The sequence below is a fragment of the Corvus kubaryi genome, unplaced genomic scaffold (genome assembly GCF_017639235.1).
Source record: "Corvus kubaryi isolate FWS band 111438036 unplaced genomic scaffold, C.kubaryi_AGA036_p1.0 split3-73, whole genome shotgun sequence".
NCBI classification, from domain to species: Eukaryota; Metazoa; Chordata; class Aves; order Passeriformes; family Corvidae; genus Corvus; species Corvus kubaryi.
In genome coordinates, this window is record NW_024582091.1 from 42,205,271 (window position 1) to 42,349,449 (window position 144,179).

At 37.8% G+C, this 144,179-nt stretch overlaps 3 protein-coding genes across 4 annotated transcripts; 1 reads left to right on the top strand and 2 right to left on the bottom strand.

The window, feature by feature from the left end:
• Positions 1 to 1,706: 1,706 nt before the first annotated feature.
• On the bottom strand, positions 1,707 to 39,603 carry VTA1 (vesicle trafficking 1). Of its 2 annotated transcripts, none has more exons than XM_042016597.1 (8): positions 39,420 to 39,603; positions 26,039 to 26,133; positions 22,955 to 23,082; positions 22,213 to 22,288; positions 18,743 to 18,854; positions 11,901 to 12,080; positions 10,016 to 10,096; positions 1,707 to 2,855 (listed from the first exon to the last, which is right to left on the bottom strand). In XM_042016597.1, exons 1-8 carry the CDS (start codon positions 39,526 to 39,528, stop codon positions 2,710 to 2,712), a joined length of 927 nt encoding a protein of 308 aa, XP_041872531.1. In that variant the 5' UTR covers positions 39,529 to 39,603; the 3' UTR covers positions 1,707 to 2,709. The 2 variants fall into 2 exon arrangements, with proteins under 2 accessions (XP_041872531.1, XP_041872530.1); XM_042016596.1 differs by having other exon boundaries at positions 11,901 to 12,083.
• A 2,886-nt stretch (positions 39,604 to 42,489) lies between these two features.
• Positions 42,490 to 46,147, bottom strand: GJE1 (gap junction protein epsilon 1). The gene is made up of 3 exons (XM_042017125.1): positions 46,011 to 46,147; positions 45,231 to 45,413; positions 42,490 to 44,825 (listed from the first exon to the last, which is right to left on the bottom strand). The coding sequence occupies exons 1-3, from the start codon at positions 46,047 to 46,049 to the stop codon at positions 44,430 to 44,432; spliced, it is 618 nt and encodes a 205-aa protein (XP_041873059.1). The 5' UTR covers positions 46,050 to 46,147; the 3' UTR covers positions 42,490 to 44,429.
• Positions 46,148 to 52,280: 6,133 nt separating this feature from the next.
• Positions 52,281 to 72,643, top strand: NMBR (neuromedin B receptor). The gene is made up of 3 exons (XM_042017242.1): positions 52,281 to 53,021; positions 66,936 to 67,284; positions 69,564 to 72,643. The coding sequence occupies exons 1-3, from the start codon at positions 52,606 to 52,608 to the stop codon at positions 69,963 to 69,965; spliced, it is 1,167 nt and encodes a 388-aa protein (XP_041873176.1). The 5' UTR covers positions 52,281 to 52,605; the 3' UTR covers positions 69,966 to 72,643.
• Positions 72,644 to 144,179: the final 71,536 nt, after the last annotated feature.

The following is a 144,179-nucleotide window of genomic DNA, read 5'->3' on the forward strand; positions in this document are numbered from 1 at the left end:
TTGTCACTCAGAGTGACTGTAAAATGAATCAGTCAACACTTAAAAGCTCACACAATATTTAACAATGGGGCCATAAATTTCAGTGCTTGCCATGAATTCCAATTTGGAATAATTATAGCCTATGTACCTACATTCCCCAGACATTTCAAATATGTACACTTTTTGAACTGTTCTGCAACACTGGTTTTGGGCTATCTGCTGTATTTAAAGCTGTCCCAGAGGCTGTACTTAATGGAATGGAAATGCTTTGCTATAATTTACTTTAGGCATCAGTTTGGATGATAAATATTCAGTCTGTTACATCAAAAAATAAATGATCACAGCAAAATAATTTTATGCAAAATAGAACTCAATAGGCTATGTCAGGTATTGTGGTCTGAAGGTTGGTATTAGGATATGCTCCATTTTACATGAAATTTTATATAGTAAATCTCCTAAACACTAATTTATTTTCAGAAAGAATGTCCTGCTAGCTTCTCTAAGAAATTCTTAAACTTTTGTATTAGCATTTTCATCTCCATTCTCCTCAGGAACACTTCAATTTCTTTCTAGGCAGAAGAAGGTTAACAGATGTGTAAACGATCAGTCAAAAAAATTGCTTATGAATTTTGCATTACTTATTGTTTTTTTGCTGATGATTCCCTGGTTTCCTAGAGGAACCAAGAAGTTCAATATAATCATGGCCAACAGAAAATATTTTATACACTTTAAGAAATACTTAAATTTTCATTTTCAAGTGTAGTTACGTACTTCCACTTCAGATCATTCAATCACAGAAAACCCCAACAATTTTAATTTAAAAGCCTCAAATCAATACTGCATTATATCATAGCTTACTTATTTTTGCATGTAATACAAAAGCCCCAAAGTTCTTTTCATTATTTTATAAATAGAAATAGGAAAACTGAATTTCTTCCTACTAGTTCTGGGGACTGAAGCTGGTTTTAGAAAATAGTCTTATGATCCTGAAATGAAAGCATCTTCTGACTATTTTATAGCAATGCTGCATGTATTTTATAGCAATGCTACAGTGTAAACCAACAATTATATACGTACAAGAATTTGCAGTAATTCAGTTTGATATTGAAGTGAGAAATCTATTTCGCATGAAAAACTGTACAAAATACAGACTTACTGCTCAGGTCTGTACAGCATTACTGTCAAAAAAGTTTCAGATGGTTTTATTCTAAATTCCCCAAACAATTAAAATCTAACCCAAGTCACTGTCCAGATTAGCACGCTATACCATATCAGAAAGCGACACAAAAAATATCACATTTTATCTATTAAATCTCAGTCAACTAAAGTGCTTAAGCATACATTTACAAGTTTCATATTACCCATTTCAAATCTGCTGTCAAAGACACTACACTCTTAAAAGGATACAACCAGCTAAACTTTAATGCATGCTTATGTTTGATTTTCTTTTCCTCATCTTTTTGCTTTGAATATAAGACTTATTTTAGTCACTCCGAAGCAGTGCAGCTATAAAAAACATGGATTTGATCCAGCAACTTGGAAAGACAAAGAGATCGGATAAAATGTCATTAAAATTATTACATAAATCAGACATGCTTTATGGTGTATTCAATTATTATGTCACGCCAGTTAAAAGACTGTGTATTCTTTCTTTTAAACAGCATGGGGGGATTTTTAACAATCAAGAGCTCTATTATTGCAATAGTAGACCTCACAAAGACTCAAGATTCAGTTTCCAAGATATTTTAATTAAATCCCAAGTCCAAAAAGTCTTCACAACAAAGCAGACAGGAAAAATATTAGTTGGAAATACAAAGCTCTATGACACTAATACCAGAGACAAACCTATAGTGCTTTAATAGCTGAAGAACAAGCTTTTTTCCAGCCTCTTAAAAAGATGGAACAGTTTTGACATTAGTCTTCCTGAAAGCTCATGTTATTTAGAATCTCTGCCTCCAATTTCAGTATCCTTGTTGATAAGTATTAGTATTTTCTCTTAATTGCCCATACATATACAAAATTGTAAGTGTTCACACAGAAGGAGCAAGAACCAATAATCAAGAATACATGTAGTAGTCCATACAGCTGTGGGGGATTAGACTGGAACACCATCAAAACAACTCCCTCTGAAGTATCAAGAGATGTTTTTTCCAGCACATTTTCAAATGAAATACGAAGATCCTCAAGACTTTCTCAACTTAGACTCATGTCTCAGATAATACAAATACCGAAATGATTTAAGTATAGAAAGTCCTTCCAAGTATGGACCTGTCAGCCTTCTCACATGCTCTCATTTCAGGAGGAAAGCTCTAATCTTAGTTACCATTTTAAAGCTATTATACCTATTAAATAATTGTTTGCAATAATACAACAAGAGTAAGAATTTTAACAGAACATCCTAATTCTCAAGTTTTTTACACTCAGCATTTTCCAATTCTGATAATCCAAATATTGCAAGATGAATTCTAACTCTTGACTGGTGTTCACAGTACTTTCTTCAATATTTTGTATACAGCAAGCCACTGCATTCATGTTTCAAGCTCTACTGTCTGTAAAATGGAAACAGAGATTCCTACTGTACCATTAATTGCTAATCTGACACTGAAACAGTGGTTTCATTGTCATGAATGATGGGATTGAGAATTTCTGTGTAACTCCACTTCCTTAACAGGTACAGTAATAAACTGTTAGCTCTTTAGGTGAAAGACATGAATCTGGTGGATTAAAGCTTCATTCTCTGCCTGTAATCAGTAACTTGAGGGCCTTCTGTAGATTCTGCACAGCAGTGCTCACATCTTCATACTGCAAAGCACTGCCAGCATATTTGCAATATTTTTGAGCTCTGGCAAAGTCCTCTGGAGTCAAGCGGACTTCTCCTGCAAAAATATAAGTATTACAAAGTTACTACAAAGGAAATCTGACTTAAGCTTCCTTTCTTATGATTTTTATGTTTTACTTCTATTTGTGGTAATATTATGAAAACCAGGCTAGTATTTGTGGTAGTGTTACAAAGACCAAGATACAGTATTTCTTCTGTTCTGTTCTCTTTTCTTTCCATTCACATAAAGCTTAACTTCTTTGCTATTGAAAAATGTGAGGACCTTTCTAAACACTGCTATTTGCATGACCCAGTGCCTTTCAAAAGTAAGCCAATACCTTTGAGAAAGATCTGCTCTTCATCTAAGACAGCAAAGTAGAGCTTTTACATGACATTAAGTTAGCTGTAATCATATTACAACCTGCAAGAAACAAGGACAGTGCTTTTTGTGTCCACAGCATAATTACTCTGCTCTCTTCAGGAATAATACATAGTTACAAACTGTTCCTTCTCGACTGGAATAACTTTTCAGAATGTAGAAACATTTCTCACTGGCGTGTTTTCATTTTCATCAACAAATTTTATGTTTCCATTTTTCCAAATAATTTTTACGTTTCCAATTTATGTCAGAAGACTGAAAGATTGATGTCATTAAATGTGCCCATTTCTTTAACACTGGAGAACACTAGCAAAAGATATTCCCATAATATAGAACAAAACAACTTTTATTTATTAATCCGAGTATTTTCTTGATGTAAGTTAAAACTTTAGGAATTCTGTAGTGCTCAAACACACACATTCAGTCTTGGAGAAGGCATAGTAGGGACTTATGCCCTAACTGGCAGAAGATTTTATATGTGAATAGTATCACTGATGTGGGTGCAAAATAAAGCACAGCTGTGTTACTGTACATCCTTCCACCCACAAATTCACTGGGAGTTTTAAGGCTAATCCCATCCCACTCCAATAATCTATGGACAAATTATAAAATCTTTCCTCAGGTTCTTTTAAAAAAACTTAACTTGTAAATGATAGATTTTTATGGGCACGGATAAATAATTATATAGAACACTAATGATTATGTATATATTTAATAATTTCCCACACAGCATCTTATAAGCATTGAACAGATTTCACAGATTAAGAGAAAATGCATTTTTAAATACAGCATACATTTTACATAAAATATAGTTAAACAAAGATTAAGCTCTCTAAGTACATTTTACTTTTAAGCAACTACATTAATATACTTAACACCATATTTTATGGCACAACTGTAGTTAGCTGGATCCTTTCCTTCAAAATAGAACTGTTGTTAGCAATACTGTGAGAATGTTTACTAAAGAATCTCAGTTCTTATCAAAAAATGTCTATTATATTTGCTTTTCCTTCCCCTAATCTTATTATTTAAGAACAGCTTTTGAACAAATTAAAAAAAAAACAAAAACCAAAAAACCTGGGAATATTAAAAACTAGACTGGTCTGCTGATTTTCAAAATAACCCTACCCATATAAAAAGCAGAAAGGTAAGCACTCTGAAGATTAATCTTATCAATTTTTAAAATATGCTCTAGAACTCTACTTATTTTCCTTTCAACAAATAAATATAACCATTGAGGGACATATTGGTGGGCTCATTATCAATGCAATGTATATTAATTTAGTGCTTAGTAAGTGAAGCCACATTAAATCTCTTAAAATACATATACATGTGAGTAAATACATGTGAGGGAGTGCATAAACACAGGCACACATCTCAGTTATTTTGTAACCTAAATAAAGTCACAGACTAAAAGCAGCTGAGGTCAATCTGCGACAACATTACTGAACATCTTTAAGAAATTAAAAAGACCAAGTTCCCCTCAAAGAAAGTAGCTTCATGCTATGATGCCAAAAGAAACTACAAAATCATTCTTTAAAAACTGGCCAAGGAATCAGTACAGTATTCAACTAATTTATTGGAAGCAAGCCTAAATTCACCCGTCTAATCTTATTTTTACAGTATGAGCTCTATTAATGTTTTGCTGGCATAAAGCCTTATTTATTATGAAATCTACCTCAGATGCTATTATGACATAACTTGAGGGAAAAAAATTAATAATTTAAAATTTATAAACCAAAGTTTATACAGTAAGAGGGTTGATCTTTTGATGTGCTCAGGAGCCTGAGCTCCTATTGAAGTCAACACCTCACAATGGAAAAGCAAAATAGAAACAAACCAGCTCTGTGTTATTAAGATTTCAAAATAACGTAAAAGTTAACTGTAATGACTGTACTTACATCAAAAGTATAGTTGTACTGTAATGACTGTACTTACTAACAAAAGTTAGTAACTGACTTTAATTTACATATTCTAAGGGTTAAGCAGTTTTGGAGGGAAGGATCTGAGGGTCCTGGTGAACACTGATTTGCCCATGAGCCAACAATCTCCCCTTGTGGTGAAGAGAGACAATGGCATCCTGTGCTGCAGTAGGAAGAGCACTGCCAGCAGCTCAACGGAAGTGATCCTGTCCCTTTCAGCCCTAGTGAGGCCATATCTGGAGTGCTGTGTCCAGTTCTGGGCTCCTCAGCAAAAATGAGATGGACTGACATCCTGGAGACAGTCCAGCAAAGGGCCACAAAGATGACTAAGGGAATGGAGCACCTCTCATACAAGAAGTGGCCAAGAAAGCTGGGACTGCTCAGCCTAGAGAAGAGAGGGCTCAGGGGGATCTTATCAATGTATATAAACACCTGAAGGGAGAGTATTCAAAGGACAGAGATGGGTTGTTTTTCAGCGATGTCCAGTGACAAGACCAGAGGCAGAAACACAGGTGGGTCCTGTCTGAACATCAGGAAACAGTTTTTACTCAGAGGGTGACCAAGCTCTGGGACAGGCTGCCCAGAGAGGTTGTGGTGTCTGTCCCTGGAGAGATTCAAAAACTATCTTTTGAATTAGCAGTGACATTTTTTCTCAAACTTCTTCAGTGCAGCAAATTAAACCACCGGGAGAGTGCACAGGCAGGGGGAGACACAAAGGACATGGTCCTGAGTGACTGGTTTTACACGACCCTTCCTTGAGTAGAGGGGTTGGACCAGACCACCTCCTGAAGTCCCTTCCAGCCTCAAGTATCCAGTGATTTTTGGCTCTAAAAAAGCCCAACAACACTGAGATAGGAAAGGTATACCGTATTTATTCTGAAACAAACTGCTTCTGTGTTATTCTGGAATTATTAGGACTGTAGTTATATTACTGAAACATGTCAGGAATATGGAATCCGGCATGATTCTTTTAGTTTAAGATGAACACAAAGTGTAAACAATTTGACTAGAGATGGTGAAATAATTTTGGGGAAAAAAAGCAGTTTCAGAATGAGAGTAACATGCATTTTACATAATATATCTGCTTCTCTCTGGAATCCTTTTCTACCCATCAGATGTTTTTCCTTTTTATGATGCCCAAATATACCGCAGTTGATTTAAGAACATTTCAATCACACAAATTGGTGCATAAAAACAGTGATGGCAAAGGTAACAAATGGTTTTTGAAACAAGATACTCCTTTTTCCCATTAAATCACTGAAAATATAATCAAGGATTTCTTTTTAAGATCATGAAAACACATTCAATGTCAAATTATTATTTCTACTTTGTGTGTAGAATATCAAACATTATATTATACATACAACTACAATGGACAAATGCTTTCTTTATACTATGCCACCTGTGGAAGGGACCATATGGCAATGTAAGAAGATCTTATAAAAACCATGTAGCGCAACTATGAATGCCTTTAGTGTTAGCAAAATCCAGGGGTAATAAATTTTTTTACGAAAACTACACCAGAGAAGTGCACGCACACGTACATGAAGTTGCTGTGTAACTTTACATTCTGTTGTCAGACACATTAACCCATGCTTAAATGCAAAAGCTTTGACACTTTCAAAAGTCAACATTAAACTCTGAAACTTGTTCCCACAGGACAGGACAACTATTGAAAAATTCATGCTGAGTAAAAATCAAAGAACACTATTCCTTTAACTTAATCTTCCTTTGATAAAATATTTGACTCCTCTCCACCAAAAGCTTTTCTCCCATAACAGTATTAATCAAATGGCTTCTCCCATGTTATGGGAAGCAAAGAAAATATACAATTAATTTTTAAAATATACATTTGATCTTACTACAAGAAAGAGTCTTGCAGGAATATGTGGAATATCCTGTTTGGCTATGCCTAGACTACCACATTCAACACTGCCAAGGAAGGCGTCTTAGCACTCAAACTTGATAGTCTGCAGTGTCAAACTGCTGGAACAGATTCCAGTATGGTTTTGGCCCATGAAAACTAGAACTTTCCCAAACAATTCCTGGGCATGACTTGTGGTCAGAGCAAGCTACAGACCATTCAATGTCTTCATGAGCTACCTTGTTTAGGTTTAAAAGTTTAATAGTATGGATGTGAGAGGTTCTGTGCCAGCTGTTCTCCATGCCAAATATTTGCAGGCATGTATAATTTGTTAGTATAGACACAGATATAATTTCTAAATCATGGAACAAATGTACCTTGCACTGTGCTAGCTCTGCACATCTACCGGATGGAGAGCAACACTGAACCATCCCTCCTTCCTGTCCAAAGGCAACTTCTGTTCCACAGGAATGGTATGTACCTCAATACGAAGCAAGGATGTAGCCCAGATATGTATACTGCAGCTCAGGAACTGGGGAGGGCTTTTGGGTCCCACAGTTTTGTACATCCATTAAGAGATACAGGCATTTCTCAATCTGCTTATTGGTTAGAGAACAAGGCCACTGTTGGCATAGAAAGGACTCCTCAGTAGCATGAGGAGAAGAATGCACAACAAGACAGTGACAGGCAAGGACAAACACTTTCCACTGCTCTCAAGCTTCTTAATTCCACACATGCAAACAAAACTGTCACTGTACCTCTGCTGACACATCCCCTGCGCCCTCTCAGACTCCTGTGTTTCCTAACGGTTTCCTGAGCTTTCAAACCAAGAACCTACTGTATGACCTCTATCACCTATCTGGGTGCACTTTTGCAGCACTCCCTCATAAGAATGTAACACTTCGAGCTGTTACAAGACTCAAACTTGTAGCGACACAACTGATGTGCAGAGGAGGAATGCAGGCATGCAAATACTCAGGTTAGATCACGTTAGAGATTTATCATGGCGCTCAGCAAGGGTCTTAATCTCTTAATTACACAATATTACTTACTACGTGTTCTCATAAACACGATTCCTTTTTATTTATGTACTTATTAAACCAGGTTATCTCAGGAAGGTGGTAAGAGGGAGCAATGCACTGATACTATTCAGATATTGAATAATGGAATGTCTTAAGAAAAAATTAAAGTTTCAATCAAAATTATGACATTTTTGACAACCAGAAACGAACATTAAAACCAAGAAACAATGATGACTAAAATTTTCAGAGTAGTTACCAAAAAACCTGTTACAATGACTGTCTAGAAGATCATGTTAAACTAGTTAAACATGAAAGCTTTGCTTCCAAACACCATAAAATGTGCCTTCCAACTAGCAGTTACTATGGCAAAACTTAAGTAAAACTTTGAGCCATTTCAGTTAAGGAGCTACTGAAATCCCCACAGCAGTCCCCAAAACTCAAAAACTATCACCAAGTTTCAATGTTTCAGCTACAGGTCTGAGGTGTTGTTTTCAATGAAATGAGTTACTGCCACATGAAACATTATTTCCAGCTCAGTTGGCCCGAGCATGGTGTTAACAATGTCAAGGCTGTGGGTTCCACCCCGGTATGGGCCATTCACATAAGAGTTGGACTCAATCCTTCTGGGTCCCTTCCAGCTCAAGCTATCCTGTGATTCTGTGATTACAATAATATGCCAGAAAAACTACAGCACCTATAGTACCTTTTGCTCTTCAGAAGAATACTAGAGGTTAATATGGCTCTATTAGTGGCAAAATTTGCTATTTTTAAGACATCTTCTATAAAAATGGCTTTCTAATACATTAAAATGGAAACATCCTTAAGCATTCTTATGCCAGCAGACTAAAAACAAGTTAAACATTGAATTCCTACTATAGCATTCAATTGAAGCAAAAATGCTTTTTCAGGAAAGCTACTTTAACAGACACACTCTTCAACAACATAATAAAGTAACTAAATATTTGTAAGTTATAAAATACAAAAGCATACCTATATAAACTTTGTAGTCATAACAGACAATGTTTCACTGTGGTTAGCACTAGAACTTATCATAGCAATTATGTATACTATCAGCTTTCCCTGATGAGGATAAACTGTAGGGAAGAATGTGAACAGATTTTGTACCAGGATTTCGAGACCTCCTCCTCACTCAACATCCTTGTTATATTGCCAAGAAAAATCGGATTATTAGAAACAGATGTAATTTACGGAGTTTTTTAATACTATTTTCTCTATTAAAAAAAAATTCTTAGAAAACAGTTAACTCTTTGTCCAAATGTACATGAGTGTTCAAATTAGAATCTAGGATGATTCCAGCTTTATTGTCAGTTACTACTCTTCCACAGGCTGTGGTTTCCCTAAGGTTAGCCCTTATGTGTACATTTCAAAGCATGGAATATGCAAGTGGACATAAAATACATATGATATACGTTATCAGTGATTTCAACACCAAAGACAGACGACATCTTAGAAGATAAAAGCCTTGATTAATGGTATATCAAAGTAACATCATTCGCAGTACCTTATAAATTGTTTCATTTAACACAGGTACTACTTACAGTCAGGAAGCACGCACAATTATTCTGCAGGAAAACACAACTTGAGTGTTTTATGAATTATTTTATGAAGTTAATAAGTAACTTACATGCTGACCCTGTAGAATGAATTTTAAGTAAAGGGAATGTGTATTAATTACAAAAAATACAATTTAGCAAGGCTATCAGGAATACAGGCTTTGCAAAGTATATCAGACCCTCACCTGAGAAGCAACAATATGAAAAATAAAACGCCTTACACAATGATAGCTCATTGGTTCAAAGTAGTCAGACAGACAACACTATATTGTAACAGCTTTCAGAAACTATTAAACTCTTAGCAACACAATGCTTAGATGTTGTCCATTCTTTTTAAAATTCTGGAATAGCATTCAGGTAACAATGACAATATTTCTCAAACTTCTTCCTTCAGTGCAGGGGAGACACAGAGGACACAGTACGTCAATGTACAACAATACAAATGCCACAAGCCTACCTGAAGACTGAGCGCTGTAAAGGGAAGGATCAACTAGAGGAATATTCTGAGGAGTAGGCTGAATGGTGTTACTTGTCACTCCTGCAAATCAACGCAAAAAAATGGCCTTGGATTATTCTTACTTATTGGCTTTAAAAGTAAGCAAACAAAACAGAACAGGTACACTTACTGATTTTCAAATTTAGCAGCTGAAAGCTTACTAATTCTGAAAATTTCTAACAATAATTTTAATGCTTTCACTTCAAATATGAATGTTTTACAAAATAAAACAGAAGAACGTAGAGTCTGTCATCCACTTTACAGGATTTCACAGAAATTAAATTTCAAGCACTAAAAAATAAGAAAATACTAGTCCAAGAGACACTGGTTACCCTAGTGTATTGAGGAAAACCTGCTAAAGAAAAGTGTGAGTAAACTTTTATATTTCAAATCTGAATTCTACATTCTAATACCAGAGGCAGTCTATATTATTATATTTTTAAAGCCCCATGCCTGTCACCTCACACTTGCAAACTGTCTCCTTCCTAATTCCTTTGAAAACAATTAGTGAGAATAAAAAAGGGAGCTAAGTTTAAAAGGGAAATAGTGGTGCTAGAAGAAGAAACAGCACTTTATGCTGTGAAACATTCTTGTATCTGTATTCCCATTTTAGGTACACTCAATTGCTTTGCTCCAAAACTGTATTTTTGCAGTATGTCCAGAACACACCAGATTGGTATAGTTATTTCTACAACATCTGCTGTGTAGGAAGAGGGTATAGTAATTTTTCTAAATTACGTCACTCCATTGAATGACTGGTGGGCTTAAAACTATGTAATGCACAGAATTCATGTATTCCAACAAGGCACATACTCTGTAATTTTCAGATCTGGTAAAAAAACCCCCATACTCTCCCTCACAGACCCAAAAATCCCCTACCTATCTGAAGGATTTCCCTTTGATAAAGCTGAAGAAAAGAGCATTCTGAACTCTTCATAGGGTGAAGCATTTTTAAAATGAGAAAGTAAAATAAAAGGAGGGATTGTGCGACAAAAATCTCATATGTTCCATAATATAAAAATGTATCTGAACAATAATTGATCATCAGGATTGAAATGAAGAGCTTTCAACATTTTACTCTTATTAATCATTAATTAATAATTCTATTCCGTGATTATTATAAAAAGTTCCCCTAAGGTAAAAAGTTGTATTTACCAATCACTTAATACTTTTTTTTTTTTTTTAAATACAGCATCTGGGAAGGAACTTGTAATTTTTAAGAACTTGGTTTTGGTCCAAAAATTACAGATAATAATAAGAAAGATGTAGGAGCCAGTATGTTTAGCAGTAGGGACAAAATTCCCATTAATAATATTGTCTGAAGTCAATCACACTAAAGCACTTGCATGGGAAAAGGAGCACAAGCCAAACCAAATCAGTATGAATGGTACATCAGGCATGACTACTAGAGAGTTGTAGCAACTTCAACACTATGTTGGACAAGCTTCCACATGAAGAACAGCAGCCTATCTCCACAGAGAAAGCTACATATGAAATGAAGTAATACAATTTCATCTATCAAGTGAAATATTCACATTGTGTTTTACAGTACAGATGTTGCAACGCAACATTTTACTGATTCAAGAGAAGACAAAAAAATTGTCTGCAAGAACCCTCACTTTCTTAGTCCATATATGTCTTCTGTAGAAGTCCTCCAAAATACGATTTATATATTTAAAAAAAACATTAAAAAATATTTCAAATGGCGTTTTTACATTTTAGCTTATGAAGGTGCTTTTGCCACACAATACTATGTTATTCTACTCTATATGTGATGGACTAGAATTTGGGCAAGAATTCATCTCCCAGTAAAGGCATGGATTTTTGAGGTGTGATTTGGACATACCTGTGTTATGAGGTACTTCAGCTGGAGTGTTGGCTGGTGCATGGGCACCTGGTGGTATATGTATGCCAGTGTAATTACTAGTTGGTATGTTGTTAGCTTCATATGTAGATGATGATGATGATGATGGTTGAGTTGTTCCACCGTGGACAGAAGAAGACCCCGCTTCTTCCCTTTCAGCATCTGCTAAAATGACAGAAAATAAGAATTACTGCAACTGTTATGTACAAACACTTGAAAGCTTTGGCTTTCCTTAAAACCTCCTTTCAAATTTTTATTGCTAAAAAAATTGCCCCCACACAGTGTGACATAAAACATCAACCCAAATCACATAGAGTTGATTTGAAAAGGTAAAAAGCAACATACCTATCAATAAAGATCTAGAAACTCACATAGTTTCAAAGATCTCTTCTGTTCAAATTGAAGAATCATTTCCTTACTGATCTGAATAAGCTGTCTCATTAGAACAATTTGTTATACCTTCATGTACTGCATCCATAGAAGTTGAACAAGTTACTAGAAACAGGCAGTAACTTACACTTTAACATATACATGAACCAGAATATGGAAAACTGTATTTGCCTTACAAACTCGTCATGAAAGGCTAGACAGTGCCAATTCTTTTACCCCATATCAAATCCCAAATAAATAGCAACCAAGAGGAACTTTGGGAAAGTAATACCAAACAAGAAACTAAATGCATCTTAGCTAAGTCGTAATTGCATCTAGAACAGTTAGAGCACATAATGAGCTATAAGAATAACAAGGTTCAATATATCCCATAGCATGCACAAAGAATATACATATTTTTCAATCTAGTCATGTTCTTAAGATTCTGGTCTAGTTTATTTAATATTACTTTAAAGGCTAATGATCCAGTTAATTTAGAATATATGGTTGATTCCTGCTCTTTCATTTGAATTTAGTTCAGTTTAAAACAACTAATTTCCATTTACTGTGTATGTGTTCACCTATATCAATGATGTCAGATGGAACAAGCACAGTTTTGGGAATTGCTTCTTTTAACAGTCAGTGCTTGAGAGGGAACAAAAGAAAAATGGGAGCACAAAACTTGTATGTGTGTAGAGCTAGCAGAAGAGATGTTTTTTAAGAAATCCACACTGATCTTCAACTACACAAGACTATGTGTTATGCAAACACTTCTACTGCTTAATAATTAAATGGTCTACTATTAAAAATATTACTATTACAAATATCAGAATTGCTTCCCATGTGAGTCCTTCTTCCTCCCAGAAAAACTTTGCATGCTACCTTTATGAAAAATGCCTGAACACCTTGTAATTCACAATAAGATTTACTAAAATAAAAGGCTATAAAGCAGAGTAAAATCAAGTATTGTCATGAGAAAATTTTTACTGGACTTTAATAAATACACTGTGGTTTTATGGAACAATTTCTGACACATGCAAATGAACACCTGACAGGTTTCTGGAAGACAAAGAATATCTTAAGGTGCCAGATTTTTCTTTTGCTGTATTTTTTGTTAGTAGCTCATACTGCAATATCATGTGGCTAACATGCACGGAAATAAAACTAAATGTCTGAAAACTGGCAAAAGGTGAGATTAAAGAGTAAACATTGCTGTCTTTTAAATAATAATGTAATGATAGGAAACCATTGTTTGAATGCTGTATTTTTCAATGGTTTTGGTGTTAACTGAAAAAAAAAATTAAACCGTTTCAGAAAAAAATTATCAAAACCACAGAGGCTTACTATACATAAAATGAATGAAATAGTTATGCACAACACTCATCATGCTGTCTGAAGGTGAGGCTGCCAAATATTACTTGTAACACTGTTACCAATTATTTATAGCTTGGTCAATTTCTAGCCATAAAGTTGAATTTTCCAAGCTGGGTGTCTGCTTGAAGCTAGGATTTTGGGAAAGCTGTTGTAAAAACTTCTAAGCCATTTTTAAGAATGATGCAGTGAGAGAAAACATGCTTCCACTGTGCTTAGTATCTCAGCTATGAGAATTACCTGCAATTTCATACCCACATTTAACCTGTTAATGCATGTATTCCTTTATTCTTCCCCTTTCAGCTTCCTGTTGCCCTTATCTGGTTCTCAAGGCAATTCTGATTTCTTTCTCTGCACTGACACGTCCCATATCTGCAACCCCTTGCCCCATATTTATGCCTCTCTTGCACTGCTCCCATCTTCTCTCCAAGCCATTCCCAGTTTCAGTTTCCAACTTCCGCACTGCATAGTTCAGGGTCTCTACTCACTGCTGTAACAGTGCAATGCCGTGGGCAACACTGGCCATGGAAGACATGAACTCAAAGGGTTAAAGTCTCGCAATGTTAAAAACAATCAAAAAAAGTCAGAAGTGGTGACCACCTGTAATGACAGTGCTGGCAAGAGGCAAATTCACAAAAGGGCAATCTACTTTTTAATCAGCTATTTGTACAAAAAGATTAAGCTCAACTGTTTGATTTGCTCATTATGCAATTGGCCAATGTTAAAACTGTATTAAACATAAAAGTAGTTTTGTTTAAATTAAGTCTTCTTAGGTCTTTAAAGTGCCCAAATATCATAAAAGCATTGTAACTATTCTTTCTGGAAAGCAAATACTTAAAATATTCTTTATCAAAGACTAAAGTATCAGAAACAGTTTAAGATACCCACTTTCAGTATTTGTGAATAGTTTTTAACAGTAGTGCCAGATAAATGTTCACTTTTAGCAGCCTGAAATCCTTTCAAGTCAACAGAGGTTTTAAATTCTGTAATTAGAACATCCATAATATAACTGAAAAAAAAAAAATTTCCCAGGGAATGAACGCTAAAAAATCAGAAAATTATTTTCTCATGCAGCAGTAATAACCTAGAATTCAAAGTTCCCTACAATTTGCTTAAAGATGCTGAAATACTAGGCTGTGGAACAGTGACACAATTGTTTTACATTTCACTTCAGCTCCAGCTGAGTTTTTTGTCTTGGAACCTCATCAGCCTTCGTGTTTGAATCCCAGCATAACGAATCCATGAGCTCTTTAAATTTTCTGCAGAGCTACAGTATACCCAGACCACTTGTTTGTGTTTTTGAAAATCATTTATTTACTGAAGGCAAGGCTTTGTGAAATAATCATCCGAGGCCCATAACCTACCATCCAAAGATACTTTTATATAAACAGAGGATTCTCAAGGCTTAATGGCATTCCCTTTTCTAGTGTAAGCAAGCACTGATCATGACAACTACAGCAGATCAGTGCACTAAATATAAAATTAGCAACACTTTTATTTTTAAGGAGTCCAGACTCCTCCAGTTCTGTGGACTCCTATTTTTATTGAGTTCAGAGAATTATAATCTATCAATTTATTTTTTTTCTTTTTTTCATTCTGCTGCATTGTTTCTCTTTCGCTTGAGATGTTGCTAAAAGATTCACAATGTAAGGTTCTATTTGAACACTGCTTTTAAAAAACAAACCAAACAAGTATTTTTTTTCCCCAGCATTGAGAAATGAACTCAAAAACCCATCAGCTTCCCACACTATTCTTTTTACTAGATGGAACTATTAAGGTTTTCTGAAATTCTGTAATAGAAATGTAGCCTACATATTATATATTGCAATGAAAGTGATTACATTTAATGTATTTACTGTGGCTATATCATGACCATTTATATTCAAATATTTCATTATTTCCATTTTTTTTCCATCAGTGTAAAATCTTGTTGGATGACCTAGGGCTAATGCTAAGTAACCTTTATGTGTACTCTAGGACTTGTATTCCAACTGCATTAATAAATTAAGCATGTCATTTTAAGGTTTCCATGGTGGCATCCTGACAGAAGCATCCATAAATCCAACAGCAGAACTGCATAAAGCATGCCTATGTTACTGTAAAAACATCTCCAAGAGTTACAGTATGGTTTTCAAGAATCACAAAAAAAATAACACTTCGGAAAAAAATGGTAATTTGTCAAGCTACAGAGACCTAGTTTCACTCTGTTTAAACAGACTTTTTCCACATGCTAGGGGAGGAAGAAAATGAGCAAGCAGAAAGGAATGGGGAAGGTCCAGTCATACATTCAAACAATACTGCTTTTCTTCTTATGATGCACAAAGCAAGAATTGAAACACTTTTTTACTGATTCTTCTCATGAAAATTAATTTGCATCACATTTTTGTCTTGTTCTGTGAAACATTATGGACACCTACACTATGGAGCTAACTGTCAAAAATAAACATCAACACATATTTTCATTTCACTTCCCAGAAAATAGGAGTGTGAGAAATAATCTCTCTACATGAAATACAATTCAACAACAAAACAACCAAACAACATATTGGCAAATTGCAGATCTTGCGGGCACTCTATCAAAAAGGATGTTAAAATTTTGATTCACTCAGCATTTGCATCCCTTTTAAGTTGCATGTAGACATAACCTGGTAATGAAAGCAAGAGTCTTCACCAATTCCCATAACCAGCTGTAATGAACTGCAAGGAATACCAAGGATTTGAGGAAAGCCTGAATACTGTTTTCCTTCCTACAACAGTTTCTTTTGTAGCCTAGAGCAAGTTAGTTATCTCTCCGCATTAATAAAATCAAGAAAGAGCCTATTTGTTGCTTTTGAGAAATAACTAGCTTCTACAGGTTGCACATATGGATTTTAAGCAAAAGCTTTGTAATGTTTACTTAGAAATTCTATTTTTGTAGTTGTTTAAAATTCATAATTCACTTCATGTAATCAGGTCAGCTTTACCACACTATGAGCCAGACCACTAAAGAGCACTCATCTTAAGGCTGAAAATATTTAACTGAGCTATTCATTACACTCAATATAACAAGAGATTTTTCTCTCACATGTTGCAGTCTCCATTAAATCATCAACCTGGTGTAATTTGACAAAGATGTGGTGATGTTTGCAGTTGGAGTTGCATTCCAAGTATCTCTTGCTACAGCTGCATGGACAATTAAGAAAACTGCCTTGGCAAAGGTTGTATGTTGAAGAAGAAATTAGTTTGCTAATACTTCACTTCAAATACAGCTGTGCATAGACTGAAGCATATTTCAGTGGGTAAGATACCCATTCCAGTGTTTAAGTGTTTAAGTAGGGTGTCTTTAGGTTAGGAAAACATAGTAACAAGAATAAACAAGTAGCTTGGAAATAAAACTATCATACTCGGTATTTGTTCACAAGTATTTGAATTTCCTTATGTTACAGTGTTTCTGGAGTACTAATACATTAACAGTATTTTATCCAGGATACTGAAAATAAATTATACTTGGCACCCAGGCTTTTAGACACTACAAAGATAATAATAAGCTGCAATAGATGTTCAATACACATTCTCCTTAAAAAAAAAAAAAAGGTAATATACTTTTTTTTTAATGCAACACTGTCTAGGACATATAAATTACAATGTGGAGAAGAATTAAAATATGAGATTACATGATGAAAAGATTGAGAACCAGAAGAGAAACTAGTTTCCTAATGTTTTGATATGTTTAAAATAAAACTAATGTGTAGGAAATTACAAGCCTACTCGTAACTTACGACAAGCAAATTACAAGTTCAGACTTCAAAGTCCACTGAAGACTCAGGTACAGACCCCAAACACAAATGAATGTAAACAAACAAACAATTACTTTTATGTGTATATACATGTATAATTCATATGTGTGTGCATGTATAAATATATTGATTATCTATATTAATACATATGTTCACAAACCTTTATGTAGCCACCTCAATAAGGTGGCTCTACAGGTTAGATACAAGCCATGCTCTACAAGCTAGATTTTTCCCTCTTGCACTGTAGATTTGTTTATTGACCCTTTTTATTTGGAGAAATTTGTATTACTAAATTCAAGCTTAAGAGATAAATTAGCATCAACTTAACTGACAGCCCACAAAGTCTCACATGCCAGCTCAGAAGAAAAATAACAAATTATTTGATGTTCTTAGTTGTTCCATTAAAGTATGTGAAGAATGATACACAGGTTGGCATTGTGCAGAATTAGTCTGTTTTAATTTGCATAGTGAAAATATCCATTTCAATGACATCCTATTTCATAAGAGATCAACCTTTAAAATTTGTATACAATCTGCATTGAGGAGAAAAGCAAAGAAACTGGTCACTACCAAAACCAATGAAACTGATCACTATTGAAAGCAAAACAACTTGTTCTGATACACATTCAGTTTGGTTAAGTGGATGTCCTTAGAAATCACCTCCTTAACTGTTAGATAAAGTGGGAACCTCGAGGAATCCTGTACAGGGAGCTCAGGTAGCCAGAAGGAACAACTGAAAACACAAGGAAAAGGAGGATGAGTGAGAAAGAGGCAGAAAATCCAACTCAGTATGTACTGAGTAGGCCATAAACCTGTTTTGAAACCCACATTATTACACAGGGAGAAAGGGGGTTGTCTCACAAGCAGATCTTTGCTTTGAAGTTGAATTCACTTATGATCAGTCCACTTTCAACTCCTACTTAACTTCTGAGACAGGATAAACCGGCAAAAGGATCATAGCTTAACAGATTTAACAGAAGGTCTGTGGTTAAAGAAATGCATGGTGCTGGCCCAAAGCTGACAATGACTTCTTAGAGAGTAGCTGTATTGAAAATAATAATCTCCACTACAAAGAAAAAGAAGTTTTATTAAATAAGTCAATCACACAGTAAGGTCCAATAAAAATAACAGCAGGAGAAGCTGGAAAGAAGTAGTAGAAGGCAGCCCATTGTGAATGGATTTAAGGCATCAGAACATCAACTGGGGAAGCTGTGCTTCCTAAGGAGTGCTCCCTGAAGAACTGCGCATACCACCACTTCACCTTGGCACAGCCCTCTGCTCTCTTAAAAAGAAAAGGGAAATACGTACCAAAGCTCTCTCCTTCCAGTCCAATGGGGCCAGGTTGAGGAGTCTCTCCATTCTTTAAGCAGTTATGAATGTATGCTGCCTTCCACCTGGCATACTTCCTGTGCTGGGCATTCTGGGGGAAGGAAAAGGCCAGTCATTTTAACCACTCACTTCTGTGAATTAATGCATTCAAAAGAGAAATATAAACATATTTTCCACTTTCTCTGCTGTCATTTGACACCCTTTTAAAGATACACAACGTGTAAAATTAATAGGTGAATTTAAAAAAATAATTAAAAGAACAGCTCTAACAAGATCTCAGCATGAAAGGAAAATGTGGAGATCTTCAATTAGTGCAGGAAATGTCAGGAAAAGGAAATAAATTATACCAAGACCATGAAAGGTCTTGTATATGAAAGTATGAAAGGCATAGCACTGTGTAGTAATTACTGACATGAAATAATGAAGAAAGCTTCCTATCTCCACAAACTTAAATGATTATTTATTTTAAATACTTGAAACTTAAAATGATACTGCTGCTGATCAGAAATATGAAATCTTTTCTAATTATATTGTTTTAAAATTGAAAAATATATTTAAAAGCATGAATACAGAAAGGCTGATGTAACTGCAGATTAACGTGATTTGTTTTTAATATTCTGTGACATTGAGATTTTCCATTTTGTTTTTTAGAATATACTTTACTGTTCCTAGGTACAACTTTTAACATATCAAAACATGAAATGAAAATTGACCAGTTTATATCTCCTTGGACTGTTACAACAGTATTTGTTTAATAATCCAGGAAGAGTTCTCAATTGTTGCATGAAATCTTAAACTGATTATGCAAATCAACTACTTTGTCAAAAGTTGTATGGAAAACAACCAGTTCTGACAGTTATGAGGTAATATAAATCAAGGAACAAGGCTGAATATAAACAGATGAGAAATGTGGACGGATGAGCAGAATAATTTGCCCAAATGAACAATGCACGTTATGATAGCATGCTTCACATCAACACCAAAATTTTAAAAATTAACTTTTGAATTAAAAAACTAAAAATTAATTTGGAAATTAAATCCAAAGTTTCTGAGAATTAATGAAGTGAAACTCAATACTGTACTTCACAAAGCCTATTGCACTGTCATCTAGAACAGGGTTGAGAGACAAAATGCAAAGGGTATCTCCAGCAAGCTCCCTTGCTCATATTTAATACATTGTATCACCCAGGATGCTCAGGCACCCCGGGAGAAAGATACGGTCTGCATTTTTGAAAATAAGACGTTCTCCAGAAAAAAAGCCTATTCTGATGACAGATTTATTAAAATGCATTCACTCCACCTCAGAAAGGAAAAGTGCAATTGGAAAACATGGCTTTCTATTAAACTTTGTTTTAATAATCATTTCTGGTCAGTCAGTGTTACAGATTAAATTCCTTGATTTTTAACAAACACAGTAGAAGCCACAAAACGCAGAAAACACACATCCAGAGGATGGTACTTTTAGAGAAGATTATTATGCAATATTTAAGAGCCTGTACATCTCTCCTCTGTTCTAATATGGCGATTATTTTTTGATAAAGTGTGAGGACACTGTTGTTATCAGGTGTCCATCCCAGGTGCTGGCAACTCAGCATGGCAGGAATGGTGTCTGCCAGGAGAGGCCAGGGCTGCCCCATGCTGGATAAAAACAGCTCCAGTGGACCCACCTCGGGACATAGCTGAGACCCTCCGCCATCTGGTGGTGCCCTGGGGAGAGCATATTTAAGGATGGGCCAAGCACCCCTAACCCTCACACCCAAGATGCTGGATGGAGAGAGGAGAAGTGAACAAACTGTTTGATATCTGTCCTGCATCCCAACTGCAAAGCTTATCATTCCAGAACTGAAGTGAAATGCTGTTGGTTTTGGTTTATTTTTAACATCACTGCTGTCCCTTTTAGAAGGCCGTCCTATTGAATGAATGCTACTACTGAGGTAAACAAAAAGAACGCTGCTACTGCAGAGCTTCCTACTGATCTGATCTAAGCTGTCTTGTAAAACACATCTTCCAGAAAATCCTTTTGCCTAGCTCTAATATGGAGATATAGAACATGCACTCCTCATCTGTGACACAATCCATTCCTACTGCCCAAAAATCAATCACTTGCCATTTAAAAACATCTGATTCTAGGTTTCAAATATCTGCTTTCTATGCCTTTTCCTGTTGATTTAAATAGTTGATAGTCGATACATATGAAGGCAATTTCAATTATCTATTGAAAAAATAGGCAGGTGGTCTGAATACAGATGTCATACTATATAACCAGGTATTAGGCTGAGTGTTTTTCAGGCAAACAAAAGCTTCTGCAAAAGTCTAAGACAGTCAAGTCATAGTTGTCCCATCATCCCTTGAGAATGGATAAGGAAACTGTTGAAATGTAATGATGCTATACAGAAGAGCAAATCTTTTCTGTGTTTCTTGTATGCTCTCTTTTATCGTCTTCAGCAATTAAACACAGTGAGAATTCTGCTTCTTTCCAATTACAAAGCATTTTTGTCCTTCCAGCATCAACAGTAAAAAACGCCAACACACAGTAGAAAACATACCACTGCTAGCATTGTGCACTGACATTTGTAAAAATTTCTTCCATCTTCAAAGCAGGATTGCTTCAGGTACTCTGAGGAGTCAATGGATCAGTGCACTGTTCTGTGCACTGGACTCCTACACACTAAGATTGGGTTTTTTCAGTCCAATTCAATGTACAAATGCGCATTCACTTTCTGGCTTCTAGAAGTGTTATAACTGGATCCAGTAAAGGATGTCAGGGTGCAGAGCAGGCAGTTTTAAGAGAACACATCAAAAAGCAAACTTACTTGTGCCTCTTGATAAGTTGAAAATTTTAGATTGGTATAGTCTCAGGCTACAGAAAATGGGAGAATCTTGTAAGAACTCTTCAGCAAGCATTTCGCTTGGCTAAGACCTATCTTTAGTATCTACACTTACATCCTATAGTACTCAAGAAGTGCACCACTATCAAGACCATTCTTTTACCTTCTTTCCAATGTTTACAAATGAAAGTAGCCACAACAACTGAGCAAGTATGACTGGACATTAGGCATACTTATCAGACTGGGGAATTACATACAGGATGTCAAGTCTGTGAATGTCAAGCAGGACATGGAAAAATGTGAAGATGGGAAAAGTCAGGAACCTTGCATTGTTTTTCCCCTATAAGTATTCCCACTTACTCAATGTAATGCTATGCGTCCCACAGTAATAATCGAACTTTGAATTTCTAACTGATACTTGTCATGAAACATCTTCTAACAGATGTCTAGTATTTCACATATGACTTAAAATAATTAGCATGATTCTTTATGGCTTACTAACAAGTATTTGGCTACACTATTAGAACCTATGCTCTTTGAAATTTATATTCACGGATTATAAAAGCAACGTCTGTGCTTGGAAAAGCAGTCAGATAATACACTCATATACCTGACACTTACCTCTTCAGAGAGCTCCCCAAATACCGTTAGAACATCTATCAGGAGACTTGCAGTATAAAAGGATTTTATCATGTTTCTGCAAAAAAGAAAACATTTTGCTAAGTTGGTAATGTCAGTCTCTCAGAACCACATTTTAGGAGTTGTCATCTTAGATCATACCAGCTTATTTCAAGCCAAACATTGCTATTTTTTTTCCTTTTAATCTGATGTTACAGAAGCTGCTTCACAATGTTTAAATCTAGCAATATATTGATTGTCTCCTAACTACTGTGCAGAAAATGTTTAGTATTTTTTAAAACTGGTTACGTGTTCTGCACTTAGTTTCTAGTTCAGAATATTCTATGTAGAACATCCGAAATCCTGTATCAGGTTAGAAAAACACAGGAATGTGCTGTAGTAATTGCTGTAAACCAAACTACATAACGGATCATCACAGCTATTTTACTATCACTAATCAACAGAAACTATAACACACTTCATGTAAATAAAGCACAACATTAGCCTGCGATTTTAGAAGGCTTGCCAGTAGGCGACCAAACCTGTAAGGAATATAAGGGGAAGGATACCAGTTAATGTGTGAAGTTAGAGACCTAAAAGTTGTAACAAATGGAGTTTTCCAGAAGAGAAAAACAATATATTAAAGCCCAATTCTTGTTTCCAGTCAAATTAAAGAGCATTTGGATATGCACACTCCCTGACCAGTATCTTAACTCAGATAAGAAACCCAAAGATTTTCACCTACTTATGAAATTGCCCAGCTCTGTCTTCATTGTCTGCATACAAAAACATTTTCAAGGCATAATTCTCCACATGAGCAGAACCAACAATTTCCTGAGTAATTGCTTCATTATCACCAAATTGCTTTTTCATCTGAAAAATGTTGGAAAAATACATTAATCACTTTATTAGAGCATAGCAATTCTCCAAACACAAAAGAACTTGCTGATTTAAACAAAGTCAAGTACAATTTAAAAAGAAACGACTTATGCTTTGTTTTACAGCTTCCAACATAACAAAGGCTAAAAGCAGCATGTGAAAGAGAAAGCACATTCTTTTAAAGAGAGAAATATTACGAATGAGTAGCTCTGAAGCTTCAGTCACAAAATGCTTATAAAAACCACCCCCCTCCCCCCAAAGTTAAAAATAAACACAACTATAATACTGTGAAGGAATAGCAACAGATATTTTTTCCCTTAATATCTGAAATACCCTTAGTATTCTGAAGCCTGTGTCAGGATTCAACACAGTTCAACTGGTAAAGTAATGCATGCTTTACAAAGGTGCTGTAGATCAGAGTGATCATGTATCTTCCCCCTTGTAAGGTTATTTCACTGCAGTCCATTACATGTTTCAAAGTATCTGAGCCCTACCTTGACCGATCTAGTGACCTATGGATTTACTGGAATTTCCAGTGTAAGCAGTGTATTTCAATTCAAAGACCTCTTTTCAAAGATGTTAGAGTACAAGAATCCTCAGGTTTCCTAATAAAAATCAGTAAAGCAAACAGCCCTCCAACAGTTACAACAGGTGGATTTACAGCTTCTGAATAGGCTTACTGTTTGCACATAAGGAAATCTCAGGTTATCCTTAGAGAACAAAAACAGGAACACTGCATGATACTAACCTGCAGCCTTTATTTTGCCAAAAGATTTAAAAACAATCTCTGAATGGTAGTTATTTTTCACTGTGCGTGCGAAGAAAATTTAATCATGCAGGCAGCATTTCCATGTTTTTTAGACTGCTGCCAACTTTCTAAGACATAGGACATTACCAGAAAAGTTACTTGATTTCAGTAGTTAAATATAAGTTTTCCAAATAGAATTTTAAATTTAAAGGCTTTCATCTAACTACTCTATGTAGTTTTCAAGAAGTATGTGTTTTACGAAGTGTAATTCTCTTGTAAAAGTACCAGAATTCGTAAGTTCAAATGAAACACTCAAACACTGAAGTTAACTCAGGAAGAAAGCTATTGGTATACACATATATTTCCCCAACCTATCTGTATACCTCACACTCAGAAAATAACTGATTCCTATACTTGATCTGATGCTCAATAATTTCAAACACATGACTAACACTGTTGCATTTCTAAAAGTATTACAGTTAACCAAGATGTTTACTTTTGAAATTATCCTTCACACAATCTGTGATTCAATACAGCAGTACTGGTGTTTTAAACACTGATACAAAATTTCAACCTAAAAATCAAGGCATTTAGGTTTAATTTGACAGAGTTGAACCGCACCCCTCTGCGCCCCCTGGTGGTTATGAACAGACTGGAAACGGCAGCTACTAAGTAACAGCAGGGGTCCAACTTTTCCATAAATCCGAACTTCCTAGCCCCAAAACTGCTCTATTAGACTTGATTAGGAGTGCTCTCTCCGTCCTTCCACCACTCAGATAGAAGAATCTTCAATACTTGTGCGTCAGTTGTCACACAGACAATCTTACCAGTAACCAAAAGGTGAAACTATGGATTTTTGCTGCTTTTTTAGTCTTTTCAATTTTGAAACAGAAAGGGTAACTGAATGCTGGACATTAACTGCTTCAGTACCACAAGTAATCCAGAAAATTCCAACAATTATTAGGAAATGAAGAGCAAAATCTTATTGAGTTTTAATCTCACCTCTCCTGCCATCTCTTTCCCTTTGAACATAAACCCCAGACCCATTAATGATGTCAAAATCCAATGAAATAACACACCAAGAAGTCACTGTACACTGAATTTTCCATTGCAAAAAATAAAAGATAAAAAAAGCAAGAACTAAATGTTACCAAAAAAAAGGACAAATGGTTCATGTTTCATTTTTTCCTGAAGAATCACAGAATGGTTTGGATTGGAAAGGACCTTAAGGGTCATCCAGTTCCAACTCTCCTGCTGTGGGCAGGGATGCCATTCACTAGATGAAGTTGCTCAGGACCTATCCAACCTGGCCTTGAATACTTCTAAGTCATCCATCTTTCAAAACTGAGGGCTGTTGTACTACTTGCACACAAACTCTTCAGGCACTGCTAGATTTTGGATGGAATCACCAATACTGACCAAAAAAAAGAACCGCTGCTTCATTTTTCAACATTACTTTCTGCTTCCAAATGAGCACTTAGAACTTAAAATCAACAAACTTCTTCCCTCGAGAATACTGAAAACTACAGGGTACGAACATAAACAGTTCCTGTAACATAAGCTGACCATCTGTACAACAACCTCACCTTTCTTTGTTTAACTCTTGTTTTATTAAAGGTTTTTAATAGTATCAGGGCCATTCAGAAGAGCATGGCATAGACCCTTACCCACACAGATTAGACTGTGCTTACAAAAATTCATAAAATAAAACCTCCAATCTCCAGTACAGGATACAACCAGAAGTATCTTCGTCTTTTAAAGAATATTTTAAAAAGCTCCCTAGATACAACAGTTTAGGTTAAAGATTTCAAAAGCATCCAAGGACTAGGCTATTAAGCCCTACAGCAGTGAAAGTAACTCTTAAGACTTCAAGGAATCAAAGGCAAATCAATTTAAAAAGTCTTCTAGAACACCTGCATTAACTTCATAATGAATTATGATTTGTCATGAGAATATGTACAAATAAAGCATTGTAATTTGTACTGTCTACACGAAATCTTACGGCAAAATTTCAATTATGTGCATGCACATACAGCTTTATCTCCTTCCAATCCTTCTGCAATTTCTTACATACAACCGAGGTTCATACAGTATGCCTGCATGCAGAATAGCTGCAGAGAAGAGACAGTATTTACAGAAGTTTAAATGAAAATTAAATTAATATCATGATCATTTTTGAGGAAAGCAATAAATTCTACTTACAGCTTCCAACTGATCCATAAGTTTGGATAAAAATTTACGGCATTCTGGGGTTTTACTATCAATCTTCATCCCTGTTTGCATTGCATACAAACGACCTTGAAATGATACAAAACACACAAAAACCACCAAAAGTCATTATCTAAGGCAAAACCCATAAGCAAACAAAGCAATGCCCCCCAACACACCTGAAAGACAAACTAATGATTTAACCATGTACTGACTCCAGTACAAGTGAGCAGTGACAGTGAAATGTAAGGTTTGGCATTGCAGAGATACTAGAATATATTTTTGAGAGGTTTATGCTTTATTTTTCCCCAATGTCTATTCCCACTCATTTCAAACTGATGTTTGTATCACTATTATGCAATATTAAGTGCTTTTATAAATTACCACCACCCTCACTTGCAAATCTCTCAAATAGGAACTTCAAATTGATTTGAGAGAGTGTATGGATATAAATGGAACTTCACGTAGCAGAAGCCAGTTAGCCTTAAAACACTTGAACAAATGGTATTAAGCATCTCCTATCTCCATGTATGTGCGTACATAGCACCAAAACACTCAAGACACAAACCTGATCTTCAAATCAGACAAAACGGACTTTATCTAACTTTCCCTGCAAGAAGAGTTACGCATTTTTATTAAGATCTTGAAAATGAATTATTAACATCTTCTGATTAAAAGTTATCTTTTTACTATGAAAAATCCGTGAGTTTTAGAGTTGCACATGGCAGAACTTAACAGGCTTCATGAAACTGTGGGCAAACCCAAGTAAGTATTATTTTCTAGGATTAACACACACTAAGAAGGGAAAATGGCCAGAAACATTCAGTAATCAAATGGAGATTTCCCACATTTCCCACAAGAAACCCATTCCTCTAACTCTCCCTTCTGACTTTCAAGGGAGTCCTAAAAAACACCTTCAAATGCAAAGTTTAAGAGTCAAAAGCCGTAACTCCACCAAATATTATCATGAAGCAGTTATTATGGAATACCCCATGTCCTTCTTCTTGCAGGACACAGAGTTCTGCAAGTAATCCTTACTTGCTTCACAGCTTTAGTATCTCATTCCTCCCAAGCATCTCTTCATACACTAGAGAGAACCTCTTCCCTTTGAATTACCTCAGTAAACACAAATATTACACAATTGTCATCACATTGTACTTATCCTGATGCTTGCTGCAGAAGAAAACATATGCTCAAAAGCTTGTCTGCCTTTTCCATCTATTAGCAGTTTGTCTAATAAATTAGATATCTTTCTAAAACTTACTTAGATTCTGCTGGTGAGCACCATAATTTAGCTAATTTTTCTGGATTTTTAAAGTAGTATTTCCCATTTCATATACAACTGAATGTTGAAGCCAAAGTGTATGTTCCTTATTCGGGACTGCAAAGCTCACTAACTTTTCAATGTTAAAGCCGTTGGGTTGCCCAACTATTTAAAGACATTCTTCTGAAAAACAAAATACTTCTGCTCTCCAACGCCTCTCTAGTTTTACTATTACAATGTATAAAAGGATCTAGCATCTTCGTATTCAAGTTTCCAGTAAAGAACAACCATGTGAAAGTCCTGAACAAAACTAAAGGAATTAATAAAGACTAAGAACAACTACAACACTTGACCATGACAAACGGAAGAATTGCTATGTAGGTCTCATCAAGGGACAACATCATTATTGAGCTACTTACTGATAGGTACTCTTAAGCCCACCTTATTTATCTTCAGGATGCTGACATGTTAATGTCAAACATTAAAAACACCACATGTAAAGTTGAAATTAGATTTCAAAGAAATTCAAACACAGAAAGATACAGAGAATTGTATCTAAGGCACTAAAATTAATATTAAGTCATCTATCAATTAAAATACCATCATCACATGACAAGGAGCTAATGCGCAATCTTTGATTAAATTGATTTTAAGTACATACTTGATTGTAAGCTCCCCTGAACACATTTCATGATACAATTTAACAATATAAAACTTAAGAATTAACACAAGGTTGCTAAACCTATGAGCCATCTAGATCAGTTACCTCTTTTTGATGAATGAAAAGATCAGATATTTTCAGAGGCAAATAAATTCATTTTAGACTGATATGCATTAGGGTGACAAATTCAAAATGTATTTGGTCATTATAGGATACAGATTTACCTTACTTGCTGAAGTATGCATCTTCAGATCTTGTCCATAACTCATTTACATAAAAAGAACTCTGTTTCCATATAAATGGATCTTGCAAATATCTTTAGTCTTGATCAGTTTAAAAATTAAAAGTACTTCTAATTTGTAACTGTTACTCTTGTGTTACCTATATGGGGATTTTTTTTACTCTCATTGCAAATATATCCATTTAAATACTGAATGCCAGATAATTTTTTCTTCACTAATATCCAAAGGGGTTTGTTTACAGGACTGTGACATCTGTACACTTTGTATGAAGCCCTGAAAAGCCAGCCCTTTCCCCTCTTAGGATTTCAGAGGCTGAGAAAGACTTTAGGACTCCTTCAGGCACCCCAATGAACAAATGCAGAACAAGTCTTGAACACACAGAAATTACGTGTCAGGGAACAATAGTTACAGATAAGAAACATCTTTTTCTTGTCCATATGTAACTTTACACTGTGGATGACATCAAGCAATCTTCCATACCAACACTATTTCCTCCTAACCTTCCTTCCTAGGACCAAGGTACCCAAGGTTCTTAGGTTGTTAAAGATCAAAGGACTATTATCCACAGCACAGACTGCCAGGAAGGCAAGAAGGTGCTCTAGCAGCAGCAGCTCTAAGATACTAAGAACAGAGACATCCTAGAGATAGACTATTAATGTCACCTGAGATAAGATGAAATGTGTTCCACCTGGCACAGCAATTACATCTCTGTACCACAAAACTGACCATAGGAGACAGTTACCACATGCAGCCACCAAGTCCCAATTTGTAGCACTGCCTACAGAAATTGTTAAGATTTCCTGAAAGATCTTATTAACTGGCAAAAGGTCAAAGCACACTTTACCCTAACAAGAAAGTCTACTGTGATCTTTAAAAGCTTTTGAAGTCCAGAATTTTTGCATGCTCGCTTCTTCACGTACTTTTATATGTTTGAAAGAAGGACTAACCTGTCCAGAGATAGGCCTCTGCTGAGGCAGTCACTGAGATAAAGGCAAAAGCTATTCCTTTTTTCTCAAGTAAGTGGTGATCAAGAATGAGCGTGATGTCTGTAAAAAAGACTATTGACAGAGCATCACTATATAGTAGCATTCAGTGCCAAACGGTAGTCTTGGCTCAGATACCATTGATAAAACCATCTGATTGCAATGAAAAATGAGGCAACCCTTAAGTCAGAAAACACAAACCAGACACTACCAGTCAAAATCTCCACGAACATCAGCTTCACTCAATGAACTGAAGATACAGAAGAAAACTCTCCACAGTTTGAATCTCATCAGTGACACACAGAATGTTAAGTATGTTTAGGTACACTTACTGCTTTACTCAATGCTGCTCTAGTCAAAAGTAGGGCTTTAAGACTGAAAACCTCTATCATTAAACTTACCAAGCAAACAGAAGGTGAAACAGCTGAAAAACTGAAAGAACTAAGAGATTTCTAGGGACAAAATAGGAAGAGGAGGAAATAATGTGGTATTTATCTTTAAACAAAACAGGAAAACAAAATTGGAAGAGGAGGAAATAATGCGGTATGTATCTTTGAAGACACTACTGAAATAAATATAATTATCTTTTAATGCTTTGAAATTTTGCTTCTGAAATTATCTGTATGAAGAGCAACATGGGAATGAATCTGAAAGCAGTAAGCAATCCTTTGCCTTATTGCTGACAACAAGAAAAAGCGTCTACCAGTTCTACTCTTTCAATTTTTGAGTATTACTATAACATATTCCTAAGGAAAAAATTTTAGTTTATTTCCAAATGCAAGTTCTTCCACATCTGTGTCTTCTGTCATCCTCTCTGCTCTAATTTTGAAATGTCCCAAGTATTCTACATGAAGGCTATCTGTAAGACTGTGTTGGTTTTGATACTACTGCCTTTGCCAGTTAAGGGGTTCTCTTGCATATCTTTCATTTTGTGAGTGCTCAATCACACAGGTATTACTTATTGTAAAGATACATGGTAATAACTGAAAAATATGTTTTCACCCAGTGAAGGAAATCTATAACGTGCTTTTCATGCCTAACTTGTATCAAATGGGCAAATTCACTTCATTACTAAATTTTCAGCAGCAAGAGCAAAACATACCTCTCCTGTGTTAATATCATCAGTCAAATTTTAAACTGGCAATTAATGGTCAAAGAACTGTCCTCCATGCTTATGCTGACAGGTAATCTCAGTAGCAAATATCGTGTAAGCAAGAGGCCAAAAGTTTACTGCCTCCAACATCTCCACTAAGAAAGTCAACAGTGACATCAGTTCAGTTGCCCCCTTCCCCCGCATCTAAAAGAAAACAAATTATTTACATTATATACAGCTGTTCCGGTTTCTGTAATATTGCAAAAGCAATATTCTGTAATATTGCAAATTACTATGCTTGATAAGTCCCAAAACTTTTGCTTTAATGGAAGTGGTTCCATTTCTAGTAAGTGGAAGGTAATCTCCTGAAGGGTATAGACACCACAAAAGAAATCCTCTTAGTGTTCTGTATTACAAATGCATTGTTTTACCTTGTAGAATACCACACTTGAAAGGCCATTTTACATCAAAATCATTTTGGTTTTCTCTTCAGAACTTCTCTGTATACATTGAAAAAAATGTTTAAAGTGCATGTCCCTAATGACCAGCGATATACTGTTAAAACTAAAGAACCTGACTTACAGGAGCCATTTGCTTTGGAACTTCTGATAAAAAAAAATCCTCTGTGAACAGCCAAGCTTCTGGAAATGTTAATGTAAAAGAGAACTAAACCCATACATTATAGCTGCAAAAGTTTTCAAGTTTTTAAAGCCAAAATGGAGTATATTAAGAACGTAGACAATCTTGGAATTAAACGACCTGTAATTCTTATCTCTCTTCACTATTTATGATGAAGATCTGGAATATCTGGAAACAAATAGGTGAATGAAATTATTCCTCCTTTTTTTTTATGCACTCAGCTTTATAATAGATACAACTATTTTTTGCCCCCCTCTATTCAAGTAGCAAAAAAGACTTTTATGTGGCCAATGAAGTAGTATAGTATGTGCATAAAGTACTAAGGAGGCAAAGGAGGCTACATAGAACTAATGTTTAAATATTAAATAACATTATAAGTAGAGCTAAAGTAATTTGTAATTTTACAACAAAGACACGACTGTTTTGCCAATTATTAACTAAGACAGTTTGCAGACACGACATTTATCTTCAAATTCATAAAGACTTGGCAAGTAATCATTCTCACAAAAATGTTATGCCAAGACAACTACAAAATATACATCTTGATTTGCTGCCCTTAATCTCTGTTCAGTAAATACTAAGTGTGGGTGTGCTGGCTGGAATTATACAGTGAGCTTTACAGAAACTTCTCTCCCTTTATTTATGTCACGTAATACCACGTTATTTTTCCTTTGCTAATACACAGCACAATTTCAGAGCAAGTATTTTGTCTTTAGTATGTGCCAGACATTCATTCCTCATACACAGTAAGTCACTCCAGATTTATGTTTGTGTAACAACTGAAACTCCCCTTGCTCCCATTTTAAACTAACTTTGTGCCAAGTAAAAAATACTGGAGAACAAAAGTTCCAGCCAGCAAGCATGCACAATAGGTTGATTCTTTATCTTCCTAATTCTGTCCTACTATCCATCTTTCTTTTTCCTGCTCTAACAGGATCAAAAGATTATACTTCTTTTTCCCTGTGTGTATTTAATTCTCTAGCATAGAAAATAAATTATTAGCAAGTGGAATATTTTTGACATTTGATAGTAACAAAGTGACATAAAATAGTAAAAAATAACATTGCAATAAATTTTAGCCATATTTTGATTCTGATTAAGGGATGAAAGCTTTTCCAGGCTGTAATTTATTACTCATTCATATTCTACATCTTCCTCTTCTCTTTGTCAAACCACTGACAGAAAAATGTTTGTTAACTGCTTGGTACAGGAAGCCAACAGTTAGAATATAAATGTGGGAAGCAAGGGGAACAAGTGTTGCAATTATTAAAGGATCAGGGGCATGGATTATTGATAGAATTATGGGATCAATAAAAGAACTGTAGCAATAGGCCTGCAAGCAAAAGGCCTGTGAGAAAAACTCTGCATGAGAAAAATTCGTGTGAGAAACAAACCTGAGAAACAAAGAGGGAGTCTTGAAGATTTGCAGCTGTTCAGGTAAGACCTGGAGAGGGGGAGGTAAACTCTGAATTCTTTTAATCATAACATAACTGTAGAAGCTTGCCAATGTAAGTCCAATTATGTAGAAGTAGAAATGCATTTTGGTAAGTTTTAAGCCACTTAAGAGTTAACAAGCTGGTATACTATATAAGTGCCTCTGGATTGCTAATAAACGGAGTTTTGCTCTTATCAACCATATTGGTTTGGACTGCATTCCTCCCCCCGCCAGAGTCCCCGGGCCTCTCTTCCTTTTACAATTCCAACAAACAAGGACATTAAATTGGATTCTACTCAAATTCAAAACTACTGGAAACATATTTTCATATAAAAATGAATTATTCTTGCTTTCATGAACATTAATGTGTCATATTCCAATCACATAATTTCTGCATGCAGATCATAAATACATGATATTTCTACATGGCTAAGTCCAAGCTGTCTGAAATCAAAGACTTTAAAAAATAGATTTAACATACTAACAAACAAACTTGGCCTTACACTCTCTCTTCATTACATGATGCTGAAGGAAACTAGCAAAAGACAAGGCATTAGGCTAGCAGCATCAACTGAAAGCTTCAAAAGCGGACTCCTGACCTTAATGGCTAACAGCATCCACAGCTGCATCAAGAGAAGTGTCGCCAGCAGGTTGAGGCAAGGAGTCTTTCTGTTCTACTTGGCACTAGTGTGCCACACCTGCAGTCCTGGATCCCCAGGATGAGACATGGCAAGGGCCACAAAGCTGATGAAAAGCTAGGAACATCTGTCACACCAGGAGAGGAAGAGAGCTCAGATTGTTTAAGTGTTGAAAAGCAAAGAATCAGAGGGTCTTATCAATGTATGTAAATACCTTACGTGAGAAGGGGGGCAGTGGGGAGTGAAGACGAAGCCAGACCCTTCTCAGTGGTGTCCAGTGACAGGACAAGAGGCAACAGGCTCAAAATGAAATACAAGAAATCCCATTTAAACATAAGAAAAATCTTCTACTGTCTGGGTAATCACACACTGGAACAGGTTGCTCCCAGCAGTTGTGGAGTCGCCATCCGTGCAGATGTTCAAAAACTGCCTGCCCACAGTCCTGACCAACCTGCCCTAGTGATTATGCTCTGAGCAGGGGATTGCATGAGGGGATGTACAAAGCCTTCCAACCTCAACAGTTCTGTGTTTCTGCAAATCAGAATACTGATGTTAATGCATCCCTTCTTCAAAGGCAGCAGCAAACCTCAGGCAGGAAAAGACAGTTGTTAATTCTACTTCCAGAGGTTCAAGTTCAATAAATATATACCAAAAAAAGGTGAATTATGTGCCGGAAACAAGGCACCTTAGAATATTTACACTAAATTTACACATTTACATTTACCATACAAGTGAAATTTATGAGTTTCATACAAATACATGTAATTCAGAAAAGGTTTCGAACTCTGAAGTACACTTGTTCTATTTTATGTTCTCATTCCTATCTCTGTCAGAATAGATTATTTTAAAATATTTCCTATATAATCAAAGCAAGTGCCCAAAAATACTACACAAGAGTTAATATCATCTTAATTTTTGCCACCACCCACAGTTTGCTTTGAGGATTGTGGGGTTTATATAATTGTCTTTGTCATTCCTAACACTTTTTAGTTTTTCTGTCTGCACAGACAAAACAATTTTAAGAGCACAGTCTTCCCCAGTTACAAATCTTTGAAATAATCAGAGCGAACAAAGACTGAAAACAGAAAAAAATAGAAAGCAAAGGGAAAAGTATAAATTGAGAAAAAGTTTTAGCTTATAGCACAAGCAAGACAAGTCTAACAGCACACTATGAAACTGCTACTTACTTAAATATCTGACTACTTTAACTTACCTTGAGTAAAGAAGAGATGAAATCTATTCTTCTGTATGCAAGCTCTAATAAAAGCCTTTAAAACATTTGTTGTATTGGTAGCCCACAAAATAGTATTCTGCCACCAGCAATATGAGAATATGGAAAATGTACTTTTACAAATGGACTACACAAAACTAATACAAAAGATGAGTATTTAAACTGGAAGGATCAGGAATTGGATCATACTAGATATGGAATGTTATAAGCACATTCTTTTAAACACTTCAATTCCACAGTGTCCCAGAATAAACGAAGTCATTAAGTATGTGCTGAATCTCTCCAAATACAGCAAATACCAGTTACTTTTATTTTTATTAGTAATTCTTAATTACTTGCATCTTCTAAATTAATCATTCAAAATGCATTAAGATACAATAAAAAGTTGAATTATTTAAAAGCTCAATTAAAATATTTGGCCATTATTAGTCCTCTGCTCTAAGGAAGGATCAGTAAAAAACAACAGTATTTGAGCTGTAAAACTGCACAGTAACTATATTTCCCAAATTCTTAGTCAGACCATGAACTTTACCGTCTATTTTTTCTGTAATAATAATATTAATAATAATAAACTCATATAATTTGTATGCAAAGAGAAGCTTGTTTAATAGGTGTCTGACTACACTTGAATGTGAAAAGCCAGTCACATTTAGCAGAGGGATATTTCTGTTAAAAGCTGAATGACTTTTGGTTCAAGAGGTTGTCAACTAGTTGTGGAAAAAAAATTGTCTCTTTTGCTCCTCTCCTGCTTGATCTCACAAACGCAGAAAGGTTAATGCAAGAGTATGATCCTTTGGAAGCATTTTTTCACACCTCTTTCATACAGAACCAATCTACTGATCTTACACGGTTGTTTGCTGATGTTTAGTAAAGCAAAAATCACCACACTTTGCTTTTTGAAAATTACTAGAATCATAATTTTTTTCATGTTGGATTCATTGGCTATCCAAACATTGTTCATGAAACATCAGTCCTTTTCTGGCAACTCAATGGCATTCTCTCAATACTTTTGAATTAGAATATCAACGTTCAGTAAGTATAGACTACCAATCATCTTTGCAAAGAGATTAACAGTGCTACAGGAAGGCTGAAACAACAGCCATTAATGAAAATCTTGCTTTAAACTGTAAACCTGAAGTTTTTGGAAGATACAGCTACCTCTCAAACCTTGCAATTAAAAAGACCCCAAACTTATCAGTCAAACTGCCACAGTTTGGATATATGATTTCTTCAGTTATTACAGGCCCGAGATTTTTTTTTTAATCAGAGCCTGCCTCCTTGTGTCTGCAAAATAACATCTCAAAGTAGTCAAACAGTAAGACTCATGTAAGTTTTTAACATAATAAGTTATTTTATTGACTACCAATTACTTACTTGACTTTTGCTAGGCAACCAATGTAGCATTCTTTTCTAGTATTCTCTTATACCTGCTGAATAAACTGACCTTTACCGAACCTGAAATACCTACATACTTAATGATTAACAAATAATACAAAAGTGAAAAAAAAGTATCAAATGGCGAAGAAAGCGTTTAAAGTAAAGTGGTAGATCACTGCAGTGCTGGACACTTACATTAACCATTAAGTGTTTAATCTCTTTAAAAGAATTATTTTGTGAGATCATGTCCTCTTAAAAGCTTTAAAAAAATAAACCTGGTTTCTTTATTTCTCTACGGTCTGTGTTCTGGGTAGAACGAATGTTACAACCATGTTAATTTATGGTACATACTGTCAGGAAAAAAATATATTTTAATTACTTCAATAAAAAGGTAATAGTTTACACACAACATCTAAAGCTACTGATCATATTCTGCTTTGAATCTGATTACCTAAAAAAGAGGTTAAGCATGAAGGTTTTGTAAGGATTACACAGGATTACCAGTAATAAACCAGTTTTTTAATTTTTGCAGTGTGGAAGTACCACAACAAAAAGTGTTGTGTTATAGTGTACAAGAACATCAATGTTCAACATTTTATTTCTCATGTGGAAAATGATGTGGCTGTTGAAAAAGACAAATAATCCCTGCTGCAGCTATTTAAACTGTGTAAAACGGATTAATGGGAATTAAATTACAGTTTCTGTAAATCAACATATGCCAGCAATACCAAAAAAGCAGGAGTCCTGCCTTTGTCCCAAGCCACTGTGTCTTGTTCCTTGTCTTTGTGGGAACACAGTTGCTTAAGCAGCAGTGAATCGGCCAGGCTGAAAAATAGCTTATTATTGTTTTTCATCATGCAATTAGATTAACATTTGCTTCCAAACCACTCTAGGGTTGGGAATGAGAGACCAGAGAAGGACTACAGCATTTTCTTTAGGTGGCATTACTGATTTATGCTATCCTAATGCTTAAAATGCACACAAGAGAAAAAAAATTAAAATAGTGTATGCAAATAAAACATGTAACTGCCATAAAAATTCCCAGCTTTAAGAGTACACCTATATCACCTATGATGAGAGACAAAAAAGTAATGAGAGCAGTAATTTCTCTGACAATTTTATTGCTAAGCTATAGACAGCAATTATTTTAGGTTGCAAACACATCTTGTCAGAGTGCACTTACTTCTGATGCTCAAATTAATTTGTGTCACAGCTCTTATTATTAGACATATAATAGAGGAATTTAACTAAAATTAACATAAAACAAAACCTAGCATACATATGCCCATACTGCAAACTACTGTACCATGGCAACATTAATAGTATTGTGACCAAAGCTTTTTTCCACGTATGAACCACGTATGGCAACATTCCAAAGCTATAAATACATCACTGTTCAGACTGATAGTTACATCCACCAGCTAACCAATGCTCCCCCTCACAGGGTGCCTGTGAAAGCAGCCTTGTGATGGAACATGCAGCACTGTCCCATCGCATGGCCTTTCACCACAGGGTGCACTCTGCCGTGCCTCACCAGCCTCCTGGTCCCAGGACATGCAGGGTGCCAGGCATGTGCCTGCAGATGAGGCTGGTGGAGAAGTGCCAGCACAGGCAACACCACACGACTTAGCATGCACAGCGCTTTCCTCACTCCATTCCTTCCAAACAATACATTATATAAAACGTATAGAGCTCCTCTGAAACCCATTTCAAAGGCTCCACAAAGAGATGCTCACTTTTTTCAGTGATGCGTCTAATGAGAAGCGTTTTCAAAACACTATCTGAAAGGTATTCTTGAAAATTTTTTGTGTCCCCAGATCTACACTTCTAAAAATTTATCTTTTTAGTAAAGCTTTTATTATTCACAGCATGCTAGGAGTATATGCAGTACTTTTTTTTTTTTTTGATAGTAGCAATATTAATAATTAATACTTTGGGATTCCATGCAATTATTCCAAACCCACAATGTTAAAAATTAATGGCTCATAAACCTTACTTTTGCTTCAAAGCCAGAACTAAATGAAGACAAAAACAACTATGGAACAGGAGTAATGCATTTTCATCAATCCAGACAAACTCATCCACCACGGGAGGAAGTAAGTGTCATCAGCGGAACGCTGGTGAAAACAAAGATCCTTTGTTTTTTTTAAATACACAAAGGAGAAGAATGAGCAAGACCTAACTTGAAAAAGAGGTATCAGTGCTTTTTACTTTACGTAATACTGTAATGAAAAAGATATCTCTGGAATACAGTCTCTGCTATACTCAGTAATGAATCAGATGTGTTGAAGCACTCAAATGAAAAAATAAAAAGTTTCAGACTGCTTAGGACAGACAAGGCAAGCGACTTTACAGGAAATGGTAATTATCCAACACGGGCTTTTTTTCCCTCTACGCTAAGACTTAAGCTTCAGAATGCAAAACACAAAGAAAAGTAGAGATCATACACCAAAACATTTCTGGTTTAAAATAGACTTGTATTTTATCACCTACACTAATGCGTATCTTTTTCTTGTATAGCCAGACAGGTTATTAATGACAGAATGACAGAAAAATGACAGAATAATGACAGAAAAACCCAGAGAAATAAAGAAAAACAAACAAACAACAAAAAACTCAGTGCAACTTGACCTAGCTGGTGTTTCCTGCCACACGCAGTGCCACTCGTCCTGTTTTTCCAGTAAATAAAGAGAGAGTACTACTGAGAACATCCAGTGTTCTAAAATGTGGCTACCTCACCTTCCTGGCTGCACTTTTCCACGTTAGCACACCATTCCTGTGTAACACAGAAAAGGTAAAATTATTCTTCTGTCACTCGGATGACAGCTTTTTCAGAGGTATCTGAAACCTGAATGTCAAGATTTCATTCTTCTAAATTAAAATCACCTTACAAAGAAAAACTACCAGTTCTACATCTATTTTTTATTTCATTCTTCTTGAAGACAAGCCAAGTAAACCCCTCAAATAACCTCGCATCTCAATAAAAAAAAACAACACTGTGATGACACACCTTCCTTCCCCTTAAGGGTGGGCTGTCGACAACATAAACATACATTTCTGGTGATCTGCTAGTCTTAGGCACTTTCCAAGTGTGGCTTAACTGTGACAGGCATTTAAGCTTAACAGCAGGCTTGCATTTCTTAATTAGCTTAGAAGCCATATTAGCTTGAAAAATCTACATATTAATTTGCAAGATTTACAGTAAGGTTTTGCTGTGTTCATTTCGGTGAAAGAAGTAGAAAAAGAGCAACCCACTCACTCCCTTTGAGAACCCCGACCCCGTGCGAATGGGCGGGGCGGGGCAGGAACGGAACGGAAAAGGGAAAGGAAAGGGGAAAGGGAAGAAAAGGAAAGAAAAGGGAAGGGAAGAACTACTATCAGAACTAAAGATTCTCAGACTCAAAATACTTATTCAGGGTTACACAGGACAGGAGGACAAAAACTCTGAAAAGGTTCTTGAATGCTATTTCTTGCCATACTTCTTAGGACTATCCCATCAGGGCCACTTTGCACGGTGGCGTGCGCGCACGCAGCCGGGCTGCCGAATACGCACTACGACTGCGAAGAGCCTTTAACTCCGCAAGCACAGAGCGGATGAAAGGCGAGCGGGGCTGCAGCGGCAGCCGAGCACACCGCGACCACCCCGCACCGCCCAGAGGTGGGGCTTCCCTCCGCCCCCCGTCTCCGCACATCCCACGGGCAGCCCGGGCGGGCAGGGGAGGAGCGCTCCGCCCGGTGCAGCGGCTGGCGGCCGCGGGAGGGAGCGGCGGCCGGGCCCGGCGGGGCGGCGCTGCGGCCGCCTCCTCACTCACAGTAGTACGCCACCACGGGCTCCCGCTTGTCCAGCTCCTGCGCGGTCCGCAGATGGTGCTGGATGCTCTTGAGCTGCGGCGGCAGCGGGGGCAGCGCCGAGGCCGCCATGGCGCGGGAGGCGGCAGCGCCCGGGTCTCGCTCCCGGGTCTCGCTCCCGGGGCTGCCGCGCGCCGCTTCCGCTTCCGGCTCGGGAGCCGTGGGCGGGCGGGCGGCGGGGCGCGGAGAGCGCCCCCTGCTGTCCGGGAGGGGGCGGGCGGGGCCGTCCGTCCGTCCGTCCGTCCGTGTATGCGGAGCTACGGCTTCGAACGCCACCTGCGTGGCCCCTTAGTGCTTGAAACGCATCCCACAGCAGCCGGGAGGAAGGGCTGGAGACCTCGGGGCGGCCGGGGCTTCTCCCTGGCCCAGCGGTGGAATGGCAGCCTAGTCCCGGCTGCCCAGGGCTGAGCAGTGACGCCTTCCCCATCCCTTCTGCCTCCCTTCCTTTGGCAGGTCAGCCCAAAGAGCTGTGCAGACCTGGCCTGTGGAGGTACACCTGAAAGTGAAATCCCTTCTCAGACTGAAACATCTTATCCTTGGGCTGTGCCAAGGCTTACCAGAGGTCCGGGAGGCCCTCGGGGGCTGAACTGCACCTTTACATCCTGGCCTCTGCCCTTCATCCCCAAAAACTGTTGTCCACAAAAATCGGATCAGTTACCTGGTATGCCAATAAATACACACTCGAGAGAGACATTGATTATTCAGAGTTGCGCCAGCCTGGGTGTTTGGTGGTATTCCATAAATCAAGCACCCCAACTATCAACACTTTACCATTAATACATTTAGCAAACAAAGGTTACAGGTTAACATAGTTTTCTTATCAATGAGTATTCTGTCTTCTGTTAGTTGATGATTCTCTTGCTTCTTATGCTAATTAGTGACCATGCTTAGTCTTTCTCATTTGAGTCATTTTGTTTCTTGGGTCTCTGGTCCATCAGCTGGTGGTCAGGATCTCCCCCTGTCAGAACTACCTTTTACCCAGTGAGAGCTGATTGCAGCACAGTTGCTGAGTTGCCTTATTAGTTTCTTCCTGACTTTGTGAGTTCTGCCAAATGGCCCTGTGGCCTATAAATTCTGCATTCCTTGTGTCAACTATCAGTGGGCAACCTTCTTCCCAAGATTTGTTAGCCTCCCCCTGGGTCTGAGATCAATGAAGAATGCCAAGCTCTAAACCTGGCAAACAATGTAAACCTGGTAAATGAGGCAATTCTTCTACCAATTTGATTTGTTTTTCTAACACTTGGACATCACTTAGAGCTTGCTTGCTAGCTGCTATCTGTTTTCACGGATTAAATCTCCCTTCTCGTTGATTAGGCTTGAATGTATAGAAAGACTAAACATCAAAAAAAAAATCCTTTCTTAAGAAAATTTTACATATTCCACATTTTGCAATGCTACCATGGCCTGGCTAATAGGACTGGGCTGCTTCTTGCCAGCTGTCAGCAAGCCTGTCAACCCTGGAACATGCATCTTGTAGGACCACCACTTCCCAGATAACTTTTTCTCTGAGGAACCACCAGGGATTTCTGCTTTTGCAGAGAGGGGATGAGAACAGCAAAAGAAATGTGAACTGTTGAAACAAAATAGTTTCAAATGGATCTCACAAGTTATTGAAATATAAATTATTTTAGTGTCTATTATCTCATTCCGATGACATTGTTAATACTATTTTAAAATTTCTTTTAGACAGCCCTTTTGCCAAACCTGTTCTTGATCTCAAAGTGTCTGTTTGCAGGGGAGGAGAATGTCGATGCTCCAGGGCATAAAAAAAGGTGCGTGTTGGATGGAGGCACAGGGTAGGAGAGGTGGCTGCATTGTCTCATTGCTGACATGGGAGAGTGCCAAAAAGGGAACAGAAAGGATATTATGGCTGAACAGAAGAAAGGAATCCATGAAAGGAACAGAACAAGGAGTGGTTGCAGGACTGGGATGCTGTGGTGCTATACTAGAATCTGGGTGGCCCAGAGCAGCTATACCTTTGATGTAAAGGCAATCATGTCACAATTACAGCTCTTTGTTAAGTGAGAACTAAAATGGTCATGATGTCTGACTAGAGACAAAACTGACGGCAAACACATGAGCTGGGGATTGCTTTGAGTGCTATCTGGGAAAATGAGGTGGCTGGAGTGTGGTGGAAAGCAATGAAAAAGTCAAAGCACTTACAGTGCGAACCTGATGTAAGCAACAAAAATGCTTCCTCAGTGTTCTGGGAGACAGGACTTCATGTTCGCTGTGTAAAGAAATAGAATTGAATCAAAGAATCCCCAAGTGTATTATATAATTCCTTTCTAAATGGCAACAAGGAAAAAAATAAGCCTTCGTGATCATCTCAAAGACTTGCTAAGCATTTGAGCAAAAATCAACGCAACACTGAGAAATGCACGAGGGCATATCAATCTCAGAGGGACGAAGGGTGGAAGGAAGCTGATAGAAAACAATGTGAATAAGGATGAAAGTGGTGGGAGTTTGGAAGACTAAGCAAAAGAAAGTTTAGAGACACTTGAGAATACAAAGAGCGCCAGGAAAACAAATGGCAAATATAGGAAATAGGAGTGTTGACAGCCACAGGGAAATGATTTCTTTACATGGATATAATATCTCCATCAACGTGTTCTAGAAACTAATAGCAGAATCAGGCACAGAAAAACATTTGCACTAAAAGGCAATAATGCACTTTTTCTTTAAAATGAAAAACTGAGGAATTTGACAATTTTAATTCCACAGGAAATGCAGAAAAAAATATTGGTGGTGTATCTCATTTGGAAGAAGGAAAATTTTTAATATGTTCCAGAATTTGACCACAAAAGGAAAGGGCATAGTGGTGGGTAATCCAGCTCCTAAAGCACTCAAGGGATCCTCAGGCAGTCCCACGCCAGTACTTGTTCTTCAAGGGTCTTGATGGTAACAGGGACTTAAGGAAGTCCTGAGGGCTTGGGGGTTTTGGCACTCCTCTGACCCTTCTGAAGTGTTTGGAAATTTACAGAAGAACAGCAAGCAATGACATATTAAGCACCAGGGAGAATACTGACAAGGTTGTGATTAAGTTATTTTATTATTATACAAATAACTGATTAAGTGGCATTTGTATACCATTGATAACAACTGTACCTGGCACGTGAAAGTAAATTATTTTTCTTAGTAGTTCTATATGCTGTATTTTTTTATAAATAAAAATATTTTTTTACCTGAGATTACAAGTTTCAGTTTGCAATAATAATTCCAGATGGATATTGACATATACAGTGAAAAATTAAACATGTATTAACCAAAGAACATGGCATATTATGCAAACAAGAAGTTAGCACAGTGATTTTTATTCCACTTGCAATGCTTGCAAATATCAAATAATTAATTTAATATTGCATAAATCTGATAGCTTTGACTGGACATTTATTTACGACATGTAACTTATTTCCATGGGGGAAAAATAATATTAATGCTTTAATATATTGAAATATATCATCTTGTTCTTGATCAGCATATTAAAAAAAAATCACACACCTAGTTTTAGCTCACTTTGTTTTACATGGCCCAGATTCAATCAAATCCAAGACACCTAAAACTTTCAATGCCATTTGTGTGATCAGGATTACTTTTGTGGGTGAGAATTGCAAGGCTATGATAATTCAACTGTGTTTGGGACTTATTAACTAACACTTGGTGGTAAAACATTTGGTAAGAATTTTTCCAGACTTTTCTAAACATTTCGGAAATGACCCAAATTCTGTTATCAGGATCCCAGCTTTTTATATTTGAAAAAGGAATGGAAAATGGCTGATTGTTATTATTGCTGTGTCTAGATATTTTATACAGGAAACTACCTTCTCCTTTCTTTCTGATTCTGAAATCTTTTTTATTTCCATTATCTCACTTCAGCACAAGGAAATCACTTCTAAATATGTTTATTAGCTCTTAAGAAGAAACTGTTGCACACAAAAACATCTGATACCTATATACCTTTGACACCTAACCTAACCAAATGCACTTACTGCATAGAATAATTTTAATATGCAGACTTCTTTTTTCATTGTTATTCTAGCAACTTTAGTCACAGCAAGAAGAAGTTAGATGTGACACAAACAGCAGAAAATTCTGTGGGCTCAATTCCACAGTCACACACAAGCAAAACTCACTGAAATCAAGTCATGATTGGGCCTAGGAATGGCTTTTTTCCGAGATTTTATTTTGACACTTCTAAGCCACTTAAGCAAAATTGTCAAGAAGCCCTTTTCCTCCTTCAAAATGTGATCATACTAAATTGGTAAAAATCTTCTGCGTGGTAAGCCAAAACAGGAGGGTAAGGCATTGCAGTCAGCACAAAGAATACCATGCTACTCTTTCACTTTTAGAAGGAGATTCTGAGCCAGCAGGTGACAGTAGCTGAGCCTCTGCAGAGTGAAGCTGGTATCCATGGATATGTTGTCACCACAGCCTAACCAGGAGTCTCTGCCCCTGGGGGCTGAGATGCAGGTTGCATCTCAGTGGCACTGCTTGGGAAGATGCTCGAATGCTTTCTGGTACCCAGAGAGTATCCACCATTATTGCTCAATTCTCAAGCCATAAGAACATGTAAGAAATTTGCAATAGTTTTTCCTGAAAGGGCAATGACCTTATTAGCTCCAATGGCATGTGTTCAGAAAAGTTGTGAATAGAAGTGTGTTTATAAATAACCTTCTCCACACACACAGGCACTCCCCTGGAGGCAGAACTATTGTATGTGGCAGGTCATGAAAATATATTGCTCTTGGAGACCTCAGTGCCTTTGGCCTTGACATGGAAACAAAGATTATTCTAAAACAGTGTTTTAGATAAGGAGTTCAGGTCAAATGACTATTCTGCCTCAGTAATATTAAGTGTGGTTCTCCTCTGCAACACTGCATAGAGGCCAGGAGATGATTTGTGATTTGTGGTTTGAAATCATTGTTACAAGACTGTAGGTGGACAGGGCGGTAAATGAGTACGTGTGGTTGACATCACTGAGTTTTTAAGAAACCTAGCCTTCTACATGAGATCTCAAAAATTTCAGCAACACACAAGATCACTGTAATCACAGTAAATGTGTACATTGCAATAAGAAAAATCGTCTTTTCAAAGTGCTCTGGCACCATGCACCGGGTAATGTTAAACTTTTTTTCAAGTGCTCCCACATCACACATGTAGATTGCGTTCACTTTGAAACCAAAGAGCTGAATCTGAAGCCAAAAAGCCACAACTTCAAGGACAATCCTTAAGAAAACAGAGAATATATAAAAACCGGTGTAGGATGACTTTTGGAGAATATCTTCCTGTTTGATGCTCTTACAAGCAGCATAAAGGTGAAAAAAGGCTCCAGGTACCAGTACAATCACCAGCTGTAATGCCCAGAAAACCTAAAATGTAGCAGAAATGTAGCTGTCAGATCATTTACAACTGCATTGGGACAGCTAAAACACATGCATATTGGAACATTTTGCAAGTCTGTTTTAAATATATATCAAATGTATAAGCACTTAGATGACAATAAAAGTAAAAAGCAGTTATGTTTTGACTTGAAAAGTTTAGTTGGTTTCTGAAACATGAGGATTGTTTCGAAGGAAAGGAAGCACAGCTCCCTATTTAGTCAGTGATAAAGGAAAATATTAAAAGGAAAATATTAATGAAAAATCTAGTTATAATTAGCCTAGTTAACTATAATTAGTTAGTGCTTATATGGAACAATCACGTTTTAATTTTTGCAGTTTACTTTCTTAACACTGGATTTTTATAATGAAAAAATAACAGAAAAAGATAATTACCTGAGGAGTTATCGGTCTGAACTGGTTGTAACAGAAAAGATTAACCTCTCTCTTGTCTGGGTCACAGCTGAAATGCAAGGCCTCATTTCCATAAACAGCAAAGCCCAAAACACCAAGGAAAAACATTCGAATTGAGCCAAAAAAAAGAGTGTGGAATTGACCAATTACCGTTGGCGGCCTGAGCTGCAAATCAGAGGGTTCATTCAACATAAAAAAATAAAAATGAACAGTGTTATTGTTGGAGGTCTACTGGCTTTTTTTCACTATCCAAAGTATTTCTTTTATTCTACTTGTTTTAAAAAGAGAGAGTTTGTCTATGCTCTAGAGAGCAGTAGCTCTCTAACAAAATAATGTCTTAGAACACTTTATTGTTCCTACTAACTTTATATAAATGTTAATTTGTCTAGCACTTGCCAGTTCATTTGTTTCACTGCCTTTATCTGTATTCCGCTGCTGCAGAAGGCGCCAGACGGAGCTGAACGCTTCGACCCAAAGTCTATTCGTTTTGCTGTTGTACTGATTCATTCACATGATGTCAGGTGATGGCAAAGCACAGACCGCCGTGCCACCATCAAACCTAAACATGCTTAGAGCCATACTTATTCCCGCAAATTAAAGCTTCCCCAAAGGGGCAATTCCAGCCCCGTGCTCGGGCCGAGAGCGCAGGCGGGCGGCACCGCTGGCCCGTGCGCGGGGCGGGGGCGCGGCGGGGTCCCCGCGCGGTTTGGGGCCGGACCCCCCGCTCCGGTCGGGGCCAGGGGGGCGCCCCCGCGTACTCACACATCCCTCCGAGAAGCTCCGGATGTAGTTGGGGGACATGGCTGGGGAAGGTGCCCTGTGTGGGCGGCGGCCGGAGCCGGAGCCCGCCCTGGCCCCAGCCTCGGCCCCGGCCCCGGCCCCGGCTCGCTCCGCCCTTTGTCCCCGGGCGGGCCCCTGCTCTCGGGCCGGCAGCGGGCGCAGCAAAAGCGGGGCCGGCGGGCGCCCGGCGATAATCCCCGGGCAGCACCGTCAGCAGCGCCGGCCGCCACCGCCGCCCCGCCGCCGGCTGCGCCCCTGCCCCGCTGCCCCTGCCGCGCTGCCCCACGCCGGCCTTTCACCGCCACCCCGGGGTACCCGCTGTACCGACCATCACCCCCGCCCGGCCCCGGAGCCGCTCCCCGCCCCGGTCCCCATCCTCGTCCCGGTTGAGGCCCCGGCGCAGCGCTCTCGGAGCTGCCGCCGGCGGGAAGATCCGAGACCCGGCTAGCCGGAGCATCTAGATCTTACTAACTTTTTAACCAAGTCCACTAAAAAAGGATGCAGCAGGACTTGGAAGCCGTAGATCCACGATTCTGAATTCAAAGAAACAGAAATTGAATTAATACAAATAAATATTAACCACTTCAAAATTGCTACAAATAACTTAATGGCAATAATTGCTATTAATAATTTGCCAGCCTACTCAATATGTGAGGTTGAAGGAGCTCCAGAAGAGCTGTGCATGCGAGTCCATGCATGCAACAGACACTCCTACTGGTAAATTGCCGCAAGGATGTACTTCAACTCAGTAGTTTGAATGCAGTGGGAGTTCTATGGGAAGATGGAGAGAGGAAGGATGGAGATGGGAAACCAGTAAAGGGGAAATGCTAATTTGTCATTCACTCACTGGTATGCAGTAGTTTATTTGGCGTGCACAGGAAAGTGAAATCCAGTCACCAAATCCAGAGAGGGGTAGTTACTGTTTTGCCTCTAAACTCAAAAGAGAGCCTCCCTTGTAACTGGCTGCAGCATGACTTCAAGCTGATGTATCAAAAAGCATTGTTCCCCCTGTCATGTGTGCTCATAGGCATGGAAACATAGGCAGAAGAAGGGAAGTGATGGGAATTGGTGTTCATTTTACGTATGGATTTAGCTGTTGTGTCTCTAAAAGGTGCCTCAATGACTGTATTAATGACATGGTTGAAATAACTGTTGTAAGACATCAGAATGCCCTCTGTAAAGGAACCTGCTGTGCATCTACTGAAGTAGCTAAATTAGAAAGAAGGTGAAAAGTGCTCCAATAAGTGCATGTTATTTACTCAGCTCCTAGTTCAGGCAGTTAATGAAATGTCTGTCTCCTGGAGTACTGTAAAAGGTGCTGTATCGGTAGCACTCAGACTGGGTTTCCAAGCTTTTTATAATGCAGTCTGCTGCTCTCCTGCATAGAGAGAATGCTGAGGTTTGTGTATGTCAAATGAACTAAAAGCAGTAATGTCTCACAGTGGTGTGTGATTTGCAATAAAGTACTGTGGTTCTCAGGATGTGTGACTAACCTTCACCAAAACGCAGTGATTGTGGTTACAGTGAATTGTTTTCCGATACATAATACATATGGAGCTTAATTATCATCCAAATGCAATTTTAGTGTTCCCACTATACTATGAAATGACTAAATTAGTTCAGCATGTTTAATATCAGTAATATTTCAATAATTTAATTATTTTAAAATGTGAATTGCCTATTGAAAACCTGCTGTTGAGTGTACTTCAAAAATCGTTGCATTTGTATTTATTAGGATCTCTTTAAATAGAAATGTTTAAAAACACAAAAGGAGTTCGCAACAACTCCAAGTTTTGAAATGGAGATGGATCTTTCAATGCTTTTTATTATGCTTGGTATAGTAGTTATTATTTGCACATCAATTGATGAACATGAACCTATGAAGTTTGTTCAGCATTTGATTCCACTATAGATAGAAACAATATTTCAGAACACATTTTAGGGAACAATCTGCATTATACAAATGCTACTTTGTATATTTTTATTTTTCGGTGAGAATCACATGATTACTTACCTGACTGGATTGTGTAATATAAGACAATCAACAATCAACCTCGGTGACAGTATAGAAACTTGAATTTCTGTCCTGTGATAAAAGCGCTAAAAGAAGACTTAGCTGGCAATGCTCTGATTTTGTTCTAGGAACCCATAAGGAACGCAGCTGCATTGAAATACAAAAAAATTAATTCTGAAGAGGTTGTCAGATAAACCCAATACAAACCCCATGGGTGTCTGCAGTGAAACCCCACTGAGTGTGATGAATGGGCCCACAATAAAATTGTCACTTTCTTTGAAGTGGCTCCAGTGTCATGTGAGCTCAAGCACAGGAATTCCATTATCTTCGCACTAGGAGGAACTAATAACAATGTTTTTCTTTTGTCATGCGTGTTCAATGATGTGCTTCGTAACACCTCATTAGGAGGATAACTTGAGATGGAAGTAGAGTAAGCTGGCATTGTGCAGTCCTTTTGAGTGCAGTCTGCCAAGGGAACTCAAGCCATTCCTTGGGACTTCCTTGACAGAAAATCATTATTTGTTTTGAGTCTATAAGAGCAGCTGTGTGTTAGTTGTCTATCAAGGACAAATGGGATGGAAGTGGTTGATATCACATTTGTTTCTGAGTGAACCTGAAGCCTGGCTTTTGACTTCAGTTTGCAGCTCAGTGGTGTGCTGTTTAACCTTTTAATGAGTTGAAGTCCTACTGAATAATCAGAGTAAAACAAATGGAATCTAAATGCATGCATAAAGCTGCAGTTGAGCTTAGAGGGATGAGCTGCACATTTAACATTAAGCACCCAATTCATTGCTTTACTAATGTGGTTAAATGTAATGGCACCTATTATCCTCGTGCCATGAATAAAACAAGCACCATGAAAATGCTACAAAAAATTGAATTGGCCTCAATAAGATAAAGTTTTGTTTGCCAAAAGAGAGCTTGCATGTCTGAATATTGGAGAAAGCCATTTCTGCTAGTTTTCCAGCTTTGTCTAGTACTGGAAGCACCTGAATTTCCATTTTTGTTTGCAGAGTTCCCTCCATCAAAATAAGAAAGCCTCTATGGAAGTAACACGAAAGAAAACATGAGTGACATGAGTTATTGTACTTTTGACTGTCTGGAAGATGCTACTCTTTACTACAATACATGCCACTTATTCCAACTGTATCTACTGATCTAATGTGTGATACTAAAAAATTTATTGAAGATTTGGTTCCTAATGCTCAGTGTTTAAAATCAAGTAGTATTTGTTCCTTGGTTGTTGCCTTGTTTCTTTTTAATATTTGACTGAAGATCAGGCCTTCAAACATGATCACTTCCAGGGCTCCACTTGAACCCAGTTTTCATTTAATGTGCAAGTACACATACATAATTACAGGCTGCTTACTGCAGATAGTTTTGGTGGCAGATACGCTTGGCTCTTTGAGGGACTACACATGTTGTGATGTGCAAATCTGGAATTAGCCCTGGAATTACTAAGTGCCTTGAGCTGCATAAAAGCATGAAGAGTGTTTTTTCCTGTGAGACCCACTTCTCGGTAGAGGGCGTTTGTGAGATGCCTGGAGTTCCTCATTCCTGCGTGAACTGATTCTGAGTCCCTACATTTGGGAATTACTGATGAACTGGATCTGCCTCTCATACCTCCAGGTTGTTGTGGTTTCTGCCCCATGGTGTTGGACTCCCGGATGCACTCCATCTGTGGTGGCTGGTTGTGCCTGTCCAGTTTCTTTCCCACTGGGGAGACTTACCTGTGGCACTCTCTCCCTCACTGTTGTGCCAAGTACTGTGTCACAGCTGCACAGGGAAATTGTCTCTAGCTGTAATCTGAAATAACATCTAAAGACATGGGTGGACTCTTGTTTGAAAAGAGAATAATGAACGGTTTGTGTGTGGAGATCTCAATTCTGACTGGTTTGTGTCAGAGTCTGTGGATCTTCCCCACACACGCCTTTTCACCTCTGCAGGAAATTATATTCATACTGTTCAAGTGTATTCCATTGTCTTTACACAGGCATCTGTTGAACAACATTAGAAGCATAATCTAACTTTCTGTTTTCCCTGAGCTGGAGACACTCACTTTCTTCAAAGCTGATTTCCTTGCTGTTCAGAGTTCTGAAAAATATAGTCTAGATAAAATCAAATGCTGATAAAAATCAGGAATATAAATTTGCACTGATAAATTTGCACTGAAAATGTTTCTAATTCCTCAGCCTTAGGAATTCATCCTGTTAACTGAAGGACAGATAAAATTTACTAGGATAGAAGAAATTCTTCTGAAAGGCAGCAGTAGGAGTGGTGGTGGTGTACAACGAAAAGCAAGGGGTCTCACCTCTCTCCATGCAAACTGCAATAAGTTTATACCAATAGAAGTTTTTAAAGTGTTCTTTTGTTGATATTCATGCAAAAAGACTCAACTTCCTCTTGTCCCAAGAAAATCAATATTAAAGACATGCTGAATTTAAACTATTCTCCCAATGGGAATCATATTGTTTGTTCATATATAAACATATTTCCATACAAATTAGCAAAAGGACCATACTTTCAGTGTTGAAGTTTACCTCAGTGTTAAAGACATACTCGATCCAGCCAGTGGGAACCAAAAAGACTGATTTGGAGTGTTAGCAGAAACATGACTGTTGTTGACCTCAGAAAACTTCATGTATGCTCAGCAAAGTAAAGGGTCACAGCAATTTAGATAAATGTGTAAGCCATCAGTAAGGCTGCCTCAGAGGGAGCATAATTGAATTTAAAACTGTGTGGAGGAAATTTGATCAGTAACAAGAATCACCTCCAGAGGAGCTCTGTGATGATTATGATGAGCTGCTTAGTGCTAAAGGTGAAGTATTTAGCCTGATCCTTTCCGAGGCCTAGCACTGCTTGGGTTCTAACAAATTATTTAGCATTATATGAATCATTAGTTTACACGACTTGAACGCATTTATATATTCAGAGATGTGAGAAGTGTCACAATGATCAATGAATAGATATAAAGAGGTGTAATTTTTAAGAAAAATTAATTATTTTTCTTTGATAATCTTTGTAAAAGTTTATTTAAGAAAAATCACTGATTTAATTCCTGCACTAGACAGCACGCCATGGATAGGCCATGCACACATGACATGCTTTGCTTCTGATATTTCAGTGGTCAGACTCTCCATAGACCTGTTATAAACCCACAGAACTTCAAGAGAACTGGTAGTAACATGAACAAGCAAGTTGTCTACAGGCTCATGCATCCTCCCTTTTGAGAAAAGGAAATAAAGGGATCAGTCTGCAAAACATGTTACTGGCAAATGCTGTTATTCTTCTGCCTTAACATTTTATCTTGAAAACTTCAGTCCAGTGGGTCTGCCTGTCTTTCAGCATATTTACACGGCTACCTACATTCATGGCTTCTGCTGGAAACAGATGGAGCTGTTTGGAAAGCCTATACATGTGCAGACACTCGGAAGTAAAAGACATCACTGAAAAGCAAGAAACATTAGGGACAAATGCTAATCTTCAAAGAGGCAAACAACATTCATTCTGTACTGTTATACCATTTGCAGAGTAAGTAATGGATAAAACACATCACCTGTCCCCCTTTCCATAGTCAAGACCATTGTGAAATGCAGCTTCACAAATCAAACCTTAAAACTTTAAACACAGCTGATGTCTTTGAGTAGGATCTATGCAGAACCCACAGCTGGATGTCAGCAATAAAATCTCTTCATTCTCAAGCCCCTCGCTCCCCGCCACCCTGCGTTTCAAAGCACTGAGGTTTCACCTGGATAAGATGCTGAAAGAAGGGTTTCCGTAGGGGATCCCGCGTTCTCTGCGACGTGTCGGACAGCTCTCCGGTTTGCCGGGCAGAGCCTGGCGGGGGCTGCTTTGCGGTGGGCAGCGGCGGGGAGAGAGGCTTCCCTCGCCCCTCCCGCTCCCCGCGTCGTTCACAGCGCGCTCAGGGGCTGGGACCCCGCGGGACGGGGACGGCGGCGGCTCGGGGATCCGCCTCTCCCTTCACCGCAAGATCCACCTCGGCGGCGAGGGGCTGGGGCGAGGGCACGGGCACTCGCAGGAGGAGGGGCGGGGCGGGGCGGGGCGGGGCGGCCCCTCCCGGCACCAGGTATAAGCCGGTGCTGCGGAGAGAGGAGCGGGCTCGCTCTGCGCCTCGCCCTCGTCCCCGCGGCCCGGGCAGCACCGGCGCCGCTGGACAGCGCTGGCGGCTCCGCGGGCGCGGGGGGGCGGCCGGACCGCGCCTTCGCCGCAGCGGCGCACCCAGAGCGCTCCCGGGGACGCGGGCAGGTGGCGGCTGTCCCGACGGCGTTCTCTGCCCCCCAGGCTCAGGATCTCCTGCCGACCGGGAGAGTCTTGTCTGAACACCTGAGGGGCAGTGCATGGGAATTTTTCCCTTCCCCGCCACTGCGCCGGCGGACATTCCTCTGCATTTCTTAAGGGAGAAAACTCGGCAAAGAAGGGGGAGGAAGAAAGGCAGGAGAGAAGGGAGGAAAGTTGGTTGACTTGCAGAGAGAGAGGTGAAGCTTTCCTGTGGCTCCCACTGCACTTTGCACTGGAGACCTTCAGTCCACGCGAAGCTGGAGGATGGAGCCAGAGCCCCCGCCCCAGCTCATAGCAGTGCCCCTCGGGGAGAATGGGAGTGTCCGCCTGGCGCCCGACACAGCCCTGCTGTCCCCGGGGAGAGCCACGGCCATCTTCATCATCCGCTGTGTTATCCCTTCACTTTACCTGATCATCATCACTGTCGGCTTGCTGGGCAACATCACCCTCATGAAGATCTTCATTTCCAACAGTGCCATGAGAAGCGTGCCTAACATCTTCATCTCCAGCCTTGCTGCTGGCGATCTGCTCCTGCTAGTGACCTGTGTGCCTGTGGATGCCTCCCGGTACTTCTCTGAAGAGTGGCTCTTTGGGGAAGTGGGCTGCAAGCTCATCCCTGTCATCCAGCTCACCTCCGTTGGTGTCTCTGTCTTCACCCTCACTGCCCTCAGTGCTGACAGGTAGGAAAGGTGGGCTGCCACTTCAGCTCTCTGCAACTTGAGCTAAGGCCAGCTGGAGCTAGATGAAAGGTAAATCACGCCCCTAGATAATGTATCCCTGGTTTGCAATTCCCTCATTCCAACCTGTGAGGTGTCCATGCTTCTTCTTCTCTCACTAACTGATGGCAAGTGGTACAAATTGAAATTAAAGGGTGTCTGAAAATGGCTGTGCCTGGGCCCCCAGCTTCCAGGGTGTTAGCTGCAAGAACTAGGTCTTCTGCGTCTCTGGGATGGTCCTGTAACAGTCCATATATTGAAATCTTATTCATTAGAGTAAGGTTTTAGATGCCAGATATGACCCTTGCCAAGTCATAGTGTTATGTGAACAGGCAGTGGGTGACTTAAACCAAGTTAGGCACAGATGTATTTTTTAATCAATTTATTTCCTTCTGCTGAGAAAGTGTCTGCGTGTGTGTGTATGTGTGTCTGTGCCTTAATAGAAGAGTAGGTTACCCGAGGTGACCATCAGAACTAGTTTAGCTTCTGGGAATTCAGAGACACCAAATTGCTCTCTTGTAATTGTCAGTCTTAAACTTTTGTTCAAACTATTCTTATTAGCTTCTGAACTTTTTGAAAAGTTAAAAAAAAAATACCCCCAAACAAACTAGAAAATAACACTTTCTTCTCCAGTACTTGTCAAATTAGGAAGAAACAAAGAGTTGGATCCCCAGTTTTTCCTCCCAATTACTGTGAATGGGTACTTAAAGAATTTGTAGCAACTGAGTGGCTGTAGGACTATGCTTCGGGCTCTGAAAGACAAAATCTTGCAGTGTAATTGCAAACCTAAATTATATGAAATTATTCTTATTCTTTTATCTAAGCAAATTTTTTTGGCCAGAAATGAAAATGTTTAATTCCTTTTGCATAGAAAATCTCCCACTTTCTTTTGTTGAGTTTTGAACTGAGCCACTGCATTATATTGGTGCATGATGTGAAGGGTTGAAATATAGAAATATATCTTCGCACTTACAATAATGTTTCTTTAAAACTTTTAATCCTTTATTTTCATTACTAGAGGATAACTATTTTTTTTTTTTTTTTTTTAGCTAAGTCAGTAAATTGTTTAGTTCCACCTGAGGGTAGTCTTCACTGACCATTAATTTCAGTTGTGTTTGAATCAGGACCTAACATACTCATCTATAAAGACTTTGTAACTTGTGAAAATGGATTATAGTCTTGAAGAAGAGCTTGCAAAACATACCTAAAGTGAACACCTCTAACTCTCTGATTACCTCAATTAAATAGTATTTAAAAATCTGTCCTTACAGAGCCAAGGAAACTCTGCAGTTCTCTTTCTGCTCTATTTCCACTCCTTAAAATCTTCTGGTGTCTTATTTGAAAAGGGAAGAACTTAGTGGAGATCATCTCTCTAGAGAAATGTTATGTGAGGGAATGCTGGTGATTTAATGTTTAAGGATTAATTAATTTGCTTTTTATATAGCTTTGGAGCATTCATTGATTTTCCAGATAATTTATATCCTTTTTTTTATATCAGTAAAGATTCAAGAATTTATAATGCTGAATCTGTTTACACTTAGTGCATCTAGAATAGCACATACTAGAAAACAGCTACAGTTTGTGTCCTGAGACCTAATAAGCTCATTATAAATACATTCCTCCAGCATTTTGGAGTTCATAGTATATGCCAATGTCAGAAATGGTTAATACCAGTAATTTAACAATGTTTCTTTAACCTTTGTAGTTTTATTTTTGGTTACTGAGAACAAAAACTTTTATTTTCCAGTTAGAAGATCAGCCACTGACTTTGGAGACCAGTCTCCTGAACGAATCTGGCTGAACTTTCAGGGGAGTTTGGGTTGGAGTCAAATCTATGGTCTTTGTATAACACTTGGGTTGAACTAGAGGGGAGGCCCTGGCGTGGAGGGGTTTCTGCCACGCTAATCTGTAGCCAGATTCTAATGTGTGTCATAACTAGATCAGTTGTGGGTGGTTATGCTGGCAGATCAGAAGTGGTGGTAGCATCCTCCACCCGAGAGGTCCCGAGGAGGTGAGGCCCGGCTGGGGGCAGTGTTTTCTCCAGATAAGTGAATCTAGCATAGGATGTTAGCAGTTTGTAAGCAGTGATGGCACCAAGAGGGCTCCATTATAATCCAGTGCATGTTTGGTCTGGTACACAATGTCTTCTTAGTTGCCTCTTCTGTCACAGATATTGCTCAAAGTACATTTTAATATAGGATAATTTAAGCCCTTCCTGCTTTTTGCTCCTTCTTACCATGAGACTGTATAGAAGGCCAGATATTGATTACACTAAAGAACAGATTTAGGAATATTTAGGATTCTTTGCAGCATGCCTGCGTGAATTGGGATAAAGGAGGTTGTCTTTGTTTCCACAGTCTAATTAGCACTTTATGTGGAAATTCTGCATGACAATTTCCATGTATGTGACACATTTAACAGAAGTAGCTACAGAAGCTACAAACTCTGAATGAGTGTTGCCAACAAACTGAAGCTATAAGGAAGAAAAAGTAGTACTAATTGAATGCATTTCATATGGATTTTTTTGTCACAGATGTCCTTCTCAGCATCAGTAATGCTTTCAGTGTGACAATCGTGCCTTTTATTTGGAAGCTTCATTATCTTGTACTGAGATTATTTGAGTGTTAATTTGTTTTTTTTTTTTGTGTGTGTACAAATGTAATATGTAATTTTTAACAATACTTTCCAGACTTCCCTAGAGCAGACTTGCAGATGGAGTTTAGCAGCATATCTGCCTGAGGTTGCTCATCCCCATCACAAGAATAGCAGCTAGTCCTTCACACCCCTGAGCTCCTGGAGGTCTGGCTGCCAGGTGTGGGGAGTGGTGCCCTGCTGCAGCCCCACACATGTGGGGGCAGGTCAGTGGTGGAGCTGGGGGTGGTGGTAGCAGAGATCATGCAGTGGTAGCCCTGACGGTGCAGGGTTTTGGTGTCAGAGCAGTATGGAGTGTCCTTCTCCTATGGGATAGAGAAGGCAGCACAGGAGCTGTGCTGCTGAGCCAGTTGTCCCTTCTCACTGCCACACAGGAGATATGTAGGGACAGCGACCCTGCCCCTCACGGCCACTGACTTTTCTCTATTGTGGAGAAACTGGATCACCTCTACAAACCATAATATTTCTCTTGTTTATAAAACCAAGGAAGAAAGAGAAGGTGGATAACAGAAAGAGAAAACTTAATAGAGTGGATGACAAATAAGGAAAAGGAAGAGGGCTGAAAGACAAAAATGTAAGAAAAAAAAAAGCGGGGAACTAAGGGGAGTGTAGGACAGAACACTCCCAATAGCACTCAGCACACCCTGAAAGTGCCCAGAGCTGGTGGGTGATGGCCAGGGATGCACTTTCTAAATATGTGGTGGGGAAAGAAATGAAAAATGGGGCCTTGATGAGCTTGTTTCTCCAGGGTCCCTGGACTGCAGTTTTGGCCAGGGGTAATGGATGCTGGTGAGACAGTCTCAGGACTTGGTGTGGTCTTTGACAAGGAGGATAAAAATAAAGAAGTGATAAGTATTGCCAGAGGGAGTGAAGCATGGCATCCATGAAGAAAATGTGTGCCAGCATCTCCTCACTGCAAAAAGGGCAGAAGCCAGGGATGAACCTGATTTGAACCATCCAGTGAACTTGCTCACTGCTGCATGAAGTGTTTTTCCAGTTTGTGTCCATGGTGGACCATACATTTAATGCAGAAGGCAAACTGGGCCCATAGGGAAGGTGTGGAAAGGTGCTTCCAGGATGCTTTTCAGAGTTAGAGGTCTGGATCGCATTTTAACCTTGGTGTGGACAGCTCGGGGGCAGTGAATTAAGACTGGGCACTACAATGTGCCCCTCTGGCCATTACTGCATTGTTGTGTGGTACCCACAAAATGCCAAGTCATCTGGAGTGAATAGCCTTTGGGGGAATAAATAGAAGCCCCTTCAGACAGCTTTAGATTTCTCCCACATAGTCTTTTCTTTTCTCTTTAGCTGTCATTTATGCCTTGGTTTTTATGCGGTCTGTAAAAATAGGATTAATTTTAATTCTGTTTCTTTTTCTACATTGAATTTTATTTCTAATGAAGGGTTTATATGTGTTAGCTCTAATGCAGTTCTGCTGCACTTTAATGGAGACAGCAAAGCTGTCACTCACACTACTACTCTTTCTTTCTAAGTAATGTGACATAAGAACACCTTTGATGGGACAAATACTTGATTAACAGGTAACAGTTTGAAAGCTTAAATTCATATTTAAAGAGCTAACTACAGTGCCTCAGATGCTTAAAATGTATTCTATAGGTTTGCATTGCTAAATTATTTGATCCTTCTATTTTTTTTAAAAATGTCTTTATTTGTTTTAGATTTCGAAGACTGCAATCTGTATTAAAAAAAAAAAAAAAACAACCAAAAATGTTTTTTGCAAGTTTGCACTCTGTACTGACTTCTGATGACATTGGATAACAAAATCTGTTTTGGCTCAGTTTGCTTGTCTATTATCTCTTCCTTTTTCGGGGACTCTGCAAATGTTCTGAAGTGTGAAAAGCTGCCCTATTAACTTCTTTGGGTTTTTCATTAGTAATGTCACCTTAATAAATTTCTTTTTACTTTCTTAATAAATTTCTTTTTACTTTTCCCAGCATTTATTTATATTTTCTTCTTTTATTATGGCAGATGCTGATTCAGGCTGAAATACAATGATTGAAATAGTGTAAAATCCTCATTCCTTATTAAAAGTAGTGAAGCAGGAAAGTGGACATGATTTCCTTTTGAGCTCTAATAGCTGAAATTCAGGGACTAAGGAGTCCTTATGGGGAAAGTAATAGTAAATGACATCTTGAAAATTACTTTTAACTAACCAAAGAATAAAGAAAAAATAATCACAGCTAAAATGAAAAATTATCTGTATAAGAGGAAAAACAATGTCTTAGCTGTGTATAGTAGATGGGAAAACAAAAATAGATGGACCAAGTAGAACTATGAGATCTGTAAGTAAGTATTTTAGAAACCCTAACTCTTGAGGTCAATGTATTAAATGAATGGATTACTGAAGTACACTAAAATAAATGATGGTCCAGATATTTCTCTCACTGTAGGCTGTAGCAGTATGGTTATAATTATGCAGTAACAGGCAATGCAAAAGAAATTTAAGAGAGGTTTGGCAAGCTTTATCTGTCACATTTTTCAACTTGCCTTTTAGTTCATATGTGCAAACTTGACTCACAAAATAAAGCTTGCCAGAACACCTTTGTCAAGTTAAACAATGAAGCCTGTCCTCACCTTAAAATTTTGTAACTAATTTATATCCATTTTATGCAGATAAAAGGAATATGATGTAAAATATTCCAGAAAAAAAAAGATGGCAGAACCACCCCCTCCCCAACAATGCAGAAAGAATTTTTTGACTGGAGTAGATTAAGGAGTTAATGATTCTAGGGTAATATTTTCCAAGCCAGGCAATTCAAATTAGCTGTTGGAGAAGTTCCTTTTGTGACTGTCATTGCACAGCTGAAAATGATTTCTCAGCAAATAATGTTTTCCTCCCAAGTCAGGCAACTGTTTCTCAAACTTCATACAGACACATGCATCTGTTAAACTCCTGCCTTTGTGCCTGTCCTGTGTGTGCTCTCCAACCCATACAGAAACAGCTTAGACTGAGGAAGGCAAAGTGAGAAATGGCTGTGGTGTTCATCCCAGTCAGTGATCAATGCAGTGCCCGTGTTGTGCTGGCAGCAGCCACTTTGCTTTAACTAATGCAAATGCCAGTGTCCCATTGCCTTTTGTAGGCTGCAACCTAAACCCAGAGAAATGGCTTCAAAAGCATCCCTCCTGTTTCCTGCTGCTTTGAGCAATTCAGTGAAAGGCAGTTTCTGTGACAGACAAAATAGCTGCTAAACAGCAGATCCAGCCCAATTCTTAACAAACATGAATATCACCGTTCATTTATCTTGTTTGCCCCTAAGCACAACATTGTACACAATTCCCTTATCTACTACACTGCAATGGGTTAATACCAATTGGACTGTTGGAATGCTCAAGTCTTCATTTAGCAGATCCTCAGAAATGATGTCAAAGATCAGGTATGCTCTACCTATGCTTTCTCCAGTGAAAAGATTTCACATAATTGATTTGTTAGAGAAAAAATAATACATCTCTGTATATGTGTGCAGGGTGATGGAACTCTTCAATATCTTCCTGAAAAAGGATAATTTAATTGAATCTTCATTTTAAATTGTTTAATTATAGAAAAACTTGTGTAATTATTGTATGAGTTTTGCTGCAGGGCTATTCATACAGACTATATATTTCTGGTGCTACATTATTTTATGGGTTTTTATATGTATTAATGAAACAAGGTATATGCAGTCCCAATCCCTAGGTCTAAACATGTTCTACTAGCAACTTCTAAATCCATGCTGAGATTCAGCCCAATTTGACAGTGTAATTACAAATAGCAGGTAAGTTCTTACAAGTTCATTAAATTTGTGGAAATAAGAGGAAACCTACTTTGGTGTCCATTGAAGAGAAGTGTATTTTGGAATTAAGTTGACACAACTTTTCAGGTATCAGAGAAAATAATAAAATAATAAAAACAAACAGTCCACATAGGCTTTTCATAATTGCATCTGCTGCATGTAGATTTGTGTACTTCCAGCTTTGCATGAGCATATATCAAAATTACATAGTGGTGTGTGTGTACAAACATCAGAGAAATGGGTTATTTTGATATGTGTCATTACACCTCAAAGTTTTATTTTTTCTATCTCATGATTATCCCAAATATTGTTTCATTGTTTTCCAACTGCTTTTCACAGTATTTTTTTTAATAGTTTCATGCTTGTGTTTTGGCTCCAGGTTTGATTGCTTGTATATTAAGGATTGCTGTACTAACTTTTCCCTCTATAATGTTTTTATATTTCCTTTTTTACCATGGTCTGTACTTGTTTATTTTCCATCTACACTGATTTCAGGGCAGACCAAGATCAGAAGTCACAAATAAAATTGAACTGGAAATGCATTTAAAAGCGACAGAGTAGAGCTTCTACATGATAATACTGGAGCAAATAAATGAATTTGCTGATTTTTGAATTTAGAAATTAGATATTTCAATTCTAGGTTCTCAAATGGTAAAATCTAATTCTGTTCTAGATATATTAATAGAGGTTTGGTTATTTAATTCTTCTTGGCTTGCAAGATTTCTAAAAATCAGCAGATCATGTAATGTTCTCCACAACAGTATGTTATCTGCCAAGGCCTGGATATAACTGAATTCATCAACAGCAAAAATTTTATAAAGGTAAATTGGCACTAAGCATATTTTACACTTGGGATTTATTCTTCCAGGGACTTTAGTTTCTGTAACTGATGTTTTTATTGACCTTCTGCTCCAGCAGTGATGATTTTATGAGATCCTTTTCATTCAAGTAGGTGTAGATATTTTTGCTGGAAGACATGCAGTAAGCACACAGTAAGTATGCAGACAAGCATGCAACTCTGTCTTGTCAGCCTAAGGGTAGGGATATCAAGGGGATTTGAATCAAGTCCATTTGGAGAAATGGATTTCTCTTTTCTCAGAGTCCTTTGACTCTTCAATATTGAGAATATACACCCTGAAAGAATTAAACAAGGTTAGTTGTGGTTTTCTCTTTTTTAAAAAGAGAATAGATAATTTGGGGACAAAGCAAACAGTACGTAAGCTTGTCCAGGCTGCACATTTAATGCCTAATATCTAGCCTAGGTACTGACTTTCCCCTCATCCTATCCACCCCTCCTGAGCAGAATCCAAAATCCAGAATTCCAAATTAATGTTGGAATGAGATGCTCCAGAAAGGCGATAGAAGCCAAGAGAATACACATGCTAAGCCTCCTTATGCTGCCCCGTGGGAAACAGTATATCCAGTGGTTTGTGTGATGCAGAGGGCTAAGAATATGGTTCTCTCCTCACAGGTGAAATGTTAATTTTGAGCCCCTGTCTAGCAGGCATGGGCAATGGCTCCCAGACACCCTGGCTGCATGAATGGCTCCATTTTGTTCCTGGAGAGGCATGTGCCAGAGCTGCCTTTGCAGTGGCAGTTTTGCGAAGGCTGATGACTTTGGTGTGCCCCAGCCACTATTTAAACATAACTTTGAGATCAGACTCCTCAACTTTGTTGTGTTTAGCTTCAGGATTGTAATGAAGCTTAGGTGCCAACAGAGTAGGTGGAATCTGGGGAGCTCCTGGCATGCACAGCAGAGGAAATGCAACAGCTTGCTTATTTTGAAAGTCAAGAACAAATGGGCACAGTGGGTTAGGATGGGCCAGCCATTGTGTGAGGCTTCTGGATGATGCTTTCAGGCACCTGAAAGTGTGTGGTTTTTTTCTATGCACATACATACATCTGTGTATATCTATCTATATATGTACAAACCCATATTCAACAGTATCAGAGCATTGGACTGAGGATTGGCAGCCAGCCACTTGTCAAAATGGTTTTGGAGAGGTCCACGATGTGGTTTTGACTTGGGTCAATCAGTATTCTCCTAAACGATTTCTAGGCATGTTTCAGGATTAAATACAAGCCCAGGGGCCATTACCAACAGAAGTGTAAACTGCCTAATTTGTTTGGATGTGGTGGTCTTGTACTAGGATATTAAAGAGATTAATTAAATAGTCATGGATGTCTAGGCAATGCCACTTGGCCTCCAGGCCTAAAAACGGGCTACGGCAATGTTTAGTTTACTCATATAGATGTAGCATCTTTATTAGATATGGTTCCTCATTCCTCTCCTCCCCTCCCCTTCCCTCCATCTCTCCTCCCCTCCCCTTTCCTCTGTCTTTTCACAGTAGAAACTTAGAGAAACTGCAACTCTAATGAAGACCTATTTGTCTGTCTTAAGATATGTAAAAATATGTTCATCAGTGACTTGAAATTATCAAACTTAAATATAAATTTGCTGGCAATACTGACACATAAGAACTTTTCTGAATAATAGGCGGTGAAACAATTTACTAATATTGCTTTGAGGAGCAGAATTTAACAAATTACTGATGGTGCTTTTAACTAGTGCAGTTATAAATGAATGGCTTTAGAGAAGTAGAACTAAAAATTCAGATTGCAGGCAATGAACTAGCATTGCAAGATTTGCATGAGCTTGTAAGAAGCATAGTTGGCTAATGTGAGGTGAATAGCAAGAAGCAGAAGTAGAAATAGAAGAAAAAATGAAAAGGAAAGAGAAAATTTATCCTCTGAAACACTGGGTGGATGACAGGTAATGTATTTCATGCAGAAAAAACCCCTCCACCATCCTGGGAAACTTCTGGTTTGATTCTTTTCAGGGTGGAGATATCATCAACAAGCGTTGAAGCGTTATTGATAGTTTTTGGCTCAACAGAATGTATTTTTGCAGAATGGAAAACTTTTCCCACTTAGGAAAATCTTAAGATTTTCCCCCTGAGAAACACAGAACACGTCATTGACATTGATTTTAAGTGTGTTTACACATGGTCTTCTAGTCTGCATTATATTCACTATCAGACCTCAGAGATGCTTGTTCCTGGGTGAACACAATTCTCTGCTCTCAAGAGATAAGCACAGAATAAAAATATTGATATTCCCTGAAAAAAAAAAAAAGACATTTGCTTTACATTGCAAGGATTTATAAGAATAAAATAGAACAATGAGAATCTCAGTTCATTTGTGTGTTGTGAAAGAAGCTCCCACAACAGTGGACCTCAAATGATCCCACACTGTTTTCAGCTAGAAAAATTGTTCTCCTCTTAATGATTCAACTGGAGTTGGGCCAATTGAACTGCCCATAAAAGGAAAAGGGCTTTGGTCCCATCCAAAATTTCATTCTACCGTAGTCAAGTGGACAACAACTGGACATGATATTAGTATTTTTAGCAAATACTGACCATACAACCATGTTTCCTTTTCAGATTTATTTATAGGCTTTCATGTTAGGATTTTTGTATTTGAAAGCACCCTGCAGGGACACAATTAAAAACTAACATATGAATGGTTTTGATAAATTACTCTAGTTTGCAGGAAATGTAGAAGTATGGCATAGCAACATCGCTTTAAGTGCTTATTTATAATATGGCAAATAATACCAACTCCTCCAGCTTCACGATTTAAATCAAAATCAAAGCAAAGTAATATGAATCTGCCCTGCCTCAATTGTGTCTCTGCTTGGCTTATGACACTTCATTATTAAATTTATTTTCATCCTACATGATGTCATGTAGGAAACTAGGTGATAAATTAGGGTCCTATTTGTGGTAGGTACTATATAAAAAGTAACAAGAATAAAGTCCTTGACCTAAAGGGCTTTTAAGGACAAAAGACCATGCAGAATCCAAAGGGCAAGGAGACATTGAAGCAAATCTAGTTAGAATGGTAGGCTATTTTCCAGTGGCTGCCTAAGTATTGTCCAGTTGTTTTGGGTTTTTCTTTTAAATTTTTTTTAAGATCATCACAACAAAGTGCTCTAGAAAAAAAGTAGCAAAGCAATGGAAGGACAGCTTAGGCCTAGTCAAGGAGCAGCTTCTTTTGAAATCAAGTGTGTGGGAAGGGAACTGCATTTTGGATGCAGGAGAGGCAGGAATAGAACCTTCCATTCTAAATTGAAGCTGAGAAATACCTTTAGAAAGTCTCTGAAAACAAAGGTTAGGAGAGGTAGGTAAAATAGAATGGAGTTTAGAAGGTAGCAAAATGTTATAACTCTGGAGGAAGAGGATATTCTTTTCATCAATTTATTTTGGGATTGTGTAGAAGGGAGGAGACTGCTTTAAAATGGAAAAAAAATGCTATACAAAAGAAAATCAGTCTGCAGAATGAGAAGGGGCAAGTTCATGCTGGTGTCTGTTGGCAGAAACCACAGCTCCAAAGACAGGAAGTGTTTCCCGAGTTTGGGTCCCATTGTCAGCAGTGATAATGAGAGAGGATATAGGAAGACGGAATTTACAAGAAGGCTTTTAATTAAAACCAAATGCATATTTGTAATTATTTCCTGAACTTCATGGCAACGTATAATTTGCTCTTCATCAGTCAAATAAAAAAAAGATGAATTTATTTACTAATTTGACTAATTTGCACCCTTAGTCTAATTTACTGACATGGTTTTTATTGATAGAACATATGGTCTTTGTAATTTGAATGGTTGGCAGTATGTTTTAGCCTTACACTGGTTTTATATAAAGGAAAAAGTTGTGTTTTCTCTTTGGGAACACTTCTCATTACACTCAGTTTACATTTCATTTTATCTGTAACCTGTTTCTTTTCACTCTATAGCTTTTCAAAGATATAAACAAGATGACAGGTTTGTAAAGCATTTAGTGCATTTTTCTTCCCGTTGACACTGAGTACTGTGAGGGCTGAGTCCTAGGAAGAAAAGTGCCACCTTGTAGTCAGTAAAGTAGCAAGTAGAATAAAAGAAGGGGTTTTTTTTTGTGCTAAACTCAGCTGTTTTGTGAAAAAGGGCACTCTGCTCCAATGCCTTCCAACTTGGAGTAAGTCGTGGCTCAGGGAAAAGCATACAATTTGCTGAAACAGCAGTATATGCTAAAGTACCAATATATGTCACATCTTCTGCTAATGTAAAGACTTCTGAAAAAGTCTTCCATTTAGAGATTAACTAGGCCAAATTGCTGCTAAAACAATTATTTGTGACCTGGTCATTTTCTTGGGTCATAGGATACAATAGGACTGTGGTCAAAATATTTTGAAGCAATGAAATGGAAAAGGAGAGGAAAAAAATCTGTAGTACAAACCACTATTTTTATTCAATGCCCCTCCCACCCCCCACCCCAAACCCCCCGCACCAGCTCTTCCCTAAGAATGCAAACTTTTCAAAAAAATGAGCAGATGCAAGGACTTGACGTCACCTCAAAAATAGACGGTCTGTCTTTATGTAATGAAATAAAGGCAGACAGCAATAGGAAGCAATTATTGAATAATAAGGTCACAGTTTGTGCTGGGGAGTACTCATGCTTTGTGCAGAAGCTTCTGTCCTTCCTATGGCAGTATAAAGGCTTTCTTTACACTTTGGTGTCCAGGGAGTTTCTCACTGTGTGTTAGCAGAAATGGTAAATATAAATTAACAGACACAGTTCGTTGAGTTTTGTTTTCTACTCCATGATTGTGGTGAAAATAGACTAAAAATTCTCTCTGAATTGAGAGAGGATATGAACATTAATAGCCATTATTTTTAATTATTTAGTGATTAAACAATTTATCACAATCCTGAGAAAGAGGACCCCAAGGCACATTTTGACTCACACATTCTCTGACGGAAAGGTTTCCTTGCGTACCACGACAATGCTCTGCTCCAGACATTTTCATGGCATAGACAGTTGCAAACATCTGCTTAAGGTGTTGGGGGGCTATAAACTATCTGTCAGGACCTGCAAATTAGCCCTAAGGGGTATTTGGGATCACAGCTCCATTTATCAGCATTCCCTTCAGCATCCATGTTATATTTGGGCATAAACTAATCCTTGGGAAGTATTTAAACACATGCTCATACCTGTACATATTTATACATCTGTATGCATGTATATCTATCTACAGGCATGGATATGGAATTTTATCACAAAGAAGAGGCATCTAAGTTACCGTTCTCCTTAACCTAAGCTCATTGCGTAGCTAACAGAGAAAAAAATAAGCACCCTAGGGGGTGATTTAATATACCTAAAATATGAATCACTCTTTGAAAGTACTTCTCCCCTCACTACAAACACCTGAGGAAGAACAAAGTTATGTACCTGGAGTATGAATCTCTCTCAACTCCCCTCTTCCTGGTAAAATTTTCTTTGGATATTAAAGAAGTGTAATTTTTTTCCATTTCTCAAAACTTCTGCTCTTTCAGAAAAAACCCAGCCATCCCAAATCAAATTGAAAGTAGAAACAAAAAAATTAAAGAAGTTAAAAAAATCCCATGAGCTTCCATATTGCCACAACTTAGACAAAATGAAATGTTTTGTTTAAGGTTTTGTTTTTAATAAAAACATTAAAACATAATTTACTTACATTAAAAAAATAAATTAAATAAAAGATCTAAGTAGAACTTTAAGGTATCCTTGAAATATTTTTCTCAAATTATATTTGTCCTTACAGCATGAGCATTTTCTTGTGGAAAGTTTGACTTTGTATCACTTCCTGCAATGATTTTTATTTTTTAATAAAAAGATTCCTGACCAAAGTCTACTTCTATTAATTTATTTTACAGTGCTACAGTGTGATATTTCCATTCTCTGCAATTTTTCCTGTTTCCATTGCAAGGGCTATGAAATGATCAATTCCACAAAGTTTTATATGCAATCATACATTATGAGACAGTTTTCCAAAATGCAGTGTAGAGCAGCAGCTTTCAACTATTGATGTGGAAATGTTTATGTAAGAGTAATACTTCCTGCACAGGCCCTTGAGAGTCATTTATGCCTGACTTTATGAAGATGCATACATTCCCCTGAGGGGGCTGGGAGCATCCTAGAGTGGGAAAGTTGTGGTGGCAGAAGGAGAGAGCCCTGGGCTACAGGAGCCAAGGAAAGAAGGAAGGAAACACTAAGTGATCATGTGCTGGTACAAGAGTCAGGTGGAAGTATGGGATGTAGGATGCACATCTGGAGATTTGCTGGGGGTGTTTGGAGAAGGAAAGGGTAGAGCCATGGCTGATTCTTCACTGTCACCACACTGGCACAGAATGGGCCATAGGACACAGCCATAGGTTGTATCCAGGGCTCCTTTTGCCTCCTCTGATGAGTGTTTACAAAAAAAGGTAGCGATTAGATTAAGAATGATTACAAGCCCCTTGACATTTCAAATAAGAAAAAACATGGCATTATTCTAATCAAAGATATGAAGTAACCTTGTGCATCACATTTGAATTTGAATACCTTTTAATTTGCATCTGCATTTTGATCAATTTCAGGTACAAAGCAATTGTAAATCCCATGGACATCCAGACTTCCAGTGCAGTGCTATGGACTTGTCTTAAAGCCTCTGCCATCTGGGTAATCTCCATGCTCCTAGCAGTTCCTGAAGCAGTGTTCTCCGAACTGGCTCACATCAATGACACAGATAATGCCACTTTCACAGCATGCATACCATACCCCATGACAGATGACATGCACCCAAAGATTCATTCTGTGCTGCTTTTCCTTGTGTATTTCCTTGTCCCTCTTGTTATTATTAGTATCTACTACTATCATATTGCAAAGAGTTTAATAAAAAGTGCTCACAACATCCCTGGGGAACACAGCGAGCATTCCAAAAGACAGGTAAGCCATTTGCTTTTTACATCCCAGTAAAAGATTTGTGTGCTTTATACATTTATAAATGAAACTCAAGGAATTATAACATCCAAATTGTTGGATTTTGCAGAGGATTAGTTCAGATTCCACGTGAACTAAGCCAAGGATTATCTGAAAATTTTCCTTGTTTTCACAATTACTCGGTATTAAGCCCAGTATGTAAATTAATATGAACAAGGAAAATTATAAATTCATTGCCACCAATGCACATTCCTAACAGTAAATGAAATTGGTATATATGTTTGTATGTGCTGTTACTGTAACCATTACTTGTATTCTTACTGAGGAATGATGTTTTTTAGTTAATGACAGTGACTTCACCTATTTCTATAGGCAGTCATTTTAGGAAAGAAATCTTACATGAATGTTTTGTGAATTGTCCCTTTTTATTTGTGCTTGGAAATGAGAAAACTGACATAGGCAGGGAAAATTTTACTTAGGGGATCTAAGACTTCTAGGATGAAGGAGTGTTGGAAATGTAAACATAGAGCATTAACCGATTCTTTTTTGACTTTCTCAGATACAATACTGAACTTGCACTTTTCTAATATCCCTTCTGTTATAGATGCTATAAAACTCTCGGTATAGATTCTGTATGCCTTTGAGACAAAGCATTTTAAAATGCTGGACAAAGCCAATCTTCCCCATAAGGCACAGGAAGCAATAAGATAGCAACGTTAGCAGGAGCACAAATATGTACAAACAACAGCTTTTGCAATGAAAGTGCCTCAACTACTTTGCAAAAGCATTAGTATTCATAGAGAAAAATACTTATGCCCATTTAGACAGTTTTGAACAGTTTTCTCTGCCAGTAATTTAGAAAACTACTTTCATACTCACAGAAATCTCCTTAAATGCACATATTCTTTCAGAAAGACTACATTCCTTTATGTCCTTTTCATTTCTACTCTAGTCTGTTTCTTGTCAAAAGTGCATACATATTAGCACCTCATGTATTATTTTATTTTCCTGTGAAATATAGAGAGCCTTTTGGCTGAACCCTCTAGATGGAAACAATATTTAATTTATACTACATTTCTGTACTCACATGTATTTTCAAAGTAAGAATGTATTTTTTCATTCTACTTAGTTTTTTCTCTTTGTTAATCTATGAGGCTCAGAAGAACAGAAAATTCTGGTGTACTTGCATATCTCCCAGAAAGAGGAAATAAATTCAGACTCTTGCTATCAGCTCATGTTTCTTTAGGCCAAGTGTAATATTCACACTATATTTCTGCACCTCTTAGTCTGTTCTTGCAATCTGTCTGAATGCAAACACTACCAAATTTGACTGCTAGAGTTTTCCCATCTTTTTTGAATTCCCCACTGTTTTTTGTTTAGATAGGCCTAAGAAAACCATTTAATTTCACAGATTTTGAAAAACTGTTAGAATAAATTCACTTGATTTTTTTTTCCCAGAAAATTGAGCAGAGTAGAAAACTTTCCTTTCTTTGCAACATTTTCATGCCTGATATACATAATAAATCTTTTAGGAGGAATATGGATAAACTTTCTGCCTCTCTCTGGTGCCTTCTACCTGGCCAGTTTATCTCTCTCTCTCAGTTTGGAACCACTGTGTAGGCTCGTGTCCTGCCATCTTTTAAGTATCTACATTGTAATCTGTTTTACCTTAGCACTGCAATTAAGGTACATTTTGTGATGTTATTGCAATTAATGGAACCTTTCACCTTACTCTGGGATTAAAATGCTTCAGGCAGTGTAATGCAATTTTGGTGGTTTCTCTAGGAGAGAGGTGCAAGCTGAGACCTTTAGTGAAAAACAAAGGGATATAAGTACCACTGTATAGCTAACACCCTAGTAAACATCTGTCTCATGATATCTCTAGATTTTGAAGCCAACAGTTTCTAAATAGCTTTCTAACTAAAACCAAAGATTCAAGCCAAGCACCGAGATTTTGTCAGAAAAGGTTACATTTCATGACATCCTTTGGTGCATGCTTACAGGCTAAAAGCCAGTGTTTCCTTGGGTCATGAATCACTCTTGCTGTGTACTTCGGTAACTGCAAACAGCTAAGATCTTTCACTGAAAGTAAACTGAAAGAGGAAAAGGAAAGTAAAATGAGATAGCAAAAGTAATTCAGGCCCCAAAGGAAGCATTTTTGCTGGCCTTACTTATGATAATTGTTAACGCTAATATAGAACAAAATGCTACAAGTTTTAATTAAGTCTGTTATGTGGGGTAGTTCTATTCACTGTTGTTTATTTGGGTTCTCTTCATCTTTTTAGATGGAAACTCGGAAGCGTCTGGCAAAAATTGTTTTAGTTTTTGTTGGCTTCTTTGCTATCTGCTGGTTTCCTAACCATGTGCTATACATGTACAGATCTTTTCATTACAATAAGATCGATCCATCGATGGGACATATGGTTGTTACCTTAGTGGCCCGAGTGCTAAGCTTCTGCAACTCTTGTGTCAACCCATTTGCACTGTATTTTCTCAGTGAGAGTTTTAGAAGACATTTCAACAACCAGCTTCGCTGCAGGAAGAAAGCTCAGAAAGAGAGATCTGCCAGCTACTTGCGCAACTCTTCTGCCATTCAAATGACTTCCCTGAAAAGCAATACCAGGAACCCAGTAACTACCATGACACAACTGAATGGGCACAACTTGAAACAAGAAATGTCATTATGATTTAATGGGTGTGATTTTTGACTGTGAAATAAATCGGAACTTCTCCTTTGCAGCTTGTAACTCACTTCTGGCACTTGTTCTTTGACAGTCTTCAGAAGAGAGGATCTGTTAAATTCTGGCCAATCTGAGGTTACTTCACACCTAGTCAGACTCTTAGATAGAATGAACAGTATGTTTCATTGAGAAAACAAAACTGACTGGCATCATATTGTACTTTAAAGGAGATACTAATATATGTTTAACATAAAGGAAAGCAGTGTATCTGACATAACATTGCTTTAAAAGGTATAGATTTTCTGATCTGAAAATATGTATTTTTAACTGAATATTGATCCAGGCTTGTGTTTTGCTTTAACAGATTTTGCATGATTTTAGCTCTGTGGTATGTGCTAGCATTGCTGATTAGGATTGTTAGGCATTTTGGATTCAATTAAACTTTTAATTTTTAATTTATTTTTTCTTTAATCAGCTCATATGTCAGCACAGGTAGTCAAACACACAATGACTGAAGCTTATTGCTGCTACTTATGCAAGGCTGTTCATATAAAATTTTTGGAGGGGGGTGTCAGAGATGAATCCCCCCTTATACAGTGGCATAGAATCTGACAAATAATCATTCCCAAGCCAGGTGAGATGTTAGCTTTTCTGTCTGAGCTCCAGAGAGAAGGTGCTCACAGTGTCTCTGTCACTACACTGTATCCTGTAGTGACTTCTGCAGTGACTTCTTTAAGGTGAATACTAGAGAGTACACTAGAAATTTAGATTGGATTTCAGAATTAGTTGCTAGTCTTATAATTTCAAAAAGCTGAAGTGTTAATGCAGTGTATCAGTTTGCTGTTCTCTTTGTCCTTAATATACACTTGCTCTTATTTAGTTCTGTTTGTAAGTCTGTGAACCACCTGAAGTACAAAATTTCTTTCTCAATTCCTCTTTCTTCAAGACTAGTTATATCTCTACCCCAATTTTTAAAGCAGTGAGAAGTTATATTGATGTAATCTGTAAGTGTTCTAGCTAATTATCTGGAAAAAAACCCCCCAGTTGTAACCACTCAACAGGGAAAGTAACAGATTGAAATTCTTAATGTCAACCAGCATGGTCCAGTTGGTGAGACCTATAGGGGGATGCAATGTACTTACAGTTGTGTGCAGCATTCAAATGAGAAAACTTATTAAGTTCAGCGTAGGCTGGCTCCATATGGCCTACTTTAGTTGGTTGCAGTTGCCCTGTGGCTTCAGCGGCTCCTTGGAAGTCTTTATACAAAGGAGCTGATTAACATGAACTTGTAAATCTGTGTGGAATGGTTTAGAAAATTGTCACCCTGTCATAGTTTAGGAATGGCATTCCCCAATTTAGTGTTATCACTGAAACACATGTTATCACTGAAACATGTGCTGCTGTCTCACTCCCCATTCCCTCTCTCCCTCCCCCTGCAGCGGGATGGAGAGGAGAAATTGGAAGCACAAAAGGTAAATATCAAAGGTTAAGATGATAATAATTTACTAGAAACAGCAATGAAATAAGCAACAAACAGTAGCAACACCAATATTAATAGCAGACTGTTACTAAAATTAGTAACAAGAGGTGAAGGATTCATATGCGAGTGATCACCATGGGGAACTTGGCGCTACCTGGGCCGCTCACTTCACCATCCCTCCCCCACCCCCTGCTTTGGCATGAGGTGGTATAGAATAACCTCAGGGTCCCGGCCATGTCCCTCCTGGCTACTGCAGAAATGAAACCTTTTCTGGCTGGAACCAGGACACATCCCTAACTGCCTAACACTGCTTCATCCATTTGCTCCATTTGGCTCTTTTTCTTCATCCCTTAGTTCTGTGTGAGCCCACATGTTCTTAGAACTCTTTTTAAATTTTATACCACTAATTCCTCCTGGATGCCAAACAAAGTTTTGGATTCTGCTCTTCTGATCAGTCTTGAGTCCTTTCTACTCACAAATATTTTACACCTGCAAAGCACTAAAGCTTAAAGTCTTCCTTTGTCAATTCTTGATGTATATCATTGACTGCAATCAAGTTTTCTGTTTATTTCTGCTGAGGTTTTTTTGTTCCTTACTCCTCATTGTGTTTGGCAATCTTTCTACGCTGCATAGCCTTTCACAGAACTTCTAAATCCATTGTGGTTTTTATTTCCTAAATGAATTTTTGTGATGTGGGCATTACCAGATGATACAGGTGCCCTACCGGAAAAAGAATAATCTAATTTGTAGTAGATTTGATGCTTCTGTTTGATTCATGCTCTCCACTCAATGTCTTAAATTGCTGTGTGTGGTATGGACAGCATGAGCCAGCTTTCTGGCAGAATGACAAGCTACAGTCTGCTCCTTTTTGTTGTGAAGGGAAGGTGTTCCGAAGTAGACTATAACTCCTTCCTGTCAGGAAATCAGCACAGTTTTGGCTCATTATTTCCCAGACTTAATATTTAAAGTATGTTTCAAGTAAGTAAACTAAATTGTATATAGTTCCTCTAAAATTCTTGTAGCACGATGTGGGGGAATTATTTAATCTGTCTGGAGCTTTACTAGGCATGTTACTAACCCAATATGCACATTTTGGAAGTCTGTTACTGTGCTTCTGTACACATTGTATATAAGTACAGCTGTATGTATAAAGCTATTTTCAGACAACTCTGCTTGCTAACAATTAAAATGATTCTAGAATGCATTTTATGAAGTATTTTCTTCTAACTGTAGTTAAAGAAACAAAGGAAATCTGTAAATAAGATCATGTCAGCTTTTCACATACTACATTGAGATCTATGCCAAAACAGTTGTTAAAATGCCATCTGGTTTTTTTTTCTGTTATGAAAATTTTCTTATTTCAGAAACATCAATTCTTTTCTATCTTCCCCTCCTGTGTTGTGAGATGGTTTCTTTCAAAAATATTTTTTCAAAGACTGAGAAAACTACCATCCCTTCTCAGTCTTTGAAAAATGAGAGAATAGAGGTAATTACTGTTTCCTCAGTGTAAGACATTTATTTTTTTATAGACCAGAGCTAGTACAAAATAAGTCTGATAGCATCTTCTCACTCCACCCTGCCAATACTAGAAACATTACATACACTGCTGAATCCTGAAATGTCAATATGGTTAAATTCTCAACCGACCTGAGGTATCTCATTTAGCATTACGCTGTGATGTGATAATTATCTTCAACAAAGCCACTTACAATACAGCACAAATCTTTACAACACACCTGCCCCATAGATATTTTTCTTAACTCATTCAAGACACATTTAAGTCTGTCTTGTCTTAACTCATTCAAGTCTGATTTAAGACCTCAGAGAGGTCTTAAACTAGGCTCAAAGGGGGAAACGGATAAGACCAGGCTCACTAGAGATCAGCCTAGGGGGTAGCAGGCTTGTAAGAGGACAAAACCACTAGCCCACGTGAAGTGCATCTACACCAATGCACACAGTACAGGCAGCAAGCACAAGGAGCTGGAAGCCATTGTACAACAGGAAAACTATGTATTTGCTATAATGGAAACATGGTGGGATGACTCTCATGACTGGAGCACTGCAATGGATACCTTATAAGCTCTTCCAAAGAGACAGACAAAGCAGGAGAGGTGGTGGGGTGGAACTGCATGTGTCTGTGGGCATAGATCAGGGGGAAGGTCAGCAGGAGGGACATCATGGTGGTTGCAGTCTGTTATATTCCACCCTACCAGCACGAACAGACAGAGGAGGCATTCTATAAGCAGCTGGCAGAAGTCTCATGGTTGCTCACCCTTGTACTCATGGGTGACTTCAACTTGCCAGATGTCTGCTGGAAATATAACATAGCAAAGAGGAAGCAGTGTAGGAAGTTCCTGGAGTATGTGGAAGACAACTTCCTAACACGGCTGGTAAATGAGCCTGCCAGAGGAGGTGTCCTGCTAGACCTGTTTTTTGTGAACAAAGAAGGACTGGTGGGTGATTTGCTAGTCCATGGTTGTCTTGGGCATAGTGACCAGGAAACATTAGAGTTTCAGTACTGGGTGAAATAAGGAGGGGTACTGTTGGGGTCCCTCCCCTGCTGTGTAGCCCTGGGAGAGGGGCCCTGAGGGCACAGACACGGGGTTTCCCTGCCCCTGCTCAGCCTCGTTCCCATTGGTTGGTTTGTGTTCCCTGCGCGGGCAGAAGGACCCTTGGTCCTGTGACTGGAACAGTTCCTGGGCAGAGCTCCGGCCATGCGGCTGGAGAAATAAACATCTCTCTGAAACAGCTAGCAAGAATCTGTCTGTCCATATATATTTCCTTTCCACGGGACTCCTGGTTTGATATATGCGTGTTGCAGTATCCCCAATGCAACATGGTACCAGCAGAACTTCCACCTTGGACTTCCAACGAGCAGACTTTGGCCTGTTTAGGACACTGATTGACAGAGTCCCTTGGCAGTCATTTCTGAAGTGCAAAGGAGTTCAGAAAGGCTGTATGTGCTTTAAAAAGGAATTGTTAAATATTCAGGAGCATGCTGCCCCCAACTGTAGAAAGAAAGACAAGTCATCAGGGAAAAATACCAGCCTGATTAAACAGAGAATTTAGGCTGGAATTTAGAGAAAAATAGAGAATCTATCATCTCGGGAAGCAGGGCCAGGTAACTTGTGAGGAATATAAGGATATTGCAAGGTTATGTAGGGAGAAGATTAGAAGAGCCAAACTAGAATTTGCATGTTTTTGTATGAGATTGAAAGTCTGGATTTATACTCAGAACTAAGGGTATATGATCTCAAGACAGTTCAATATAATGAATATGATCCCACTGTGAGTAAAGATCATGTTCATGACCACCTGAGGAACTTGAATGTAAGTCAATGGGACCTGATGAGATGCATCCCAGAGTCCTGAGGGAATTGACTGATGTAGTTACCAAGTCACTTTCCATGATGTTTGAAAAGTCATGGCAGTTAGGTGAAGTCCCAGATGTAAAAGGGAAAAAAAAAAGCCTGTGACAAAGATGGAGAGAGACTATTTACAAGATCATATAGCAATAGGACAAGGGAGAATGGCTTCAAACTGAAAGAAAGTGGGAAGGCACCAGAAAAGATTTACCAGAGAGGTTGTGGATGCCTCATCCTTGTGAGTGTTCAAAACCAGGTTGGATGGAGCTCTGAGAAACCTGGTTTAGTGAAAGGTGTCCCTGTCCATGGTAGGGTGATTGGAAATAGATGATTTTTAAGGTCCCTTCCATGATTCTATGATAAATGGTTGCTCTAGAAGCCTGGTTCAGCTGTGGATCAGAGCGCTGACAAAGAAGAAAAGACTAAAATCAGTGGTGTGTCTTTCTTAATGTTTGAGTGAGACATATCATTACTTCTAGGACCACAAACTCTTCCAATCCTCTAGCACTTTTCTGCATTGCACAGGGAAGGAGCTAAACATTGTAAGGGTCACTGTAAATCCAGTATGTACTTATTTTGGAGATCTTTGCTTTGCCACTTACAAAATGACCTTTTACTATGGTTTTCTTGAATGCTCTGTGTGTTGTTTACAGAGAAGAGCAGTTTTGTGGGTTTAGCCTTTATTGGAACAAAGTGTCTGCATCACCCTGACAGCTTGTATCACAAGAAGTCAGGCTGCATGTTCCAGCATACTGACCAGTACTAACAACAGGCTCAAGAATGCATTTCAATTAAACATCAAAGCTTCAAATCAGCTTATACCTGGACAGGATTTAGCAGTGGCTGACCAGAAATTCAGCTAATAAAGATGTATTTCTGAATAATATTATTAAAACCCGAGCAGATGCAAATTCCCAGTTTGACTCTTTTGCCCAGAAGTGCAATAGAGAACAGAGACTACGTGCAGAGAGGAGGAAATGGTCCTTTTACACAGTACGTATGGGAGGATCGGTGTGCTGATGATCACACCCTGTGAGACTCCCAAATGGACGAGCACATGCTAGGAATTTAACCAACTTCAGAACTGCTCTTCAAAGATGTAACACGTTTTATAATGACAGCCTGAATTGGACTAAAAAAAAAGGAGCACATTGTTAAGGAGTTTTCAGTAGTTTTCAACAGTGTGTAATCAAGCACTGAATTGAAGACGTTGAGATGCTGGAACAAGGTCCAGCGAAGGGCAATGGAGCTGGTGAAAGGTCTGGAGCACAAGTCTTATGAGAAGTGGCTGAGGGAGCCGGGATTGTTTAGCCTGGAGAAAAGGAGGCTCGGGGGGACCTTATCACTCTCCAGAGGTATCTGAAAGGGGGTTGTAGCCAGGTGGGTGTTGGTCTCTTCTCCCTGGTAACAAGTGACAGGATGAGAAGAAATGGCCTCAAGTTGTGCCAAGGAGGGTTTACATTGGTTATTAGGAAAAAAATCACAGAAGGGGTTGTAAAGCATTGAAGGAGACTTCCAAAGGAAGGGGTGGAGTCACCATACCTGGAAGTGTTCAGAAAACGTAGCTATGGCACTTGAGGACATGGTTTAGTGGTGAACGTGGTGGTGCTGCTGGGTTGATGGTTGGACTTGATGATCTTAGAGGTCTTCTCCAACCTTAACAATTCTATGGTTGTATGAATGCTGCAGATCAAGTATTGTTTACATGGTGGGTTGTAGAGTCTTTCCTTCTCCTTAGGAACACTCATCAGCTGTCTATGGCAGTGCTTGGATTGTAGATGCAAGTGTGATCTGAGAATTTACATGTGACGCACGGTATCAGCATTCAGAGACATTGAGCTGCCAAAAAGCAGAGCTGTTGGCAACTCCCTTGACATGTCAGATCTGCAATCAGATGTGTAACTGGAGAAAATAGATACAATAAATATGTTTTTAAGCCTCTTGTATGTAAGAGAATAAGAGGAAGTCAGAGGAGCTTACCATTATGAAAAAAAAAGGAAAGTTTTTTTAGCTCGTAACACAATATTTAGTACATGTTACTCTACTGCCATTTAGGTAACCTGCCAAATCTTGTCATCATGTTGATCATCCAGAAGATTGCTCTTAAAATATAGGTTATTATCCTCCAGAAACCATTTTGAAAACACAAAATGATTTTTGGAGAAAATAACTTGAACTTAGAAAACTAACCTAAGTCCACATCAAATTACCTTGTAGGAAACACTAATCAGGTAGGTAATTAATTACCATTTAATTAACATTTCCTGTTAAACATTAAAAAATAAGCAATTGCAGCATTTTTTGACTTGAAATTTGACCAAGAATTATTAGAGCATGAGTCAAAAAGGGCCATTTGTTCAGGCCTCTGTTTCTTTACTGTTTTTGACCCTTCTGATCCTCCATTTTCTTGTACGTTACATTGTGCCTTATGTAGCGAGAGCATGAAGATGCTTTCTGCTCTAAGTTCTGGTCATGTAATTAATTTTCTGTACAAAGGAATTAATGTGATACTGGTGTTTCTGAAAGATTTTCTTACTTTCCTCTTTATCTTTCCAACAGAAACTCAAGGCCCTGAAATATAACATGAATTCATGCATGTTTATTCTTGGCAGTGTAAAGCCATAGTTAATATATAGTAAAATAGACATCCTTATCTGATTTTATTTAATTTTTTTTCTCAAATACATGCAAAGCAGCCATGCAGTTCTAATCCATATTAATAGGAAATGCATATAAATATAGAGAAACCAATAAGGCAGTTCTTCAAAGTGTTTGTGGATTATAAATCAGACCAAATGGGACTGAGTATCCATTGCACTACCTCAGCAGTTACCTCAATTTCAGTATAATTGGGTTCTAATTAAATTTTACTTTTGGTGAAAGGCTGCTAAAAATTAAATCTTAAGAGCTTTATTTTTCAAGCTGAGAACATGCTGGCAAGTGTTCATTGTAATAAGCCTGTTAAAAATCCATTTATTCATCTGATTTAGCTTCTATAATTCCCACAGAAGCAGAAAAACAACAAAAAACAACTGAAAACCAAACTCAAGTGTCCTGTGAAATGGTTTCCACTAGTATTGTCTTTAAATTGGAAATTCTTCCCAAGAAAAGAAATTATACAAAAAATCAACAATTTTTCTTGAAAATGTTACATTTTATGTGAAATTATAAACCTTTTAAGAAAAATTACAGTACTTCTTGAATCCAAGCAAAAAAGCAGAGAAAAATCAGAGTTTTTGCCTAATGCCAGAGATTTTCTGGTTTTGAGGAGAACATTTCCATTTAGCTCAGTCGGTCAGAGCATGGTGCTAATAACGTGATGGTTGTGGATTTGATCCTCTTATGGGCCATTCACTTAAGAGCTGGACTTACAATCTCTGAGAATCCCTTCCAACTCAGACTATTCTGTGATTCTGTGAACCCAAAGTGCCCAGTTCAAACTCTCCGGCATAAATCTTAAATCAAGGAAACTGTTTGACTGTCCCCATGCGGAAGTGATATGTGTAAAAGGTCAATTTTTAAAGGATCTGTGATGTATGCTGAGAATTTTTACTAGAGAATTGCCTTTATATTTAGCAACATTATGTATGGCTTTTATTTAATGTGAAAAATATTGATATGAACAAGCACAACACAGTAATTTGACTGAAAGGCAGAAAGCAAAAGTGCTTATTCCATCAGTCTGTCAGATGAAAATAAAGACTGTTTCTTTCTGACACAGTCTAATGTCAGACACCGAATGAGTGGAGCCATGGCACATCAGAACACTTCAGCATTTTCCCAGAGCTTGCACAATGGCAGAACCAGGACAAAGTTTTAATGCAAAAACATTTTCTCTTCTTACTGAAGCAAGAACATACACAGCAGGTACAGTCCTTGGGTACACCCTTCAGACATGTCAGATAGATTGAAACTTTCCTTTTTTGCCCCTGTCCTTCGTGTAATCCTGTTGGATCAATGTCTGCATGCAGTACACATAAAGAATAAGAGAAAATGTCAAGTCTGTGACTTCTGTGTTCTCTTGTGTTTTCTAAAATGTGGCAAATAATGTGTGACAAGGGAGTAGAAAATACTGTGGAGGGTGTAATCAATGGGAGAATACTCATTTTGCAATGCAGCTGTTTCGCACCTTTTCGCTAAGTGACAAATAGGTTTGAAAAGATACAAAATTGTCACAAGCCATAAACACCTAGCAGAGAGCCAGAATAAATCACTTACCTGATACTGCTGAGTAGACATTCCCATAGGACGGCTGTGGGGTTCTGTACCCTTCAGAGTGTGTTGCCTTATGGCATTGGTCAGAAGTGGGGATGACTGACAGCACAGGACTCACCAGGAAAATGCACTTGACAAAACCCCACAAAACCAAATCACTATCAGTCTTTTGATAAATCAATTAAGATATTAAATATTAATTATATTAATTTAATGTAATGAAGTTAACATCAAAATTAAGTGTGTGCTTCATCTGGCTGTAATTATTCATCCAAATGTAGTCTAGACATTTCTTCCAGAATTGGTGTTCATTTTATTTGCAACCTACTCCACCTAGCAGAGATGTGTAATTCACCTTCTACAGTGTTTTGCTCTGTATATGTCTATGCCCTCATCCAGAGTTATGCACAGCCTGAATCCCTGGATATTTATACAGTCCTGCAATTATAAGAAAGGTGTTTTATGGGCAATCATAAATGAACCCACTTTGTTTTCTGTACACAGTCCTTTCTCCCCATAATCATCAGAACTGTTGCAGAAAAGAAGGTGGAAAATTCTTCTTGCTTTTGAAGACTCATTAACAGAAGAACCCCATAATTTGCAAATAATGGTGTTCTGCCAGGACAGAAAGGCATAACCTCTGTAAGACCTGTGCTGAAAGCAGAAGTGGTTGAGTATCTCAGGGAATACTGTACCACTACCATAGTGCATGCTTCACTGATAACTCAAAAAAAAAGCTCCCTTCATTGTCTGGAAAAGTTTGATCAGTCAGTCCTGCAGACTTTCCTGTGCAATTCAATAGCTGCTAAGCATGCCCAACAAGTTGGGCATTACACATGCCCTTATGAGGGTGCTACAATGGCATGCTCACCCAGAAGGAGGAATTCCTCTGTCATGGGATGAGGAAATAATGAAAGAAGACAATAGGAAGGTACCAGAGAAGAAGCCCCTAAAATCCCCCAAAATAGGAGACATTACTCTGAAAACCTGCCTTGGTTTCATCCTAGACTTAAAAGTCCAGGAGGAAGCATACTTCAGGGACTTCATTGTATTTCCTTAGGTATGGGGAACTAGAAATGTGATGCTATATATGCAGATCTTCCCGGTAGGGGAGTCCTTTCCATAGGAAATGCATGGGTAAAGCGTGACATGAACAAACAGGAAGAATCTAGCAATACATCCCTCATTGGGGATTTTGGACAGAGATGGAGCTTCTTTTGCTTCCTTTCAGCAGGCATTTCTAATTGTGTATTGCAATGTAATGCACACACACGGACTTTCTGATTGTTCACACCATGAGAAACATCTGGACAATTTCATATGCTGCAGTTTGTGCTGTAGCAGTTAAAAAAACTATTTTTCTCTTCCTATTTAAATTGAGTTTTTCAACTCCACAAAAGAAAAAAATCACCCCAAAGCTAGAAATTAATCTTTTATCTAGTAATATCATGATAGAAAAGCCTTAAAAGAAAAAGGGAGGAATATGATAGACTGTTTTTACACCCCCAGGCTACAGCGATAAATAAGACTTGGCTTTTCCTCTCCTTCCTCATTCCTGTGGCAGTTAGTGTTGCTCTTTCTGGAAAAACTCCATGGTGCAAATAACAGGACAATCCCACTTTCACCATGGTGAGAGTTGAAGACAGAACATTAACTTGAAAATTTAATGGTCCTCATAAGATTATAATTTTATGGATGCGGAAAGAAGGCATCTGAGACCAGCTTTTAAGTCTTAAGAGGTAATATGTGAGACTTCACAGGAAATGCAGAACTAACTTTACCTACAAGTTGTTTATGGTGTTTAGGAAGGAAAATTCCTGAAGCCATCTGCAGACTACTGTCTGTGATGTGCTGGAGGATGTAGCAAGTTACAGAGTTTTGTGCTGATATGAAGCTGGGATATAGGTAGGACATTCACTCAGACCTGAAAGTTGGAAAATACCTAAAAATACAAGATATTCTTACTGCAGTGGTATGCCTTCCAGGAAGAAAGAATACAATAATGTTAAGGCTAGTCTCTAAAATTTACCATACAGAAGGAGTAAAAAGGAAACTTCTCTTTTTAGTGATTATTTTAAAAAAGAATGGTAGGTCTTTGTGGTAGGACCCTTACTGTGATCTGGATGAGCACTTTATCAGAAGTATGACAGAGAGAGAGAGAAGTAGCTGAGAAGGTAGGCAAAAAGGACCTTAAAACACTATTATTTACTTTTAAAAGTAAATCCCAGCATCCTGTATTGACCGAAGAGGTCCTATATTTGTTTTAAAAGCCTTACTGAAATAGGACACTGTTACTTTCCTGACAGCAGATAAAGGAAATTTTAAGGGCAGATCATGTCTGGAAAAATTCTCAAACTATTGTGGAAAGCAAAAGCTATCTCAATACCTTTCTTCCAGTTTTTACATTCAAAAACTGCCTCATACTGGGGCCCCAAGGAAGACTGAGAAGCAGCAGGCTCCTGGTACATGAATGTTCCTTCTGCGTTGACTGAGCCAGCCTGACCTTGCTTCAAAAAAACAGCCTTGGGAGAATTGACAACCACAGTATGTGTCCCATAGTGGACACCAGCTGAGCAGTCTGACACGAGGACAACTTGTACTCAGGGCTCTCAGGCATGCAAGATATGAAGGCAGCAATGTGCTGGTGCTCTAGTCCCTCCTGGGGCTGTGTGGTTAGGCTGAGTAGACCTTACATTCCCTAAAACATCATCTATAGCTTGTCTTATGCACAGATTGGAAACTGCTGATGGATAAACTACACCTCCCTCAAAATCCTTTATACATACACCTGACAGTCACAGGCTCTCTCTGGGTACCATTCAGGAGAACAGAACTGTGGCCCACGACAAGAGTCCGAACACTCCCTTAACACACACACACACACAAGTGCTGGAAAGAATTAATGCTAAATGGATTGCCCTGGTGAAAATGAGGATCAGCAGTAAATTTAATCAGAATTGTTGATTTAAAATATTTATGTGTTGGCTCTGAGTGCTTGTATGGCTTCACCCTCCTAGTCACACATCCAGTCCTGGGTAGTTTTAGGTGTGTTATAGTGCAGGTCACTGCTGACATGTTCCACTACTCCAGTGTGACGAACATGGAGATGATAATTACATAGAATTGTAGAATGGGTTGGAAGGAACCTTAAAGAGCATCTACTTCCAGCCATGGGCAGAGAACCTCTCACTACACCAGATTGCTCAAAACCCTGTCCAACCTGGTCTTGAACATCTCCAGGTATGGGGGAGTACACAACCTCTCTGAGTAACCTGTTTCAGTGCCTCACCACTCTCACAGAAAAGAATTTCTCCCTAATACACAATCTAAATTCACCCTCCTTCAGTTAAAGGCTATTCCCCCCTTGTCCTGTCACTACATGCCCTTGTGAATAGTCCCTCTACAGCTCTCTTGTAGGACCCCTTCAAGTACTGGAAAACTGCTACAAGGTTTCTCCAGTCTTATCTTCTCCAGATTGAATAACTCCAACTCTCTCAATCTTTCTTTGTAGAAGAGGTTCCCCAGCCTTCTGGTCAACTTTGTGGCTCTCCTCTGGACTCAGTACGGGAGGGTTACATTTGTCTTGAGTTGGGCCTCCAGAGCTGGACACAGTACTCCTGGTGGTATCCCACAAGAGCAGAGGGCAGAATCCTTTCCCTCGACCTGCTGACCATGCTGCTTTTGATGCAGCCCAGGATCTGGGTGACTTTCTGGGCTGCAAGTGCACACTGCCAGCTCATATCCAGTATCTTGTCCACCAGCACCCCCAAGTACTCCTCAGCAGGGCTGCTCTCAATCAGTTCATCCCCAAGTCTGTACTGATACCAGGGGTTACCATGACCCAGGTGCAGGACCTTGCCCTTGTTTAACTTCATGAGGTTTGCACAGGTCCCCCTCACAAGCCTCTCAAGGTCCTTCTGGATTGCATCCTTTCCCTCGAGCCTGTTTACTACATCATGTACCTTGGTGTTGCCAAACTTGCTAAGGGTGCACTCAATCCCACTGCCCATGTTGCTTACAAAGAGGTTAAACAGAGCTGCAACAATGCAGTCTTTTCCCGGGCATGATGTATTTAAGATGTGTCACCCATTTTATTTCCTTTTCTTTCACCGGCTTATCTACTTGTCCTGTAAATATGTGTACATGCACTACCTTTGAAGGTTCCTACTCTTTCTTGGCGCTTTAAACATTAGCAGGATGAAACCAGTACTAATAAAAATAATGTCATGTTACCTATTTCTAAGCCTAAGTGTAATGCTAGGCAAATATTTTCATTACGTCCTACTCAAAATATCTACTACATAACTCTTATTCATTTCTGTAAATGCTGATGAATAAATTGGTTACTTTTTGTGTACTCTATGACTCTCAGTGATTTACCATTCAGGAAATAACACTGTGAGATTTTACAGCCTGAATTTTACCTGTCTGATGGTTTATTTCTATAAGAACATTTTATAAACTTAGACTTACTGTCACCTGTACTGAGCTGACAAGTAGATGTATCATTAAACCATATAAACATTAGTTTATGAAATATTTTCCTTTTTTTCCCTCCTTTCTTGGCAGGATGAATAAAATCTTACTTAGAACAAAAAAAATGTTATGAACTATGCTTCAGCTTTCACTTGAAAAGTGTCTTTGATAACTGACAAAAAGCATGTTGCTTGATTTCTCATTCCCTATCTATAAAAGTATTTTATTCAGCTGTTAAAAAGGGAAAGAGTAATATGCAGAAAGGTGGTTATTACATAAAAGAGAAGGGGGAAAATCAGAAGCCTAGTCCCTAGTTTGCATTATTAGCCTTAGTCCTCTCCCCTAAGTACAAAATTCATTACCTAGAACATATAACAAATATTTTTTCCCAGGTGGACCTTATATTTCCAAAACTCTCAGCAGTTTCCTTGTTCCTAGATTTCATGCTCATTCAGCTGTTGGCATATCTGTAATGACTGTCAAGAAGAGGGTTGATTAGTACATACTGTGGTACCTTTTCCAATTAAGGCTTTTGTTTCCAAGAGTGTGAATTTCATATTTTGGTAGCAACCCATGAGGAATTAAACTTTTTGTTGACACATCTGAATGGGATTTGAAGTTACTTAATCCCCTAAAAACTGGCCTCTCAAACTTTTTGCCAGTTCACTTCCCCAGAATTGTACTTCATAATGAACCTCAAACCTCATTTTTTCAGACATTTTTAATGTAGTACTTTTAAGCAGAGTTGTCGTTTTTTACTAGCTTTTGGCAGATATTCTGCCTCTGCAGAAAATATAATCTATTTTGATGCAGGATTTCCAAAGCATTCATGTACTCAGACCTGACCCAAAAGGTGTCCAAATATATGTTTCTCTCAAGTAATTAATCCTCTAGCTGTTTGCTTAAAGCCAACTCTTTTTTTATGCTGATGGTTTTTCATCAATATTAGCAAAGACAGGATTTTTCTTGTGAGAAATAAATGAACTGTCAGCCCTGCAGAAAGAGTAATATTCTCTGTTGGGCAAAGGGGCATTCTTTTGGTGTGTCAACAGCAATGTGATGGACCATAAGTACATGGGGTTTAGTCCATTACTCATGACTGAAGTGACTGCAACTGTCTAAGACACACACAAGAAAATGGTCATCTTTGAGAGGAAGGATTCCCTGAATGCCCTATTTGGGATTTTAAAAATCAGGAAAGCATCACAATGGGCAGCAATGTGGTAAGTAGACAAGGAGGTGAAACCTATTCAGTGAACTTCAACACCTAAATGTTTTTCAGTAGTGTACTCTTCCAACCTACCACACTCTCTGGGGATTCACAATGAGTTTAAGTCTGATAATTCTCCAATTAGATTTCTGATTAACATGCATAGGATATGCTCCCATCTTACCTTCCACCCTTTGGTTTAGCTTTTATAAAGCATTTGTTCCACTGAACCTGTCAGGGAAGCCAACAATCCTAGCAGAATGTGGACCACGAGTGGTTTCCACACAGTGTACTGAATGGTAGATCCTAAATCTGAAGCAAGAGTTACCCACTGGAAAAAAGACAGCAATCTGCTTGTGATCATCTTGACTTTTGAGTAAATGACAAAAGCAAATGGAAGGGGAAGGAGGGAAGCGATTAATTTGCTTGGCAGCATTAGCTAGAATGAAGTAGGTGTTAAAAGATAGACCAGCTGTGAAGAAGAGGGAGATGCCAAGAGGCTGTCATAAAGTCATGAGGATGCAAGAGGACAGACAGGAAAGGCTGGGATAGGTAGATGAAACCAACCAGTGACTTGGGATTGGTTAGCCTGAAAATATGGAACAGGCAGCAGTGACTTTGGAGGCAGGGAGCTGGGTTAGGAGAAGCTGGAGCTACCTGGTGAGCGTGTGTCTAGGCTGCTGTCACATGTGCCTTTTGGCCATGCAGAAGCTCTCATAGCTTCAAGGAAGACAGCTGCACAAAGAGGTAATGACTGCGTGATAAAACCATGCAGCACCTGTGGGACTTCTGGCAGCTGCCGTGTCAGCTTGATTTGTTTTCAATTTACTGTATATTGTTTTCTGTGAAAAAGATGTAGCTGGGGAGCAAGGAGAGAGGTTGCTTATTTCTAGGTGATGCTGCCTGACACACGCAGCACTCTTTGGAGTCTTCATCTCCTGGAAGCAACTGGGAAGGGAGGAAACCTGCAGATCATGCACAAATCACCTGATACCTTAATTTTCTGAAAGTGATGACATGTATTGATTCTAGCAGGGGGTAGTGGATACTGTCATCTCTCAGTACATGGTCAATGAAAACCAGTCAGCCCAAATCCTCCAGGAACCATGCTCCAGGGAATATGCAGGTATTTCCTGCAACAGCTTCCATGACATAGGCAGAGAAGTACTCCCAAGACTACCTTTTGAAGAGGCAGGCTCAAACAATGAATTGGACAGAAGCCTTGTGTGCCTTTGCTGAAAGCTCCAGATGCTAATTCATTGGCAGCTGCTCACTATCACCGCAAGTTTTTTATTATTTGCAGAACAAATTGGTTGTCTTTCTACATCTGTCTGCCAAAAAACCACCTGCCAGACAATTAGTTAATTGCTAGCCAATAATCTTTGGACAGTGTGTTGCAGGGTCTCTTACATTTCAGCTCATTTTTTGAGGCAGTACAAATTAAGAGAAAACTGCTTCAAATGAAGAACAAGTTTAGAGCTGCTCTAGGCTGCACTAGACTGCCAGTTGCAGTGCAGGAAGGGATCTAGCACAGAAGAGCAGTGTAGTTGTGTCCTCCCAGGTCTTATCCGGTACAGTCTTCATGCTGACCCAGATCAGTGCACAGCAGCAGGAAGCCATACATGATACTTTATAACTTCTAGATGTCCTTCCCTGAATAAACATTTTTTTTTGTGTGGAAGAGGAAAAAATTGTGCTAAACATAAGTGTCAGGAAAAGATAATTATTAAAAAAATAGCATGTACTAACATCAACACAGCAACAGTTGTTTCCTGTTGCTTAAGCTAAGAGTATGATAAAGTTAGAATTACTTTTAAGGCTCAGCAAAATTCAGTGGAGTAATTAAATAACAGTTTGTATAAATGATGATATAAAAACTGTGGTAAATAGTTTTTCTAGCTACCAAGTTTCTAAGTGTGTATAGAAGGCTCTTTTCTCTGTATTCACTGCGTTGAAATCATTGATTCCACAGCTGGGGGTGCCATCTGTGACCATGACAACCTCATAAAAATAAGACATGGATACAAAATGATCTAACAAGTTGCATTAATTGTCAATGCACTGATGCTGATAACTCAGAACTTCATTTTTCAATTTTGAAATATTAACACTTCAGTCAAATGTTTAAATGAAAAACAGAGTCATGGTATCAATAGAATCAATCTGAGGAGAGGTAGCTGCTTAACAGGACTCAGGCCACTTATCCCAGAGGTGTATTAATGATTTTGCAAGGAGAACTTTCTGCCTTCATGGGAGATGGAATTCATCTTTTAGTAACAGAAATATACATTTTCTTGCTCTATTTCACTCTAGATATTTTATTAATTTATTTTCCACAGTGGACACTCAGTTGTGCCCCAAGGCAAAACCTTTGGCTGTTAATCATGGCCACGGAATTGCATGGAATAGCAGAGACATAACTAGGTTTTTTCAGTAGTTCTTACCAGGATACCAGCTCAGGGTACATGCTTGGTTTCCTACCATTCTTTACCACAGTCTGCTAACTCATATGAGAGCTACAAAAATGCTCTTCCATCTCTGGGATTAGTTGCTCTACTTCTGCTGCCACACCATGGAAATGCCTTTTTCAAGGACCAAGGAACTGGAAACTGAAACAAGAGAGTTTAGGCATTCTTTTCTCACTGAATTGCTTGCATCATAATGAAAGGAAAATAAAATCAGTTTTAAAAATCTGTTTTATCTAGTCATCATAGCTCCTTCACAGATAATAGACTTGTATAATTTTACAGAAATTCAGGCACAAGGTTAAATCACAAGAAAGAATGACTTGCTTAAACACATTTAATGAGCTTTGTAAACTTTCAAAATTTTTATATTGTTAACAGTGACCTCATTAACAGCCCTGGGGGACAATTTCAAAAAGTTAAAGAGAAGCCAAAAGAAAGAGAATTGAGCTCAGCTATTTGTTCAGGCCACCAGCACATGAAATAGAAATCACAGCCTTAATGTAGGCATCTTGTGAAGATATATTCTTTAATGCAACATATGGCTAAACAAAAAAAAAAAAAAAAGGGGGGCTTGATCCCATCTGTCTCACCCATCCTTATTACTCTTTGTATTCCCTTCTAGTGTCACAATTTCATTTTAAAGCAACCTATTCCCAAATATTTTATGTTTTCCAGGGAATTTGTTTTTAGTTTTGTATGGTATATCAACCAATTGATAATATTTATCACCTACTAATAAAAATCATATTCTAATCTATTGTTGTGTAACAATTCCTTGACATCTTCAACACACTGATTTTTTCCTCTATAGTAACATACATTCTTAACTTAAATCTTTATGGTTCTTCTTTTAAATCATCTTTTTACTTAATTAAATGTTATTAATGTTAGAATTCTGCACTAACATTTCTTAAAACTTTGGTCTTGCAAGCTAACAAAAAAATGAAAAATATAGTTTGCAAGGACAATATTGAAAAGACCTATATACTTATGTACATAAATAGTTAGTATGATGTCTATAATACATCTATAAAAAACAAAACCAAAACAGTCCCTGTTTGAGTGATGACTCAACTGGTGATATAAGCACAACTTCATTCACTAATTTCAGTTTTGCAGGTGAAATTTTTTCACAGCTCAACAGAGTAACCATTGGGAGTGGTAGACTCATTTCTTTAGGTGACCTCTGTAACTGGGAATGCCAGGTGAAAATAAAAATCAGAATTATTTTTGATCCATATTTAAATTATGGCACAGGGTTCAAAGACTGCTACAGGCAATGGTGCGAAGGGTGTATTCTATGAGGCAAATTTAATAATACTGGCTTTAATAACAACTGGCTTCAGAATTCTGCAATAATTATGATAACTGGGATAAAATAAACGAAGTGACAAAGACCACATGTACCTGATCATGTGCCATGTCACTAGGGCCTCTGGGCAACACAATGTCCCTCATCACTGAGGGCCCTCACACAACATGCCTGTGTCACAAAGAGCCACACCCAGCACCCCTTCCACAGCTGATCCCACTGGAAGTAGCATGGAGCAGCCCCCAGATTTGTGGGCTTCTAGCCCCTTGTTATGATCTGGTTATTAATATTATCAGAAATGCCTCTGCCTGAATTAGGGTGCAAACGAGGCTATGTGCCAAAGTCCATAGCACGGGTTTTATTGAGCAAGCAAGACAGAGAAAGAAAGAAAGAAAGAAAGAAAGAAAAATAGAAAGGAGTTGGGGGGAGAGAAAGTGAGTGACAGATTAAGTAGAAAACCTCACTGCTACATGGGTCCCAACAGTGTCTCATTGATGGTCTTAATCAGGTCTTCTTGGTGGTGTTAGAATTCTTATTCAACTTTTTATTCTTATTAGTTTTCTTACTCTTATTTCTAATATTTACTTCTACTATATCTTGTACTATGTAATTTTATTCTCATTCTCATTTTTTTTCTTTTTATTGTTCTTATTCCTATACTTATTCTTATTCCTTTTTAAAAATAATTCTTCTTCCTCCTTCTTCCTTTTCAATTAATGCCCCACCCCTCTCCCAACCACACACACACTTTTTTGCATGAATAGTTCACTTGTCTTCTATAAAGGGGGATGGGGAGTTAGAGACCGTTTTTTGAAGGGAACTAGACATGTTCAAAGCAGAAGCAAAGTCTTAAACAATCAGACACAAACTTGCCTTTTGGGAAGCGTGTTGGTGAGTGAACAAACAGCTAAATGCAGTCTTACCTGCAACGTGCCTAAGGGGACATCTGAAAGGGAAAGCATACATAACCCACTCAGGAGCACAGAGATAGAACAATCAGATAAACATGTGATTTTGTAAGTGCATTCATTTTGTTCTTGTTCTTTTGTGTTACATCCAAGCACTTTCCGTGCTATTCTTTTCTCCTGAACCTGTAGCTCCTTAGAATCTGATTTCACGTTCTTGTATTAATTGTGCAAATAGCCAGCACCACATTTGTAGAAGGGGCCATAATGTTTAAATTTTTATATTGTTAAGAAATTTCCAATGAAGACTTTTCCAAGGCTTAAATAATACTCTATCTCTTGGGGTGAAAAAACAGATGTAGCAGAGAAACCTGAAATAACATTAATTGAGGAGGACTTTAAAAGTCTGCTCAGTTTTTAAAGTCAGTTCTCTACAACAGAAAATTTAAGCACTGATATTTTGTCCCTGATAGAGATGTAAATTCTATCTTGAAATAAATGGATAATTCCAGTCATTGTGATGCCATAATCTGCCTTGCCGATGAATACCATTGGACCTGATGTTTGATATATTGGCATTATTGATCTTTCCTTCTGCTATTTAAATTTGTGCTGGATTACACTTAATTACATTAATCAGTGTGGTTCTATTATCATCTCCCTTAATGACAAAATCTTGATTTACCTACTTGAATAATTGCTGGATCTGATCAGGCACCTGACAGCTTTTGAAGAAGAATGACCTTTAACATGAAGCTAAAGAGGATGTTTGCTCTTATTTATGCTTGAGTGAAGTTCAGTTCATGAACTGTCAGATTTCTGTCTGAGAAGAGAATCTGTGTTAGGCACAAACACTCCAACAATGTTTTCTGATACTGTAGGGCTTGCAGGTGTTATGAGTCTAAGTCTAGCATTGGAAAATATTTCCAATACCACACATAGCTGTTTTAGTCATCAGCTTTTCTCATTTTGAGCTGAAGATGTCACCATATTCTGATGGCTAGACCTACAATATTAAGCAGCTTCAAGCTACTAGACAGATACTACAAAGAATAATTTAAAACATTTTAAGTATTATGGAATGTAATATTAAATCTCAAATTATGTTTGGATTTGGTTCATTTCTCCCTACTGTTAAAAGGTATCACTTATTAATACAGCCTTTCCTTTTGCGGAGATCCTTGAAGCATGCTGTCTACTTTCCTCTGCATGATGGCTTGTAAGAAATAAGTTTTCTCTGCCCTTCTGACAAAAAATTGCAGCTCCACATGCTAGCATTATCACCTGTTAACACCAGAAATAGTGCTCCCACTTTACCTTGTGAATACCCAGTTCTTGCTTCACTAGCCCCAGGGCAGGAAGGACAAGGGAAAAGGAGTGTCAAGAATGTGAGCTCCTGTCACTCCAAAATCTATGTTTCATTAAGGCAAGGAATTTAAACGCTTCCTTTCTGCTTTGAAAAGCATTTAATTTGCCCTAAGTTACAGTAGCAACAGCACTCCAATATGTGTGCCTGTATGAGTAGAAAACCCAGAGTGTCCTGCGGGCTCCAGTTACAGATTCTGTCAGCTGTTTGCCTGCTAAGAAGAGGAGCAAGTCATATATCCTCAAGTTATATAGATGCCTTTGCATACTCACTTGGATCCTGGCAGTGAGCCTGTACTAGTTTGAAAACAAACTAGTGGGAGACACCAAGTCAGAATAACAATTTAATAGGGAAATAAAAAGAGGAAAAAAAATATAAAGGCAGATAACACTGGATTAAACTGACAGAGTCAGGATACAACCTGACACCCTGTTAGTCAGGGTGGTGGTAGCAGTTCAATAGAATGGTGGCTGCAGTCCTCCTGAAGTGGTGATCCTGTAGAAAAAAGGGTCTGCTCCTCCTCAGCAGGTCCAGTGATGGCTGTATAGCTCCTGTCCTCAGAAATCCAGTGGAAAGGGTGTCTCTGGTGTTCAGAGTCTCAGATTATATCCAGGATGGAATGCTTGGTTCCTCCCTCTGGGTGGAGCATCTCACAATGGGGTAATGAGTCATGAGGCCAAGTGTTGATTAGGCTCATTAACAGAAGATGGTCAGGAGGGAGTTATCTCTGAGTCAGGCGGCAGGGCATTGATGGGTCATTAACAGAAAGGGGAGGAGGCAAGGAAACACTGCCCCCCCACCTGGTTTCAACAGCTCATGAGGATGGTAATAGAATACATTGCAACCCAGGACAAGCCTCCTTTAGACTTCTGGGGTGCAGCCTTTTTATTCTAGACTGATATAGTAACAAAATCATACCCCTGCATTTTCAATAACTTGGCAAACCATCACATAGTTTTGCAGTTAATGGATTTTATTTTTTCTGTAAATTCAGTCATTTCAGGAGATGTAGATATTTTGTGAGTTTTATTCCCTAATCCATGATTTAAGCACTTTAGTTAGATTATATCAGTATTAACAGTAACACAAAATATTGGCTTACAAAATTTATATAGAAGCAATAGCCTATTTCTATTTTTTGCTCAATTTTGGGGTTAAAACCTAAAATATGAGAAGGTTTTCTTTGATATATAACTGACCTTTTTCTAGTAGAGTGTTACAAAAATAAAAGGCATTTCAATTTTTCTTTACTTCCTTGCACCTATTCCAGTACCATAGTTCTTTCTTTCCTGTCTCTATCTGTAAAGGAAAAACAAAAAGAAGAAAACAAAGTTTGAGGTGTCCTTTTTATTGCAGTATAACAAAATATTAAGTACAGTGTCCTGTGTTTTGCTTGATTCCTCTTGTTTTATCTTGATGAAATAATCTTTGTTACATTTCCACACAGCATTTTGGTGAAAAATAGTATTCGTTTTAAGAGTAACCACATCTATTTTTTGTTATTGTCACCTCATAAAAAGCCTAATTCTCTGCAATTTTAAGACAATGTTCTCAGCAAGAGACTGAAATATCACAAAGAATTATCTCCTGGTGAGAAGAAGCAAAAGACATATTTCTCTCAGCAAAATGCAAATTCATTTCACAGGGTTTTGCTCAGCACAGCAAAGGGAACCATAGCAACACAAGCAAGCTTATACATTCAAAAGCTGTTGTTGACTGATACAACTGAGACAAAAATTAAAGTGCAAAATCAATAGTGTTCAAAGTTTGCAAGCAAAGATGTGATTATCATTCAAATTTTTCATTTGGATTCAGAGCTCATACAAAATCAGGTATAAGGTCACAGGTAAGTAACTGTGAAACCTTTGGGTTGCATTTCCACTGATATAAAATTTTACTAATGGAAGGGTGCCTTGTGATATGCAAGTCTTTGTGCAGTGTCTAGGTTGTTTGGTGGTAACTTTCCCAGTTCCTGGAGGTTCAATGAATTAGAAAGAATAATCCACTGTGCTGGCTGCTATTGCATATATTACACTGATTAACAATCCTGATCTTTTTCTGACACCAGCATCAAATGCTGTTTTACTTCTCCTGCAGACTGGACATTATTTTGCTTGGAGAGTCACAGCCTACTTGGGAATAATAACAGAAAAATTCAGACTGGATTCAATCCATAAAAGAGAAGGCTATTAATGGCAGCCACTGTGGCTTCCTGTGTGGGAAAAGAACAACAGAAATAAACCCCCTAGAAGCTAACAAATGACCCCAGAGTATATCTGGTTTACAATATATAAGATGAATTTGAATTGACATAATGACTTTGGCTGGTAAAAGCTCTGTAAAACACAAAGCCTTTGAGTAAGCAGTTTGATTTGTACTTTGATTTGTACTTATGACCTTCAGATTGAAATCTGGCATTTATGCACAAGATAATTAGATGAGAGCTGACCTGAAGCTCTCAAACCTTGTCATTAATAAGAAATAACAGGTGAATGGAGTACCTAGTGAGGGAATTTCCATTGAAGACATTCTAGGAGTGGTTTTCAGTGCAGCATGACTCAATATACTCATCAGTAACCAAGAACTAGGTTTAAAAAAAATAATACCAATGTACACGTTAGACTAAGAGTCTAGTGTTATCCTTATTTATAAAGGGAGGGAATTAGCAAATACATGGCTTAACCTCTGTAAATGGCTTTTTCCTGTGGAAGGAACACACTGAATCCCATGGCTATCCATATTTTTAGAAGGATTGTGAAACATTGCACATAGGGAGGGTCTAAGACTAGAAGTGATGAATGGTCTGTAAAACATGGCTTTCTTCCAAATAATTGAAGGGTTCACTTTTCTTTTGTATATTTTAGGGAAGTGTGAGAGGCAATATGATTCAGTTGTAAAAGTATCTTCAGGAAGAGAAAATGGTATGTATTTTAGGATTTTTCCAGCTTGCTAAAAACAAAGTAAAATGTAATAAAAGTAAATGTTCTGGACTTAAAGCTGAAAAATTTAGATGAGAAAATTAAGTACTTTTTTTACAAAAGTCATAATTACTCTGTTATCCAAACCACCAAGATAAGCAGTAAATATTAACAAGAAAAACATTTTTACTATCACACTTATTCTTGAGATCTTCAAATGAAGTTTGAATTACTTCTGGAATACATGTTGGCTGAATTCAAATTACTGAGGTTAATATGAAAATAACTGAGAGAAATTCAAGATATACTAGAAGCCAAAGAAAGGGCTAGTTCTTCCTAGCTTCAGGTTTTTCATCAGCATTTCCAAATCTACCTTTTTAAGCCAGTGTACTGTGTATTCAGTAGCAATACATGGAAGAGACCTAAGGGATGTGTGTGTGTAAATTTGTAGTGGCAAAAAGGGGAAATAGGTTTCTGTACATCTCCTGCAATACTTTTCTCTCTCCTTTCCTCTCTTCCTGCAAAAACTCTCATGGTCATTTCCTAACAGTCAGTTTACACTGAGAAGGATTTATCTTAGAAGGATAAGAAAGCTTGATGGAGATAATACTTAGGAAAATGGTTTTATGTCTGAATTGGCAATAGCACTTGCCAGTTCAACTGATCAATTCATAAAGCATATTGAAGGAGATGGGGCAAGGCTGCTTCCATATACAAATATGTATGTAAATATCCTCCAGCTATATAATCAGGAGAGTGGTAATACACCCCACTGTTCCTAATTTCTGCTCCAAAATGCAAAACCTGAGCAAATGGACAGTCAGAACAGCACTGTAGTTGACATCAGGACTTTGCTTATAGCACTGGAATTGTGAGTGTGGCTTTCTAAACGAAATATTTGCAATGCAGAGTTACCCTTTATTACCCCATGTCTTTAAATCAGCCTTGGGAAGTATTTTTAATATTTTTTTTTAAAGCACAATTGCTGCATTCTAAGGTTCTGATTTTCAAAACAACAGCCTAGAATTAGAAAACTGTCCTAGTCAAGCAAATACTTCTTCATGCAGAAGGTTACCTAATTTCTGTAGTTATCAAAGGCTTTGTACAAAGAGAAGGGCACACATTTTACAATGGGCAGATCTGAGCAGACTGGGAGCAGCCAGGGATACCTGGAACATTTGTGCGGTTGTGGTGAAACCTCAGTCAATTTGATATCTTCAGAAGCAGCAGATACCATGGATTATTAATGCTCCATATGCCTGAAAGCATGCTTGTGGTACAAATGGAGACCAAGGCAGGGAGTCCCTAATTTATCATTGGACACAACCTCACATGGTGCTGCAGCAGTGCCTGGCAGGTGTGGGAGGTCACATCCACAGCAGGAGGTGCTGTCTCGAGGCAGGACATGTTAGTTCAGGGGCAGTCTTGGGTGCACTCAGCTTCCAGGGTGTCAGCCTTGATGGGTTGAGTAATGGTAGCAGTAGTCTGAGGGGTCTGTTGGTGTGAAACTTGTCTGGGAAACATTACCTTAGTAGGGAACTATATTAAAGCATTAACTTCAGCAATGTAGCACTTGCAATCTTGATAATTTTGCTGAAATTTTCCTCCTAAATGCCTGTGCATGTAAAATTGATTGTTTATGGCGCAGCTTTTACATGAGAACACCCTTTTATCGCATGCTGTGTCATGTATATGTTTTCTTTCTAGATCAGTACCAACAGTACTTTTTTTTCAAGCTAATTTTCCTTGCTCACCTTATTTTTCTTCCCTGTTTACCCATAACAGAGCTATTTCCAAGCTGTTTGAAGTCAGCAGAAGCACTACTACAGACTTCAAAGGAACCTGAATGTGTTTTCAAGAATAGATCAGAACGTGCCTCCTGTCCTGAAGGATCAATTAACTCAGGGAATGTGAAGTACAAGCAGAGAAAGCACCAGGCTCTGTCATTTCCCACAGAAGATAATTCTACTGAGCAGAGAAGATCATTTGTGCAGATTACCTGTCATGTTTGGGGAGGTGTGTTTACGGTGGTGTTGAGAAGTCTAAGGAGACAAACCATTTTAATTTGCAACCAGTGACAAGACGAGTTTATAGAATTAAAAAGTTTGCTGGAGAAAATAGCTATACATCTTGTTTCTAACACATCTTTCCACTGAAAATGTATCCTGAGTTAAATCTGACTTTGTCTGATTTCAGTGAATCTGCTAATTAATGTTTCTATTCCAGAGTCCCATGCTTCCCCCCACAGAGCATGATTGATTTTAAAGCAGATATAGCGTGTTTCCCTTTACCACTGACCCACTTCATAAGCCAGCTTAAACAGCACAAAATTTTTACTAAGCTGAGGTTCTAATTGCCTCATCTGGAATGGCAGGAATTATTGCCAAACCAGGTTTATTTTTTTTTTTTAATTACTGTGTCAAGAATTATGGCCACTTCTATCCATGTGCTTTATGATTTTCTAGTGTATCCAGATATATAAGCTGTTTTTTTCTTGTGCAAGGGAAAATGCTCTATCAGTCTGCTTTGCAAAACACATCTAGATTAATCCTCCCTGCAAGGCTAAAATTAATGAACTTAGACTTTGGTTGATTGTCAACAAAATCAACTAAATATATCTGCAGTTTTCTGTGCTTATTGTTCTATCAATTATAACTGATATAATTGGCTTTGTAATTTTTGCATTGCAACTGGCTTATCACTTGCCATTTGTCCCATTTTATGCTATAGAATACATTTGCAGCTTAGATTTACAAATGGTTTATAAAGCAAGATCCCATTAAATCTGTGTGCATACTGGTTTCTACTTTCATTGTTATCATGTCTCCATTTCATGATAAACAAGCACAGACACTGAGCAGGGAATGACTTTCCAATTACAGACACCTGAAGATAAATAAAACCTTTTTTTTATTCACATAGGAGAAAATTCCCTCTTTCAAGCAGTAATAGGAACTTATACTGAAAGGATAACTTAGGCAAAGTTAGTGATTATTCAAGTTGTGAACAGAATTATGATCTAAATTGTACATACAGAAGCCCAACAATTTACTTGAGCAATTAGCCTGAGGCTAATGTGCTTCCTTGACTGGTGATGTGACTCTGTGAGCTCTGCATTTTAAATAATATTATCTATATAATTAATATAGATTGAGGAGATGTTCAGAGTTATAATGAATATGGTAACTCTTCAGCTAAACAGATAATTATATCAGGAGGAAAGAATTAGCCAAATTGTGTTGGGTTTTGGCAGACACTAACACTGGATAGCTATATTTGGTTTCATTTGTCCCCAGTTCATACAGGCAATCCAGTCTCCAGAGACAAACAGATGTACATGGTTCACTCTATCACCTGGTTCACTATATTCTCGTCTGTGGTGTTCTTCTTATGGCAACAAACTGCTGCTGGTAGAAATTCAGCACAGAGACTCATGAGCAAAGCATATAAGCATTTATCTGAACACACAGCAAAGATTTGGAATATTGAAATATTTTTAAAAGTTCCTTCACCCCCATCCCCTTTATTTTGTGTGTGTTTTAATAAATCAAAGCTCTTTGAAGCCAAAGCATTAAGGTTCAGAGGAAAGTTGTTATTTTGGATTCAGCTACTAGAGTTTTGGACTCTTGGAAACAGTTAAAATTACTCTAAGTGTTCTTAATTTAGAAACATTTTTATGCCAATAACCTGCCTGCTTTCTCTTACTTTGGTCTTGGCTGTTTAAATTTCACCGCACACTGGTTTAGTACTTGCTTATGTGCCAAGTTACTATTTACTAGTGATAACGTTAATAAAAATTACCTAAAACTGGGCCAAAAATATTCCTATTTGGCAAAGAAAATACGCATACATGTTATGAAACTATAAAGGTTTTCCCAAAATTATGAAATCCCCAGAAATAGGGATTTTTTACAGAGGCAAGTCTTTCTGAAGAAGAGTCTTTGATCAAAGTTTCAAAGATACTCAAATCAAAGTAAAGGTCAAGATTTCAAATGTCATAAATGCAGAACATGTATAGGTGTATATGTATATGAGTGCGTCTCTCTCCAAATAGCAGATTATAGTATATAATTTCTTTTTGATATGTTATATATCAAGCAATATAATCAAATTATATGCATATGTGTGTATAGATGCATGTTTTATGTTGTATGTGTACTCTTTAGGTATAAAATATACATATAATATATAAATACATGGATATAACCATATATAATATTATGAACAAAACATGAGGCACTGAATATTTTTACGCTGTCCTGTTTATTGACAGCTTTCTTCTTAATTCTGTTATTTTCTGACTTTAGTGAGCATCACCTAAGAAGATGCTGTTTCTACAAAACTTATAAAATCTATTATATCCTCACAGTCACTACATGAACTCTTCAAATTCTATCAAAAAATTTATTTATTGAGGGGTGCAAATATAGGCTTGGGAAAAAAAATTGTGTCCATTTTACCTAAGTCTTCTCCTGTTTCTGCTTTCAGACCTTGTTTGGTAAGTTAAAGGACAACTTTCATGGTGCTAATTTTCTTGTAAGCACTCCCCTGTAAGCCCTAATGATGACTAATATTTTTCCTCGAGGTGTGAAATAAAGTGTCTTACAAGCTCCTCACTCCAGAGAACTGGATTTTTTGATGGATTCATAGCACTCATTTCAGGAATGCCTAATCAAAAAGTATAGAGACAGTATGACTGAAAGTATAAACAAAATTAAAATAACTTTGTACTTGATGCGTGCAAAGAGTCATTCACCCTTGGCAACTGTAATAACAATTCTATAATAAAGACCTTAATCATGGGCGCCTCTTATGGCGTCCTCTGTTTTTATCAGGTTTCCATCAGAGTGGTGTATATTCACTTTTTGTAGGCAAAACAATGTGAACTCTAATTTTTCTTGAAGAGTTTTCATCTTACTAAAATTATTCAAAAAACCCCAGAGTTTTTATTTTTTTCATACTCAAGGAATATTAGGCAGAAATATAATTCAGAACAACAAATACAATTCCATTAAACTTTTTTCACAATTAAAATGAAGTTATAAAACTCTTCTGTATTTATCACAGAATCATAGAGGAAATGACTCATTAAGGTTGGAAAAGACTTCCAAGATCACTGTGTCCAGCCTTTGAACAAACACCACCATGCCAACTGAAACACAGCACTAAGTGCCCTGTCTAGATGTTTCTTGAACAGTTCTAGGCATGGTGACTCCACATCCTTCCTGGGCAGCTTGTTGCAATTCTTAACCACTCTTTCAGTGATAAAATCCTTCATGGTGCCCAACCTAAACCTCCCCTGGTGCAGCTGGAGGCTATGTCCTCTTTTCCTATCACTGGTTCCCTGGGAGAAGAGCCTGACCCTCACCTGGCTACCGCCTCCTTTCAGGCAGTTGTAGAGAGCAATAAGGTCTCTCCTGGGCCTCCTTTTCTCCAGGCTAAACAATCCCAGCTCCCTCAGCCGCTTCTCATGGGACTGACTCTCCAGACCCTCCCCCAGCTCTGTTGTCCTTCTCTGGACTTGCTCCAGCACTTCAGTGTCTTTCTTTTAGTGAGGGACCCAGAACTGGACACGAGTCTAATTGTGGCCTTACCGGTGCTGAGTATAGGCGAAAAATCCCTGCCCTGGCCCTGCTGGCTACAGTGTTTTTGTTAGAGATCAGGGTGCCATTGGCCCTCTTGGCCACCTGGGCACACGCTGGATCATGTTTAGCTGCTGACCAGCACCCTCAGGTCCTTTTCCACCAGGCAGCTTTTCAGCCACTCTGCCTCAAGTGCTGCATGGAGTTGTTGTGACTCAAGGCCAGTCACCAACACTGTGTCTTGTTGAATCTCATACAATTGGCTTTGGTGTACTGATTCAGCCTGTCCAGATCCCTCTGCAGAGCCTTCCTGCTCTCCATCAGATCAGCAGTCCTGCTCAACTTGGTGTCACCTGCATTACTGTTGTAATGTCTTAAACTGCGACATCCATGAAAACTTTCTACTGATTTTAATGACCTTTGAATCAACCCCCCAGTGTTTTACTTGCTGTCAATTTTGATTGTTTTACACTGTTTCAGAGCATTTTCAGCAAACAAAAACACACACCCAATCATACAGGAGAATCCCAGTAAATTCTCCAACAGGAGATGAAAATTATATGTAGTCTACCAGTTTAACTACTCCATGACTCATGGAATGACACGCATGGTGAGTTTATAAAATTAAACTTGTAACAAAGAGGCCAAATAGGAGGTTTAATAAGTAAGACAAATAATTGTAATCCCTGCATATTTTTGTGTTTGTGCAAAGTATTTGCGTCATCTTTCCATTACATAATTAAGCTAAACAGAATTGCTACCTTACTGAACCCCAAAAGTGTCTCATTGACTTCCAATGGCTTCCACCACTAATGTTGTCCAAAGACCCTCAGAACTGAATGTTAGATAAATAATGCAGAAATCTAGAAATTTTTTTGCAGCTGCATCAGTAAAAGCCTTTAGTGGCTAAAATATTCTTCAGGCTTGAACTCCTTGTCTTTATGAAGTAAACTCAGACAGCTGCTGGGACTGACTTGTGGCTAAAAATCTAGCTAAAAATCCACGAAATTCTTTGGGACACCTCATTTGGTACTATTATCAACTTCTTTTAGTATTACATTTTGTTAAGAATAAAGGACTCCTGACGGGATGAGTTGAGGGCCAACACATGCTTTGAAGATTAGAGCTCAGTGTAAATACAGTGTAATCAGTATAAGGGACAGATGATATCCCTTACAATCTTAAGTAAACAGAAAATTGTCTATATATTCTTTATTTCTATGGTTTTCATTCCTTTTAAACAGAACTTATTTTCAATTTGTTTTAAGAATTAAAATCTACAGTAGACCAAAGTTCAATATTATATAAGTCTATGATTTTTAATTAAGTAGGAAAATTTCAGTGCCTCCTCTCCTTTTCTCACATGTGCATTGCAATCACATCACATCCTTCCCTCATTTCATGTAAAAATAGTAGGGAAAATGAAGCAAAAGAAACTCATCATGTCTTGCTTGTCAAGCATGACTAGTAGGAGGCTCTACAGGCTATACAAATTATCTGCCATTTTCCTCTGGCCAGGAAATTAATTTGCAACTGTTTTTAAAACTTTTAGTGATCATCAAAATAAGTTAACATTCAGAAGTACTGAAGTACAACAACACAGAAAAAGTAACCCTACACTTCTTATCTTCTTTCGCACTAGTTGCAGTTTTATCTCTGATACAGTCCTACCTAGAAGGAAAAATACAGGTTTTAGCTGATTCTGACTGAGTGCTTAGTTCTCGAATAACAAGCTTGAAGCTACTTTTGCCAGTTTTCCAGTGGTGCAAGAGAATTAAAATCTGAAGCCTGAACAAATTGTCTGCCTTGAGTCTCTGTCTCACTGACCTCAGTCTTTGTCCATTAGCCTGTGCCAGCCATTTACTGTGACCCTAAACCCAAATGCATATATGTAAGACATATGTTTTTCGTGAGGTCTGCAGTGTATGCTTGGATATCCCTTTGGGCATCATGACAGCCACTGGTATCAGACTCATTAGCCTGTGCTTGGCTCAGCTGTTCCCAAAGCTGGGAATTTGTACAGCTTGGCAACCATTAGACGTCAAAACCACACTGCTGTTTGTGTGACTTCGCCCAGGAGTGGGAGCTGTTCAGGAGTTGCTCACAAAGTGCAGGAGATTCAAGGGCCACAGATCAGTTGTCTTATACCACATCACTTGGTGTCCCTAAATAGTATCTGCATCTGCTTTTCTTGGTGACCGTCAATGGGAAAGGGAAGTTTTTAATTCCAAACCCTCACTTGATGCAAATCAGTATCACCCATGTGAGCACAGTGATAGCACAGTATGTTGGCCCATGCTGTGTTTTGCTCCTTGAAGTGTATTTTCCTCTCCATTAAATTTTAGGGACTCTCACAGACCAAAAGTATTACCTTACATTATCAAAAGCATGTTTTATTCATGTGTTAATAATGTCCTAGATAATTTAATATAATGTATCCTTAACTTGCTATTTAATGCAAATAACATAACTACCATAAAGAAGCACACATAATTTTATGCAAAGAGCTTTCTAGCTGTCTATTCCTAGTACCCACATGAAAAACAGTTACTCTGATATATCTACTGAGCTAAATATTTTTATACATTTCAGACTTACTTGATTGTATAAAAAGACCCCCAAGAAAATATATTAGCTAAATACAGCCCAATCACAAAGCTTTTTCTTGAAAAGGTTTCTTTCAGAACATAGAGAGAATCTGGGCTGTTTAGCATTTCAAGAAGAAAGAATGTTCTCTAGAAACTTTTTTCTCCCTTTGTTGTTTTCATTTGTAAGCCGATTTTTTATCTTGAAAACATTGTTCTGGTTGTACAGGAAATTATTAATTTCCTCTGTCTGTTTCCATTTTTCATATGCTTGCTCTGTGATTTTCAGGCTCTGTTGCTTCCTTTTAGTTGCTCTACCATTTGCAGGGGAGAGGGGGAAAAATGCTGCTTCATTTTTATTTTATGCTTCTCTTCCATTTTTCCTACCCTGTTACATTTGTGCAACTCCTGTCTTACCTTTTTCATGCTATTTTCTTTCAGAATTCCATTGATATGAATTTTAAGAGTATTTTAAATATTTATTTCTTAAAACAGATTTATTACATTTTTATGATTTCACAGTGAAGAAACAGATTTAAGCAATAGGATCTGATCATCAAATATATTTTCTAATGAAAGGATTAGACTGAGGGCAACATCCTCTGGGGAAAGCTGTAACATTGACTCACACTTGCATCTTACTACCAATACTATTGCAAAAGAAAGGGAAAAGGGGAGATAATTTAATATATTTCCACTTACACGTTCCCAGTTTCTGCTATAGAGATGCCAAGGAGCTGATTTTCAGAAAAGTGATGGGAATGGGAGATAAATTTAGTCAGGAATCCTAAACGAAGTTGACCAATGTGCAGAGCACTGGGTGACACTGAGCAGACATGGAAAGGACTTTTACCAGGGTTCTGGTTGGATTTTAAATGACTGCACATGGGAAAATGTGTCAAGCCATCAAGGATGAGGTCAGAGTGTCTGTTTTCAGTTCAATCATGTCAACAGCCTTTGATAATGCTGACAATTCTATGTGACTCTGAGTAGTTTGCATATTGCTCTATATTGCAGTTAGGTGAAATACAACTATTTATTTACCACAAAACCTTTTCAAGAAGCAGAAAGAAATTACCTTTCACTTTGTATCTGTTAGCAGAGAAAAAATAATGAGTATACATGGGAAGTTTTGCTTTGCTAAGCATTGTAAGGCAGGAGGCATATTAGGGATATGGCCTCAAAGGAGCCATGAATGTTCCATATCCCAAGGAAATTAAGAATCTCTTTCAGAGGAATTCAATACGACAAGTAAATATAGACAATTAAGTGTGTTAACACTGACTTCATATGGAAGAGTAAAGAGAATAAATAAGTAACATTTTCAAAAGTTACACTCTAAAACGCGAGGAAACCGCTTCTGAATCTGTTCCAACTCCACTTTCAAAGTTCAGAAATCACAAAAGAAGTGCAATTTCTGTAAATTTTCTAATGCCATTGAATGATATTTCCCTCTCAGGCATGGGGAATGTCAGAGGTGTTGCTATTAATTCGCGTATACGAAGGTCACCCCTCTCAAAGAGCTTTACACTCCTTGGTCACATCTTTCTGAACATTTCCCTCCTGGTCCTGCAAGGCATCAGCCAGCCCACTATATATTGAAAGAAGTTCCAGTACTGAGATTTTTTTCTTATCATGCCTGGAATCTCTGGCCAATGAAATTTATATTCACCAAAGGCATCATAAACTGTAGTGGGAATTATGAAAATTTGGTAGATACAGGAAACAGTCAGAAATGTATCAAACTCTCATAAGATAGCACAGAGGATCCAAGCTAGCCAAAATGTGGTCCTTCAGAAAAAGCAAGTATTTTAGTTCACGTAATGCCTCCTATGAAAAAATTTTTAGCTTGTGTGTGTATTTTTTTAAAATATTTCTACTGCTTTACCACCCCCTCCTTTTTTTTTTTTTTTTCTAATGAACCTGAATGTCTGCATGCTAGAGATCTGCCCTTTTCTTGCTGCAGCACATAGTGTTCTGTTATGGTGATATACAAGTATTCTTATCTGTAGTGATATCAGCTTATCTTGTAAAGGTGTAGGTTCATGTTCAAGGCTGCTTTGTAATAAAAGGTGGTTTAAATTATTGTGGTTACCCAGCTGCATCTCTTTCCCTTGAAACAGTCACTTGGGAAAAAAATCTCTGAGCTTGGGCAGAAGTGTGATGGCAAGGTGAAAAAGAAAGAAGGAAACAAACCCAACACCTGGAAATTTTCAGTTTACAACTAATGAAATAAACAACTTTAATGCTCAATCTTAAGAAGGACAGAGCTATTTCTGAATACTCTGCTTACTGAATTTACTGGAGCCAGTAGAAAGCAGTGCTACTCCACATCAAAGTCACACTCAATGCAGCACTTTGCCACAAAGCTGTCAGAACTCCAATAGATGGAAATACTGAGTCATCTTGGTATTTCCTAACACATTTCTAGAGCTGTAATGTCATCAGGTCGGTCAAACCTATGGGTATGATTGCCCCCTGTCAGTTCTTGTCACACTTGTGCCTGCATGGCGCCAGAGAACAGTGACTATTAGGAGCAAGATGCTTCCATCTTCTGTACCAAGGATGACATTTGCTTATCGTGTCCTGTATATATGGAGCTGGAAGATGCAGTGACACTACAGATGTCCCTGTCTTCTCATCAAAATGCATCTTCTGTTGTACAACTTGTATAAATGTTTGACTACTAGGAACAGTCAAGTTTTGTAATATGTGTAAGCAGTCATTAAGCACGCTATGTTTTTTAAATCCATTTGTAATTCAAACATTTATCTTGACTTCTTTGTAATTGCTATGAAATAGAGTTTCAGATTATTATTTACCTGCTGTGTTACAATTAGCATGTTCCTAATAGCTGCAAAATGGGAAACTAAAGCTGAACATCTGAGTCTAATTAACAGTTCATGTCACATTTTACAGGAATGGATACTTGTTGCTTTTGGCAGAGTTAAGAGCCAATAAAATTACATTCATAATGGTTATATTAGGGTGCCAAACTTTAAAATGTAAGTAGTAAAAAATGAGTATAATTTGACTTCTGGAGAGACTGCTATCTGAGGAAGAGGGGGGTATTACGTTATGTTTAGGAGACTGATGGAAAGGACAGAAAATAGAATTGTATTGTTCACAGTGCAAATTCAAACCCAGAAGAAGCTGGATTCATTTTTGTCAGCATTATAATGTATAAAGATCACACAAAATGTACATTAAGGGAATATTAAAAGTCTGTTGGATTTCTGCAGCAATAATCTCTCTTATCACTTGAATAGGGAATCATGGTATAGATGTCTCCTGCACAGAGTAGCTTGAGAATAGCAAGTGGTATCCAGTCAACATTGTCACGAAGGCATGAAAATCCTGATTTTTATTTCTCTCAGCACTTCCTTGAAGGATTAATCTGATGGCATCACTGAAGATCCTCTGAATTCTGTCTGGGAATTGTCAGCCTTGTTTTAATTAAATAGGAACCTTGGAAGAGCATTAGTCTTGAAATTTATTACAAAGAGTGAATTCTTCATTGCTTTTTAGAAATAGGTGCTTGTCCCTGGCAGAAATACTTCCTTCCTGTCCTTCCTCCAGTAAAAGGCCTGTGGTTCCTCATAAATCTGCCTGATTCTGATGCTGGTATTAGCCTTCAGTCCTGCTCTTTATGTTCTTCCTCTTGTATGCATTTTTCAAAATGTTTTCTTTTATTTCCTACTTGCCATATGATATCCTTGAATACTGGTCTCTGCTTCACTGACTTTTTCTTTTTTTTGGGGGGGAGGACTGTGCAGAGCAGGGGGCTAATTAGTATTTTCTTTTTTTACTTTACTGTCACTTCTTTTCCCCTAATGTTCTTACAATAAATGTTTCCTATTTAATTAGATACCGGCTAACTATTCTCAGAGATTTAGATGAGATTCAGTGATATGCTCGTGTTACTTAACAGTGAAAGTGCTGAAGAATGATCAGATGGTTGAAGTACCATATGAAGGAGATTTTGGTCTTTATAACCGAAATGTGTTCACAGTAGGAACTACCCTGGGGAGTTGGACACTGTGTGACTTCTGGAACAACAGATTTTTAGATCTGACATGATTACAGGGGAGTTCTGTTATGGAGAGAGGTTGGGAACTTACGTTGATACCTGAGACAAGGACAGTCAGTTATACAAGAAACTTAAATGTATGAAAGAGTAACAAACAGCAGGAAAACAAAACAGAAAAAGTACAAATCTTCATGAGAATAATAGAAAACTACACAGAGGTATTGACAAGACTTTTTCCATGGGGGTTTTAAAAGGGATAATGATCAATAAAATACAGCTGCAATGCTTCTAAAGTTATTTTACAAAACAAGACACTAAATTCAAGTTATCCAAAATAATGCTGCAAATATGGTGACTGGATATAGTGAGACTTGCAAACCCCACCAATCTTCATGTCACTGAAGACAAGAGATGATTTGTGTGTATTAGTCAATGAGTTTACATTGTAAAACACCAGGAGGTGTTTAGTTTCCAAAGAAGTACACCTTCATTTGGAATAGAGAGGCAAAATCTTCAAATGTTTTAAGATGGAGCTCAGTCCATTCACCAGAAGGATTATTGCCATAGCTGCTTTCAGGAACTATCTGGGACTTGTTCTATGTTGTTTCCCACAAATGTGCAACAAACCCACAGTCATTAAAACTAGCATTTGGAAACCCACCAGATTTTTCAATTGTGTGCCCAGGAAACTCCAAGTTTATCACTTAGCACATACTTCATCTTGGTCACAAGTCTAGACTCTCCAGTCATTCACACATTAACACATACGAACCGCACCAACTTCAGTAGAGATTTTTTCTGGCTTGGCTTGCCACAGAACAGCTATTTGGCACTTGCCTCCTCATGAGCACAGTGTTATCATTTTAATCCTGACCTACAGACAGGTCATCAGCATGAAACCCAGGACACTTGAAGTAGGAGATCTTGACCTGACAGCTCTAGACAGATTCATTCCCTCTAGAGTTTTTCTGACCTTCAGCTGCTGTTCCAGACTCTCTGTCTCCATCACATACACTTGCCCCTCTGTTCACTCTATCTATCCTTACACTTTTGCAGCTTTCGCAAATCCATAAACCCACATGGCTAATCTCTGACATACCATGCAGATTTACTGCAGGGATCTGCCCATTTATCTTCCTTATTATTTTGAGGAGCACTAACTGCTCCATCTCCTGAGCGAAAATGGCAGTTCTGATGTGCTGTGTTGCATCTCTAATCCTCATAGATCCAGCTGATTCTTGGATCTCACTCATTAGCAGCTTTCATCATAGTACTATTTGTAGAACCTTACTTTCTCCTACTTTTTCTCTAAGAGGCCAACACTAGCTGATTTCTACAAAAAACCAAACCAAACAAATCCTGAAAACAGTTTCAACATTCATTGTTACTTAATGTGTAAGCTTACTTAGATTGGCAAAATGGATTAAAAGAGCACATTTTGGTTCAAATAGCCCCTAGAGAACAGTGGAGCTATTCCAAGCCTCTTGGCTTTCCTGCTACATGTGGCACTCCTGCCTGACAGCTTCTACTAACTTGTTTTTAATTGTCCCACAACTGTTATTACAAAGTGTAAAGACTGAATTTCTTCTTCTGGGTTACACTCGCACAATTTTTAGCAGAATTTCTTTGTCAAAAAATAGAGATTTAACATCTGTGGCATTTATCCTCCACCAAAACAACCATGGAAATGTTTTGTGAAATGATTATTAACTGTTAACATCAACCAAAGGTCAGTTGTTTGGACAGATCTGTTTTGGTACTGGCCATGAAATACACAGAGGCGATGGAGAAAATGCAGTGCCTCGTGGTTCAGTTATAAATGGCACAGAGTTGGGATTTTGGTCCAGTTGTTGCAGAGGTGTACCAAGTAGCTTACCACTGGAGGGCTGCACCACCGACCGTCTCCAAATGGAGAGCCACACTGAGACTGCAGAGACTGTGCTCTGGCTCTCTCTCCCTGCAGAGATTCAGACTGGCACGGTCAGCTGGCTGCTGCAGACCTCTCTGGGTGAAAGAAAGGCAGCTTTGTAACACTGTCAGAGAAGAGCCAGGGGTAGAGCCAGAGCATCCCGGCTCTGTGCCAAGGTGTGGCAGATTTTTCATCACACCTTTCCAGAGTTAAAGGCTCACTCGCACTGTGGGAGAGAAGTAGATGCATTCTGTTTTTATGAAACAACAAAAAGGCCTCTATTTTCCCCCAATGTCTTTTATGATTATATTACCAAATCTCCCCTCTGAGTTCTTTCCCTGGGGGACCATTTTCAGCTCCAGAGGCCTTTTATGGCATATGTTTTGCCTGCTATTCAGACATAAGAATACTCCTGTTTACTCCTTCTCACCCTTTAGGATTTGAAAGCAGCTGAGGCAGCACTCCAAAACTCATTCTTTGCCTTTCAGTATACAGAATAAATTATCACTCTTTTTCCACGATTGGAATGCACTGAGGATTCATTATCTTTTAAAAGAGTGCTGCTTATGCTGGCAGATCTGTTTGTATCTTGTCACTTTTCTAGAGAAAGTATTATTTTTCTGATAATCTTTCAAAAGTTCTTTGGCAATTCAGTATGCCTGAGTTAGTTCCATAACTCGCAACTTTATGTATTGTGTCTTTGCAGGTATAAATGCCTTTTAGAAAAATTGGTCCTAGTACAATGAGCAGCAGACCTGTGAACTTTACTAAGATCCACCTTACGTTTATGGCTGTAAGATGCTTCCATTTTAAATGGAAGTAAGATGGAAATTTTACTTCCATTAAAAGTAAATGCAAGATTTATTTATTTCCATTAATAGTAAGTTTGAGTAGTAAGATATTTCTGCTTGGTCTGGCCTTGCTTCTGTAAAGAACTCAAATTTTATGTTGTTGTTTCTAATTCTGAGTGGCAATAATGCCTGTAGTACAGGACCCTCTTCTAACTGAGTGAATACAATTTTCAGAATTATTATTGTAGATGGCAAAGATCATACCCAACATATTTTCTGTCATAGTTCCTTTCCATATTTTATAATGCTAAAAAAGCTTTTACTGAATCCAAACTTTTTACTTTTTACAATGAGCCAAGAATCCCAAGGAAAAAAATGAAGTGAGAAGATATAATTGAAAACTGTACCCTAATACACACAAGGAAAAAATTCAAATTTTGTAGATCATTTTGAAGTTTTTTAAGACATGGTTAGGTAAGATTAAATTTCTGTGCTAATTCTAGCAAAAGTTAATTTGAAAACTTTCCTTGGAATGTGACTTTAGAGAGAAGTTGTCCAACAGCACTAGAAATCCATCCATCCAGTCTCTCCATACATATGATTACGATATTTGTATCCATGTAACTGTTTAAGAATGACAGCTCTTGATTCTGGTTTCCCTGCTGAGACTAACTTCAGTTTTAAATGTCTGTATACCTCCTACCCCTCTCTTGCTTCCTGTACAATTTACTTTTAGGACAGAAGTACATGGTGCATTCTGAGGTAATAAAGCAGTTCCACAGCTCATGCTGGAGCAAGAAATGAGATGCAGAATGCACAGGGCTGCACAGACCAGCTCAGGTTTCTGGAAAAGCAAAAACGTCTTTCTGCAAGAGAGAACAGTAATTATTAACATGGCTGTGGCTTGAAATGCATTGTGGTGAAGATATACTTCTATCATCTCAGGAGATAAATTTGCCCCTCATCTTGTGTAGCATGGAACAGGACTGTGCAAATTTACATGCTTCAGGCTATAGGCTGTGTACTTGCAGATTCATAATCACAGTAAAACAGGTACTGCACAAATATATTTATACTGTATTCAGACCATGGATAGTTTAGGTGCTACTGAAGTGGATATCTACACCAGCATCCCCATTTACTGGGTGTATGAAAAGTCAAACCAGTTGTATATGTCTGTGTGACTCCAAGTAGAGCCAATTTTTTTGTTGTTTTTCTTAATAATTTATTTAAATCTCGGAAAGAATCACAGCATAATAATCCATGAGAATTACTAACCTCCTTCATTTTTATTTTGATTGTCTTCCATAAAATAGACTTGTCTAGTTTTTTGGCAGATAGAATGATTTCATTGCACGAGTCATCAAAATTACACAATCTTTCTCTAATATTTTAATTAACACAATTGCTGATAATGCACTTATTTTCATTTTATTACAAGTAAGGCTCAGGATTTCCAGAATGACCCAGCTAATTTAACAAAACAGCTAACTTTTGTAGTTTTAAATTGATTGGATTTTTCTGCAGCTAGCTAGCTCAGTTGATTTTAAATAGATTTTAAGCAAATTTTACATTCATATAACAATTTACTTCAAAAAAGAACTGCAAATAAATACATGGTCCAAAACTCATTCCCAACAGATTTTCTATTTGGCCAATATTAAGAAGTTCCACTTCTGTTTAACAGTTGTTAACAGCCTCAGACAAGTCTCTCCCTGGGAATATACTGAGGATACAATCCTTGGCCCTGGTACAGAAAGCAACATCTGCTTAGGTTTTGACTAACACGAAGACAGCCAGGATTTTTGATGGCAAGGAGGAGGCTTTGGAACTTTAAAAGGTACAGTAAGGCAAACCTCGCAGCAATTTTCCACATTAGTTTTCAATTCTCTGAGCTTCACAGCTATATACACACATCTATCTAAACCATGGGCAGAAAATGGAAGGTGATCTTTCATTGCAGTAAGTCAGTATTTGAAGTCTTTGCAGATTGCAATGGTTGCATAAAATACTGCTCCAATAAACCCAGGACATTATAACATGACATTATAAAAAATCTGCCACTAGACATTGGTGAGGACACCATTAGCTTTCAGAACATTCTGTGTACATTTATTCTAATAAATTCCTTATTTTTGTTCTTGAGTAACAATATTGCTGATGAATGAATAGCTAAATAATTAACAAGATATTATGAACCTAAAATTGCTTTTGTTCTTGTTTTATATCAATTCAACTTTAAAAATCCTTTGTTTCAAAAAGTAATGATAACATTATATTTCATATGGAAGTTCGTGAAGAGGATACCAACATTGTCCAGGTTTCCATAGTGTCTCCAACACATCATTATGCCAAAATGTGAATTCAGCTGTAAAATCAGTTTCCTGACATGGGTCAGCTAGTACAGTAAATCTGTCTATCTTTGCTAATTTAAAATATAATTCAGTGAAAATATTTCAATAACAAAAAGAAAAAATTAAAACCACACTGAAAAAAAAATCTATTCTACTTTCATAAAAGAATCAGACAATTTTGAAGTGGTTCATATATATATATATACAGGAAGAGCAAGAAGCTTTGAGGTAAAACGCACTCAAGTATATCATTTTACTAGAGTTAAAGAGGATTTGTATGATGAAAAGTAAGGCTAAATAAATATCCTTTGCTATTTGAGCTGGTTAATAAAATTTTAAAAGGCCAATTTGTGTGATACTAACTTTTTGTCCTCTGAATGTCCAAAAAGCCCTCTATATTTCCATATTTTCTATTTCACATTTCCCCCTTCACCTTGGTTCACAAGACAGGCAAGAAACATAAATATAAATAAAGATACCTGACAGGTTAAACTGTGCCCTTTGGAATATGCATAAAATACTACAGCTGGGTTTCTCTGCTGTATTTTATAGTATAGCCATTTAATGGCAGTTCTTCAGCGAGGTTCACAAAATTTCAGCAGAAACACACAATCCGCACATGTAGTATTACAAAATGTGCACACTGAAATATTAATACTGCATAGCGAATTGCCAGGATTACTGAAGCTGTTACTACTCTACTGCTCAATGCATTGAGATGCAGAGACCCCCAGACACCGGCTTCACTACCATATTAAACCCAAAATTCTAAGTTCAGCCATAGTGCAGAGCTAAAATACGTGAGCTCCTCCTCTTCAGCACTGGAAGTTTTTAAGGCATGGTGCAAGACCAACGCAGATTGATGGTTTCCTAGATTCATGCCCGTGTGCCTGTGTCTTCTGTGCTCCTCTCCTAATTGCACTGGGTTGGTTTTGTCATGTCAGCACGCTTGCAGCAGGGATGACACTCCTGTCATCCATGTGGGTGATTCACAGCTGATATAACCACGCCGAAATCACAGAATCATAGAATGTCCTGAGTTGGAAGGGACTCCCAAGGATCACTGAAGTCCAACCCCTGGCCCCGCACAGGACAGCCCTCAGATTCACCCAAGAAACACCATGTACCTGAGAGCGTTGTTCAATTGCTTCTTGAGCTCCATCAGGCTTCCTGCTGTGACCACTTCCCTGGGGACCTTGTTCCAGTGGCAAACCACCTTCTGGATGAAAAACCTTTTCTTGATAACTAGCCTAAACCTCCCCTGACACAGCTTCATTCCATTCCCTTGGGTCCTGTCACTGTCACCAGAGAGATCAGTACCTGCCCCTCCACCTTCCCTCATGAGGAAGATGTTTTAAGATGGAAATTGTCTCATCTGGAAACCTTTAGAAAGATAAGATAAGATAAGATAAGATAAGATAAGATAAGATAAGATGAACACCATATTTTTGTTGCTAGCTGAAAGACTCGAAAGGCTATTTGCTGTTTGCAGATCTTTTGATGACCACGAGAAATTGTTCCGCTTGCACCTATGTGCAAGAAGGCAAGAAATCTATTTAAGGTGAAAAAGTCGATGCTGCAGGGTGATGACAAAATTTAGTATGTGAGTGGCTTCCTGTACCTTCTTCACCCACTGGCTTTAGAAGGAAGCTGTTCAACATCGTAACCTGCTTGCACATTTTTGACGGGGAGGTCTCCCAGACCTACAAGCAGCATGCAGAATGAACAGTGGCAGGATAACATGTACTATTAAACCCACTAGAACAGATTAAAATGAACTAGTCCTGGGGCTTATAACCATGGGTTTCTAGTATAATAATGGTCAGGCTAAAGAATTCAACTGATAAAACGAGAAATGCATGTGAAGGTTTTATCAAGTGTTCACCTACATTTAACACAGAGTAACAAATGTGGATACAAAAATGCTGTTAGCAAGAAATTTTCCTGCTTCTTTCTAAGCCCCTGAGAGACTTTTCTCTCTCACAGAAGAGGCAGCAGAGTTCTATAAACTATGAACACCTATGACCTTGCAAAGCCTTGTTTATGGTATAGTAGGAAAATATTTTGACAATGGATGTTTTAGGATTTTAGCCAATCATCCCCAAGGGGTGGCTGATCCTTTGACCAATTAGACTGTGAAGAAAAAGTCTATGAAAGAGTTTGTAAAATAATTAAATAAATCAATCTTGCTGCACAATTCCTGCCTGCTGGATCTTCTCTCCTCCCTACGGCTGCGGGATACAGTAATAAACAAAAGATTACCAGACTGTCCTGGGAAAGACAAATGTTTCAGTGCAGGTATTTTCAAGGACCAGTTCTTGTTTTAATAGAAAACAAAATGGATTAGTTGATGGAAGCTTCAGCATCAGACCAGGCATTAAAACCTAAGCTAAACTAAATCAAATACTATTGAAGGGAAAGCTTCACTGTATGCCATGTGTATTGGACAGAAGCAAAGATGATATCTACCACAAAAAGAGGGTAAAATATCACACTGAAAGGCAAAAAAACCCCAAAACAGTGCTGTGCAGAATGACCTTAATTAAAATCTTAAGATGCTCATAATTTATTGCAAAGGTACAACTGAACTGCTGCTTTTTGAATGAGACTGGCTCATTCAAAGTTACCCTCATGATGAGTGCACCCAACTTTATTTAGCTTAAAGGACAGGCATACCTAAGTATAACAAGTCAGAAGAAGCAGTATAACCCTTGGTAATTGATTTTCATGGTTTAATCACTGTCACAGAAAACTATGCCTAATCTTTTAGTTTGAATTATTTATCTTCAGTTATTGATTTTACTGTGCTTTTCTTCACAAGATTAAAGAGCTGTTTGATGCCTGGTAGTTTCTACCTGTAAAGAAACATAAACTTTGTAAATAGATCATTTAATCATCCTTTTAAATTTTAAAGATGTAAGTACTTTTCCCAACCCTTCATTATTTTTTTATTCTGTTCTCAGGATTGTCTTGTTTCTACTACACTTCTAAACTTATGAAAACTAGAAGTAGATTTATTATTCTACCGTCATTTTATTAAAGTTCAGATTTTGCAGAAGTTGTGCTACATTCTAACAGTGTGCCAATTTTTAGCACACGGAATGTTGTTATTTCCATAGATCTATTACTTTGCAATTGCTATACTGAAACATTGTGCTTAAACAAGTTTTTTTTGACAAACAATTCAGAGAAGTGTCTCTGATTACTCTCTCCTTATCAGTATTTAGCACTTTGTCAGCTCTGTGTCATCTGCAAATATTGGATTGCTTTTATGTGTTTCTCATCACTGAGGTACTGAGAGCTTTCAGTCTATTATAGTACTGTAAATGCTAGAAATACTTCTGTTTTATGATGATTCCCCCTTGAGAATAGCATTTGGTTATCACTGCTTGTATATACTCAAATCTATTAAACTTATGCTTCATGGATGCTATGTGTGTGTCTACTAATCTTTTAATCAGACTGTTGTGCAGCACTCAGATGAATGTCTTGGTTCTGCCTCTATTGTGCTTGCCTCTATTATGTCTTTATGTGCTGTAAGTGAAATCCCCTCCAAGGATATCACATTCGCTTGACAAGATTTTTTTTCCGTAAGACTGTGTGGACTGATATTCATTATTTACTTTCTCTTTAGTTCTCTATGAAATAATCTTAATTCTTTATATTTTTAGACCAACAGGCCTGCAGACCGACTGATGCATGAAGAGAGCTTAAAAATATTGGCTATTCCAGGTTCAGCTGCTGCAAGAGCTGGATCCGGGTTTTCTCAGTAGAGCCCCATAGCAGCAGCTGTCATCCCCCAGACCAAGCCCCCTTTGGATAGCAGAAGTTGTAGTTTGGTGTGCATTTGTCTGGGGAGTGCTGAGGAGTCCAGGAAATTGAACACTCTTTCAGACTTTACTGAAAAAAGCATCAGCAAAATAGTCATTTCCTTGGCCAACACTTTGCTACTCTGGGCAAACTTTTTGGGCTTTACTTAGCTTACATTATTTCTCCACCATCTACACTGGTGATTAGAGCCTTCCTTAAATAGTCATATAATGAAAAGCACTTTGACATTAATATGTAATAAAATATTTCCTTGCCTCTTTTCAAGTAGAAATCAGAAATATTAGATACACAGTTCACACCATTATATTTAATGGAATTTTGGTATTCATTCCCTATGCAGGTACTCAGTCTCTTTTCTCATTTGAAGCAGTAAATCTGCAGTATACTATAGGTTTATAAAAAGTCAGAGCTTGCCTATATATTCATGGTATTGGTCTGAAGCAGCTTATAATATTTTTGTTTTGTGGTGTACACAAAAGACATCTTCTACTTGAAAGGGTTTTCCTGTTGTTATACTTGTTTCATTTGTAATTGCTGCTTTATTTTCCAATTCTGTAATAAAAATATAACAGATAAAAATTGTGTTTTAATTCCCCCTGGATAAGGGGTAAATACTTTCATCCTGAAACATTAGGGATATTAATTTCAGAGAGTTCCTTCCTCAAAACACACAAGCCTGATTTTCAACTGGCTCACATTGCAAGAAGAGGAAGAATCAGGTCTGCTATTCCTGCTTAATGTCTTTCCTTTGCAGCATGTATCCGTGTGTGGGTGAACACATGGTAAAGTGCTTTCCCTGTAAGTTTTACACCTTTCTATTTCAGGTGGGAGGTTAGAAGTCTCATTCATGGAGACTTTTTGGATTTTAATAATAACCTGGATCTGAAAACATGCGCACAGACCAGTGCCAGTGATAGACTGGTGTCTCATCCGAGCAAATCTTCTTGAGGCAAGTACTCTGGCAATCTCAAATTGGACCCAGAGCACACTGTGCAGGAGCAGAGTTCCTTTGTGTATCTTCACAGCTAGAGTGATGTTTCTGCATAATGTGTTACTCCTGACTTGGAGTAAAGGATATGATTTTATCTTTCTTTTTTTTCATTCTTTTATGTACAAATGTCTGTTACAAATGAAGGAAATGTCCTTAGCAGGGAGGCGAGCATGGAGCTTGGTGTTTCTCAGGTTGGATCAACAGGATCAAATAAGTTTGATCACAAAGTATTTAATTTTGATAGTTTTTGCAGCATTGAGAACACCAGTACTGCAGAAGAATATTATATTTGGTTTGTTTATTTTAGATGTATTACTGCTGGAGAAGTTGACTAAAGGTTTTAAAAGTAATGAAACTGAAATTTTCCATAGAAATCAGGATCTTGCAGCATATCCTTCCATGTTCTAAATTCTCAAAAAACTCATTCCACAGCTGTAGCTGGTTTATTTCCAGGACTTTCCATTTCCTGGGCTTTGTAAGGTGTATTGCCAAAAGCATTAAAATCTAATCTGAAATACAATGTAATGAGCAAGTGTAAAGAACAAAAAAATGGGAAAAGGAACTTAACACAAATGGCTTTCTTGAGCTTTGATAAAACTGAAGTATTTCAGTCAGTCTCCTTGAAAGCCTGTTCTTCTTCAGATTTAAAACTATGCAGAGGAGAACAGTAATAATTTAAAAGTGCTTAATGTTTTATGCAGAAGTTTTTGTGTCTGGAAAGGAAAGGAAAAATGTATTACCTAAAAATAACTTAAATGGTTGCTTACATTGCCTTGCTAATATCACTGTGGAAATGCATTTCTGTACTCTACACTTGGATCATTTCTATATAATTTCAAAATGAACAGAGACGCAGAGATGAAATAGTTTAAGATAAATATTCTTCAAAGTTTGTGATGTTAATGAACATACCAGTACAAGAGTTCTGAAGCAATTCAGTGTGAAGCAAATCCTTTGTTCTTATTCATAAGAGTCTGAATACCTGGAAGTGAGCTAAAGTGTTCTCAATGCTTATTTTGAGGAAGTTTGTGAGTGGACACTGAATATTGTGTTCTACTTTTCAATAACCTTCTGAGGCATTGCGGGGCTGTAGTTTTTGTTAGGAGTAAAAATGTTTTAGTCTGTCCCTTGGATGACTTTTTGAGGGAGGCTTACACGTATTTCTCAGTTTTACTCATAGAACATAATAAATGGACATTGGATTATTGGTGCTCCAGAGCACAGAGAAATTGCTGTGTGATTTCAAGTATGTGCAAATGCCTCTACTGTAGCCTAACTGAGACTGATGGTAGCTTGTTTCTCCTGAAGTCAATTTCACAGCACTATGGAATCAGCACTAATATCCAGCTGGTGTTTTATCCTGTGTAAAGATATCATTGATCCAAGCTGCCCCCAGTTAATCCATCTGCAAGGGTATTTTTCACCTATGAACTTCTACTGTTCAAGCTGTAAAACTGCAAGTGGGAAAGTGCTGCATTGTTTCCATGTTCCATGTGGTAGTAGAATACCTATAACCAAAACCTGTCAAGTCTTACAAGACCTTGCCTGCATTTAGGAGCCTGAAAAAAGCTACTCCTTTATACCAGACCAGAAACAAATGAAAGAAAAGTGCAAGTACTAAAATTTGTCATCACTTTAAAGCTGTGGGAACAAGGGAAAGAAATGAAAGAGTTTGGCACTCACATCCTATTGCAATTTAATGGGAATTAAACTTTTCATACTCAGAAAGAAATCTTGAATTTGGGACCAGATTTTGAAGATATTTTACATACTGAATGAAGACTTGCACACAGTGATGTCCTCTGGAGCATCCTGGCTGCTCAGCACAGTGACATCCCTATGTTACAGCTGGAGGCAAGTAATACCAAAAGTAGGTAAAGTGTTTGAAACTCTCTGCTATGTTTTACTTAGGTCTTGATTGCTGTCAATGACTCTTAATTTTCTGACCATTTGAGAGTACTTAATATTTATATTTATTCTTAGGAGGTAAAATAGCTGATAATATACTGCTGTTCTATATTAATCATGAACAATCTTACTTATCCTACTTATTCTGAAACACGTATCGTGGGAATTGTGTGAAAGTCTTCCTTCACAACAGCTGCAGATGTTTAATTAAATCTTTTAGAAAGATATTTCTATAATTATCATTGATAAAAAAAGCTTTTAGGATGTTTATTTTTGAAATCTTCACACAAATATTTTCAGAGGACATTGATAACATAAATGCTTTTTTGCATTAAAATAGTTCCTATAGAGGATAAAAGACTCCATGATTTTTATAATCCAGTAGGTCTATCTATGCTGGAAAATAGGACTTGAAATAAAACAGTAGGCACAGTTACGGGTTGTATGTATACAAACTCAATTTAATAGTATGGGTTATATTAAGACCTTAACAGGAAAAGTAAGTACATCCCTGCCACTTTGTGAAAGAAATTGGTGTAATAAAGAGAAGATTAATTTACCAACTTCTTCTATTCCCAGATGAGAGTATAGTGAATTAATAATATAATAGTACAATATAATAGTATAATGTAATATAGAATTATATAATATAATATACCATAATAAGTATAATGAATTAAAAAATCTTATCAGTTAGTAGTCCAAAGAAAGAGTTGCAAACCTGAAGTCCCCATGGTTCCCAAGTTTTCTATGGATATGATTCTAGGTTCTTAATATCTCTTAAAGTAATAGGATTAACTTAGGCTGAAAGAGTGGCATTCTTAGTACCTGAAGTTCTGGCATAGTCCATAAGATATTTATTTCCTATACACTTGTTTCTTTCATAAATTCAGCTGGCCACCTCATTTCACCTATGAGGAAACATCATCCTTCTACAGAGAGACCTTGTAAAGCTCACATTCAGGGGCACTATTACCCAGTGTCATTGCAGTTACAAAATAATCTGGAACTAGGGAAGGAGGGCAATTTACTAAGCTTGGGAGCACCTTTCCCTTGCCATACTGAGCAGAGACCCTGCCAGTGTGCCAGCAAGCATAGGAAGGTGCTGTTTCTGACTGCTGGGCAGTGGCTACAACAGCAATGGGGTAGTGGGCACAGAGGGAGACAAAGAGGGAAAACGGGGACCAGGGACTGCTTGAGAGAGCATCCTCAGGGCTGGCCCCTCTCAGACCCAAGGAACCCTCAGCACCAACCAACCCAATGTAAGGACTCTACCAATAAAAAAGGAAAGAGCTTGAGAAAAATGAAAGTGTTTTATGCTATTTGCAACAGAAGAGAGAAAAAGAGATTTTAAAACTCAAAACCTGTAGTGATCGCAGAAGGAAGACTCCCAGTTAAATCAGTTCCCATAAACTACTTTCCAGACTCAACACTTTTCCAAAAATAATATTACAATCTTGCCTAGCAAATTCTTTGAGTTCTTTTCTGTATTAGTCAAAAATTTCTTCACTCTCTCCCAATAGATGCAGTAAAGAGACAGTTATCGTGGTAAGAAAAATGACTTAATAACATTCTTGCCTCTTCCCAAAGACTGTCAAATGTCTCCTTACAACATGACCCCACTGTGTTAGTAGCTGCCTAATTAAAATTCCATGCAGCTCTTTGAAAGCAGAGCATGTTTATCACAAGATGATATGTACTGTATTTTAATGTGCCACCTCACTCCTATTAACTAAATGTTGCATTTGTTTGATACCTACAGTGCTATATATAATTGCTAACAGTCTCTTGATGCCTAATATATTCTGTTACTCCTGACATGTAATTTTTTTCTTGTAAAATGCTTCATTGTTTTAGCTAGATCCAGCAATTGTGCTCTGGTGTATAATTTTTCATTTGGAGAAAACAGTGAGAGGGCTGTCTTGTCAGATGGGGTTTTGCACAAAGTATCCTGGGCAATTTCTCAGACGTGAGGGAAAATGTTATGATGCTTCTATCACAGGAGCTTCTTCCTGCAAAATAAATGAGACAAGCATGGCAAATTGATCTGTGTTCCCCTGTGTTAGCATTAATGGAAAACATCTGAAAAACTTACATCGGGATTTGCACATAAGTGTGAGCAGGGATCTGTGAGGAATTGTGCCTCTACTTAACATATAATGCCCTCCAATGTCAGAAATGTTGATCATTATCTCTGCCCTTTGTTCTCAGCTGTCCTGTCATGAATAAAGCACCTGGGAGTGGAACTTGAATCATTTATTGTTCTGAGTCTTATTTCCACAGAATAAGATCACTGGTGTCTCTTGTGTGTCAATCAAGATGCCTAAGACAGGGATCTTCCATCACTTTTTCCCCATCTCTGAAATGTCAGCATTCCACAGAGCTTTTTCTTACAAAATATATATTTAAACAAAGCATTCTTTGTTGTTTCTCTACATAACATATAGCATGGGATTAAACTGTCTTTAGGATATCTATTTAATTTCACAGATAAATCTTATTTATTTTTTTCAGTGTTCCTTTTCCTGACCCATTGCACCATTAGTTATGACCATAAAATAGTCAATTAGTTAAGATTAAAAGATGTGGTTATAGTCCAGACCCCTGGCAGCATGATTTCATTCACTTTATCTTTCTACAACATTTTTCAAAGCTAAACCACTGCTGCATTTGAAGGAAAACATCACTGTAAGTACAAAAGCATTTCAGAGAAGAGGTAAAAATAGAGGTCCTGAATCTGATAGCTTGAAGATTGAGTAAACACTTTATAAATACTGCCTACTAAATTAGGAAAAAATCAGGAAAATTTTAATTGAAAAACAAGAAGAAATAACATCTGTCTGGGAAAGATCTAAACCAACAGTACTAATCTCTTCCAGTAGATATCTAGCAGACATTGTGTTCAGACATTAAAAACTTGTATGAAAAGAAAATGATAGTATTCTACACAAGCTAGTCTCAGTCTTTGCTGTTGGAGGATATCTACCTGTGATGTGAAGGATGAGCTTTACAGCAAATTTTGGCATGTTGAATTTGGTAATTTTTGAATCTTTAATTGACATTGCTGCCTCTTGTTCAGCCTCATCTCACTGTTGTATTCAGGAAGAAATAAACTTCTGTATATCTTGCGGTTAGTGTACATGACTACATCTACATCTAACCTGAATAGAGGTGAAACACAAAGTACTTCTGGGCATTCCCTTTTAGATTGTCATCCCCAAGGTAAATTGTTTGTGTGACAGGCAGGGTTCACAGTGTTAGTGGTGTGTAAGTCTGACTTCACAGGCCAACTCTGTGTAGTAGGTGGTTTGAACATAATAGTAATGAATTCATTACAGAATTGGCCTTCAGAACAGCTCCATACCAGGAACATTACAACACAAATCATGTCAATATAGACAAGGCTGTGTTTGCTATAAATATTTTCAGCTTCTGATCAGAGAATATGGCACTTGTACAGATTCACAGGATGATGTCAAGGATTGGAAGGGATCACCAGAGGCCATCTAGTCCATCGTCCTGCTCAACAGAGGTCCAATTAGAACAGCCTGTACAGTACCTTATGTGAAGGATAGCCACAGTTTCTCCTATAAATCTCCCTTTCAATTCATGCAGATGATGAGTGAAAAAACCCCAAACATACATTTCTTTTCTACGCAGACGTTTTTCTTAAGATAAGTTCAGCACTGTGTTCTGAACCACCCCAGTCTAGACAGCAGGCACTGAACTTCATCTCTCAGTCCTATACCAGGCCCTAAATGCTGGAACATTATTTAATCTTTCAGTGTTGTTTTTCTTCCTCCATTTTCATCAGGGCTTTCTTTCAACCCCCTGAGATATTTGGTGAAAGGATTGCACTCTTCTATGCTAGTAGAATGAGCCTAGTATATCAGGGTCTTCCTCATCTTGGCCTCATGGATCCTAGTTTGGCGTAATGAGACTGCAAAGAATTCACAGAGGCACAGTGAGAAGCTGACTCTAATGAGGCATCAGATCATAGCATGGAACAAAGCACAGGATTATTTTTAAATACTGCGTCCCTGTTCACATCAATTAAAATGACAGGCAGATATATTTTTTAATGAAATATTTTTACACTAATTAGGTTCATATCAAAAAGCTAAACAATATGAAATACATGAGAAAAATTAACAATTTATTTTAAGAGTGAAATTTTTACAATATAAATAAAAGCAGTACAAATGTTCTTGTGTAACATAAGTTGTGAGATAACTTCATTGTTAGGGATAGGGTGTGACTTTTGGTCTTTGACATGGATGAGAGATTTTCATCTTACATTTGTAAATTTCTTGTGAGACCAGAGAAGGAAAACTGGAGATAGAAGGAGAGCTGGGAATAAGATGGGTGATCTTAGACTTTTATTAGAAAGAGAATGAAGAAGAAGAGTAATCTAACAGGAAGAGTAATCTAACTGACAAAGAAAGAGAAAATATATATTAAAATGTTGCTTTCTTTATCAAATGGGTAAGTACTGAAATATCCTAGAACTTTCCTGCTAGCATGAATGAGAACACCTTCATTATTCTTTTCTAGTGCCACAGCACTCAGGAGCAAAACAATATATTTTCAGCTTCACCTGCCCTCAGAGTCTTGATGCTCTTCCTGTTTTGAAGTAGGGGAACAAAATTTAAAAACTAACAGCTGGCAAGAATTTTAGAACAGGGACATGGGAGCATAAGGAAAAAGAGAAATATGAACAGAAAAGCAAGAGATTGTAAAACAGAAAATATGCTGGGAGAGGAGAAGAGGGAGGGCTTGGACAAAGGGGGAAGAAAGCAGTAAATGTGATCACTGAGTGCCCCAAGAGAGAATACAAAAAATAGAGAGTATTGAATCATCAATCTATCACAAAGGGCTCTAACCCTGTTTAATAGACAAATATGCATGAATGTTCCTGTAGACAGTTAAAATGTTTCACTTTTAAGAAGAGAGGACTTATATTAATATATAAGTGATTTTAGATTGTGCTGTGTTGACCCTGGCTGGATGTCAGGTGCGATTCAAAGCTGTGCTATCACTCCCCTCCTCAGCTGGATGGGGGAGAGGAAATACAACAAGTTGGTCAAGATAAAAGCAGGGAGAGATCACTCCCCAGTTATCATCACGTGCACAATAGATTTGACTTGGGGAAAACTTGATTTAATTCATTGCAAATCAAATCAGAGTAGGATAATGAGAAATAAATCCAAATCTAAAAAATCACTTTCACCCACATTTGCCTTCTCACTAGACTTCACTCCCTATTTTCTCTCCCTCCTCTTCCCCTGCAGTGCAGGGCAACGGGGAATGGGGGAAGCAAACAACTTGTAACATATTGTTTGTGCCATTCCTTCCTCCTCTGGGGTAGGACTCCTCACACTGCCCCTGCTCCAGTGTGAGTGCCTTCCATGGGGTGCACTCCGTCAGGCACTGCCTGCCCCAGGACAGGTCTCCCATGGGGTCCTAAGTCCTGCCAGCAAATTTGCTCCAGTGTGGGTTTCTCTCTCTCCATGGGTCCTCCAGCCCTGCCAGGACCTGCTCCAGTGAGGGCTTCCCATGGGGCCACAGAGTCCTTCAGGCACCCACCTGCTCCAGCGTGGGGTTCTGCATGGGCTGCAAGTGGATCTCTGCTCCAAGATGGACTTCCATGGGCTTCATGTGAACATCCTGCCTCACCACAGTCTGCACCATGGGCTGCAGGGGAAACTGCTCTGGCTCTGGGACATCTCCTCCCCCTCCTTCTTCACTGACCTTGCTGTCTGCAAGGCTGTTTCTCTCTCCTCTCCTGCTGATGTTACTGTTGTGAAGGTTTTTTTTCCCCTTCTTAACTATGTTGCCCCAGGGATGCTACCTCCAGAGCTGATGGGCTTGGCCTTGGCCAGTGGCGGGCCAGCAGGCATTGGCACCACTGAACATAAGGGAAACTTCACGTTGCTTTGCACAGGAGCCAAACCTGAAGCTAAAACCTTTCCACACAGATCCAATACATGGACAATTGACTGCTTGTTGTAACCCTGACTGTGGTCAGTGGAAATTTTGGCATTGTTTCTTTGTAGTCTGTTAAAGTAAAAAATGAAGGATAAAAATGACCTGTAGTGCAAGTAATGATGTCACGTGGGTGGTGGATTACCCTGGAAGATTTAAGGCTGAGGATATATTTTTGAAAAACTTGACCTAAAAGTCGTCTTTTGTACTGCTTCTGACAATAGTGATATTGAGCTGAGAATAATTGACAAGATAGGTTTTATTCCAGTGGAAATAAGTGCTGGGATGAAGCAAAAGGAGAAGGCAGACAACAGCAGTGAGGCAGTGGAAAACCCCTAAGAGGTCAGCTCGGCCGTGCTGTGATAGTGTATAGTCAGTGCTGTGGTACATGTACTGTAAAAAACCATCTTCTTGTTGTGTATTACAACTTGACAAGCAGGACTCATACCCAGGAAGTTCCATGGGTTGGGAGCTTCACAGTTAAGGTGTCTTTTCTCATGTGAAAAAAGTGTACCACCATCATGTGTTTCACAAGAATTATTATCCCATTGGCTAAGGAGGATAGTCCTCTATCAAGTTTTGTATAGCTGGTAAGCTACCTGTTTGGAAAAATTCTGTGGATATTTTTTAAGAAGTAAAAAGTACTAAGTATTGTTAAAAAAATCTACTAAATTTATCAACAGTTAAGCCATGCTAATTAATTAATTCATGTTATTATACATAATTACAATTCATTTTCAAAGCCCCAAGTTATTTTCTTTTAAGATTTTTCCAAATTCATGATCAGTACGTCTTCATTAATTCCTTTCTTATTCATAACATCTGGGATGTGTTATTTATTTGGTTGATTTCTATTCAGAACAGGTAATGTAATTTTAGTGAGAACAACACATTTCTAAAAACGTGTTAAATTCTGTAATTTTATGTGACAAAATTTACCCACTTGTGATACAGTTTCATAAAGGCATTTTTCCTGTTTTTATTAATTGAAAATTAGAATATATTTGTGTTATTTATAGGTTGAACAGTGACACAGTCACAAGCATGAAGATTATAGATTCAAATTGTGCATGTGCATGCAGATATATGTCTTGTATTAAGGAAGGGAAGCTGCTTTATAGACTTTCAGGGGCATCTCCAATTTTAAAAATACTTGAGCTTAGGTGTCTGTCTCAACTCCCATTGAGTGAATTGTCTCTTGGCAGACTTCTGAAAGCCTTTCAACAAGCTTCAAGGGCTACTGTTGCATATGAGAAAAAAAAACAACTGGAGATCCATTTAAGTGGAACATTGTTAAAAAAAATTCTCAGCAAATCAGTTTTATATATGAAGCCATGAAATCTGTTTTTCCCCTTCTCTGAATCTGAAAAAGTTTCCTGCTGGGTCTTTACTCAACAGGTGTACCCTTTTTTTTTGTCCATGAATTATTGAAGTGACTTGAAGCATCTCAGCTCTGTTCATTTACTGCTATTCTTTTTCTTCTCACAGGTACATGAGAATATAGACCAAAAGGATCTCTTTAGACACTGTTTGTGTCTAAAAAACAGAGGTCAAGTAATAAAGAAAAAGATACCCAGCCTTGTGACTCAGGAGGTCAAACACACTGAATGTAAACATAGACATGGGAAATTTACATGGAAGAATGCCTACTGGACCCCAGTGTTTCTGTAAGGGACACAAGCAGTTGAACCCTTGAGTGAAGAATTGGGTTGACTCCCTCCCTTCTATTGCACACAAATGTACCAACCTGCAGTGTGTTGTGAAAGACTTACAGTAAACTGTGCAGTCTCAGTGACTTCATAATAAATGTTAGTCAAACCTACTGTTAAAAAGACCCCAAACCAAACCAAACCCCACAAAGATTCTAAGATGTTTTGAACATGCTTTCTAGCAATTTTATGTCTGAATATGCAAGTCGGTATGTCTGTAAAAAATGGCTGGTTAAAACAATGAAGAATGTGTTCTGTGCTTTTGTAGAATTGTCCCTTTGTAAATGCACTTTAAAAGAAAAATAGCAATTAAAATTTAAAGAGTTTCTTGTTTTCTGAATTCTAAAATGAAACATTAAAAATGTTCAGTAGGTGCAGTTCGTTATTGAAAAGGCATGTAATTATTTTGTTCTTTAATAAAACATTCACTAAAATACAGTGGAATTGAATAAATAAAACAAAGCACCCAGAGATTGCTACCATAATTACAAAGTGAGCATATATTTGATTATATTGCTTTAGAAGTGAAGTGCAATTTCTGATATTTCTCAATAATTACAAGTCCTGAAGATATTTTGTTCTCCCTAAAAAGGAGGACTAAACAAATGCTGTGAGTCATTATGTTTCCATAATGACTTCCAAGGTTTAGCACTAGGAAACTCTCAGGAAAAAACTGTTGGTTAAATGAGAATGAGTGATCAAATAAACTTCATTTTTAAAGACAATGCATTCTAGAATTTAATCTGAAAATTCATTTGATAATTTGAAAAAAAGATTTGAAATTCTTTATGGAAATTACTTTTTTATTTTTTGGTTCTAAATCCAGAAAATCCTACTACTTGGATTTACGTTTGTTCTGTCCCTCTTGGGTTGATTGAAGACCTCTGGCTCAGTAGTGCTTTGGTTCCACTCTACGTAGTTACTACAGCAGAAAATTTAGGACACTGGAATTTTTCAAACACCTACACTTGGTAGCAGTACTAGGTTTTAATACAGACAGTAATTTTCAAGGAATAAATAGGAAAATACCATGGGTGAAAATGAAATGAATTTTCAGCCTTAAGATATTATTTATAGGGAGTCCATTTATAATTACTCAGTTTCTAGAGGAAATTAAAGTTAAGTAGTAAATTAAAATATAGTTTATACAAAAATGTAATAACAATCATAATATATACTATACAAAGTTTTGGATTCAGTTTTCACCTGTTATTTGGATAACTATTTAGCTTCTAATTTATCTTAAGAATAATTAATCACATTAAGCATCTAATAAGCAATACTTCTTATGCAGTGCCAAAGAGCTGGGACAAAATATTTGAAGGTTTTGGGACAAAAAGTATGTATTATATACCTGAATGACCTCGAATTTCTGTAAGTAAAGGAAATGTTACAGAAAACTTTTGTTACCATTTTCAGTTATTGGATTTTTTCTACTACATTTTTCCAACTTGTGGTAAAAAGCAACTTTTCCAAGATTAAAAAAGCATGTCATGTCCAAAATGCAAAATAGGAAGCTGGAAAGATTCAAATACTGAACCCACAGGTAGAAGGATTGCAAAATTTAGCAGACTTTTCCAGGATGTGCAAGACAACATGTATTAACCAAAGAAGAAATATATGTAAGTCATAGGATCATATCACATAATAAAGGTTCTCCCTTTGATCTTAAGTAGAACTCACTAACAGCTACCTGTCACAGGGAGCAAACTGACCCACTCTTCATTGCTAACCTTTCCCTTTCCCTTTATGAACTGACATAAAAAATCAACAATTTTACAACAGAATATTAAAAGGCAATTGAAAGTAATTTCAAAGTAAAATAATAAGCAAAGCTTGTTGAGACATACTATTAACGTTAGGTTCTGTGTCACTAGAAATGCACTTGGTACCAATTTCCTAAAATAGCAGCGATTTCTATTGCATATATCGTCTATATATGTGATGCATGTATGCTGTGCAGACATACACACACCTGAAAACATTTATGTATATATATATACACACAGAAATGTGTGCACAATTGTACATTTACTCATGCTTACACACGCACTTGTGTACACATGCAAAGCAATACTTTTTTCCATTAGTAGTGTCCTGGATCCAATGGATATGTGTATGCTAACATATGTGTGTATATGCTTACATATATACATGTACACATAGACACACACATGGGAGCATAAACTACAGGTGATTACTGATAGCTACAATTATTTTATTACTACTTTGTTACTACTAAACCTAGCTTTATTACTGCTAAATCTGACTACTTGTAAGGCTTGAACTTTAAGTAGTTTGGTTGCTAATTTAGCCTAATATAGAGAGTATACTCTATAAGAATGTCTGTTGATTAGATATTTATGAGGAAAAATAGCTGATCTTGCAGCTTGATTTCTAGAAGACATCAGTGAACATGGAAGTGTCAATTAAATTCTCTGCATTTTGCCAAGCTAACTAAATGCACAAGCATCTGATTTCCCAGACTTTCATGGTCAGCCATGAAAACATTCCCCTGTGTGCATAGGAATCATCTACTTGTAGCACCCAGAGAGGCTCAGGGAACACAGAGCAGGGAATAATCAAAAAATCCAGTATTTTATGACAGCCTTGCAACACAATCCCAAAGAAACTCTATTCTGAAGGCAAGGAAATTACATGGGGATGTTGGAAATGCAAACGTGAGACAGTAAGCAGACATCTGGTTGCTTTGCAGGTCAGCCTCCAGCTGTTCATGTGGTGCTTTGGAAGAGCAGAATTATTCATTTGTGTTGTGAACAGTAGCACATGTGGACCTGCCCATGCTCAGCCCATCCAAACCTTGAGAAGGTGTTATGCTGAGCATGTCCATGCTCCCAACAGCAACCTGGTGGGATTTCCAGGGGATTTCTTAAACGTAAAGAAAGTGAGTTGGCTGTAGGTGGTGCCTTGCTAAATCAACTGACTTAAGAATTACAGCAAAAGTGTTTTGTTTTATTGGTTGTCTTATTTGTCATAAGTAAAACTGGAGGCAAAAGGAGGTGCAGCCTTGATGGGGAAAGAAATGGAAGCCACTGTTTGGAAAAGGAAGAAATGAAGCAGCATTTCCCAGTAATTTGTAGTCTCAGTATCCCATAAACCAAAAATTACTTGATATTACCCCAGGAAAATATTTATACGTGTTTCAAAACTTTCTCTGAGAATAATATACACAAATACCAGCTATGTTCTATTTCTGTTTTCCTTCTTTCTCATTTTTTAACTATATGCCTTGTTGTTTTAGCGGAACTGTTTAAAATGCCTCTTATCAAGCAATGGAAATTTTCTTGCATTAATTTAAAGGCAGTCACAAGGATTTGGGGGTTTTGCCTCTCAAATTTGACTTTCATTAGATTTGCATGTATTATTTTGATGTTTGGGAAAAATATGCAGTGATTTCCTCACTGTTTCTAGTCACAGGAAGATTTCTCACGTCCCTCCTGTAGTTACACAGAAATAACAAAATAAAAGTCAAAAATTCATGAAAACCTCCCTGAATATTTTTATTTTTTCTTAAAAGTGTTGATTAACTGGTATCAAAACTATTTTAGAATGGCTAAACCTTTACTGGAGAGCATAAGCTATAGGTACAGACTAACCTAACCAATGTTACACAGTAGGATTAACAGCAAAGAAAAATACAAGTAAATTTTATATACTGGGGATTATCCACTGAATCGTACAGTGTGACAAAACCAGAAGTCTTTTTCCCAGTATAAATCGATAATTTTTTTTATGTCCTGTGGGTGTCAAAATGAGAGTCAAACCTGATGAAAAGTCGTAGCTTAAGAAAGTATCTTGGCAGCCATCACATCAGTTGCTTTTCCAGGACACAATAATCCTTTGGATTTTTGAAGAGAAGACTGAAATAGGCAGTAGGACTTCTAGCTGCGCACTTTCTGCTTCTTTTGGGATAGAAGAAAGTGCTTAGTATGCCTTCGTCTATGTTTTAGAACCAGGCCCATTTCTGATTTTTGCACAGCACATAAATTATTCCTGGAATCCATTGTCAATATACATTCCTGAGATCAGCTCCTTACTCTGAATAAGAATGAATCTAACTATTCTATACCCAACTAGGCACGCAGTCTTGTGTAAAGAATGTGGAACTATAAAGTAGTGGTACTCCTTTAGTCTGAGGTATATGATTATGGCAGAAATTATTGAGAGAGGAAAAGAAATTTTCCCTTTGGGCAGGCTATTCCATGATGAGGTTTCCTGGATGTTTCTTCCACTTAAACATATGCTGTACTAGATAATAATTTTTATGGCTCCCAGTGAGAATCTTTCATTACTCACCACAGCAGACATCATTTATAAAACACAGTCCATAATCACATTTTTCACATCATTCCTTTAAGGTCATGCATATTTACATGTCAGGCCCGGTGCTAGTGAACAAACACCTTAAAAGTAATTTCTCAGCTGCCACATCTTCCTGTCAGTACCCAGCCTGGTTAAAGACTCCTCAATCACACTTGTCCCTGATGTATATTTGCCAGAAAAACTACAAGGGCAAAAGGCCTTTCTGCTCCAATTTCACTTATTTACAGGAAGTGGAGAGATGCTTTCTCCCATAGCATGTGACTTGGTGACCAACTTTCAGCTCATGAACCCAAGGTGTGGTGGCAGCACACATTTCTACCAATCCTTCCCACTTTAAATTATGGTTTATATGGTGAGAAATAGGCAACCAAGGTTTCCTGAAGGAGTTTCTCCTCTACTGGCCATTTATGAGCAAGTAATTGGTCACAGAGGGAACAGATCAGTACATCAAAGCAGTCAGTGTCTATGCCCTTATACCAAAGCAGAACATTTTTTTGCCAAGTTTGTCTTCTGAGTAAGTTTAGTGTGGACCCCTGGACTAAACATTCCTGTCAGGTCTGTGGTTTGAAGTCAGACACACCGCTACCATCAAGAACTGGAGGGAAAACTTCTAGTACCTTAAAATGCTTTTGAGCTACAGTCTGATATTGTTCTTAGTTCTGTGTATATTGGATATTTTTCAGTTCATGCTGGGGGACTTACTCCACTTCCAAATCATAGTTTTACTAAGCAAAAAGACTCTGGTAACCATAGGAAAATCAGAAACAAGAACAGAAATAAGGTTGCCACCCACTGTTAAACTAAAGCTTAACTGGGTTACTTGACTCTGATGCACAGTAGTAATTAATCTTGTCTGCATGTGTGAGCATTGGATATAGCTGTTTTCTCAGGAAGCACTAATCCTCCTGCAGCAGTTAGACATCAGGCTCTTTAGTGGGAATGAAATCAGGATAGAGCAATCCCAGATCTATAACTTTCAGGAGTCTGCAAATGTCATTCTTCTGCCAATAAAATATTTCCCAAGTTACTGTATTCCAAACTGGGATTATCTTTTAGACCGTAAAGTGTCTAACAAAACTCTGTGCAGAGACCAGATGGATGTTTTTATGCAGTTTATCATCCTGCAGATGTAAAAGTAAAGGGACTGTTAAATCTCATGAGCCTTTGTTCTGGCACACTGCAGCTGGGCCTGCTGGACCCACTCACATCTGGGGGGTATTTGGAAGACGTAAGCTATAAAATTTGACAGCATCTTCATTGAGAAGTCAACTGGTAAAATTCATAACATGGTGAGCATGAAAATCTTATCCTTTCCCTGCTTTTATGTAAAGTGATGGCACGGCCCTGAGTTCTGGCTGATTAAGAGCATCCTTGGTGCAGGAAGTCTGGAGGCAAGCACAGATTTTTGCAAAGGAACCTCGTAAGTTGAAATTTTTAGGTATACTGAGGACAGGATCCATCAGTTTTGTCTTATCTCAGGCATTATTTTTGAGAGGATCAGCGCATCTAGATCTCTTGATCTCTCATTACAGCCAACCTACCTGGATTACAGTTTGCCCAAGAGAGATTTTGGAGTCTTCCTCACTGAAGATATTCAGGAACTGTCTGGATGCAGTCCTGTGAAATGTGCTCTTTGATGACCCTGCCTGAACAGGGAGGTAGGATCAATGACCCCACTGTGGTTCTGTTCAACCTTACATATCAGCCTTGATTTGAACTATGGAATACACACATATTCCATGCACACTGGAATATATCAAGAGAGGGTATTAATTATAACTTCTATTATACAAATATTACTATTATGATGATGATGATTATATTTTTTATATATTCTATTATTTCTCCTGAAGTCAGAACTTTGCAGTGATCTGTATTTTGAAAATAATACAGCCAATATCCTCAGATTTGCCCCATAATATTTATTCCTGTGTGATATAGGGGCTCCAAGTCCCACTAGAAAGTAGAGGTCTTCATGCTAAATCTCTACTAAACTGAAAGAACCTGTAAGGGAGGGACTCAGATCATCACCTGCAAGGCTCATGAAGATCAACATTTTCTTTGTCATCTCTGTGAGATGCTTTCAAATAAGAGAGAACATCTGCTGAACATACTGAAAAGCACCTGAAACAATACCTGTGGGAAATCTGACTGGCTCCATTTGTGGGAGTGTAATTCTGCTATTGTTTCAGTGCATACATAACAGACCACCCCCTACTGACTCATTTCTGGTTCATCAAACATATTTTGTCCTGGGCCTTTGTGCTTCCTTATGTGACTTCAGGACAGCACAGGCAGATACTCTCATGCTGACTTCCCAAAATGTGATTTTCAATATGACAACTTGAATGTCAGCCCAGCTCAAAGCTAGGTTTCCTGTCCTTTAGCTGTCTTTCAGTAAACTAAAAAACTCCAATAGCCTATCTACTGGTCAATTTCTTCCTTTTTCAGTAATTAAATTTTTTAAATGAATTTAAAAGATTCTTGCAAATACTATAGCTGACAATGTGTAAAATATTCATTAGAAGTTTACATTCTCATAGTCTCTATGTGTATACACATATTTTTACACTTATTGGCACAGGAAATAGGTTTTGTTAAAATCACTTGTAGACTCCTCACATTTGAAAATTAGAAGATGCTGCAGATTGTTTTGTTTCAGTATGTCTGAAAAGACTCTGTTGCTGTCATCTTACTAAGTGTATTTGATATCTTTTGTGGTACAGGGTGAGTCTGAACTTCACAAAATTTGTCTTATTATCATCCATCACCACTCCACTCAAATCATCCTGGAGGCAAGAGAACACAAGATGCATCTTAACTGTGATTACACTGAAAAATATGAGGCTGTGGATTTCTATGTAGTCTTTGTCAACAGTCTGTATGAAATACTAATTTTCCAGGCAGAAATGTGATTCTTTTTTTAGTCATCTTCCTCTTTACTATTAATGAAGTGGAATCGTGAAAATGAATCACCATATAAATTATTTGAGAGTAAAACTGAAACACAAGCAAATATTGATTATGATTTTGCATGCAAATAATCTGCTATGCAGCTGTTACAATAATGCATTTCTTATCAATTCAAACTGTCTCATAAGACAATAATGCCTATATCATATCACTTACAGACTAATAAATACTTTGTCCCAAATACTTTTTACCAAAATAAAATCCTACAATCAAGCACCTAATTTACTATCTCTATTTACATATACATTTAACAGAAAATTTTGTCTCCAAATTCTACCTGGATTCTTTTTCAAATGCACTAATTTTTTTTCCAACAGATTTATTGTATCAGTCATTTTCAAAACTGATTAAAACTTATCTAAAAATACTTGGTTGTAAATTTTGTTATGCATCTCTCAGAGATGAAACCTTTTGTGTGTTAAGGTTTTGACACAGGGTATTGTGAGAAGGCTTGTGCTAGGAAAGGGGCTGTAACTGCTCACTTTTGGGTCTGTGATCTCACTTTAGAACAGCCTCAATTTAGGTAGCAGGAAATTCAACCACACATGGTCTTTCAACCAGTGCCAGGCTGCCACAGACACTTACGAACTTTGGATGGAGGTGTGAGAACTAAACAGAATGTGAGGGGAAAGGAATGGTGAAAGGGAAAGTAACCCCAAGCCTCATGCTGGGACCTGGTCACAGTGACTTGCCACTATGGGAACTAAGAAGGCATGCTGTGGGAAGTTTGCATGGCAGGTGAATCACTGAGTCTGAGACATACCCATAATTTTAACCTGTATGAATACCTCTGGACAGTCTCTGAATTTCAGGGTGACCTGAGGCATGGCACCTGCATTTCATTTTGTAGAGAGCCTGGTCATGTAGGAAGGACTCAAGACATCTTATCTAACTTGTACTGGTTGTGTGATATAACCATAATAACAAATTAAATAGATTAAGGCTACAGACCAGGAACGCTGCAGAGGCCTACCTACACAGCGGGTAAATAACTTTTAACATTTAAAGCTCATAAGATTTGTGAGGTTTCCTCATTTCAGTAGAATTAAGGCAGCATCATCACAAGTATCCACAAGTGCCTGTAAACAGCCAGTTCAATCATTTATTAGATTGGCATCAGCAATACCCCCAGCTCCCAGTATCATAATGCTGAACAATCTGGACCTCCCTGTCCGGGAGGGAAACACCATTTCTGTCACTACACCTGTTTGCAGCAGTAATGCTAAAATCACTGCACCAAAACCAGCCACCAATTATGCTGGGTGTTGTAAGTGAATGACAATAGAAGGTAACCCTTGCTCTAAAGAGTATATGCTCTGAAGAGAAGAAACGGAAGGAAAAGGGAGAGAAAAGACAGGATCCAAGTGTCACCATTCTCATTTTACAAAAGCAAAATTGGAATGTAAAATGTTAGGTAAACACAAAGCTGTTGTAGATCTGGGACTGGGAGATGGATGGGATTAATCTTCCATTAGATCCTATTATTTTTGATCCCTGCATCCCTCCAACTACATTTTAAGTTATCCTCTCTAGAACTCTGTGAGGTGAATTTCAAAACAAAACTCATGTTCTTTTGACTGCATATTCACTCTCTTGCTGTCCAGCTGTCCTATAGCCTATTTTCTGTATAATTGAAGTCTTAGTTACTATCAAGTTTTTCCCTGTAGTTTGATTTTTCTAGAGTTAACAAATACCCTATTTGGTCTAAAGAAATAACGTAAGTATAAAATATAATAAATTTTAGCATTAGGAAGGACAGGAAAAAAGGATTACTTTCACTGTCAAAAGAAGTATTACTTGGGACAGATTATAGACATCTGTGAAATACCTTTCTTATATTTGTTTTTTCCTCCAAATGTATTTCTAATTTGGATTCTCTTGGCATTGACAACTTTGCCTTTTCTTTGTTTGTTTTGCTCTTCCATAACAAAGGGTATATAACAAAGGCTTCTCTGAATTTATCTAAAGTAGAAGTGTATGTTTCTAGATAAAGGTTTCATACATGGTGGGCAATGCTGGACTGCCAGATACCTATTTAAAGGAAGCCTCTCTTGAGCCATCAGTTTTGGTTGAAATGATGTGGTTGAAATTATTTCCCCATGAGAAGAATTTTCCTGGCTTGGTTTTCTCTGCCTCCTGATGATGATATGGCCTTAAAGGAAACACACCTCTTAAGTGACCCGCATGCAGTCTGTGGGTTTTTCTTTCTTTATCAGGTACAAAAAGCTTTCCTTTTTTTTAGCAGTTTTCAATGAGATTACACGAAAAAAATCCCAAAATCATCCCTCTGAGCAGGGCAGCACTGTCAATATACAGCTTCATCTCAAATACTACCTGTATCGCCTGGGAAAAGAAATTTGGATCCTGTGATGGTACTAATTTCCCTGTCTTACTGCATACAGCTTAGCAAGGTAGGACAGTTTGGATTTCTATAAAAATCAGGTAAAACCAAATCCAAATAGAAAGGTCCTTTTTCACTTTCTTAAGAGGAGCAATAATATTTTTTTTTAATGTTAGCTTGAGTTGCAAAATCTTTTCCAAGAGAAAATCATCCAGGACTCTCTATAGTGTTTGCAATAATTGGAATTACCTCTTCGAGAAAAGGACAAGAAACAATTAATTACAGTTAAATATATTTATTTTATTTTAGCCATTCCTTGAAACAGACACAAAAGGTAGCAACACATGGCTTTGAAATTCAGAAAATATCATTCTATACAAGCTTTCACTGAGTTTCAGCTACAAAGGAAATGCAACTAAGGAAAAACAAAAAAACCTCTGTTTTTTACCTGGCTATTTTAAACTTCTACCTCCACTGTTTTTCTCATACTCTATCCTTCCTTCTTTGTGTGCTGTTTTCTTTTGATATTTGTGCTTTCAGACATCAGGAAAGTGAAGAGGCTATGTTCCCACTAACCCCAGCGATCTTCTGAAAATAAAGTTACCGGGAACATTTTTTGATGCAGAGGGTGTCTCTTGGAAATTCTACAGTGGGTGAATCTCTGCATTATCACAGTTTCTTTGGTGGTTCTTTACAGACCATCATGGTTTTCTTCTGTTTTGGAGGATATGTTCAAGCAATTACTATCCATTGCTACTCAGATTAGTAATTGCTTATGAACACTGATGGTACTGCCACCCCAGCTGTTAGATTGCCCTTAAACTACAACAGAGACCTCCTTACCTCTCTGCTTCCTCCTCCTCATCCTCTGTAATTGGGAGCACGTTTGTTGTCTTATTTCCTGAGACAAATAAGTCTTAATTCCTGTTTGAGATCCTTAAGAAATATATGGTACTGAACAATACCATGGACCCAGTACCAAGTCCATGTATTGAGAGCCATACATTTTCTTTTAGATGCTTAATTCAATACTGCTTTCTAACATCTTATTTTAAGAGTATAACATAGCTATTTTCAGGATTCTTGCACTATTAGTCTCAGTTTGTTTACCTCCAGTTGTCAAAGTTTGTACCATCACCTCTAACATTTTATTGACACAAAGCTGAAGTGCATTAGGAAAGGTCTATCATTCCTTTGTGCAATAGGGAAACTTGATCAAAAAATCATTCTAGGTACTAAATGACACGCTTAAGGCAATGCCTAAGTAATTCCTAACTCCCACAATAGACACTGAATTTCAAAATGATGGTTTCCAATATCTCTAGCTAAGCCACCACAGCATTTCAGGGAACCCCCAAATACTTATGCTTCCTAGTATTTAAAATTAAAATGTCCCACATCTGTGAGGGTTTTCTGTTTGATATGTCTAAAGGCCCCTCTTCACAGACAGCACTGACTCACTGTCACTATTTCATTCTCAGATCCACTAGGATCTGAATGATCTGAGTCTCTTCACTTAGTTGTTTCAACTTCCTAGATACAGCAGAAATATGCCAGTTCTATTACTAGAGCACCAGATACTGATGTGGAATGTATGGACCACTCTCCTCAGTGTAAGTGCCTGGCTGTGGGAGACAATTTTAGGCTGGGGAGTAGGTGCTGAGAACTGGTAACGTCATCTTGTTGTTTGACTACCTATTTTGCATATCCTATGGTGTCTTCATCTGGAAAAATGTGCTGGGATGGAAGTTCCAAGTGATGCAGGAGATCCTAGCATGAGGCAGTCTGGTCTGAACAGCAGTTCTGGTATGAAGCTGATGTTGCTGTATGTATATTTCTACATATATATATGCATATATATGTGTATACATATATATATATATATATATGCACATATATTTGTAAAGGGAGGGAGAATCAGAGAAGGAAAAGAGATTGTGAAGGAAACAGATCTCTGTTAGTCTTTGACCCGAGACAATTATTAAATAACCATTCTAAACAGGACAAATATGAGATGAGGCTTCATCTTCCCTTACTTGGAGTAAGAGGAAAATACCATTTTTACCAAGATGATTCTTATTTGATCCAAACTTTTGCTCAGAAAAACTGTCTTATGACAACTGTTTCAGAAAGGTTTAACATTTCTGATTTTAAAAGTTCAAAAATTAACTTGTTAGTACCCACTTTAGATATTTATGTCATTCAGGGTGGTTGAAATATTCATTCTCATGACTTCATGGCTGTACAGGCCAGCTTACATCACCTGGTATTCTGTTTTTAGTTTTCATTTTGACCTTTCTCAATAAAGGCAAGGATTTGTCTGAGTTCCCTCTCATATGTTCCATTGTCAAGGAACAGAAACACAATAGAGAATCCCTGTGCAGACCCTGTATAAATCTAGAATGCTAGAATTGATTTTACTTCTAGCTCAGATCTCTTTTCAAAGAAATTATCTACTCCCAACTTGGTTCCATTTTCAGCCTTGCAGAATGTTGTCCCTATGTATACAACTTTCTCCCAAACATTATCCCCTGAATCATGATTGTAGGTAATATTACTGGCACAATGTCTTGCTTTCATTTTCATATGTAATTGCTCCATTATATGCTATTTTGTTTGAAAATCATTCTGGTTTAATCAGCTTTGACAGATGAACCCTGCCTTCAACTACTTGCAGTACATGGTTAAGAGTGGGTCTGCTTCCAAATACAATTTAATCTGATTACTAAACAGAGGCTGAGTTCCTGAAATGTGTCTACCATTCCTCGGAGTCCTAATTTCTCTTTTTGAAATTATTGGATAAGGGTCTTTCCACATGATGTGTCTATTTTTCCACTTGTGCTTCCTTGATAGAGAAAGTTGTCCTTGTGCATCTGTTCCCTGAGAATGGGTTTGTAGGTGTTTCTGCAGAGTCAGTCTGGCAGATTAAATGGGTAATGATTTGATTCATTCAGTCAGATCTTGAGAGAAAAAGCTACAGCACATGAGCAGAGAGACCTGTTTCAGACAACAGCTAATTGAGGCAAACCCTGACACCAGTGTAAAGCATTTTTATGTTCACATCTCTGGATGTCCCATTGTTTAATGTGCCTTCACAGTCTGATGTCTGAGGTTACTTTAGTGATGTTGAGAAGCATGAGACCAAATTAATAAAATCTTAGCAAAGTTTTAATTATTTGCTCATTTTCAAGGTAAATGGATTTTTCATCCAGCAATATTTAAAATCACTTTGTCATTAAAACTTGGAGAAAAAAAAATTCTTGTAGGATTTAGATTTGGGAAAACATGCCATGTATACTTTTTTTCTCATGCACAGGTATGATCGCTCCTGTTCTCCCAGTTCTCCAGCACAAAACCAGTGTTTGTACCTAGAGAATAATAACCCTGTTTCAGCCACAAATATTTGCAGGTTCCCTTTGCTCTGGTGATGCCACGAAGATTTTTTGCCTTTTCTTTTATACCCCTTTTATACCTTTTTACAACTTCTGTATTCTTAGTGCTTTTTGCCTACATTCTTGGACTTGTTTGTTCAGCTAAGAGACCAAACATTTTAGAAGCTTCGTAGTCAGGGATCAGTGTGCCCCAGACCCCAAGGTCCTCTCCAGAACACATTCTGTAAACTAAGAGAACCATCCAGGGGAAGGCTCCTTGGGGAGGGGAGGCTCACTCGAGCCTCTCATTGGGGAATCTTTGATAGGTCTGCTAATTAGTAAGACCTATAATGTTATACTCAATCTATTGTGGGTGTGCATTGCAGTGTGCATTGGGGTGCGTTCCACCTGGATGTGTGCACCTAAGGATTCTTAAAATAAATACCAAGGTAAAATCCCTTTTCCCCTTCTAAGCGTGTTTGACTCTTGATTTTAAGACCAGGAAAAAGCATCATGGTCACACCTCTCCTTTGGGATGGCAGAATTTAAGCCTGGAAGAACCAGGGCTGCAAACCAGAGCTCCCTTCTGCTCCAGCAAAGGGCTGATCCCCATCTCACAGAGGGCCAGGAAATGATAACGATTCATACTTTTCCTTGAATCTTTGTTTCTGAATAGGGAAAACCAGACTAAACTAAATCAAAAATTGATGGGGAAGTTTGTTAGTTCCAACAACTCTACATTCTGCAAACTAAAGTTAATTAATGTATTGTGAACCAGTCATCTTGCTGATCAGCTTTTCTAAATGCTGGTTGATATGCCTACTGACATTACATGAAGGTGAAACATTTTCATAAGAGGATTATGCTGATAGAGGAAAGTGGGATAACTTTTTGTTGGAAGATACAAGAGACAACAGGCAATAAACAGGTCAGTATAAATTAGCAGTGAGGGTAATACCAGATTTGCCCCTCTCTGCAGTTTTGGCAAAGATTTACAAATTGATTTTCAGATGAGTGAGTAGTGATGCTTGCTAATTCTAAGGGATATTATTTTCTTAGGTGTTCCTGTAAAGTAACAAATCTTTAAAAATTCCCTTGGGAATGAGTGAAAAGTGGAAAAATTAGAAGCAAATTTCTGTTAATCTCATTACAAACTCTGCACATACTGCAATGAAATTATTTGCATTTGTCTTGAAGACAGTTTAAAAGACTCTCTGTATTAAAATGGTTTTTAAATGGCTTTTAATTTTTGAAATGACAGACAGGTTCCTTTTTAAATTTTCCTTTTGTTTAAAATTAAATTTAATAATAGGAAGATCAGGCATACTTGGAAAAAAAGTAAGATGAGACATAACAAAAAGCCAAATTTCCAAATTTTTATTATGTTTCCTCTTAGAAAAGGTAGAGTCAGAAGAAATAGTAAATTTGACTAGCCTCCATTAGGTGGATCTGAGATTAAATCATGCAGCAAGATACATGTCCATGGTTGTGGGAAATTATGGTCATTTTGGCAGATGTTCTGTGGACTGAATTCAATTTTGTTTTTTAATGTTTGCCATTTACAAGATTTCACAAAAGCATTATTTAAATTCACAGCAACAGTTTTACTATTTTGCTGACTCGAATACACTGTTTTGCTCAATTTGCTTTTTTGCAGAAATGGCAACACAGCATAAATTCATCCACTTTTTCATTTATTTTATTTTCTAGTGCATATATAGCTGCTAAAATACTGCAAGTGATCTGCTTCATTAAGAATCTGAAGCAAACATATGAGCTGCTTTTAATGATCATTATGGTTTATGCCAGTTATTCAGCAGTCTTAGAATGACCAGAAATTGCATCACTTCAAGCTAAAATTATGATGACATCATGTTACTGCAACACAAGAAAGCATGTCACTAATCAGTCCAGGCAACTCACATTTTGAGATTATCAGAGTGAACTAAATGGTTGTTTCATTTTGTCGTTAATGAGTCAAACCAGCTAGGATTTGATGAAGTACAGAACCTTTTAAAATCCCTGTCTCTGAAGAGCATTAGGATCGCAAGAGCGAGTGGTATGTCTCTGGCAGAGAGTGGGTGATTAGACAGAGGCCTGACCTGCACACAGACAGTGCCCTGGGATTCTTTGAGCAGTGGTATTAAGTCAACACATTTGGCCTGAAAGATAATTTGGGCACTAAGAGTGTGATTTTTGCACCGAGAATGGAAAATCTGGCTGCGATAACAGTTACAGAAGACAAATCCTCTGCTCAAATTCAAATAAAAGCTCTGAATCCTGAATTGTACAGACATATTTCAGAACTTAAGTGAAGATTATGTTTGGAAGATTATAGATCCTTAGATTAGTCTAGAAAAATGAATTAGATTATCAGATGAGGTTTTTTCATAGACGTGGTTTTGGGTGAACACCAACTTCTGCTGTACACATGAATGTATAATACAAATGTTATCATTTTGCCAGAAGGGACAGAGGAACAAGAGGCTAAGGACTGGCCTCTTATATAATTCACACATGCAAAGCAATTAAGTGCACATGTTGGTGGTTTTTTTGTGTGTAAGTGGGGCAGCATTTTAGAACATTAAGAGAAATGTTCACAAAATTTAAATTCGTGGCCTTGTCATGGCAGTATCAGCAGCCATGGATTCTTGAACACCTTACATGAATGTCAGATGACAAAAACAATCCTTTTGCAGAGGGAATGAAAGCCCCTTTTGTTTTTTCCAATTTTCATAAATATCTTAGGCTAATCCTATGAGAAAACATGAAGCTCAAGGACCAGAGATATTAAAACTGGTGAGTTGAAGGCAAAGAGAGGGTTGGTCCACAAATTAAATCTCCTTGAGGTAGGAAAATGCAGCACACCTTTCTGATCCTTTCTGAAAGGATCAGCTTGCCTGGTGAGCTCGTTCACACACAAGCAGGTAAGCACAGTCTGGTAGGGCTTTCATCACCATGTCTGTTTATATAGAATAAATCATATGAAGGTGAACGAAACACACCTTTTGCTTTGGAACCTACTCTCTGTTATGCAATCTAGTTTTTCCTTGCCTCTCTACATGATTTTAAATGGCATAAAACACTTTTTATTAGAATATAAAGGAAATGCTGTGGGGCAGTTTTTAAGTTTCTGAAGTGATAATGGTTAAGAATCACTGAAAGATATAATCTGGATTTCTTCAAGTACGTCTTGATCTGATCTGAGATATGCCTCAGGAAGGGCAGTTCTAATGACCTTACAAGCAATAAAGCGCTCACATAAGAGAGGAATTTTTTCAAAAACCACTCCAATTCTGGCCTAAAACCTTTCTTTATGTGAAGTTGTAAAGAAAATTCTTTCAGTTTTTAGGCACAATGTCTCTTATTTTAGGACTATCGAAGTAGTCTGATGTTTTTCCTTTACTTTCACTGATTTAATGTTCTTGGACCCTAGAATACTTCAGTGCAGAAGTGGAGATTTCAGCACTGTGGCAACAAACATAATTATGGTGTTTTATTTCTGGGGAGAGGAAGAAAACACTTTGTCTGCTTTCAGTTTTCTTCTGTGTTAGGGCAAATCACAAGTCAAATTATTCTTGACAAGACATATTATTTTATTTTGGTGTATTGAGCTGTTGTGAAACTGCTGCTAACCACAGTATTCATAGACAAATCCATAACAGCTATATTGTAGTTTAACACTGACTTTTTGAAATTATAAACCCCAGAGATGAGAAGGCAATTCCAGATCAATCCAGATAAAAATCATATTAAAGCAGAAGCAGAACTTCTTACAGATCAGTAATTTTGCATTTTGACAGCCTCCTGCAATGGTTGGAGCTTCAGTTAGGAAGCCAAAGGAAAAAATCATGCTAAAGGGTAGACAGACTATGAGGGTGGATAGGGTGTGAAGAATAAGAGATGCATGTTGAGTTTAACAAGGGCTTACACTTGCTATCAAACCTCCTTGCTATCACAGCACAGGCAATGAAATTAGATACATCTTAAGTTCAGTTACTTTACATATAGAACCTTGGCCTAAATGAGAAGAGACATATGGATAAGAATGCCAGTGTTTCGTTTTGAGGGAATAGAAAAGGAAATCTAACCACTGCATTATAGTCTGTTTAAATTGAACAAAGTGTTTTTTGTATGCATTGAATTTTTACAGTAACAATATCTGATATTTTCTTCCTGCCCATAAGGGCAGAAACCTGTTTTATTCATGTTAGGCATTTCAATTTTATCTGAAGTACTACATGACATTGCATTTAAGTACTGTGTGTAGTTTGACCTTTTCTCATTGGAAGTTTAAGGAGGAATTACAATCAGTTTTCTTATACAATGGATGAACTTTTTTCTCTTGTTAGCTTTGCAATGGAACATCTCTGTAAGGCAGTACAAACTATTACCTTTATCTCGGATACATTATTTATAACTGTAAAAATGTACTTCATTTTTCTTACCATGAATTCATACAGGGTTCCTAAAGATGAATATATATTTTTACCATTGCTAACTTATACAAATTCTTATGTTGGAGGTGAACACTCAGGTGCTCTTTATTTCTGGAAGCAGTTCCTGGAAGGTCTGGTTTGATCCTCACTTGCTTTTGTGTGACCTACCAACTAAGAAAACAAACCGGAAAAGATTCTCGTTCAAACCATGAGTGAACTCATAAGGTGATAATCAGTAACAGATCTGGAAGGAGATATACAAGACTAACACCTTATGTTTATTAATACTGTTGAAAGAGAAATTGTTTTGCTGTGCAAAATTGAGACAAAAGTTCTTTGAAGCTTTACAGTTATATGTAGTCTACCTATCACATGACTCATCACTTAATGACTGGTATTGAATATCATAGCATTGTTTTTCCACTGATTTTTATTTAAATACTGGCATGTCTACTATACGAAGCAATCGCAACGAAGTTGTGCCAGCTCTTTTATAATAAAAAGACTGACTTTAGTTAGATCCTTTTGGACTACATCCTGTCCAAACTACTTCTACAGATGCTGTTAATGTCCTTGAGGAAGAGGTCACAGATTTACTCTCTTAGCTAATCGTTCAAAGGCTTTGTATTATCACTGTCTTGGCGATATTTTTTCCTCTGTGGAATTTGGTGGGGGTTTTTTTTTGGGTTTTTTTTTTAAATATTGCATTCCTGACTATTTAAATACTGCTGAGGGAAAACATTGGACTTGGCTCCATGCCACGCTTGGACCTCCAGAGTCCTTTTCATACTGCCTCCACATATGGGCCAGTAATCCCTGTAAAGTAAAAACCCATCTCCCTTATAAATTATAATTTGGTATAGCAAAGGGTTGAAATGTTAACACAAATCGCACAAAGATAAACACTTTGATCCTTATGGTCGTATCTGGAGAGCTGCTGAACAACTGTAGACCTAAACTGCTCTTAGTCTTACTAGTCAGAATGTCAATTAACTGAAAAATGCAGATCTCTATTTTTGAACTTTGGAAAGGATACAGTAAATTGTAAAATTATCAGTGGATTAACTGTCTATATATACACATATGTAAACATACCCACTTTAACAGATATTTCATATAGTCTATTAGAACATGTTTTGGCAGAATCTTTTAAGGTTTCGTCTTTCCAAAACAGGCTTATGAAGTTTTAAGTAGAACAGCTATTCATACATTTTGCATTGTTGGGTTCCAAGACCCTTTCCATCTAAAGGTAATATCTTCATGTTCCAGCTACAGGTCCACTGGTATCACTGCTTGTGAAGGAAACTTAGGGTTTTGATAACCTTTTTTTTTTATAGGCCTCTTATACTTTGTACTAGTTTG

Excerpts from the sequence above, each read along its gene's own strand:
- VTA1 (XM_042016596.1), bottom strand. The coding sequence starts at position 39,528 with ATGGCGGCCTCGGCGCTGCCCCCGCTGCCGCCGCAGCTCAAGAGCATC. Across the intron at positions 23,083-26,038 it reads TTATGGATCAGTTGGAAGCT|ATGAAAAAGCAATTTGGTGA; the intron begins GTAAGTAGAATT and ends AACATTTTTCAG. Across the intron at positions 22,289-22,954 it reads AGAGCTGGGCAATTTCATAA|AAACATGATAAAATCCTTTT; the intron begins GTAGGTGAAAAT and ends TCTTTTTTGCAG.
- GJE1 (XM_042017125.1), bottom strand. The coding sequence starts at position 46,049 with ATGTCCCCCAACTACATCCGGAGCTTCTCGGAGGGATGT. Across the intron at positions 45,414-46,010 it reads GGAGCTTCTCGGAGGGATGT|CTCAGGCCGCCAACGGTAAT; the intron begins GTGAGTACGCGG and ends TCTGATTTGCAG. Across the intron at positions 44,826-45,230 it reads TCAGACCGATAACTCCTCAG|GTTTTCTGGGCATTACAGCT; the intron begins GTAATTATCTTT and ends GCTACATTTTAG.
- NMBR (XM_042017242.1), top strand. The coding sequence starts at position 52,606 with ATGGAGCCAGAGCCCCCGCCCCAGCTCATAGCAGTGCCCCTCGGGGAG. Across the intron at positions 53,022-66,935 it reads ACTGCCCTCAGTGCTGACAG|GTACAAAGCAATTGTAAATC; the intron begins GTAGGAAAGGTG and ends GATCAATTTCAG. Across the intron at positions 67,285-69,563 it reads GCGAGCATTCCAAAAGACAG|ATGGAAACTCGGAAGCGTCT; the intron begins GTAAGCCATTTG and ends TCATCTTTTTAG.